General features: G+C 45.8%; 1 protein-coding gene across 1 annotated transcript; it reads right to left on the reverse strand.

The window, feature by feature from the left end:
- Window positions 1-43,607: 43,607 nt before the first annotated feature.
- BAZ1B (bromodomain adjacent to zinc finger domain 1B) lies at window positions 43,608-110,403 on the reverse strand. The gene is made up of 19 exons (XM_040423595.1): window positions 109,525-110,403; window positions 106,648-106,764; window positions 95,041-95,185; window positions 76,743-76,944; window positions 75,738-75,859; window positions 75,173-75,370; window positions 71,666-73,340; window positions 69,847-69,985; window positions 69,601-69,722; window positions 66,079-66,190; window positions 61,984-62,082; window positions 59,408-59,585; window positions 59,100-59,288; window positions 56,101-56,248; window positions 55,869-56,016; window positions 53,313-53,440; window positions 50,852-50,994; window positions 45,874-45,977; window positions 43,608-44,903 (listed from the first exon to the last, which is right to left on the reverse strand). Exons 1-19 carry the CDS (start codon window positions 109,641-109,643, stop codon window positions 44,573-44,575), a joined length of 4,419 nt encoding a protein of 1,472 aa, XP_040279529.1. The 5' UTR covers window positions 109,644-110,403; the 3' UTR covers window positions 43,608-44,572.
- Window positions 110,404-132,363: the final 21,960 nt, after the last annotated feature.

Consider the following 132,363-nt stretch of genomic DNA (forward strand, 5'->3'; position numbering starts at 1 on the left):
TAAACTCAACGCAGTAAGCCTCTGCAGTATGTTCACCTTGTAATAAATTACGCAATTTAGATTCCGCCATCGAGACCCGATCTGGATTATCATAAATTAATCCCAAGGCTTTAAAAAATTCTTCCACTGACCGGAGGGCCAGAGAACCAGACGGCAGAGAAAAGGCCCAGGATTGCGCATCCCCTTTAAGCAGGGAAATGATTATCCCTACCCTCTGACTCTCATCACCAGACGAAGATGGACGCAGCCGAAAATACAACTTGCATGACTCTTTAAAGCGGATAAAGTCATCCACACCCCCTGCAAATCTATCAGGGAGAGCGACTTTAGGCTCCCCATAAATCTGACTTCCTCCTATTGCACCTGATGCCAGAGCATTCTGACACCGTGTGACCGAATTACGCAGATCCGCAACCTCTAGGGATAATCCCTGCATGCTATCAACTAGCGCTTCAATTGACTCCATCTCAAAACAGCTGAGAAATGGCAGTCAAAGTATAGGCAGGTTATAATGTCACGGTGGACACGATACAAGATACACAGAATATCAACAAACAAGTGTCTAGGCAAGAAGCTGGGGATAAAGGTCACCTCCTGACAATCCCTACCAGCTCTCCCTAGACTTCTAAGCCCACGTTCAGACCCTGAAGGTGGGAATAAACGTGTCCCCGTGCCTAGGCTGAATATTCCCTAAAATCCCTAAAATGGTGAAAGGGGGAAAGAGGCAGCCTGCTCCCTCAGACCTGGAGGGGGCCGGCGTCTCTCAAACAGCCTAGACAGACAACCACAAGATAACAAAACCAACTTATCTTTTACTGAGCAGGAACAGCAAATATTTCCTTCCTCTGAGCCAGACAGAAGCTATAACCCGCACAGGACACTGGGAGTGGGCGTAATTTAAACTCAAACCAACGACCCCACCCAGTGCACCTGAAGGAAGGAGGATATAGCTCAACTCCAAAACAAAAACAAAAGGCTACACACGTGCTGCTAACCTGTCAGACCTCCGCACATAGCCTGAGCCGGGCACGACACTATGGAGATGAGCGCTTCCACAATGGAAGCGCTCATCTCCCTGTGCCCTGCACGGGTCTGAGAAAGGCTTGTACCCGGGCACAGGATTGCAAACCCAGACTGTCCGGGTCATTCCCGTACGGGTGGCAACCAGTGGCGTACTTACCATATAGGCAGACCACGCAGCTGCTATGGGGCCCATGAGGAAGGGGGGCCCGCAGTGAAGGAGAGTCCTAACTGTCTCCCGTCTGCTAGCCCCGCCTCCTAGCTCCACCTCCTGTCTGCTAGCTCCGCCTCCCGTCTGTTAGCTCCATCACTCCTGATTCCTCTGGATTGCCACAACCCCACCAGTAATGAAGTAAGTGACCACTTGTAGGTGAGGACAGTGCAGAGGTGTGTGTGTGGAGGGTCACTCAGCTTTCCCAGGCTATTCCTCTGCACATATGCCATTCAGAAAAGGAGGAAAGCTGGGTGCTATTATGTAATGTGACTCAGCTTTCCTGATGTCCTGCATGGCACAAGTGCAGAGGCATGAGAAGATATGAGGGTAGGTGGGAGTTGTGTTACTCAGCTTTCTCAGACTATTCTTATGTCTCTCCACATGTGCCATGCAGGACAGCAGAAAAGCTGGGTGCTATTACATCATGCAATGTCACTCAGATTTCCTGCTATCCTGCAAGGCATAAATGCAGATAATAAGAACATGGAAAGGCAGGGGGGGGGGGGTGTCACTCAGCTTTCCCAGAGACTCCTGTCTCTGCACATGTGTCATGCAGGATAGCGAGTAATGTCACTGTCTCCCGGCTGTCCTGCATGACACAAAGGATGGGGGAAGGGGGGCACTCACTTCTTCCAACTTTCCTAATGTCTTTTCGCATGTGCCATGCTGGACAGCAGGAAAGTTGGGTGATATTACATCATGAAATGCCCCAGATTCTTGTCAATATATGCTGAACACCGCCAGAACCTACCAGATCCCATTCACTATAATGGGTCTGTTGGGTTCCGGCATGAGTACTGCCATTTTGTAGAACAAAATACTGCTGCACGAGGTGGGGCAGGGGAGAAGTTAGGGAGGGTAGTGAGAGGAGCCAGGGGGCATAGTGGGAGGGACTAGGAACGGACATGGGGGCCCAATTAAAATTCTTGCTATGGGGCCCAATGATTTCTGTGTACGCCCCTGGTGGCAACCCTAATTGGCACTCCTTGTCATCCATTGTGTGTAGTAAATGCCATTTCCTGTCCAGTCAGAGCTCGCTAATGCTGTTTCAGTCACTGTAATAACACACATTCCTCTCACATGAGTTATTGAAGTGTATTTTCTGAACACATACAGAATATCCATTTAGCATGAGTGACTTCCCCTTAAAGAGGTCTACATGTATATAGGGTCACCAAACTGTGCACTGAACAGCTGCTGATTGTCTCATAAATCTAAATGTATGTTCAGGGATGACGCCTGGGTCACTCAGAACTGCTCCTGTCTCTGCCCAGGAGTTTATTCCTAAAGCTCTCCTGGCTGTGTGCCGAAACAAGCTCAAATGTGGGAGTGCTAACAAATGACTAAATATAAGAAAAGAAAAGATTGTCTTGAGGAATGCTCATGTCATCATCTGCTCATCTGGACATAAATATTAGTACTAGTACCGCTGGAGCTGGAACTGCTCGTTAATGATGTGTCCATGAAGAATCAGACCATGCCTTAATCTTTATGGAAGGCTTCTGGCTCTCACTATATGATGTGCTCATATTTGTGTTACTTTAAAGTCCCAGACACGTTCAGCTACAGCTTCAGACGAAATCATTAGTGTGACGGAACGTCCAGCCTGGTAGATAAGCACGTCTCAGACAGTTTATACAATGTATAGAATATTCCTTGTATTGACTCCTATTCTTGGAGATATGAAACAACTACTTAACAAATATACCAGTTGTTGCATCATTACAGCTCACATTCTCCATTTTCTGATCTCTATTACGAGGAATATCCATTTCCTACACCAACACTAAAATTAAGTCAATAACTTATGGTATATAGGTAAAGGCATTGTTTTGGTTATATTCCTTTTCGGCTTGGTCTATACACACAGATTTTCTTTTTCTCCAAATCAAGGTTTGAATACATCTAAAATGTTTTTCCAACAATGTTGCCTGAGGTCAGAGCTCCATTTTCCTGCTTGAACTGCTAACCAGAAGAAATCTGGTGGTTGAGCATGCCTATGTATTGCCATAGGGAGGTGGGAATAAGCAGTTGCCATAAAACACTGCCTGAGCTTATCTTCTGGTAGCATTATATCCAGGCATTTTTAAAAATTCACATGCCGAACCTTGTTTCCATCAACAGTTGACACTGTGGGTTACTGAGGTTGTCCCCATACACGGAGGCCTAGTTCACACTTCAGCGATTTTAGTCAGTGATCCTTATCAATTATCGTGAGCCAAAGCCATGTGTCAAAAACACTGAACTGTTGCAAAACTTTCTATTATACCTTAAATCTGTGTAGGCTCCAGGTCTGGTTTTGGCTCACAAATCACAATCACTGATGGAAAATCACTGACCAAATCACTGAAGTGTGAACTAGGCCTTAGGTTTTCACACAAACACTCAGTACCTCTGTTGGGGATTACTTCACTTTTGACAGTAGAATAGTTGAGCATGCAGCATTGTGTTTGACATAAACCTTGCTAGAACCCCAACTTAGCTCAGTATAGGTCAATGATATCCACTGTGCTCAATAACTGCATGAAAATAGGCTTGTTCCCTTCTGTGTTGAAGGCTCCATTTGGGGCCTCCATCACATATTTTGCCAAAACAGAGCAGACAAAAACGTCCTGCATGCAGGGCTTTTATTTTTCAGCTAAAAAAAGTTAACACCTGAGTGGAAAGCGAACAGATCCATTAAGGTCCATTCAGTTCAGTTATGTGCCGGATCTAGACACTTCCGCTGTTCTGCTCCACTAAAGGAGGAATGGAAAGAACTAGCACAGATGTGAGCGTAGCTGAGGAGAAAACAGACACAGCCCTTCATAAAGGTCAGTGAAAATAAAAGGTGTGGAGAAGAGAGTGTTCTCTCAATGGCTTTGTGTGGTGCTGCTCACCATGCTTTGTTGTGTAAGCCGTGTACCGGGGTGGGCTCCCCAGGATACAGCGAAGTCACAGACAAGAAAAGCGACACTGACACCAGCTTTATATGCAAGAACAGAAACTTTACTTTAACAATAGTGAAAACACAACAATATAAGTATACACCGACTAAGTTATACCCCAGGCCCACAGTCACCGTCCCTGTCCGAGGGACAGGCCTAGCCCGATGGCGCACACAGCAGAGCCTGCAAGTCGTGCTGTGCCGCTAAAGAGGACACACCTAGCCGGTGGCGGACGCAGCAGAGCCTGCAAGTCAAATAGTGCGCCGCAGTCCAGTACAGTAAGGCCTAGCAAAACATATAACCCTAACTATCTAACTACTATAAGGCCTAGGCTAGTCTCTGTTACTTCAGGCGCCACACAGTAGAATACAATCAGTAACCAGGTGTACTGACCTGTGTCCGTTCTGGGCCAGAGGATGCCGCTTACCCGGGATGGCCACCAACCTCTCAGCAACCGTGCGGCCTTGATAATAAAACTGCCCACACGCTGTACACTGTCTTCCTGGAACAATCTTTCTTTCGAAGAGCCAGATCCAGTAAGGGGACAACAGCTAATCTCCTTCCTCTGCGTGTCCATTCACTCTCGGACTTCCGCAAGCCAGGATGGAATCGGATTCAGTCTCTCAAAGAACAGTGCTTCCACCATGTCAGATCAGCACTTCCTGGTTTTTAGAAGCAGCAAGCATGGGTCATCATCTGCTTTACATATGCAGATCCCAGAGTGTGCTGCCTATGCTGCAAAACAGTGGCCTCTAGTGCCCGGAATGCCAAATGACAGCTCCAATACAAATTAAACATGAACATTATACAGGCAGAGTTTATCCACAATCTCACAGTTGCACTTATAGGACAACACTGTTGTTGGCTTAGCGAGTTGTATTTTGCTGCTGCCTGCTCTTGCCTTTCTGTAGTACTGTGTGGTATCAGAATAGTGTAGGTAAAGTGCATGGATTCTGAGGTGCTGCTGGAAACAGGTCCTTGAAAAGATGAGTAGATGCAGTAAAAATCAATGTGTTATGGCAGTGTTCCTCAACTCTAGTCCTCAGGACCCACCTACCGGTCATGATTTGAGAATATCCCACAGAATGAATACCTGTGGTAAGTCCTGATGCATTGACACTAATTAAGCCTCATGCAGACGTCCGTGGAACACCGTCCGTGAGATAGCCAATACATACATCGGAGCCAATACATTCTAATACTGTACTGAGCTCCTGCTCCGTACAGTATTAGAACAAAGTTTTATGCGAATCGACTTTGGATGTTTCATCCGAAGTCGATTTGCTCATCCCTAATTAGGACAAAAGACATTTTAAACACTCAGGTTTAATGCCAACAGAGGGGAGAGTGAGTGACAGATGACAGCTGTGGTGGGAGACAGGATAAAGAAACACTGAGTTGCAGGACATGTCAATACTGGACAAGTTTACCTATCCTGAGGTGAAAGTGTGTAGGTGAATATTAAACACATATTATAAATAATGATGGTCACAATTTTTGCTATGAATGACAACAGATTCTGCACAACATCATGGATTTAATTATAATTATATCCTACTACTGGAGAAGGAGTGCCCACCAAGTCTTTATCAGACCTGGCCATTCACATACAATGCAGAATTTATCAAGACCCCTGTGCCAAAAAGTTGCAAAGTTGTTAGAGAGGATCTGATGAAAATTTCCATCAATAGGATCCAACTGTGAAGATCATTAGTGATGGTTCTCGCAAGATGAAGGGCAGGGGCGTAGCTATAGGGGAAGCAGCTGCTTTGGGGCCCGAACTCAGAAGGGGCCCACCAAGGAGGAGGACTGAAAGATTTTATTGTCTGGGCCCCCTCAACAGTATTATACAATGACATTATATACGGTGACACTGTAGGAAACGGACAGAGCGGCTGATAGGCCTAGTCTTGGGAGTTGCAAAGAAGTTTCTATGGAGCCCCGTCATTTCCAGTTTCGCCGCTGACGAAGGGTATCGAAAATTGGAGACAAAATTGGTGGTACTTACAAAATTTGCATTCAAGGTAGAGTGCTGTCTATTATGATTCATGTACCCATAGAGAAACCACGGAGCTAAATGTAGAGGTCACTAGTAGCGATGAGCTAAATGAGCTTCAGATGTTACATCCAGTCACTTCGTTCATAACTTCGGATTAATACTGTACAGAGATCCGTCTCCGTACAGTATTAGAATATATGGGCTCCAAGGGCGGAGCCTGATCGCGCTGCTGGATGGCTGCATGTGTTTGAGCTCCCTACAAGAACTGGCCTTCTAACCTACTTAGCACTCCTTCTGATCTAAAATGGGGAAATACGATAGGGAGAAACTCAGAGATCCTGTGAAAACCACTCCTGCCCGGACAAGGCAGCCAGATATGGAGAAATTTCTTAAAAAGAAGCCTCCACCGTTGGCCACTGAGGCAGCCAAGATGGCGCTGGGTAGAGTGCACTACTCTGACATGGACGACCTTTCCGAAACGGGCAGCGTGTCAGATGCCTTTAGACAGGAGAACCTCCTGAATAGACCCACCGATCTCTAAATCAATACTCCAAGGCGTACTGGAGTCCACACTTTCACTTCTAAAGAGAGACTTATCAGACATTAAGGAAGACCTGCGCCTGCACAGAGTTGTGGCCCTAGAGAACACTCAAGAAGCTATTCTGTAATTTGGGGAAAAAACAAGAGATGCCCTTCAGGCGCATAAAGAGCTGCTGAATGATGTCTTCCTCCAGCTGGAGGATCGGGAAAATCGCAGCCGCAGATGGAACCTGAGAACCCCCTGCCTACCTGAATCGGTAGCACCAGAGGCGCTGCCTAAAGTTGCGAGGGAGATCTTTGACTCACTGCTGGGGACCGACAGAGCTGCCTCAATCGTTATAGAGAGGATCCACAGAGCACTGCGCCCAAAACCCAAACCGAATGAGCCACCACGAGATGTTATTTGTGGGCTTCTCAGCTGTGTGGACACCGCTGTCCTGCTACCCCGTTCCGCTGGTTGTAGCTGTTCGGTATGAAAAATGGGAAACAGATCACCATTAGATTCCCCCAAGACCTAAGAGCAGTCTGGGAGCCACTTGATATCACACCTATGGATATACCCCCATGGATGCCTGCAGATCAGAGACACCCGCTTCCATCTCCACCACACCCTAAAACATGGCACCTTGTCTCTCCAGGGAAAACAGAGAAAGCCAGACGTGGAAACCCCTCCAAATTCAAGACCTGAGTGAGTTTGTCACTTCCTTTGGTGTGCGCCGTGACACGGTTGTCGCGCATGATGTTGTTTTGTGGTTGCAGCATGTAGGTGCCTCTTCCTTTCTCCTGGGGCCTTCCCCGTCTTGTGCCAGAGGGGTTAATTATCTAGCTGGTGGGTATTTAATGATCTAGCTATTGGGGATTTAGGTGTGTCCTAGGTGTGGCCACTAGGTTTATATTGCCTGTGGCCTGTTCGCTGGGGTCAGTTTTCCTCCAGCCTTGCGGTGTGCTGGAGCTGTGCTCCTGCCCGGCCTCTACCATCTGCCCAGTGCTTGAGGGCCATCTTGTGGAACATTAAGGTCACCATGATGTCTCCCCTATGTTCCAGTTTTTCTGCTTCCCTTCACTTTCCTTGCATATGTTTGGTGTTGTTTATGTCAAGGTGGGGAGTACTCCCCACCGTACAATGGGAAGCAGATGGGATAGCAACTAGGCCAGCGACTGGGATAAGGGAGCAGGACACCTCCTAAAGCATCCCTAATCCTCGCCCTAACTCCTCACCGTATGAGCAGACCTGGATGGTAGGACGGCTCATACTCAGAAACCTAGAACCCTGAGTCACCCTGATAATCCCTCAAATAAAGGGCAGAGACTACCTGTTTATCCCAGACACGTATGAACAGAAGTCTCCACCGGCTTAGCTGCAAGGAAAAAGGGGAGACTGTATACAGTAACTGGATCGGCAGGTAAGCACACCATACAACACACTTACCTGCCGCAGCAACATCGACTGGAACCCGAGCATGAGTACTGGTGCCCACACACCATACAGGACACAGTACAAACAACCACACCAAGGTATCCAGCACACCAGTTACTACCTGGACCCCCATATAGCAGGATGCACGGCGGCCCCAGACAGTGCTGCATACAGTCTTGTGGTTCCCCCTCCGGGGAACCCTGAGACCCCCTTCCAGAGGCACACCATACAGAGAACATGTCAAGCAAACACGCTGGACTATAAACACCAACAGACCAGACATGTAACAACCACTAGACAAGACTACAACCACCCATACATAAACAACACAAAAAATATGGAAGGGAAGTGAAGAGAAGGAGAAAAACTGGAACATAGGGGAGACATCATGGTGACCTTGATGTTCCACAAGGTGGCCCTCAAGCACTGGGAAGATGGTAGAGGCCTGGCAGTAGAACAGCTCCAGCACACAGCAAGGCTGGAGGAAAACTGACCCCAGCCAACAGGCCACAGGCAATATAAACCTAGTGGCCACACCTAAATCCCCACCAGCAAGATAATTAACCCCTCCGACACCAGACAGGGAAGGCCCCAGGAGAAAGGAGGAGGCACCTACATGTTGCAACCACAACAGAGTTATGTTGAACTATGTTGACTTGCTTGTTACTGTTCTTTGTCTAAGCTTCTCAGGTGGTGACCCACCCGCTTATAGGCCCAGTACGTGGCAATGACAATCTCCATCCCTTTCTGTTTTCTTATTCTCTGTTTTACTTTTCCTCTAACCAGTCATTTTAGGGTGGAGACTGCACAGTGGCCCAGCCTTCCGTGGCCCTCAACATTAGCCCTTTTCCTATCAGAGCAGTTTTTTGACTGAGGAATGCTGCCCCATAAGCTGAAGCATGTACTTTCTTCACGCATGCACGCCACTGGGCCCAAATCAACCTGACAAGACATGGCGACCTAGGCTTGGACCCGAGCCACGGACATTGTACCCGCCTTGGAAAAGTTAGAGACTCAGGACCTACTGTTTTACACACTCTCTACATGAAAATGTCAGAAGGACTATTATATAGTGCCTTTTATGTTATTTTTTTTTTCTTGTTTTTAACCTGTTCGATGTGTTCATTTCAGACTCCAGACTTTAAAAGAAACGCTCTGCCGCGATCTATTCCCTATTGTCTGAAATCTGCAAGCTAGAAATTTCGCACAAAAAGACCATTGCTGAGGCCACAGCCCAAGAACTAACACACCTCCGCAAAAAAATACATGCTTAATGTCAACTCGGCAAGGATCCTACTTAGGGCTAAATTTAAAGCTTATGCTCATGGAGACAGAGGCAATAAACTTATGTCCGCTTATTGGCCCCAATTACTGAAACAGAACTTCGCCAGGTTCTCTCCTCTATCCCTTCGGGAAAGAGTCCTGAAAACAAACTACCAGCTCAGGCATTGGAAGCACATGTCACTGTTATCCATAAAGAGAAAAAAGACCCACTAGATTGCGGGAGCTACCGTCTGATATCGCTGCTCAACGCAGACGTCAAGTGGTGGGCAAAGATTTTGGCCCATCGACTCCAAAAGGTGTTACCCCACATTATTGGTCGTGAACAGGTTGGCTTTGACAGGGTTAGTTGGCATTACATGACCGCAGCCCTGTCAAGCTTCGGTATACCCTACCAATTTATCAATGCAACGCTCCATACAGTATTCAAACAAAGTTTGATGCGAATCGACTTTGGATGTTTCATCCGAAGTCGATTCGCTCATCCCTAATTGTGAACCAAAACCAGGAGTGAAGCCTACACAGATGTAAGGTATAATAGAAAGATCTGCACCTGCTGTGCGTTTTTGACCCGCAATTGGTTTTGGCTCACAATAAGTTACCAAAACACTAAAAGTGAGAACAAGGCCTTAGTACTATACCCATTAGGCCAGGATCCCCGTTTATTTTTCTGTTCTTCTGATTCATCAGAAGACCAGAAAAAAAAAAACAGTACACGGAAAAGCTGGAGAACATCCTCATAGCAACCAATCCAGTTTGGATAGTGGTTGGATCAGTGTGCTTGGTTCCTAGGGGTGACAAAGTTTTGATAAATCTCGACCAGTCTCTCTTGTGGCGTGGCGTGCCTCTTCATCTTTCCATGTGGAAACGGAAAAAAAAAAACTACCATTACCTCCTGCAAAATAAACCTATTTATTGGAAATGAAGAAAATGGACTGACCAGAGAAGTGTATCTGATCTGGACTTGTTTCCTATGTCTCATTCCCTACTTTGGTGAAGTATTGCATTTTCTCTGTTTGTGCAATCCACCATCAGCCATAGTAACGTTACCAGAAGTTGTGAGGCATAAAGCCTCTGGTAGATACATGCTGCTTTCTATCCTATTACTGGGAGATATGCTGGAAACAGGCAGCTATTGTTTTAGGCCCCCGATCAGTTTCAGACCAAACTGCTTTGTTTAGTGTGGGCAGACGAGGAACTCTTCTCACTGTAGCTGTGATTAGAAGTGGGTCTGCAGGAGGTTGTGTGAGCTTTGTGCCCCGGGGTTCTCCACTGGTATCAAATTAACACACAAAATGTAATCAGTCGAGCTGTCAGACTTGAAGGAGTCAGCACACGTGTCATACAGTAGACGTAACAGGGCTGGAGAAGGTTCAAAGGAAGGCAACTAAAGTAATAACTGGAATGTGGGGACGACAGTACCCCGAAAGATTATCAAAATTAGGGTTATTTAGTATAGAAAAAAGACGACTGAGGGGAGATCTAATAACTATGTATAAATATATCAGGGGTCAGTACAGAGATCTTTCCCATCATCTATTTATCCCCAGGACTGTGACTGTGATGAGGGGACATCCTCTGCATCTGGAGGACAGAAGGTTTGTACACAAACATAGAAGAGGATTCTTTACAGTAAGAGCAGTGAGACTATGGAACTCTCTGCCTGAGGAGGTGGTGATGGTGAGTACAATAAAGGAATTCAAGAGGGGCCTGGATGTATTTCTGCAGAGTAATAATATTACAGGTTATAGCTACTAGAGAGGGGTCGTTGATCCAGGGAATTATTCTGATTGCCTGATTGGAATAGGGAAGAAATTTTTTCCCCTAAAGTGGGGAAAACTGGCTTCTACCTCACAGTTTTTTTTTTTGCCTTCCTCTGGATCAACTTGCAGGATAACAGGCGGAACTGGATAGACGGATGTCTTCTTTCAGCCTTATAAACTATGTTACAGTATCTTCAGCGCTGGCCAAAGAGAGACAAGCGAATCGGAGAGGCTGTTTTCTCAGTGGTATATAAGGTATGGATACACTGTGCTGGTTCACTACTGTGATTTTCCCAGTTCACATCCATTCACGCATTACTGATAGGTTGCCAATAGCAAGCATATGGAATGATAGCAAAACAAGACGACTAATGGGGGAATTTATCAAAGACTGGCTTCCGGAGGATGTGTTACCCCTATTCATAAATTAGGTAAAAATATACATGAGCTCATAGCTAGTATAGATTTCCATCATCATAAATGAAAATAAACGTGTCTGGACCACCCCCTTTTTGGAAAGTGGCGGAGTAGAATTGTGCCTACATTAAGGGCTCTTTCAGACAAACGTGTCCTGTGCGGGAATCATGTTCCATGTCCGAGTGTGATTCTCCGTTATGGACACTGCTCTTTTCACAGGAGCGCACATCACTGATTTCTAATGCTGTGTGTCTCTGCATGACCTTACTTCTACAGAATCATACTGACAGTATTATTCCAGCAGAATTCTGTAGCAGTAAGGTCATGCAGTGACACACAGCATTATAAATCACTATTATGGGGAATCACGTTCACACACAGAGCATAACTCCCTGAAAAAGTCCTGGCGCTCAATGGTGTTTAAAAAGCTACAAAACTGGACTTTTGTGCCAGAAAACTGGGGTAGTGGGGATGATAAATCACCAAAAGCAACAGGTTCTTAAAGGGTCGCTGTCACAGCCTCTGTTGTGTGTGCGGTTGCCATGCATGATTGTTGCCAGTCGCAACATGTTGTTTTAGCATGTTTTGACACTTCCCCTTTAAGTTTTGTGTTCCTGCCCATCCTGGTGTGTTCGAGGTTAAGGTGTGTGCAAGGTGGAGCTGGGTGTGGCCTCATGGCTCTTCTTATACTAGTGTTGTGAACCTGACATCATTAGTATGTCTGCCTTTGAGAAGGAGCTTTGCTCCTCTCTGGATGTTTCACCTGTTCATGAAGGCCTCCTTGTGGAACATCAAGGTCTTTAGCGATGTCTCCCTATGTTCTCCTCCTTATCCTCTACCTTACCTGTTCTGTTTGGTGGTGGTGTATGTTCTGGGATTGTTGTACGTCTAGTTGTTGTTCCGTGTCTGGTGTTTTCTGTCCGGCATGGATGCTAGATGTTCCCCTGGTTGTCTGTTGCTCCACAAAAAGTGGTCTTAGGGGTTTCCCGGAGGGGGAACCTAAAGTCAGCAAGCAACATGTTGTTCCACCCAGTCGTTATGGCAGGTAACTGCTTTTGCTTCAGTGTGTGTTGTGGACGCTGGGGCTTATCTGCCAATCTGGGTTTTGCTCACTGGCTTTCCCTTCCCTTTGTTGCTAGGCCTGTGGAAGACTCCAGTTCATCCATGTCGTGGAGGAACCGGTTGTCTCTTATTCCTGTCTCCTATTTCAGGGATCATTAGGGTCAGAAGGGCCCAGGTTATGGAGTATGAGCCCCCCTACCATCCAGGCTGGATCATACAGTTAGGAAGTCAGGGATTGGATTAGTGTGGCATTAGGTGGTCTCCTGCTCCCTTATCCTGGCCTGGGCGCATTCCATTCTCCCCTGACATTGTACAGTGGGAGGTTTCCCCCACTCTCCACTGTGAAAGTCGCAGGGTCCAAAAAAACAAACAACACTCTAGTAATGTCATGGAGCGTTTTGATCTGGGGGGGGGGGGGGGGGGGGTGTAGTCTGAGTGCCGAGTCCCCGACCGATCCCTAGAACAAGGAGAGAGAGAAGTGCTCCTACGGTATATAGCACACTCAATAGACGTCTATGGTCAGTCTCGATTCAGTCTCCTGCACAGGAGTGTGCTAGGGAAGCGCTTCTCTATCATCGTTCTAGTGCTTGGAGGAGGTCTCCACACTCAGACCCCCTCCAATCAAAACTTTTAATATGTCTCCATACAGCATATGAAAAGTTCTTTGAAAATTCAGTGACACTTTAAGGCCATACACTTGAGATGGTTCGCTTGGGCCACAGCTATTTCTTCCAAATCCACCATAGACATGCATGTTATGTCAGTGGGGAGACGTCACTGCTGAGGCAACTTATTGGCTGCAGTGGCAAAGAGAACCCCAACCAGAGGTAAACAAGCCAGGACCAGAGGATCATCTAATGCAGCCAGAGCACTAAAGTGGCAGGGAGCAGACGAGTATGCTCTTTTATTCAGTATTCACACTATGGAGGCAACCTAAAAAGGGACCAAACCCTGGAAAACCTCTATAAGAGAATGTTGTCTGTTACTTTGTGGTACGGGTAACATGCTTGTTTATTCGCTCACTATTTTTTTTTCTGCTTGGTGGTTGTTCACAGATTTTTTTTGTCTGCTTGTTGATCATAAAAATGAAGCCCGATAGGTAAAAAGGGTTGTCCAAATTATTCAAAATGTGCCGAATGCCAGTAAATGCTGTAAATAAAAAAAAAACACATCCGATACTTATCTATATCCTCCTATGTTGCTTGTATACAAAGCCACGGCAGTGACTTAGATGGACGCAGCACGTGGCCTCAGCGGTCTTGTGCCATTTACTTCTACTGTACAGCACTGCTGCAGCCTTGTATACAAACACCAGGAGGACGTCCAGAGCCATTACAGGGGAAAGCATACAGGCGTACAGCATGACTATATTTTGTAACATTTACTGGCATGGACAACACCCTTTAAAGAAGTTGTCCCACAAAAAATATTCTACAGTTTTCAAACCAGCACCTGGATCTGAATACATTTGTAATTGCATGTAATTAAACATTTTGTATAGCCACTGAGTTTTTCAATAAAATGTATCTGTATAGTGCCACCAGCTGGTTGCTTTTCTTATTTCTGTGTCCTGCTCACTGAGATGGCCGCACGTGCTCAATTTCATCCTTCATCTGCATTCTGAGCTGTAATAGGGAGATTACACCCCAACTGGTTACCACCCCTCTGTACCCTTACTGCAGACTGCTAGAAATTCATTCATAACTTCTAGTAGAAATAATAAAGGAATGGCACAACATAGAGTCATAAGAATAGATTATTACATGGGGAATGCATGTAGCTATTAAAACAGGCATGTTAGGAGTGGTGAAAGGTCCTCTTTAATCATGGAGTAACCACATGAGCTACAAACAGCTTGACTGAAGCAAGGGCAACTCCTTCCAATATTAATGAGGCTTCAGCCATAAAGGTTAAGATACCAAACATGTAACATTACAGCCAGCTACAAGCAACACATCCACGGCAGTATACCAGGGAACCTTTCTATTATGACTTCCCCTGTAATTTTAATATACGGAATAACAGGCGGCTGAGAAATCCCAAGAAAAACTCACTAAAAGACCTGGCTCACACTTCTCGCCTTTGTGGTATTTTGCAGCTGCATTCCTTTACTCCAAAAAATGTCATAAGCTAAAATGTTACATACGTGGGAATGGGAATTAAAGAATCCACACACACACACAAGTATGTGTCCACAAGCTTTCCCTTTTTACCCTTTTAGAGCTGCTCAGGGGGTATTGGTTCTCAGTGGGTTTTTGGTAAATTATTTTCCAGCAATGCTCCATGGAAAAAAGTATGCAGATTAGCTAACATCAGCCAAACCAGAGATTCCTCCAAACACGTGAACCCTCTCTAGACAGTTCTTTCAGGGTTCTTACCCTTTTTCAGAAACGGCCGACTCCACACAGGTCAGTCTTCCTTTTGAAACATCTGGTTTGGTTGACCGGAGCCCATACAAATTATTATTTAAAAGGATAACGGTCATACTTTCACTCAAAATTCAATTTTCATATATGATGTTGCTGCTGTGGTGATAATCCATAACCACTAATTATTGTGTTCACATACCACTTGTTTAATAAGATTCCGTCCATAGCAACCGCTCCTCACAAGACTTCTTTCTGACTATCTTCTCAAGATGGCCACCGATGCCCTTACCCTGAGGCTAAGACCTCCCTCCCTAACTACCCAGAATTCATTTGGCTCATCTCGGGAACGCGCAGCCTCACCCCAACCAATCTGCTTTCTCCAGTCTTAAACACGCCCTCTTCCTCCTGAGTAGTTGATTTTTTCAATTTTGGCACCATCCCGGTCTGACAGGAGAGCGCACGCAGCGTTCGGGACTGCCCACTACTACATCCTCCGTTTTCTGTATATAGAAGATAGGAAACGGAGGACACCTAGCAACGCTGTTTTAGCCGCACCACTGAAATGCCTGGGGTAGGAAAGAACATACTGCAATTACTAGGTAATACAATACCTATACAAAAGTATTAACTAGGGAACTAAGGTAAACTTAGTCAGACCAATCCAATTAATTAAATAAATGATGAACAGTTACCCTTAAAGCTGCAAATTTCCTGTGTAGATACATTGGCTTCAGTCCCCACTAGATCTTGCTGCATTCTTATACTACATTATAGTCATTGAACACTATAATAATAGCATGCATTAAAGCTCCCTCTAGTGGTGGCTGCAGGCAGTAAAATTATATCAGTTACCCCATGGGGAAGACTTAGGGCTCATGCCCATGAACTTAAGGGCTCTGTGTGCATATAGCAGAACGCGGGTCTGCAATATATGGGCACTGGCCATGTGCCCTTCGTGCTGTGGATGCATTGACTTGAATGGGTCCATGATCCACAAGATACAGCTAAAGAGAGGACATGTCTTATCTTTTGCGGTGCGGAGGCTAAAAGCCCACTGAGGCGCTTCATAGTGTTCCATGGGCTTCAAATTTGTGCCTCCGCTCCGCAAAACATAGGACATATCCTATCTTTTGCAGTATCTTGCTGATCACAGACCCATTCAAGTCAACGGGTCCTTATCAACAGCATGGAGTGCACACGGCCACTGCCCGCGCATTGCAGACAGCTATTTGTGGTCCACAGTAAGGGTACGGAGCCCTTAAAAGGGATAGGCCACTATGTATTAGTACGTGCCCAAGTTCTGGGAACAGCACATATATGGGGCTAGAACTAAGCATTACTAATGCATTAATGCTGATGTTAACTTGCACGTCTGCACTCCCTAACTAGCCACAGAGTCATGTGACCAATCCTATCAATCAGCAGTCTCTATTCACTTGAGCTGTGGTGGACAGCCCATGCACTAGTTCCCCTGTCCAGCCCTCAGCTTAAAGAGGACCTTTCACCGATTATTACACTATGAACTAACTATACAGACATGGAGAGCGGCGCCCGGGGATCTCACTGCACTTACTATTATCCCTGGGCGCCGCTCCGTTCTCCCGCTATGCCCTCCGGTATCTCAGTTCACTAAGTTATGGTAGGCGGAGTCTGCCCTTGTTCTGCTGTAGCGCTGGCCAATCGCATTGCAGAGCTCACAGCCTGGGAGAAAATAACCTCCCAGGCTGTGAGCTCTGCGCTGCGATTGGCCAGCGCTAGAGCAGAACAAGGGCAGACTCCGCCTACCATAACTTAGTGACTGGAATCTCCGCCTACCATAACTTAGTGAGCGAAGATACCGGAGGGCATAGCAGGAGAACGGAGCGGCGCCCAGCAATAATAGTAAGTGCAGTGAGATCCCCGAGTGCCGCTCTACATGTCTGTATAGTTAGTTCATAGTGTAATAATCGGTGAAAGGTCCTCTTTAAGGGCTCATGCACACGACCATATGTATTTTGTGGTCCGCAAAAAATACGGATGACGTCCGTGTACATTCTGCATTTTGTGGAACGGAACATCTGGTCCCAAATAGAACAGTACTATCCTTGTCTGTAATGTAGACAATAATAGGACATGTTTTATTTTTTTGCGGAACGGACATATGGAAACGGAATGTAACTTCTGTGGGGGTTTTTTTGCGGACCCATTGAAATGAATGGTTACGCATACGGTCCGCAACAAAAACTGAACGGACACAGAAAGAAAATACGTTCGTGTGCATGACAAAGAGAATGGAAGTTTAGGCATATTAAACCATGAGACATAGGCGCTGGTGACTTAATGGCAAACTAGCTGCATGTATGTGTTGTTCCCAACACGTGCAGCTAGTAAGATAGTGGTTGACACCTTTAAATGGTCACTAGCATAAACCAGTAGTACAGGTGACCAATAAACTTTGGAATATGTCAGAAAAGATGGCTCTCCTTACTCCTAAAATAACAGTCATTGCTAAATCCATCTTAAGAGACGCACTCTAAGCTGACTAAAGGCAAGTCCATATGGGATGTAAAATGCAGCAGAAAATCTGCAACAAATCCACAGTACAAAGCGTGAATTACATGTGGATTTCACAATCTACACTGCGACAGGTGAAATTCATGATGGAAACTAACAGAAATTGACATTCGCAACGCAGGTCAATTTACTGGGCAGATTTTTTTATTTATTTTTTTAAGTGTGTGGCTGAGATAAAAAAATAAAATAAAAATCTGAACCTCTGTTGGTACTGTACAAATACACATCAGAAAACCTGCATGCAATTTTATCACTCCAGTTGTCAAAGGATAAAAGCATTACGATGATCTTAAAAAACACCACATTAGTGGTAAACACGACAAAAAAATAAAAAAATTATAATTTAATAGCTCCAAAGCCCAAACCGATCAAAACCCAAGCCTAAGGGCTCATCTGCATTTCTGTTTTTCACTGGTGTGCTGTCCACATTTTCCACGTACAGCACACACACCCATTGATTTATTTGTGTCTTTTCACATTTAAGTTTTTTTTTTACCGACTGTGGGTCAGTTAAAAAAAAAATAAATAAATTAGAGACAAAAATGCACTACTTTGGACCGTGATGTGGACCAAGCACGCCCATTGAAGTCTATTGGTCCATGAAAATCACAGACTGCATCCGTGGTGCATCAGTTATTCACGGAAGACAGATCGGAAATGCTCTTGAAAGTAGAAATTACTCTTACCGATAATAGTTTTTTCCAATAACCTCCACAACAGCACTGACAGGAGGATGTCCCCACCCCCAGGAAAGGAAACAACGCAGGAGCACATGATTTAAAAGGCCTCCTCCCCCTTACCTATCCAGTCAGTAAGAGTACTCGGAAGTGATGCAAAAAGATTTTTAAATATCAAATTACATCATTTGACAAAAGTATAACATAATATAAATCCACAAGGGAGGGAAAAGAATTCTGTGCCGTTGGAAGTTATTGGAAAAACCAATTACAGGTAAGAGTAATTTCTACTTTTCCCCGACACCTCCACAAGGGCACTGACAGGAGGATTAACAGAGTAATCCACTAGGGGGGGGGGGGGGGGGGGGAAGCAACAGCAGCAAGATTTCTACGACCAAAGGATAAGTCTTTTTTTTTGAACATCAAGTCTATAATGGTTGTAGAAGGTCATAGGGCTTGCCCACCTGGCCGCTTTGCAGATCTGATCTAAAGAGACCGAGGCCGACTCTGCCCAAGAGGATGACAGCCCTTGTAGAGTGAGCTCTTATTCCTGCAGGAGGAAGGAGATCCTTTTAGATATAAGCTGTTGCAATGACATCTCTAATCCATCTTGCTATACATGACTTGCTGGCCCTGTTTCCCTTGTTGGCACCTTGGTATTGAAGGAAAAGTTGATCTGAGAGTCGGAAGGACTCTGGCTTTTAGGTAAGCCAACACAGTCCTCCTAATATCCAGGTTGTGGAAGTTCTTCTCTCTTCTGGTAGTTGGGTGTGGACAAAATGAAGGCAACGAGACTTCCTGATCACAGTGAAATCTAGAGACCACTTTGGGAAGGAACGAAGGGCAATGCCTTAGGATTATACGGTCGTCCAGTATCGTTAGGTATAGTGGTCTACAGGAAAAGGCTTGTATTTCCCCAATTCTTCTCGCGGTGGTTATTGCCACTAAAAATAGTCTTTTGGTTAGTAGTTTTAAGGAAATTTTGTCCACTGGTTCGAACGGATGCTCCATCAATACTGAGAGGACCAAGTTTAGATCCCATGATGGGATTACAGAATGGACAGTTGGTAACTTTCTTGTGGCCCCTTTAATGAAGCGCTTAAGAAGGGGTGAGTCAGCTAATTTCTTATCTAAGAAGGCGCTGAGAGCAGATATTTGCACTTTTAAAAGGGGCGGGTCGAAGATTTTTATTCAAACCCGATTGTAAGAATTCAAGTATTTGAGGTATGTCGGGAAAAGGAGAATTTTTAGAGAAGGAAAGGTAGGCTTTTCAGGTTCTTAAATAAATTTTTGAGGTAATTGTTTTACGACTCAGCATAAGAGTGGAAATGACCTCATCTGACAATCCTTTCTTTTTTTTAAATGACCGTTCAACTTCCAGGCTGTCAGGTTGAGCTGTTTTAGTCCTGGATGATAAATCGGACCCTGATGGAGAAGGTCCGGGATCTGTGGCAAGGTCCAGAACACCTCCGCAGATAGTTTGAGGAGCAGGAGAAACCAGGTCTTCCTTGGCCAAAACGGTGTAATGAGGATCACCTGAGACTGTTCCTCCTGTATCTTCATAAGCGTCCTTGGTATTAGACTAAAAGGAGGGAATGCATACAGAAGAGTGTTTGGCCAAGGCTGGGATAGGGCATCTATCCAAAGTGGCTGATCTTGCCGGGAGAGGGAGCAAAATTTTTCGGTCTGGCTGTTGTCCCCTGTGGCGAACAGATCCAAGTCTGGATTTCCCCACTTTTCGCAGATCTTGCGGAACACCTGGGGATTTAAAGACCATTTCCCCTTCCTTCAAGGTTGTTCGACTGAGGAAATCGGCTACAAAATTTTGTTCTCCCTTGACATGGACTGCAGATAAGAATAGAAGATTTCACTCTGCCCAGAGAAATAGGTCGCGAGCTACGGCTGCTAGGGAGCAGCTTCTGGTTCCGCCCTGCCTGTTGAGGTAAGCGACCGCTGTAGTGTTGTCCGATAATACTTTTCCGTGTTTTGAGGATGAGGGCGTGTGTAGAGAGGTGATGACTCTGTAAATGGCCGTAAGCTCTTTTAGATTTGAAGAGGCTTTTAACATATCCAGGCCCCATCTGCCCTGTACTGTCTTCCCATTTGCATGGCCTCCCCATCCTGATCCGCTTGCATCTGTGGTGATTAACATTTGATCTTTTTGTCTCCAATAAACCCCTGTGTTTAGATTTTTTCCTACTTTCCACCACATGAGGGATTTTCTTACAGAATTTGGGATGTAAATCTTCTTTTCTAGGTCAGAGATTGTTCCGTCCCACGAGGAAAGAAGGAAGGACTGAAGCACTCGAGTATGGCTCTGAGCCCCTGACTGACGGGATTGTGGAAGTGAGAAGACCCAGAACTGTCAATGTTCCTTAGACTGCAGAAACGGGAGATCTCCATTAACAACTTGATCCTCTTTTCTGTGGGTAGAAAGGACATTAGAAGATGAGAGTCCAATAGAACCCCAAGGAAGATCTTTCTTCTGCCTGGGGACAGATCAGATTTTTTGAAGTTTATGATTCACCCTAGGGTGGTGAAACAGTCCTGAACCAGGAGGGAGATGCTATTAAGAAGTCGTCAAGATATGGTATTATAATTTTTTGGAGATGTAGGTGTTTTATGAGGTCAGACATGATTTTGGAAAACACTCTTGTGGCTGAAGAGACCCTGAACGGAAGGGCTCTGAATTGGAAGTGGCACAAATTTTCTCCCATGAAAACAGCGATTCGTAAATATTTTTGATGGGGTGGATATATTGGAACATGGTAGGAGGTGTCCTGTAAATCTATTGTTGCCATGAAACAATCTTGAGGGAGCGGATTTATGGTAGATTTTATGGTCTCCATCTTGAATTTTTTGTATATAATCAACCTGTTTAGGGATTTTAGATTTATTATCAACCGAAAGGACCCGTTTGGTTTTGGTATTAAGAAGACTGGAGAATAGAACCCGCTTCCGTATTGATCTTTTGGGACAGGAAGGAGTACCTTCTTTTTTTATTAAGGAGGAGATTTCTGACTCTAGACAAAGGTGTTTTTGTAGTGGAGACAGCTTTTTGTTTATTGTGAACTGATTCAACGGAGGGGATAAAAACTCCAGTTTTAACCCTTCCTTTAGAGTGTTTATTACCCACGGGGAGGCATGGATTTGTTCTCAAGCAGGAATGAAGCCCGTTTACCTGCCTCCTTCTGGCATCATTGGCTGGGGCGAGAAGAACTTTTGGGGTTAAGAACCCTCTACACCTGCCTTTGGAAGATCGCCACTTCCTGGAGCCCTCTTTCTTTTTGGGGTCCACTCTGACTTTTCTCTGATGAAAGTACCTATTTTCCAGGGGGAATCCTCACTTTTTATCAGACGCCTTTTCAAGGATGTCATCTAACCCAGAACCAAATAATCTGTCCCCCTCACAGGGGATGGAACACAGGCGACTTTTTGAGCCTGTGTCCCCTGACCAGGATCGAAGACAAATTGTTCTTCGGGCCGCGTTTGAAAGTGCAGCTGATCTAGCGGAAAGTTTGACTAAGTTGGCAGAGGCGTCCGCTAGAAAGTTTGAAGCTTTTTTTTATTTTTTATTTTTTATAATTCTTTATTTTCATATTTTATCAACGTACAATAAATCATCATAACAGACACATCACAGAGATATTGCATAGGTACATGGTGCCGGAAATTACAGGACAGTAATTGGAATAATACCTGAAAAAGAGGACATACTGGACATTATGTTTACAATAGCGTCAAGTCCATCCTACTGTGTCTCATGAGATGTGTCAACTCTACAGAACATTACGAGTGGACGGTTGCTACTATGCGCAACTATGACATCAAGTCGACAGTGGGGAGCAATCCGTTACCCGAACTTTAAAATAAATAATAATAAACAAGGGTTTTGGGTACCAGGGAGGAGAGAGGGGGAGGGGGGAATACCAGCTTCTTTGACCACATATTGCCTGTCCTTTATCTATTTATCATTTGTGCATCATTTCATTAATGCATCTTCCGTCTATGTATCATTGTTAAATGAAGCAAATAAAGCAAAGCAGCCACAGCAACATTTCTCAACTTTTTCTCAATGCAAAGGGTCCTTTTTGGGAAAGTCGTTAAGTCGCCGTGGTTATAAAAAGACACGTCCTATCTTAATGCTTGGAAGTCTCGCCATGGGTTCCAAATCTTAAGAAACTTGTCTCTAGTTCTATTGTTATAGCTAGAGATCTCCTCGAATTTGCAGATTTGATCAACTTTCTGGGTCCATTCATGATGAGTAGGTGGGTCCCTGCTAAGCCAATGGACTGGGACTAATGCCTTAGCTGCTGCAATTAAATGGGTGGCTAGGTTAAGTTTAGACGGTCTATATGAGGTTGATGCATTTGCTAACACTATGTGTTCTATCTTCAGTGTTAAAGGTGTCGTACTGACTTTGTTAATTGTTTGTTCTATTTGGGACCAGTAGGTGGCGATTGCCGGACACGTATACCAAATGTGAGAGAGCGAGCCTTCACCAGTTTCACATCTCCAACAAGCGTTAGTTTGGGAAAGATTATGTTTAAAAAGGAACTCCGGCGTCCTGTACCATCTGGTCAATATCTTGTAATGGTTTTCTTGCAACCTAACACATTGGGAGAAACCTTGTGATGTAGCTAGAATGGTTTTTGTTTCAGTGTCTGAAAGTGTAATATTTAATTCCTTTTCCCACTCAGATAGAAAAGCTGGCTTTATATCTGATTGCGGGGAGCTAATTTGAGCGTACAAGTTTCCCACTTTCCTCGATGAAGCTTGGTTTGCTTTCAGGAGAGTTTCAAATGAAGTGAGCTGCCTAATAATTGAAAAAGCAGCAAGGAATCTCTCTGTTACCTTGCGGAAATGCGCCAAGTGGAGGGCGTTTATATGTGAGGTGTTAAGCAACCTTAGTAGTTCTGCCTGTGACGGGGTTTTATTTAACGTGAAAAGATCAGCTAGAGAATGATCTTTTAGCTTGTCCCAGAGATCTAAGTATGGAGAGTCTATATTTGTGACAATATTTGGCACTAAGTTTGCGGGCATGAGAGGTGATGGAGTGGGTGCTAAAATCTGTCTCATCTTTGACCAGACTTTACATGTGCCTTTCAGTAATGGGTTATAATTCACATCTCGTAGGATTTTGTCAGTTGGCCACCAGAGGATTTTTGTTAGCGGTGTCGTTAATGAAGCTTGGACTAGAGGGATGATGTTGATTTGTTTGTTGGGCTTCACTAGTTCTAGCCAATTATTTATATGTATTGCCTTATAGTAAGCCATTATGTCTGGCATGCCTATACCCCCCGCTTCTTTCCTTCTGATCAGGAGCGAATAAGCTAAACGTGGCCTCCGTCCCTTCCATAGGTACTTCGAGAACCAAGATCTAAGGGATGCGAAGAACGACACTGGTAAGTCTATCGGGATCATCGAGAGTTTATATATTATTTTTGGCATTATATACGTTTTGAGGAGATTTTTTCGCCCTAACCAGGATATATACGGGAAATCATATTCTTGTAATAGTTTTTTAACCTCCTGTAAGAGAGGGATGTAGTTCAAAGCATATAATTCATTGAGTTTACCCGGAAGATGGATGCCCAGATACTTCAAGGAGGTAGAAGCTCCTGAGAACGATGATTGCCCTACTATTTCGCGAAATTTGTTCGGAGGGAAAGTAATGTTTAGTATTTCAGATTTTGAGACATTTACTTTAAAGGAGGAGATTGCGCCAAATTCTTCAAATAGTTTCATCAAGATTTGTAGGTCAGAGGTGGGGTCAGACATTAGAAACAAAAGATCGTCGGCAAAAGCAACACACTTAAGTCTAAACGTACCAAGTTGAAAGCCTATATATTTTGGGTTTTGCCTAATATTGTGTATTAGCGTCTCTAATACTAAAATGAAGAGAGATGGGGAAAGTGGACACCCCTGACGGGTACCATTCGTAATTTTGAATGAGGTCGACAGTGTGCCATTAACTTTTATACGGGCTGAAGGCTTATCATATAGCGTGAATATGGCAGATATTAGATTCTGCGGAAAGTTGAACTTACGTAGAGTGGCCTCCATGAACATCCAGTCCACCCTATCAAACGCTTTTTCAGCGTCTATCCCTAAAAGCGTTAATGGACATTTATGTTGGTGTGCCGCATGTATCGCATGCAGAAGTCTGCGTGAATTGTCACGCCCCTCTCTCCCCTTGACGAAGCCTGCTTGTTCTGTTCCTATAAGATGGGTGAGTAAAGGGCTAATACGTGTGGCTATTAATTTGGCCCAAATCTTCAGATCCAAATTTAGTAATGAGATGGGGCGATAATTTTCGCATGCCTGAGGGTCTTTTCCCTCTTTATGAATTAGCGTTATGTGTGCTTCTTGTGCTTGTGGGTATAAGGAACCCCCTGACATTAAGTTGTTACACAATGCCGTGAGACGGGGTATTAGAACATCGCTGAATTTTTTGTAATACAAGAGGGGGAGACCATCAGGTCCTGGGCTTTTTCCCGGGGGGAAGCTGAACATAATTTCGCGTATCTCTTCCGTAGTGACTGGGGTTAATAGTTTGGAAGCTTCTTCTGTTGATATTGTGGGTAGATTTAGGGCAGAAAGAAAACTTTGAATCCGTTCTGCTTGGAGTGTGTCATGGTTGGCTCTAAGGTTGTATAGGCCTGTGTAATATGCATGAAAAGCTTTCGCTATGTCAGGTGTTTGAGTATATATCGTTCCCTGCTTGGACTTGATTTTATGGATATATGCCTTGTCCCTTGATTTCTTTATAAGGGTTGACATGAGCTTCCCTCCTTTATCCCCATGTGCATACAGCTTATGTCTAAAATAAAGTTGTTGTTTTGCGAAACGCAAATCCAGTATGTGCTTCAGTTGTCTCCTTAGGTTTTTTAGTTCCTCTAGTTTATCAGGGGAACTACTAGCTTTCAGCTCTTTTTCAACTGTGTTTATGTTCGCTAGCAATGTGTCAATAGTTTTCTGTTTGTCCTTTTTATCTTTAGATCCTAATGCCACAAGAACACCTCTAATATAGGCCTTGTGAGATTCCCATAAAAGGGTCGGTTTGGTCTGTGGCGTGTCATTGTTTTCAAAAAATGAAAGAAGATGTTCTCTGATTCGAGTTTGATTTTCATTTGTATTCAGCAATGTTTCGTTCAGCTTCCATATCCATTCTCCACGGGGGAGTTGAGCGAGGTGGCATTGTACCGAACATGGAGCATGATCTGAAATTGTGATGTTTCCTATCTGTGCTGATGAGAATAAAGTTAGGGCTGAGGTAGACACTAGTATGTAATCGATTCTGTGAAAAGAGTTATGAGGAGCGGAGTGGAAAGTGTAGTCTCGCACTGAGGGGTTGTTTAATCTCCAAATATCAACTAACCTTAAGTCATGTAGTTTGTTTCGCAACTTCTCAGTTCCTTTCGCAGAAATTTTGGATACTCCTACTGACGAATCTTCTAGGGGGTAAAGTGTCATATTTAAATCAGTTCCTACAATTATTGTACCCTCAGCAAACAACTGCAGAGTGTCCATGGCTCTACACAACCACGCCACTTGACCTGTATTGGGGACGTACAAGTTCGCAAACGTGAATTTTTGTGTGCCAATTTCCCCTTTTAAGAATATTAGTCTACCGTCTACGTATGACTTAGCAAGCACGAAGGGTATTGAATGATGAATCGCTATTGATACTCCTCGTGATGCTGAGGAGGTACTAGGGCTATGGTACCATTGTGTAAATGGCGAGCGAGGCAATTTTGGGATGCGATTAGTTTTAAAATGCGTCTCCTGTAGGAATACTATATGTGCTTTAAGCTTCCTCATAAGAAGTAAGATATGGCTTCGCTTGTCGGGCGAATTAAGACCCTTTGCATTGAGTGTTGTAATATTGCAATCCATCTATGACCGCTGGTATGGATTGAAGCTTTTTTTTAACATGGGTAGGGATGCAAGGATTTCTTCCCTAGGGGTACCCGCAGCAATGTTCTTCTAGCTGATTAAGCCAGATCGATAGAGTTTTGGCCGTACAAGTAGAGGCAATGCTAGGGCATAGCATGGCCACGTTAGTTTCCCAAGCCTTTTTCAGTAGACACTCTAATTTTGTATCCATGGGATCCCGTAAAACGTCCATATCTTCAAACGGGAGAGAAGATATTTTGGAGAGGCGTGCAACCGATGCATCTACTTTAGGAGTTTTGTCCCATAAATTAGTTTCGAACTCTTCAAAGGGGTATTTCCTTTTAAGAGTTTGTGACTGTCGTTCTTTTTTCCCGAGTCTCTTCACTCCTTTGATATTACAGATTGTATGTCATTATGGATAGGGAATACCCTTCTACGCCTTTCTCCCAGACCCTAAAACATATGGTCTTGAATTGAATGTGATTAACATCTTCTGGATGGTTTTTAGGAGACAGTCCGTTTCTTCTGGGAGAAATAAGGGCCTGCCTTAGCCATCCTCAGAAGAGGCCGAATCGGATTCAGAAACCAATTCTCCCTCATCAAGATCAAAAGGCAATTCAGAGGTATGGGATCTCTGGGATGTGGATGGTCGTGGAGATTGAGACGCAATTTTTACGTCCACAGCCGTATTAACCTCCTCAATAATCGCTCTCAGGGACTCTAGGAGGGAGGGCGACTCCTCAGAAACAACCTTTTCTGTGCATTTCTGGTACAAGGGTTTTCTATTTTTTGAGGTAAAGGATTTCTTGCATATAGCGCATTTTTTCCGTCCTGCTTCCCCACTGGCTGGCTTGGGAGTCATGGTCTCAGTGCCCTAAAAGAGAAAAATAAAGGGCAGTAGGACGGTGGACCATGACCCGACACTTGTACTTAGGGCCATCACCTCACCAGAGTGAAATTTTTTCCCCCCTAACAATACTTCCCCAATAGAGATTTAAACAATAGGGTTAGAAAGTACAGTCGCAAAGAAGCATAATCATCCCCTAGGGGAGGAGGCTTACCGGGCTGAGGGCAGAGGCAGCGGGATCACCAGGCTTTCTAGCGGCGTCCTCTACTGAAGCGAGCATGGCAGCAAGCGGTGAGCGTGAGCTGGATGGCCTGCTTCATGGCAAGTGCCAGCATCTCAGCCCCGCTCTTATTCCCGGAAGTACGCTAGAATCTCGCCTGTGACGTCATAGATCCAGTGCGATTTCCCTCTTCTCATGGGGAAAAAAATTGCGAGCCCGTGGATGCCAGCAAGCAGGTCTTATTCCGAGGGACGGGAAAGGGAGGCACGCGCGTCCCCGGGAGACCTGTCCCCTGCACTAGCCCGGGGTACGAAAACAGGCTGAGCAAACTTGGAATTTTCCTGGCACTGCAGGAGCGGCTCCTACGTATCACGAGGACAGGAATCAACTACTGGATCGGTAAGGGGGAGGAGGCCTTTTAAATCCTGTGCTCCTGGGTGGTTTCCTGTCCTGGGGGCAGGGACATCCTCCTGTCAGTGCCGTTGTGGAGGTGCCGGGAAAAATTAAATTTTCAGCTGAGCAACGTCAGTGGATTATGGATGACACACGGAGGGTAAAAAAAAACGGATACACGGCCATCTTCACGGGTAATACACAGTTTTTTTTTTCCATTAACTGACACTGCAATGTGGACGAGGCCTAAAGGATCAGTTTACATGTTGTCCAGACAAGACTATGGAGAAGGGAAGGGGTGAGGAGGAGTGAGCAGCTAGTGGCAGAAAAGACAATGGACAGGGCCCAATAATGAAGACGTGTACAGCCCGCATCAAGTTCTAGTATGGGGGTCTGTTTCCCCGTTTGAATGGAGTGGCAGCGTGCGTGCATGTGCCTCCCACTCCATTAAACTTTATGGTGCTACTGGAAATACTAAGCGCTTGTACTCTGCTACTATATCTCCATCAGTCACACAGCTGAATGGAGCAGTGGACATGCATGAGTGTCTGTAGCACCATTCATACAGGTAATGAGAGCCCCCGTTCTTCTGGAAAGGGGATACGTTTCTGTAATGGGATAACCCAACTGAATTGACCCCATTTAGAAAGATTTTCCACATTTGAATGCATCATGCCACAGCTTGGGGCCAAATCAGCACCTGAATTTCACATTGACACAAGTTAAATAAGATGCCAAAACAGTGTCAAAATCTACTGGCATTTTGAAATGTCTGACCAAAACCAGCAAGGAAAATATGCTAGTTTTGGCAACTCCGGAAGCTACAGATTTTATTGCCTGTACTTAAATAATATGTGAACGTACCTTTGGCTATATCCTTCACATGCTGCAGATTTGTTAAAAAAAATTCTGCGACTAAATGCCTTTCAAACTCACATTCAGATGAAGGGACAGTTGTGAATACACCCAAACTAGAATTTCTGGTGCTGTACCTGTGAGCAGAAACGTGTGCTTGATTTCTGCCTCATCAGGCAGAAATTTGCACTGAAAATATAAAGTTCAGCCTTAGGTTATATTCACATTCGGCTGAATAGTTGCAGAAATTTCTGCGACAAAAAATCTATCCCTTACCTCTGAGTGGGGTTGGCTCCTGCATCTGCATAGATTTGTGTAATAACCAAACATGTAGAACAGTCACAGAAATTCTGCTGTGTATGAATACAACCTTACGGCTACACAGACTTTTGGCAAAACTACTGACTGATTCTCACCACCGAGTGGCAGCTGCAGGACACAAGAATGCATTAGGCTCCATTCACACGTCCGCAAAATGTGTCCGCATCCTTTCCGCAATTTTGCAGAAAGGGTGCGGACCCATTCATTCTCTATGGGGACGGAATGTGCTGTCCGCATCCACATTTGCGGATCCGCACTTCCGCATCCGTGCTTCCGTTTCCGTAAAAAAGTAGAACATGTCCTATTCTTGTCCGCAATTGCGGACAAGAACAGGCATATTCTATTATGTCGGCAATGTGCGGTCCGCAAAATGCGGAATGCACATTGCCGCTTTCCGTGTTTTGCGGATCCGTGTCTCCGTGTATCCACAAAACACATTGCGGACGTGTGAATGGAGCCTTCAACTCAATCTACTCCTTTGTTCTGCAGTTGATTAAATATCGGACAACCCCTAACTAAAGAAGGATTCCGGTTGTTTCAAGTTCTCCTATCCACAGGATAGGGGATAACTATCAGATCAGTGGGGGTCCCAACGGTAGAACCCCCACCTATCACAAAAACAGGAGCCCCGTACCCTCCCCCTGAAATGAACAGAGCAGCCGGTTGCACATGCGTACTTTCGCTCTATTAATTTCTATGGGAATTCTGGTCACTGCCGAGCACTGTGCCATCTCCAGAACTACCAAAGAAATTAGTAGAGCAGCCGAGTGTATCTGCAACCAGTTGCTCTGTTTCAGGGGGGCTGCAGGGGTACAGGGCCTCCGTTCTTATGATCAGTGGGGGTCCCAGCGGTCAGACCCCTACCAATCTAATTCATCCTCTATTATCCTGTGGATAAGGGATAACTTGAAACAACTCGAATACCTCTTTAACCTCTTACGGTCATAGGGCATACAGGTACGCCCTGATGTCCTGTACGCCCTGTGTATTCCCGATCACCGCCCCACGGTGGTCGGTGATTGGAACTGGGTGCCTGCTGAAATCAATCAGCAGGCACCCTGGGTCAATGCCGAGGGGGGGTCCTGTGACCCCCCCCCCCTCCCATATCGGCAATCGCTGCGGATTAACCCCTTCTATGCCGCAGTGTTTGAGGGAGCCCATCGAGTCCCCGCGCTGCTGTGGCAGGGACTGGATGTCTTAGAAGGCAGCCCGATGCCGTGCAGAGGCTGCCCAATGCCTTGCATGGCATCGGGAACTGCCTTCTACGGGAGCAGAGGAGATCCAGCCTCAGGCTGGGTCTCCTAGGCAACCTGTTTGTGTACTACTCACTGTAGTACACGAACAGGCAATGCATTACAATACAAAATGTATTGTATGCATTGCAGAGGGGATCAGACCCCCAAAAGTGATCAGAAATAAAAGTAAAGAAAAAAAGTAAAAAAAAAGTTTAAATAAAGTAATAAAATAAAGTATTTACTTATTTTATAATAAAAAACAGAAAACAGAAAACAAAAAACAAACCACGCATTAGGTATCGCCGCGTCCGTAATGACCGGCTCTATAAATATATAACATGATCCACCCTGTCCGATAAAAAAACTAAAAACTAAAAACGGTGTTAAAAAAAGCAATTTGTCACCTTAAATCACAAAAAGTGCAACACCAAGTGATCAAAAAGGCGTATGTCCCCCAAAATAGCACCAATCTGTCACCTCATCCCGCAAAAAATGAGCCCCTACCTAAGCCAATCGCCCAAAAAATAAACTATGGCTCAGAATATGGAGACACTAAAACATAATTTTTTTTGTTTAAAAAATGAAATCCTTGTGTAAAACTTACATAAATAAAAAAGGTAGACATATTAGGTATCGCCGTGTCCGTAATAACCTGCTCTATAAAAATATCACATGACCTAACCCCTCAGGTGAACACCGTAAAAAATAAAAAATTCCAAAAAGTGTAAGAAAGCACAAAAAGTGTAATAAAGTAATCAAACTGTCATCTCATCCCGATAAAAATGAGCCCCTACACAAGACAGTCGCCCAAAAAATAAATCAAACTATGGCTTTCAGAATGTGGAGACACTAAAGAAATCTTTTTTTTTTAAATGCTTTGTTATGTAAAACTGAAACAAACAAAAAAAAGTAGTCATATTTGGTATTGTCACGTCCGTGACAACCTGCTCTATAAAAATACCACATGATCTAACCTGTCAGATGAATGTTGTAAATAACAAAATAAAAACGGTGCCAAAACAGCTTTCTTGTTAGCTTGCCTCACAAAAAGTGTAATATAGAGCAACCAAAAATCATATGTACCCTAAAATAGTACCAACGAAACTGCCACCCTATCCCGTAGTTTCCAAAATGGGGTCAGTTTTTGGGAGTTTCTACTCTAGGGGTGCATCAGGGGGGCTTCAAATGGGACATTGTGTCAAAAAAAACAGTCCAGCAAAGTCTGCCTTCCAAAAACCGTATGGCATTCCTTTCCTTCAGCGCCCTGCCATGTGCCCGTACAGCAGTTTACGACCACATAAGGGGTATCTCTATTTTCCATTAATTCTTGTGGAACACCTAAAGGGTTAAAGTTTGTAAAATCAGTTATGAATACCTTGAGGGGTGTAGTTTGTAAAATGGGGTCATTTCTGGGTGGTTTCTATTATGTAAGCCTCACAAAGTGACTTCAGACCTGAACTGGTCCTGAAAAAGTGGGTTTTAGAAATCTTCTAAAAAATTTCAAGATTTGCTTCTAAACTTCTAAGCCTTGTAACGTCTCCCAAAAATAAAATGGCATTCCCAAAAGGATCCAAACATGAAGTAGACATATGGGAAATGTAAAATAATAACTATTTTTGGAGGTATTACTATCCATTATAAAAGTAGAGAAATTGAAATTTGGAAATTTGCTAATTTTTCCCAATTTGGTATTTTTTTTTTATAAATAAAGAATTTTTTTTTACTCCATTTTACCAGTGTCATGAAGTACAATATATGACGAAAAAAAACAATCTCAGAATGGCCTGGATAAGTAAAAGCGTTTTGAAGTTATTCACACAAAGTGACACTGGTCAGATTTGCAAAAAATGACCTGGTCCTTAAGGTGAAATATGGCCGTGTCCTTAAAGGGTTAAAGAAGTGCCTATAGCCACTATAGGTACTGTCACTATCATTCTTAGCAGTTTTTAATCACCATGAAATTCAGATGTTTTCATAAGATTTTTCTGAGTGTAATACTAATACCTCTTTTACGCGAACGATATGAAGTGTTCAGAGAAACTCGCACCGTTTCGCAAGTTCAGTCAGTTCTGTCTGCATTTGCGTTAGTGTTTGCTTTTTTCCCACACGGGTGCAGGTTTGATGCGTTTTTCACACGCGTGGAAAAATATTTTTTTTACAAACATCTCCTAGCAACCATTTTCACTGAAGCCCAATTCACTACTATGGGGCCAGGGCTGCGTGAAAAATAAGGGGGGGGGGGGGGGTTTGACTAAAAAACTTTTCAATTCTCACACGACGCAGAACTGATGTGTGAAAAAAACAAAAACACTCATGTGCATAGACCCATTGAAATGAAATTTTTATAACAGATAGGCGCGCGCCCCCCCCATTTCCAGCGCAGTCACCACAGTCCTTGGGCAACTTCCTTGAAGGGGTTGACAGTTATGGAAAAAAAAAAAAAAAATTATATATATATATATATATATCACTTTAAATCTGATGGTCAGCAATATATACCTAAGCTAAGCAAGTTTTTGGCAAAAAAATATTTCCTCATTTCCCTGGTTCTCTTCTGGCCCTTTGTTTACCTGCAACAACAACAATCTCTGCCCCTCCCCCTGCTCTGCAAAGGGAGTGATAACAAAAGCTGCCTTGAGTGAAATGTCTGCCTGCTGGGAGACTCAGCAGCATGTTGTATGTGTAGAACTACAAGTCCCAGCTGTATAAGGACACTGCTGATACACACAGGATCTTCCCCCTGTTCTTGTGCAATGCTCTGCAGAACTCCTGTCAGCTCCTGTGCCCAGCATTTGTCTCCTTACTGCCTGCAGCCAGTGGCGGATCCAGAGCCTGGTCTCGGGAGGGGCACTTCCAGATGTGACAGAAAAAATATGAGACTTCTACTGTTATAGCTGGCTAAGTGTACATCTATACACATGACAGCTGCCCTAACACACCCAGCACTGCTATATCTCTATATGACAGCTGCACCAGCACACTCAGCTCTACTATATCTCTATATATGATAGCTGCCCCAGCACACCCAGCTCTGCTACATCTATATATCTCTAAATATTGCTGTACATAGATAGATATATAGAGATATAGTAGAGCTGAGTGTGCTGGGGCAGCTGTCATGTGTATAGATGTAGCAGAGCTGGGTGTGTTTGGGCAGCTGTCATGTGTATAGATGTAGCAGAGCTGGGTGTGTTTGGGCAGCTGTCATGTGTATAGATGTAGCAGAGTTGGGTGTGTTTGGGCAGCTGTCATGTGTATAGATGTAGCAGAGTTGGGTGTGTTTGGGCAGCTGTCATGTGTATAGATGTAGCAGAGCTGGGTGTGTTTGGGCAGCTGTCATGTGTATAGATGTAGCAGAGCTGGGTGTGTTTGGGCAGCTGTCATGTGTATAGATGTAGCAGAGCTGGGTGTGTTTGGGCAGCTGTCATGTGTATAGATGTAGCAGAGCTGGGTGTGTTTGGGCAGCTGTCATATATAGAGATATAGCAGAGCTGAGTGTGCTGGGACAGCTGTCATATAGAGATATATAGTAGTGCTGGGTGTGTTAGGGCAGCTGTCATGTGTATAGATGTACACTTAGCCAGCTATAACAGTAGAAGTCCCATATTTTTTCTGTCAGTGGCAACGCAGCTCTTATGGCTGTGAGGGTAAGTGCTTTGCGTCTGATACAGAAGGTCGTGGGTTCGAATCCCAGCAGAAACAATTCTGAAATACAGGCTAAATTAGAATACACAAGCACTGACTCCATATATGGACATACAGGGCGGGACACAGGAAGAGGCTGCATCGCATCGCTGATATGGAGGCAAGTATAAGTATTTTTATTAATACCCGACTGTTACTGCAATGGGAGGAGCGGGAGGCACTTGATACTGGCACATGGGGAAAGGGGGATTGGCACCTGATACTGGTACGTGTGTGTGTGTGTGGGGGGGGGGGGGTTGGCACTATGATACTGGCACATGGGGAGGCATCTGATACTGGCACATATGGGGGGGTTGGCACTATGTTACTGGCACATGGTATGACCCCCTAGTAGCAGCACCAGCCTCTCCCTGCTCTGCTATTCCTTTGCCCCTTCCCCAAATCCTTTTTATGAAATCTTTCTCATTAGGATAAAACACAACATCAGCTCCGCCAAGCCCCCGGCCAAAGTGTTGAAGTGGTGTCCGAGATCCCCAAGGGCCAAGTCAAGTAATTGCAAGTTTTCATATGAAAAATGTTTATGTTATACACATATAGCATACACTGTACCCCACAATAAACAGTATACCGCTACACTGTGCCACACAATATACAGTATACCGCTACACTGTGGAGTCTGTTCTATAAGCACCATTGTTTTGTGGCGGCGGACAGAAAATAATCTGGAAGTGGCCCTCCCGAGACCAGGCTCTGACTGCTAGGGGGGTCTGCTGAGCTAACGGATGCCCCCTATGGCAGTAGCACCACCATAGCCCCCATATATGGCTAAAAAATTATTGCTTCGGGGGGGAAGGGGGTGACACCAGCCCTAGCATTGCCACTGGGCCGACTGATTCAAGCTGATAAAAGAGCAACGTTGACTGAAATAACCACTCGTTACAACCGAGGTATGCAGCAAAGCATTTGTGAAGCCACAACACGCACAACCTTGAGGCGGATGGGCTACAACAGCAGAAGACCCCACCGGGTACCACTCATCTCCACTACAAATAGGAAAAAGAGGCTACAATTTGCACAAGCTCACCAAAATTGGACTGTTGAAGACTGGAAAAATGTTGCCTGGTCTGATGAGTCTCGATTTCTGTTGAGACATTCAAATGGTAGAGTCCGAATTTGGCGTAAACAGAATGAGAACATGTATCCATCCTCTGATGGCTACTTCCAGCAGGATAATGCACCATGTCACAAAGCTCGAATCATTTCAAATTGGTTTCTTGAACATGACAATGAGTTGACTGTACTAAAATGGCCCCCACAGTCACCAGATCTCAACCCAATAGAGCATTTTTGGGATGTGGGGGAACGGGAGCTTCGTGCCCTGGATGTGCATCCCTCAAATCTCCATCAACTGCAAGATTAATTAAGGCAGTTCTGAAGGCAGGGGTCCAACTCCGTATTAGTATTATGGTGTTCCTAATAATTCTTTAGGTGAGTGTGTGTTATATATATATATATATATATATATTTTGAAGAAAATCCAGCAGGAGCACCAACCAGGAAACGGGTGCAATATCCACAAGGGCAACGGCAATGCCCCAATAATACAGCTTAAGGAAAATAGGACTGCACTCCAGATTAAAAGTGAAAAATAGTGAAGCTTTATTCACCCATAATATGGCAACTTTGCGACGTTTCGGCTCACAAGAGCCTTCTTCCAGCATAGAAACAGTGAAAATGGCAACATATAAAGGCATGTCTCAAGTGACTAGCCAATCATAATGTGATTACAATCATGAATAAAATAAATACATCTGATGCATATACAAAAAATAAACAAAGTGCATGTGCATAAAGTGACATGTGCTTAGGAGATCCGCATTACAAGAACAATGTCCCTGTTCATTGATCACATAGATATATAATATAAGTAATACATGTGTATAATATACTTAATAAAGTGAATAAGTGTATCAGATGGAGATCATAGAAATTGCACCTAGATGAAATGGAGCCCGCATACACCATGTTTCATTGAGCGTCTCCATTCATTCACTGCGCATGTCCAGATCCGCGTCATCCTGTCTGTCATAGCGCTTTCATGTGACGCATGCGCTTCATCATAGTCACACTGAAGGCGCCATTTTACTAAAGGGCAACATAGCCCTACAGTTTCATGAGTATAACTTGTAAATACCTTCAATGTGCAAGACGCTTTCCTATACAACGTATTGAGCCGCGGTAGGTGCATCCTACATAGTCCAGCATGTGAGGAAGGTTCCAGCTCTGCCGAGATGGATCCAACCCACTAGGTCGCATGTGTCAGAGGGGGACACGTCAATGTACCCAGCCGGCACCGCCAACCTCATTGCCGACAATAACGCAGCCATAAGGAGAATTCTCAAAGGAAAGCATAACACAATAATAAAATTTAATATCTGGAAAAACGCAGCGAGAAGACTTGGATGTTGCAGCTCAGCACCATCACCATCAAAGAGGGCCAGTTCAAGGATCTCCATCCAAACTTTTAAAATTCAAAATTGTTCTAAAAGGCAAAGAAAAAATTGACAAATTAATTACAGATTAATTAATCTATTTCATATGAGTTACAAATTTGTGTTATCACCGTTTCAAGGCACTTTTATACAAAACCAAGACAGAAGGATAAAAGTGCCTTGAAAAGGTGATAACACAAATTTGTAACTCATATGAAATAGATTAATTAATCTGTAATTAATTTGTCAATTTTTTCTTTGCCTTTTAGAACAATTTTGAATTTTAAAAGTTTGGATGGAGATCCTTGAACTGGCCCTCTTTGATGGTGATGGTGCTGAGCTGCAACATCCAAGTCTTCTCGCTGCGTATTTCCAGATAAGAAATTTTATTATTGTGTTATGCTTTCCTTGTAATGTTGCCCTTTAGTAAAATGGCGCCTTCAGTGTGACTATGATGAAGCGCATGCGTCACATGAAAGCGCTATGACAGACAGGATGACGCGGATCTGGACATGCGCAGTGAATGAATGGAGACGCTCAATGAAACATGATGGTGTATGCGGGCTCCATTTCATCTAGGTGCAATTTCTATGATCTCCATCTGATACACTTATTCACTTTATTAAGTATATTATACACATGTATTACTTATATTATATATGTGATCAATGAACAGGAACATTGTTCTTGTAATGCGGATCTCCTAAGCACATGTCACTTTATGCACATGCACTTATTTTTTGTATATGCATCAGATGTATTCAATTTATTCATGATTGTAATCACATTATGATTGGCTAGTCACTTGAGACATGCCTTTATATGTTGCCATTTTCACTGTTTCTATGCTGGAAGAAGGCTCTTGTGAGCCGAAACATCGCAAAGTTGCCATATTATGGGTGAATAAAGCTTCACTATTTTTCACTTTTAATCTGGAGTGCAGTCCTATTTTCCTTAAGATAGATAAATATATATATATATATATATATATATATATATATATATATATATATATATATATATATATATATATATATATATATATATATATACACACACACACACACACATACACCTACACCTCATACTTTCCTCCATGTCAGCGATGCAAGCCTCTTCTGGTCTGTGTCCCGCGCTCTACAGCTCAGGCGGCACGATGGAGTCATCGCGCCGGCCTCTGATAACCACTAGGCCGGCAGCCTATCAGAAGGGACACACCTCTCCCTCCCCTGCCCCACAGCACAGCAATCTATCGCTGTCCTGAGGACAACGATACAGATTACTACGGAGATAAGCGCTTCCACAATGGAACCGATCATCTCCCTGCGGCCCCCAACTTCTGAGCAGCTCCATTGTCTCTTCCCCCCCCCCGATCTGCCAGTGCCTGCAGCTACTCCGCAAAGCCTTCTGCCCTGAGTCTGTGCAACTAAAGGTAGGGCTGAAACGAGTACTCGATTGGATCGAGTAATTCGACAAACAAATCCTCAATGCAAGATTCGTTTGTGTCATGTGACCACGGATCGGGAGTGAAGCGCTTGCTATTACTTACCGCTCCGTGGTCACCTGCTGGCCCGCACCGCGCTGCACTTTCCTCCTGACACATCATCAGGTCATAGTGCACGTAAGCACGCACTATGACCCGACGCTGTGTGACGTCAGGACAACAGTGCAGTGCACAGAGAAGATGGCGGAGTGGCGCTTCTACAGGAAAGGTAAGTACTGTCGCGCTGGAGATGGTGACTAGAAGCAGTGAAGATACCAATAAATGGCATAGTAGTTCCAAAAATAAGAGGTAATGGCACTTTCAAGCGGGTCAGCGTGTTCTTCACAACACCCTGGGCCCCGGGAAAATGAAGTGGGGAACTCTCCTCCGCACACTTCAACAAACAGCTAGGTAGATTGGCTAGAAATGCCCATGTGAGTGGATTCACCAGAACTGGATGAGGAGCGCTCTTAATATGGGGCCATATTCAATGTCCCACCCCCGGAAGTCTGATCATTTACATTTTTGAGGAGGGCTAGTGGAGCCGATGGCACCGAGGGCTAGTGGAGCCGATGGCACCGAGGGCTAGTGGAGCCGATGGCACCGAGGGCTAGTGGAGCCGATGGCACCGAGGGCTAGTGGAGCCGATGGCACCGAGGGCTAGTGGAGCCGATGGCACCGAGGGCTAGTGGAGCCGATGGCACCGAGGGCTAGTGGAGCCGATGGCACCGAGCGTTGGGGACTGATGGTAGGGGGTCTGATGAGTTTTTATAAAGGAAAACTGTCTATTAATTCATTTTTTCTTATTAGATTACTTGATTAATCGTAACAAATCATCAAAAGAATACTTGATTTCTAAAATAATTGTTTACTGCAGCCCTAGCTGAAGGGGTTAAGAATCCAGGGAGAGAGCAGACAGCAGCAGAGGGCAGTGAAGGGGGGCATGACCAGCATAGTGACATCTGGTGTACAGACACATCTGCTCTCTCAGGCTTGTGCACAAAACATCAGAGCAGGGAGCGAAGCTGACATCACAGTTCATGTGACCCTCAGTGAAATCTGAGAAAAGGAGATTTTTTTGTGAAACTCACCTGTAAAATCTTTTTCTCATCTTTACCATTGGGGGACACAGACCATGGGTATAGCTTAGGCCATTACTAGGAGGAGACACTATGCAAATAATAAAAACAGCTCCTCCTCCACTGGCTATACTTCCATGCTCCAACAGGAGGACCTCAGAAACCAAATATTAACAAAGAAAAGCAGAACCAAGGAACACCGCCATCAGGCCGTTAACCATAAGGTCCCACTAGAATAGAACCAACCCCTCCTGCAACAGACAAGAATGGGTGGGAGCTGTGTCCCCCAATGGAAAAAGACAAGAAAAAGATTTCACAAAAAAAAAATCTGCTTTTCTCGCCCATTCCATTGGGGGACACAGACCATGGGACGTCCCAGAGCAGTCCATGGGGTGGGAAGACCAGCACCTCCAGAGGGAAAATGTCCAACGGTTAAACAGGAACCACAGCCTGCAATACCTTGCGCCCTAGGGCAGCATCAGCCGACACCAAATCGTGCAGCTGGTAGAACTTTGTAAAGGTATGCAAGGACGACCAGGTGGCCGCCTTACAAAGTTGTGATGTAGAGGCTCGATTGCGCCTAGCCCAGGAGGCCCCCGCTGGGGGAACCCTACCCCGGGACCGATAGGCCATGGCAATAGTCGACCGAATCCACCGAGCCACAGTGACCTTGGAGGCCGCCAGACCCTTACGAGGCCCCTCGGGAACCACAAAAAGGGAGTCCGAGCGGCGAAATGGGGCAGTAACCGACAGGTACACCCTAATAGCACGGACAACATCCAGACAATGGAGAGCGCTCTCCTTGGGGTTCGCCGGAGCGGGGCAAAAGGATGGCAGGACTATGTCCTCATTAAGGCGGAAACCACCTTTGACCAAAAGGAAGGGACAGGGTGCAGTACCACCTTGTCCTTGTGGAAGACCAAAAAGGCTCTTTAGAGGAAAGGGCGGCCAGCTCAGATACCCTCCTGATAGAGGTGATGGCCACCAAAAAGACCACCTTCCAGGTGAGAAAGCTCATGGAAATATTCCTCAGGGGCTCAAAAGGAGCCGCCTGGAGAGAAGACAGAACCAGGTTCAGATCCCAGGGGGGCAGAGGAGGGACCGAATGCGCCACCCCCTGCAGGAAGGTCCTCATCGGACCTAGCAGAGCCAGAGAGCGCTGAAAGAAAAAAATCGCCAGAGCGGAGAACTGACCCTTCAGAGAGCTCAGGGACATTCCCATCTCAAGACCCAACTGGAGAAAGGAGAGGACCACCGGAACGGAGAAATGAAGGGGAAAAACACCTATCTTCTCACAAAAGGCAAGAAAGGCCTTCCAGGTACGATAGTATATTCGGGAGGAAGCTGGTTTCCTGGCTTTGATCATGGTCTTCATGACAGAGTCTGAGAAGCCCCTCTTCAAGATGGTGATCTCAAAAGCCACTAACCAGGAGACCCGTTAAAAGGGGGGTCCAATGAGACAGAGGAAAATTGCTCTGAGCTCCAATGTTGATCGGAAGGCGGGCTTCCACTTCTGACCACACCCCCTGAACAGTCCGAGCCCAGAGAACGCCACCCCAACCCAGGAGACTGGTATCTGTGGTCACGACTGTCCAGGAGATTGGGAGGAAGGATTTCACCGAAGTCAGATTCTGAGGGGACAGCCACCACGGGAGGTTCATGCGAACCCGGGGAGGAATGCGGATCCAAGAGTCCAGACCCTTCGATGTCCTGTCCCAGAAAGACAGGATCGCCTGCTGCAGAGGCCGAGTGTGAAACTGGGCAAAGGGGACTGCCTCGAATGAGGCCACCCCAAGCCCCAGAACCTGCATGCACTCCCGAATGGAGAGACACGGGGAATGCAGAAGGCGAGACACCGACTCCCGTATCCGTGAGAACTTGCAATCCGGGAGGAATACCCGGGCTGCAGTAGTGTCCAAATCATCCCCAGGAAGGTTGGAGAGAGGACTTCGGGAAGTTGATCAGCCAGCCGAACTGTTGCAGAGTCTGAACAGTGATCCCGGAGCCTTTATCAGAATGTCATCCAGGAAGGGCAGCAGAGATATCCCCCTGGTACGGAGAAGCGCCATGATCAGCGCAAAGATCTTTGTGAATACCCGCGGGGCTGTCGCCAGCCCAAAGGGAAGGGTGACCAACTGATGATGACGGTCGCCAATGGCGAAGTGCAGGAACCTATAGTGAGATTCTGCGATAGGGACATGCAGATAGGTGTCCCAGATGTCCACCGACGCGAGGAACTCCCCTGGAAGAAGAGAAGCAATAACTGAGCAGAGGGATTCCACCTGGAACCTCCGCACCCGCAGGGACTTGTTTAACAGCTTCAGGTCCAGGACCGGACGCACTGATCCATCCTTCTTTGAGGAAAGAAACGTTCCGGAGGTCTGGAAACGAATTCTATCTTGTAACCAGGAGTTACAATTTCCAGGGCCCAGGCGTCAGGAAGGTTGAGGCTTAAAGGAACGCTTCTTGCGGGAGTCCTGAGAGCCGCCGGAAGAGGGGGCTGTCGCAGACCTGGAGGAGGAGGAGAAGCGCCGAAAGGACTGGTTTCTAGAGCCAGAGGGGCGAGCTCTGAAGGCGCGCTTGGATCTAGATTGGGGCAGGTGTGTACTCTTGCCCCCCGTAGCGTCAGAGATAATCTAATCCAGCTTAGCACGAAGAGCCGGAGCCCGCAAAGGGGAGGTTAGTGAGGGAGTGCTTGGAGGATGAGTCGGCATCCCAGACCTTCAACCAGACCTCCCTGCGCTGCGTGACAGAGGGCCGAAATCCGCGCAAAGAGAAAGCCAACGTCTAATGAGGCCTCACAGAGGAATGTTGTCGTCTGGGACATCTGGAGGATGAAGTTTAGGGTGTCTGCAGAGGCATCCTGCTCCACGAGGTCCTGATGATGGCGCTGCAACCACACCAAAAGCGCCCTGGCTGCCGAGGTGAACGCGGGCAGCAGACGTGTGCCCGCCAGAGAGAATCTGGCTTTGGAAAGAGTCCAAACGCCTGTCAACGGAGTCCTGTAGGGAGGACCCGTCCAGGACTGGTATTGCCGTATTCTTAGCCAGTCTGGCCACTGGCGGGAAGACCTTAGGAGAAGACCACTGCTGCACGGTATCTGCCAGGAAAGGATAAAGAGTATCCATACGCCTCGTAGCAGAAAAACTGTAATTAGGGCGTTCCCAAGCCTTAGAAAGTATCTTGGCGAACTCACCAAGAATGGGGAATGTGACTGCCTCCGGTTTTCTGGAATGGAAGAGAGGGAATTCCTGGCTACTAGAAGAAGAGGTTCCCCCTGGATGTCAAAGGTGTCACGTGCTGCCGTGACCAAGTCTGCCACCATGGTGGAGAGCTTAGGTGAGGGTTCCGGCTCCGTGTCCTCGTCCGAGCTGGACCTTTCCCCTTCAGACCTGTAATACCTGCGAGAGGGAGAGGCTGAACACGCCTCCAGACGAGGGGGGGGGAGCAGAGTCATCCGAGGAGGGATGCTGCTGCGTACGCTGCCTCTTAACGGTCGAGCGTCCTCTGTGGGGGGCACCGGGAGGTGGAGCGGTGCTAACCACAGGCGGTGGATCAGTGGCCGCTATGCGTTCCATAAAGGCCATGGCCGCGCACAAGATTTGTGCCAAGTCCGCGGCCGCCCTAGCTATGGCAGGGGCCCAGGTGGGCTCCGAAGGGGCGGAGGAGGGACTGGGCTGGTTTGGTGGAGGGGGAGGTGGATGATCCTGTCCGGAGGACAAGGCAAGAGTCACAAGAGCATGTAACAGATAGTGGCAAGCAGTAGACCTTACAGGATCCCAGTGGGACCTGAGGTGTCGCTTTAGATTTTTTGGGGGGCCCAGGTCTTGGCATGATGGCGGCAATCCCGGAGTTAGGGTCTCCTACAGCTTTGCGGAACACTATCTGTCCTACCATGACCTGTGAGGAGCTGAAGTAGCATTCAAGCATAGAGAGGCGCTGAGGCAAAGCGGAAGCGCCGGAGCTGACGCGATATGCTCCGCCAACAGTCACGTCACAGATCGCGCAAAAAAAAAAAAAAAAGTGAAAAAAATCACGCGCGGGAACTATGACAAAAGGCAGTCTCCGAAAATGGCACCCACCGCCAGAATGCAGGGAACAAGAAGGAACACCCTCCTCCCTCTCAACCAGCCGGCCCTCCCAGATCCACAGGTAAGCCCTAAAGAACCGTGTCACGGGGGGGGGGGGGGGGGGGAGCGAGCTTGCAGGAGAGCCAATGTACTTATCCGAGTCCTGCAGTCTTCACACTCTGTACCGGACCAGCAGGGGGGTCACCTCTTCAGTTATCTGGCACAAGGAGTGGCAGTGCACTGGATAGAGGGCAGGACTAGGTGACCCCGGATCTGGTAGGCCACCGTAGCTGCAGGTCGAGCCCGGTTCCAATTATCTTCTGGGGGTAAAGGGAGGTAGCCGGGGACAGCCATTCGACCCTGGCGCTCGCTACACTGAGAAACCAGGGATGCACCATGCGACCTCTGTTTAGAAAAAAACAAACAGGAGAAGAAAAAAAACTACAGGGACAACCCTGCAGGAGTGTCACCTCCTTATCTGACAATAAGCTAAAACTGAGGTCCTCCTGTTGGAGCATGGGGGTATAGCCAGTGGAGGAGGAGCTGTTTTTTATTATTTGCATAGTGTCTCCTCCTAGTAATGGCCTAAGATATACCCATGGTCTGTGTCCCCCAATGGAATGGGCGAGAAAGGAGCAACTACAGATGCAGTAAGTGCACGGTAAAGCTGTTACATTTGCCTACTTAGAAACTATAAACTCAGAAAAATAACTCAGACAACCCCTTTAAAAAAAACAAAAAGTATCTGAACCAATTCACTGAAATAAGCATGAAACTCAGAATGTGAACAAACCATAGATGAAAAATATGATCCAGACAGTCAAAGGGTACGTGGTTCCTTCTGTTTTAATATTAATAAAGGCAAACACTTGTTTTCATATAAACTGTACTGTACATGTGCCAAACCCAGACAAAGGCTCCCTTTATACAAGATCACAAGCAAACATTGAATATCTAGAAAAGGGAAAAGTCAGTACAAAAAAAAAAAAAAAAAAAATGAAATAATTCTGTTTGACGTTTGGATACCTGTGTTGGCAGAAAAGATAAAAAAAAAAAAAAGAAATTAAAAAATTTCTTCTGTGAGGGAGTGGAACATAAAATTATCTTCCGAACTATCAGTCCTTGCTGGTAGCATTTATATACAGGGAGGCAGGTAAAGTTTGGGGATGCTGGTGATTCTTTAAGGGTTTTATCCAGCTTCAGAGAACCTCCCTATGTCTATGTGGGGCACACTTACAAATAGTTGACATGTAATCTCTAAATACAATAGGTGTGTGGAGTGCAGACATCCTTACAGTTTAACACAATGAAGAGTCCCAGAGTTGACTGGAGGTTAGAAGCTCTGCCCATAATGCAGAAGAGGTCATGATTTGTAGAAGCCACAGCTCTGAACTTCAGTTCTGGAGTTGCTCTCTGGCTGGACACACCAGTAAGTGCCTTAGACAGAAGTGTGCACAGCTTCCACACCAACAAAACAGATGGAGTTGATGGTGGCTTAAGACTAGTGATTCAATCAGTAACAATTCCAAAAGATTTTCAAAGAGAGAAGCCGGCGAGTGTCTTCTTCAGTGTTACAGTGATTGAGTGTCAGTCACTGGGTGCAGCACACATCCAAGAGGGGAAAGGGGGATGACACCAAACACCCGAATCTTCACTGAACCTCCCATACATTATATAAGGACAAAACATGTTTGGTCTCTAATGGGGTAAACTTCCAGTTCTGTCTCAACATACACACTTCTACCCCTCTCTGAAATCCTTCTCTCACACTCCCTCTCCTTTATTGTCACCCTCTTATTTCTTCCGCTTGCGCTCCCTGCCATTACTGTCGGGCTCGGGCTCAGGCGCCTGATGCTTGCGATGCCTCCTTTGGTAAGGGTGTCCTGGAAGGTGTTTGCCAAGGAGGTCTTTTACACACTGCTCTGTTTTTTCTAGGCAGGATATTTGCTGGCTTCCCGGCTCGTAGTACATCTCAGCATTTCCAAATACTAGTTTCAGATCATTAAGGAACTCCTGCACGGTCTGATAGTTGCCACAGGAGCACTTGCTTTGCATGGTCTGGAAGTCCATAGGCGTCGTTACCACTTTCATGAAGCTCTTATCCTCATCTGCAGTCACTGGCTCCCTGAATGACACAATAAGAAGGGATAATCAAACACCGTCTTGTAAGTTAAACTATTGCAAGGTAAAAATTGCAGCAGTAGTTCCAGTTTATTGTCTGATAACAGACAAGCATTTGTTTTTCCAAAGTCCTTTGTAAAAGCACTTAAAAAAAGAAAAAATCTAGTTATTTATACAAAAAGCCCCAGCTGCCCACAGGATGAGTGTTGTATACTGCAACTCTGTTCCATTCACTTCAACTGAACCAAGTTGCAACAGACAACCCATTGATAAAAGTGGCAGTGTTTTTGGAAGAAAGCAGCAATGTTTTCCCAATCTTGGACAACCCCTTTCAGCAATAAAGAAATTAAGGCCAGAATCCAACGAGCGAGATCAATGCAAGAAACGCGCTGCGTACGATTCCCCGTTCGGACCACTGCTCCTCTGACCGGAGTGCATGGCATTAAAATGCCTTATAATGCAGTCTCCCAGACCAGTTTCTACTGAATTACACTGACAGCATTATGTCAGAACAATTCATTAGATATAGGCCTGGGAGGGGGACACAGCATTATAAATCATTATAGTGCAGTGTGATCCTGTCAAAGGAGCACAGGTCAGAACAGGAAATCATGCTTACACACGGAGTGTGTTTCTTGCATTCAACTCGCTTATCTGAAACTAGCCTAAAAAGTAGTAGGATCACTTATCACTTTTTCTATGTTCAGGTTCCACTGGTTTTGGATCAATACAGGTGCAAAATAGGAAACAAATCAGTAGAAGTGCAGAAGTGTGACATCCACCTCCCATAGTGTCTTATGTTTGCACATAAATTGTAGTACAACATTTGGAGGACACCTCATCATATAAGAGAGCATTCTAACCAGTCCCAGTGGAGGCCAAAAGGACACTATGGATACAATTTTGACCGCATTATTTCCTTTAATTCATCCTCTGCTAAATTAATAAATATTTTAAGTTTAAGATGCACTTACCTGAAAGGCCAACTGAACCGATACTTTATGAGCTTACACAAGATCTCCTCACACTTCTGAAACTCCTGATTCTGGCGCCGGGAGGTCGGCTTGCTCTGACGTATCTAGAAGAAAGAAGGACAGTATTGCACATGGAGAACAAGACTGCCATTACCACCAGATGATGGCCAGTACCTAGAACGCTAATTATTCAGACAAATCTGCCACATAGTCTACAAACCTTACAATTCATATGACCCATTCTACTAGTAATAAAGATCTGAATGCACAGGACTAGATTTGACACTTACTACACAAGGGTAAGAGAAGTTTATGAATACTCCTCAAATATTCTGTGACAGTCTCCAATGGTACAGACACGAGTCTGCTCTAGCACTGGTCTTTCCAAATGCCACATCTCTCAAGTGCCACTCTTAAGTGCACATACTGAATTATACCAGAATTGGACCAGAAGGGGGACCACAGGTAATTACAGACATAGTTAATGCAAACAATGTTTCAATTTTTCCTCTTACTCTTCCCACTTTTCCAACACCTCCTGAAATACCCCCACATCCATTCACCCAGCAAGGAACTATTCATCTCTTCCTACATTTTACCTTCTCATCTGATCGCTTGCACAAACCTGTTTGCCAACATAAAACACTTCCTTCCCAAACACACACACACTCCTCATGCCCTCTCTTATTCTCATCTATTAACACTTTCTCTGCTTCTCCTTACTGCTGGTGATATCTCTCCAAATCCAGGACCCCCTCAGCAAATCCCCACTATCACCTCCATGTCCCACTACAAATCTCCTTCTACAAATTTCTGCAACCCCTTAAACCTAATAACCATTCCTCTGACCCCTGCTCTTTTGGTTCCTCTTGCAGGAGCATTATGGAACGCGCGCTCTGTCTGTAACAAACTGTCGTACATTCACGAACTTTTCATCTCTCAAAACCTTTCCTTTCTGGGTCTCACTGAAACGTGGCTGACACCCTCAGACACCTCCTCCCCTGCTGCACTCTCTTATAGTGGATTTCAATTCACTTACACCCCCCGCCCCGGCTGCAAACATGGTGGAGGAGTTGGTCTCCTCCTATCAGACACCTGCTCCTACAGCCCAATTCCACTGCCACCCTCCATTACGCTCACCTCATTTGAAGTACACTCTGTTCGCATCTACTCTCCCTCCAACCTTCAAGTAGCCGTCATTTACCGCCCTCCAGGCCCAGCCACAATCTTTCTTGACCACTTTAACACCTGGCTACTACACTTTCTTTCTGCCGACATCCCCACTATCATGGGTGACTTCAACATCCCTATTGACACCTGCCACTCGGCCGCCTCTAAACTCCTGTCACTCTCTTCCTCCTTCGGCCTATCACAGTGGTCTTCAGTTCCCACCCACAGAGATGGTCACACTCTGGATCTGATCTTCACCCGCCTCTGCTCCCTATCTAACCTTTCTAATTCGCCTCTCCCCCTATCCGACCACAAGCTACTCACCTTCTCTTCACTGGTCTCTTCTGCAGCTCCCCCGGTCCACACACTAGCACACCCCCGCAGGAACCTCAAACATCTCGACTTTCACTTGCTTTCTGACTCTCTTCTCCCACTCTCTACCATCTGTTGCCTCCAAGACCCAGATGCTGCTACCACCCTATAACACCACAATAAAGTACAGCTCTCGACACTGTTGCCCCCCTCACACACAACAAAATTTGGAAAATCAACAGACAACCCTGGCACACCAACCTGACCAAAAAACTCAGACAAGCTTCCAGGGCTGCAGAGCGGCGATGGAAGAAATCCCAGTCTAAGGATCACTTCACCGCATACAAGCAATCCCTCCTCATATTCAAATCCTCACTCGCAAATGCAAAACAGGCCTACTTCTCATCTCTCATATTTTCCCTGTCACACAGCCCTAAACAACTTTTTAACACTTTTAACTACCTTCTCCATCCCCCAGCGCCCCCACCCTCTCCACTCTTCTCAGCTGAGGACTTTGCCAAATATTTCAAACAAAAGATAGTCCACATCAGAGAAAGCTTCACTACACAGTCCCCACAGACCCTCTACACAACTGCTCGGTCCTCTTCTCTCAAAACCCACTTCTCCACCATTACAGAAGAAAAACTCTCCACTCTACTCTCCAAATCTCATCTCACCACCTGTGCACTTGACCCAATCCCATCCCACCTCATCCCTAACCTCACCAGTGTTTATCCCAGCCCTAACTCATCTCTTCAACCTATCACTAAACTCTGGTATCTTCCCCTCTGCTTTTAAACATGCTACCATTACACCCATCCTCAAAAAGCCTTCACTTGACCCATCTTCCTTGTCCAGTTATCGCCCCATATCACTTCTTCCGTATGCCTCAAAGCTACTTGAACAACATGTCCATTCAGAACTGTCCTCCCACCTCTCCTCCTGCTCCCTCTTTGACCACCTACAATCTGGCTTCCGACCCCACCACTCGACCGAGACTGACCTTACCAAAGTCACCAATGACCTACTGACAGCCAAAACCAAGAAACAATACTCTGTCCTCCTTCTCCTTGACCTGTCCTCTGCCTTCGACACTGTCGACCACTCCCTTCTGTTACAAACTCTCTCATCTCTTGGCATCACTGACCTGGCCCTCTCCTGGATCACATCATACCTCACAGACCGGATGTTTAGAATCTCCCACTCCCGCACCACCTCGTCGTCTCATTCCCTCTCTGTTGGTGTCCCGCAAGGCTCTGTCCTAGGACCCCTGCTCTTCTCCATCTACACTTTTGGCCTGGGACAGCTCATAGAGTCCCATGGCTTTCAGTATCACTCCTACGCTGACGACACACAAATCTACCTCTCTGGTCCAGACATCACCACCTTACTATCAAGAATCCCACAATGTCTATCTTCTATATCATCCTTCTTTGCCTCTCGCTTTCTTAAACTTAACATGGATAAGACAGAATTCATAATCTTTCCCCCATCTTGTTCAACCCCCCCAACAGACCTATCATGATCAATGGCTGCACACTCTCCCTAGTCAACAAAGCCCGAATCCTTGGAATGACCTTGGATTCTCCCCTTTCCTTCCGACCGCACATCCAAGCCCTTTCTACCACCTGCCGCCTCCAACTCAAAAACATCTCCCGCATCCGTGCTTTCCTTAACTTTGAATCTGCAAAAATGCTTGTACATGCCCTCATTATCTCCCGCCTAGACTACTGCAACATTCTCCTCTGTGGCCTTCCATCTAGCACTCTCGCACCCCTCCAATCTATCCTCAACTCTGCTGCCCGACTAATCCACCTCTCACCCTATTACTCCTCTGCATCTCCCCTCTGCCAATCCCTTCACTGGCTCCCCATTGCCCAACGAATTCACTTCAAAGTACTAACAAATACATACAAGGCCGTCCATAACCTGTCCCCTCCCTACATCTCTGAGCTAATTTCCCGATACACCCCCACACGTACTCTCCGATCCTCACAAGACCTCCTTCTCTCCTCTCCTCTTATTGCCTCTTCCCACAATCGACTCCAAGATTTCTCCCGTGCATCCCCCATACTCTGGAACTTGCTACCCCAACATATCAGACTCACCTACAGTGGAATCCTTCAAAAGAAACCTGAAAACCCACCTCTTCAGACAAGCCTACAACCCGTGACCCTGCTGCCTCTATACCGCCATGACCAACTTAACCCGCACCTACTGTGTCCTTCTCCCATACCATGTAGATTGTAAGCCCTTACGGGCAGGGCCCTCTCTCCTTCTGTACCAGTCTAACTCGTCTTGTTCCTGCTTAGTGCACTTTTCTGTATTATGTATGTGCACCCCTTATCATATGTACAGCGCTATGGAATGAATGGCGCTTTAATAATAAATAATAATAATTTGACACTTACTACACAAGGGTAAGAGAAGTTTATGAATACTCCTCAAATATTCTGTGACAGTCTCCAATGGTACAGACACGAGTCTGCTCTAGCACGAGCTACTGTCATTGTCACAATATGGTCATCTTAAGCTGCCACAGGTCTTTACTCTGATATCAGGGTGGGGGAAACAATGCATGGAACTGGCAGAAAATGAAATGCTTGGCATAACTGTGCTGATAAGAACAAAGGGATGTAGAGCCTGGCAGGTCCACCCCTGCAACACTGACTGGCTTCTTAATCTATGCCAGTTAGAGAGAAAAAATTGCTTTGACAAGGTTACTCCACAAAGCAGCTGCTAAAGAAATGTACAGTTAAAGTTTTATATAGATGTAAAAGAAAGTTATTACTTTAGCCAGGAGTTATGCATTTACTCCACTGCCAGCAGTCAGTTTCTATGCCTACTGGAGTAAATCTATTACCTTTATTGGCTGGCACCTTACCAACCTCATTGTTTTAACTTAACGTAGTCTGTTGAGCAAAGACAATAGTGAGGTTACAGGGGTACTAAACTAACAGCACGCCAGTCTGCTTCCAGGGACAGCAGGCACTGTTGAACATTCTGCTCTTGTCCAACCTCGCATTCCTTTCAAACAATTATATGTGGTTAGAAAAGAATTGGAAATCTTTGATTAATGAGGAACGCTCAGCGGCATTCGCCTGAATGGCCTGTCGGGCCAGGCAGGGTGTGCGTGCCTGGATCAAGATCTGCCGTGGTCAATCGTTATCCTCACCATCTACATTCTGAACGAGTTGTTTCCGATGAGACAAGCCCTTGAAGTACTACATTCACACAGTGATGTTGGCCACTATGGCAACAGTCATTGGAATTGGCTTCTGGCAGCCAGGAGGGAGGTGAGCGTTGTGCATGCAGTGAACTATTACAGTAGAGTCAATGCAAGATTAATGTTACATAGGTCCCCCATAATTCTATACCACAATTCACTAAAGTAAACTACATCAGTTTTCTCAAAACGGAAACGATCGACTGCTAACAGAACTCTACAGGAAGGTGTAGCTGAAATTACTGGACATAGTAGATTCACTATACATACCACCTCATCAACATCTGCTCCATTCTCCTCTGCCGCAAGCTGCCGTGACGATCTGGTCGGTTGCCTATTTTTTGGTGGGCGTCCACGGCGTCTTGGCTGATCAAGTTTGGTTGTTTTTGCTTTAGTAGCTTTGCGAGATCTCACTAAAAAAAAAAAAGAATCATCACACTTAGGGTCCATTCACACGTCCGTAAGTGTTTTGCGGATCCGCAAAACACAGACACTAATAGAAAATGCCTTTTCTGGTCCGCAATTGCAGACAAAAATAGGACAGGTTTTATTTTTTTCAGGAACGGAATTGCGGATCCCGAAAATGCAGATTTGTTCTCGCCCCATTGAAAGTGAATGGGTCCGCAAATTGCGGAACGAATGCGGACCCAAATTGCGGACGTGTGAATGGACCCCTAGGAAGACTCAATATGGCTACTCAGTAAGTCAAAGTCTGACAATCCCCACTACCATTAAGAATCTGACAACTGTTCAAATAAGGCTGAAAATACAGAAGACAAGATCAATAAAGTAATTATGGAGTAAAAAGTGACTTTGTAAGAATACTACTAAATTCACAACAGTAAATGCAGAGCTGCTAAGTTTCCATAGAATTACAATTGATCCCTTTAGACAACTGGGAACTAGAGAAATAAAAAATAAAAAAAAACAACAAACATTTGTTCCCTATATCTACCCCCTCCTGAATTAATGGCTGTGACACAGCTGCTGTCGGTGAGAGATGAGTAGACTGCAAACCATAAAGGAGGGCCACACAGCAGGATCTCACATTTGCCAAGTTAATCATTGGAAACTTAACTGACACGGGGTAAGAGGCAAACACGTGTCGTGTTACCACCATGGGTCTAAACAGTGAACTTAAACTTCTTTTGCATCTCTGTAGCCACATTCTACCCAGAGGCGGCTGTCAAAAGAACAGAAATGCTGATCCTGTTCGATCCCTCAGCTTTCATCTCTATGTCCCACACTCGCATACAAACGTGGCTCTTGTAAATGAAATGACGTCTGACAGCATGCCATGCAGGCGTTCTGTGTGCACGCAGGCTAACAAATAGCCATTCTCCAAAATCCCACAGGATTCCAAAGCTTATTGCCTGGTTTAACTCCTTGCCATCAGAAAGAAATCACAAGGCCGCCGTTACATTCACTTCTATGGGAACTCCAGAGATAGCAGAGCACTGTACTGCAGAGCTCCCATAGAAATGAATGAAGCGGCGGCACGCTTTTCTGACCACCCAGACAACCTCTAAGTATCTACCAAAGTGCAAGTAAGATGGTCATAAACCAGTTAGTCTATGGCCATAGGAGGCTAGTTGTCAACTTGCATCATTCACTACATTTGACCGTTTAAACAGGCTAAACAGTTTCTGCAGTGCATAGATTAGCCCCATTCAGTTGGTTAACCCAGTGTGGCCATATGCCAAGCTTTGTGACCATGAGTAAAAAGGCTATGCCGAGGCCTAAACTATATTTTCTGCAGAGGGCTTTTGTTTGACAAAGTAAACGCCAGGTCCAGTCATGCAACTATTTTACTGCTCCACTGCATCTAGATTTGCAATTAATCTGATACAATCCAGTCATATCTGGCTACAGAGGGTTGATTTGCAGTCTATGGGGGTTATTTATCAAGGGACTTGGGACTATTTTAGTTGTAAAAATAGCCGAAGTCTCCTTTTTGACCAGCCGTGTGACATTAAAGGGAACCTGTCACCGGGATTTTGTGTATAGAGCTGAGGACATGGGTTGCTAGATGGCCGCTAGCACATCCGCAATACCCAGTCCCCATAGCTCTGTGTGCTTTTATTGTGTATAAAAACAGATTTGATACATATGCAAATTAACCTCAGATGAGTCCTGTACGTGAGATGAGTCAGGGACAGGACTCATCTCAGGTTAATTTGCATATGTATCAAATAGTTGTCGTTTTTTTACACAATAAAAGCACACAGAGCTATGGGGACTGGGTATTGCAGATGTGCTAGCGGCCATCTAGCAACCCATGTCCTCAGCTCTATACACAAAATCCCGGTGACAGGTTCCCTTTAAGTTGCACAGCCGATGCTGAAAAGTTTTCAGGAAGGGGGTAGAATAGGGCCCTGCTGGGATCCCAGCAAATTTAATAATACGTATGCCTGGAAACAGGCACCCATGTTGGTGAACGTCAGCCAGGGGCTGGTATAGTTTTTCCGCCAGGCGCATAGTTGCCTTAGATTAGCCTAATTAATGAGGTGAATGCCTGGACATAAATTAAGCCAATACTCTGACAGGAAAATACACTGATCTTTGTAAACTTGCCCCTATAACTATGGAGACAACAGGAGCACATGAAAAAGGATAGTTCAGACCAAAATGATTAGCACAGCTGCTCCTTTTTTAATTTCAGATAAATAATTTGTTGCAGAGGGGCACTTCGATTTTTAAACTAAAGTAATCCAGCTATATATTAACTTACAGCGGAGTCCAACTACATCTTGGTCATCATCACTCTCTGCCTCCTCATCATAGTCTTCCTCCTCGTCATCCTCTTCATCTTCATCTTCCTCCTCCTCTTCATCATTCGTGGATTCCTCTGCATAATTCCTTAAAATAAAAATGGGAATATATGGTTACATCACGGGAACTCCATAAAATTCCTTTGCCCTGCACGATTCAGCACAGGGCAAAGGAGAGCATCGGAGCATGAAATGTGCCGATGCTCATATCAGGGGAGCTGCCTGGGTAAAACTCTCGGTATGTCCAGGTTTAGCCCTGAACCCGGACAACCCCTTTAATGCAAAGACATTTACTATTTTATTACGATAGTCCATATTGCGTCCTTTGCTGGCTTGATTAATTTTTGCATCACATTATACACTGGGATTACAACCACTGCTTAAAGCGACAGATACAAGGTGGCTGGGACGGGAGCCGCTGCACATGCTTGCCTATGTGCCCTCGCAGTCCCCATCACCAGAAAGGCTGGTGCTTTTTCCTATGCTGTGCAAGCACGACCACTGCTGCTAGATTGCAGAGTGGTCGTAACCCCTGGATACAAGCAGTGTATAATGTAATGGAAAACTGAATCAAGTCAGCAAAAGGTGGCAATGTGGACAATCACAAACCGCGTTTGTACATGAGTAATAACTATCTGTCCACTACATAACATGCATCTGGCATTTATTAGCAGTTTTCCCCGTGCATGCTGAATGTCTAGTTTGCAGTTCTATATCTGGTGGGTGGAGACTAGCTGCAATATATTTCACACACAAAGTGGAAGAGAATCTACTTCTAATCTTCTTTAATTTACTCAAAGGCAGCCCCACGATCACAGAGGACATTAGAGAAGTGCTGACCTGTATGGTTGCGAATAAAGCACTTGGGCTGCAATACAGACTTTCTATTTAGCTGTGCAGTCTCTATGTCTATGGGTCTCATGCAGTCCCTGCTCACCTCTCCCCCATCCCCTGCACATAGACTTGTATTGACAAGATTAATATAAAACTTCCTGAGAAACTGATCTCGTCCTGGATAGCTTAAGTCATTAACCACCTCAGCCCCTATAGCTTAAACACCCTGAAAGACCAGGCCACTTTTTACACTTCTGACCTACACTACTTTCACCGTTTATTGCTCGGTCATGCAACTTACCACCCAAATGAATTTTACCTCCTTTACTTCTCACTAATAGAGCTTTCATTTGGTGGTATTTCATTGCTGCTGACATTTTTACTTTTTTTGTTATTAATCGAAATTTAACGATTTTTTTGCAAAAAAATGACATTTTTCACTTTCAGTTGTAAAATTTTGCAAAAAAAAAACGACAACCATATATAAATTTTGCTCTAAATTTATTGTTCTACATGTCTTTGATAAAAAAAAATGGTTTGGGTAAAAGTTATAGCGTTTACAAACTATGGTACAAAAATGTGAATTTCCGCTTTTTGAAGCAGCTCTGACTTTCTGAGCACCTGTCATGTTTCCTGAGGTTCTACAATGGCCAGACAGTACAAACACCCCACAAATGACCCCATTTCGGAAAGTACACACCCTAAGGTATTCGCTGATGGGCATAGTGAGTTCATAGAACTTTTTATTTTTTGTCACAAGTTAGCGGAAAATGATGATTTTTTTTTTTTCTTACAAAGTCTCATATTCCACTAACTTGTGACAAAAAATAAAAACTTCTATGAACTCACTATGCCCATCAGCGAATACCTTGGGGTGTCTTCTTTCCAAAATGGGGTCACTTGTGGGGAAGTTTTACTGCCCTGGCATTCTAGGGGCCCAAATGTGTGGTAAGGAGTTTGAAATCAAATTCTGTAAAAAATGGCCAGTGAAATCCGAAAGGTGCTCTTTGGAATATGGGCCCCTTTGCCCACCTAGGCTGCAAAAAAGTGCCACACATGTGGTATCGCGTACTCAGGAGAAGTTGGGGAATGTGTTTTGGGGTGTCATTTTACATATACCCATGCTGGGTGAGAGAAATATCTTGGCAAAAGACAACTTTGTATAAAAAAAAAAAATGGGAAAAGTTGTCTTTTGCCAAGATATTTCTCTCACCCAGGAGCGCGCGTTCATGTGCGCGCGTTCACAGGAAATCGCGCGTCTCGCGAGAGGACGCGCTGGTGCGTCCAGTCGGAATCAACCACCTCCAGGACGCGTCGCTGCGTACGGCGGTCCGGAGGTGGTTAATCAAAGAGTAAACAACTGATAACTAGACATTTCTCAATAAGACAAAGCTTGTACTATTGATTTATGCAAAGTTGTATGAAGAGTTAGTGGCCAAGCTCACACATTACTTATTGTTGCAAATACTCAATTCGGTACACATACTGATAGTCAGCAATTACAGAAAGCATGCTGAGGAATCAGGCCGCAAGTGCCACAATTTCTGAATCTTTTTAATGGATTTACTCCATTACAAAAAAGTATTTTTCAACTGTGTGAACATGGCCTACAGAAAAAAAAATGAAAGTTACCAAAGATGAGCAGACCCATCACACATAGTAGCAGCAATAACAGTCATTACCTGCCACGAGAGCTGCGCCTAAGTGTTGCTGGTTGACAAGCTGGACACAGCCATTCTCCATCAGGGATGTTTAACAGCACCGGCCGCAGACAGAAGAGATGGAATGCCTTATTACACTCATCACATAGTATAAGTTTGTCATCCTCACCTAGGCAGAGAAATGTAAAAATAAAATATAAAAAATAAAATAAAAAAATAAAAAGTTTAAAATTCACCTATTCTGTTACAATACCTTTCTTACGACAAACTTTACACCGGGCGTTTTCAGATGACATATCCCATTTGATGCACGCATCCAACATCCCTAGTAGCACATGCATGCGAGAGAATGTTTGGGCCTCCAGAATTGCAGCCTTCCATTTTTCCACAGCCGATGCCACCTGTGGAGCAGAGTACCAACGAAACAATATAAAATACATGACCAGGAAAAATGTCAACTATTCAATTTTCAATATGCACTGTGGCATAAGCATGTCAAGTCCTCTAAAGGTGGAATGGAGCACTTCAAAATAAAAAAAATAGGTCCCAATCCACTAGACCAGGGGTAGGCAACCTCCGGCACTCCAGCTGTTGTGAAACTATAACTCCCAGCATGCATACTTCCTCTGCTCTTCTCAGAAATCACAGAAATGAATGGGGCATGCTGGGATGTGTAGTTTCACAACAGATGGAGTGCAGAAGGTTGCTGATCCCTGCACTAGACAAACAAAAAAAAAAAAAATAATCCATACAGAATGGCTTTCAAGCCAAATATAAAGTGGAACCTTTTTCATACAAGCAGCCAAACATGCAATGAAAACTGGCAGTATACATAATATATGAGTGCAAGGGAGCAGAGCACTGAATGGTGGGGGAGTCAGGTCAGACTGCCACTGCATGGATATCACTGACCTATCCCAAGGTAAGGTAATCAATATCTATTGACCAGATTTCAATTAATATAGTCATTTGAGGGAACTCAGACATTTTCAGAAACAAATATTACAAAGTTATTTCAATATTCTCCATTCTGAGTGAGCTGCTACTGAGCAGTGAATTACTCTACAGGGTTAAGGTGAAAATGCACAGAGAAGATGGAGACTTATCTTGTCACTATCTGTCAAGTTCAGCCATGCAAGCAATGCACATGGACACTGCACTGAAATAACAGATCCCAAGAAAGAAAAATCTGTCAAACAGCTCCAATCTTTTCCTGTAAAGGATAGCTAGTTAATGCCACCACAAGTAAAAGCCTGTAATCAGCATAGTCCTCACGATGAATCAGTTCTGTAGAATACACAGATTCCCGTTTTACCCTTTGTATAGGAGGCTTTAATCTACACAGCTAAGATCTCGCCTGCTCCATCAGCGCACTGCCACCCTGTGGACATTCCAAATATGCAACGACCACGAGAAGCATTTAGAACTTCAAAGTCGGACTTTGACGGCCATAAAACATAAACAAATGTTATTTTCACCTTCACAAGGATACTGATGTTAGGACGGAAAAATGTTTGGAGCATAATCAAAGGGTTTGGGAAAGTGCTATACACACACACACACACACACACACACACACACACACACACACACACACAGGAGACTGAGCAGGCATGCCGACAAATACACAGGACCTGACAGCATCAGACAACATCCATACAGAGATATCTCTATCTAGCACAATGGACTCAGCTGACAGATATTAAATCAACCTCTTACAATCAAACTGTCCGACGTTAGCAGAAAATTCCTTTTGGATGTTAGTCGCTCTGAGTTTTGTAAACAATATCATTGTACTGGATGAAGCAATTGACAAAAACTCATGACATGTCATGGTTTATTTTTTATAACTCAAAATATTATCCGATTTAAAAAAATGAAAATTCCTTGACACCAAAATCATTTTAGAAAATGAGAAGGCTCCGGTCACAGAAGCTAGCAGGGGATCACAGGGAATACAGAATTTCTTTACGATCATGTGCATGAGGCTTTATAATTTCAGTCTGCATTTTCTTTTAGGGAACTGAAGCGGACCCCATCATTTCAATAGGGCTGAAAAAGATGCAGACAGCACAATGTGTACTGTCTGCATCCCTATGTCCGTTCTACAGCATTGCAAATAAACAGAATATGTCCTATTCTTGTCTGTGAAAGTGTGGGAAATGCACAAGGTTAAAATATGGGATGCACATGGCCTGTATCCATGTTTTGCAGATCCTTAAAAGGACTAAAACTAAATTAACAGCGAGAAAAGGAACATTTGATGTTAAGTGGGGTAGGGTGATAGTGACTGAAGGGTTGATGTATATGCATGTATACACAGCACGCTGTCAAATACAGAAGAATATAAAAAAATAAAAAAAAATAAAAAAAAACACGTCCACTGTATTGTCTTAATGCTGCTAGTAGCCAAACATCACATTTTGTGCTGCTTTATCTGGAGTACAGACCTGTATCTATAACATAGGGTAGCATACGTATTAGGCTACTGTCACACTAGCGTTCGGGGCTCCGCTTGTGAGCTCCGTTTGAAGGGTCTCACAAGCGGCCCAAACGCATCCGTACTGCCCCAATGCATTCTGAGTGGATGCGGATCCGCTCAGAATGCATCAGTCTGGCAGCGTTCAGCCGTCCGCCTGGCCGTACGGAGGCAAACTGATCCGTCCAGACTTACAATGTAAGTCAATGGGGACGGATCCGTTTGAAGTTGACACAAAATGGCTCAATTTTCAAACGGACAACTTTCACACTTAGAATTTTTTCTAAAATATAATGCAGACGGATCCGTTCAGAACAGATCCAAACGTCTGCATTATAGGAATGGATCCATCTGTGCAGACACCAGACGGATCCGCTCTGAACGCAAGTGTGAAAGTAGCCTTAAAAGGGTTGTGCAGTTGCATATAATACTGATGACCTATCAATATTTACCTACCCTAGGTCTGTGTACTTCTGTATCCAGACGGATTCACTCCAAGCGGAATGTAGTGGCTGTGCAGGGTAATTACAACTGCTCGGCCCATTCAAACAGATAAGCGGGGGTATCAGGCATTGCACCTTCCTCCCACAAATCTGATATTGATGACCTATTCAGGAGGACAGCTCATCAATGTAATGCCACGGCATAACCCCTTTAAAGCTAACCGACCAGATTCAAAAGAGGACAATACCCCTTTAAGGTTATATCAGCTGCAATTTCCGCATTTCTAGCATCTGAAGAGATTAATGTTATAACTGGGCAAAATAACCTACCTTTGCCTCCTCAGCCATTTTCTTTTCCTCATCCTGCTCCTCAGCTTTGGCCGCAGCTTCCTCTGATTGAGGTTTTCTCTTTTTCTTCTCTTTTGGAGCCATAAAACCCTGTAAAAACTTCTTGATGACAGCTGCTTGTAGAGAGATGAGACACTCTCCAAAGTCTTTGAGATTTTCCAATGTACGAATCTGTTTGTGTAAAGGAGAGAATTCATAGCATTTTGTACTGGGAACACTCAATTACTCCAAGTACTGTTACTGGCTGGTGTACAGGTACATATGGCAACAAAACCTTGCTCGGTCCTTACCTTTTCTTCAAGTTCTGTTGTATCATCCAGATAACCTAATCCTCCTTTCTGCAGTCTTGTTGCTACTTCTATTATATCACTTCGCAAAAAGTTTAGCAGCTCCTGGTGTCCATCACATGTCTTTAAACCCAAGTTTTGCTTACGAGCAAGGTGAATCGAATGCAAAATGTCCTGATACCTGAACATAAAGTAGATGAATGAATAACCGCAAACTGTACATCCATCAAAAACGAACAGCCATTCACACTGCATTACATGCTAATGTACAGCGCTGCATTCACCGTTCCCCTGTGGGAGCCTGGTGTAGAGAATGCCCATCACTAAAGCAAGTCACTGAACAAGCAGCAAGTACTGGGAGACCTTAACTCAGCGGTGGATGCACCTTTATGCCCACATTTATCTATGTATTTGCTTTATCTGTCAGGCAATATCAACTGCTTGCTGGCTGCAGAATTTAGAGTCATGAATGTCAATTTGTAAAAATGGAGTCAAAAGAAGGTGTGGATTACAAAGTAGTAGGTCATCATTATCACATCAGCAGGGGTGCGAGTCCGGGCACCTCCGCCGATCAGCTGTTTCAGGGAGTCTCCACAATCACTAGAGCTCTGGTGAGCGCAGCTGGCTCACAGTTTTCAAGGCACAGCACCGTACATTGTACAGCAGCTGTGTTTGGTATTGAAGCTAAGCCCCATCCAGGTCAATGGCGATGAGATGCAACAAGGCCGACGTATGGTGAAGTCACATGGCCTAGGAAGAGGCCTCAGCAGTTTGAGCGCTACTTCCGCTACAGAATTACCTGCTTGCAGATGTGGCACAGTGTAATTTCATCTGTTTGTCCCATTTAGGTGAATAGAAAGACCAGTTGTATATGCACTGTGCCGCCTCTGCAAGCGAGACTATGCGCAAGTAATTCTAAAGCAAAAGCAGCGCTTGCATGAGCACCGGTTAAGGCTAAGTTCACATCAGTGTTCAGCCTTTCCATTCTTCTGCTCCGTTAGGCTACTTTCACACTAGCGGCAGGACGGTTCCGACAGGCTGTTCACCCTGTCTGATCCGTCCTGCCGCTATTTCACCGTGCCGCCGCTCCGTCCCCATTGACTATAATGGGGACGGGGCGGAGCACCGGCGCAGAACAGCGAAAGGCCGCCGGACTAAAAGTACTGCATGTCCGACTTTTTAGTCTCTCACGGCGAACTGCGCCGGAGCTCCGCCCCCGTCCCCATTATAGTCAATGGAGAAGTAGCGGCGGTATGGCGAAATAGCGTCAGGACGGATCCGACAGGGGGAACAGCCTGTCAGATCAGTCCTGCCGCTAGTGTGAAAGTAGCCTTACAAAAAAAAAAAAAGAATGGAAAGGATGGATTCGGCACATAACTGAGCTATAGACTATAATGGGTCCATTAGGAAGATTTTTGAAGCAGAGACAAAAGTCTTGCATGCAGTAATGTGCTAAATCCGTCCTTTTGCTCCTATAAGGGAGCAGAACGGAAAGGCTGAACACAGATGTGAACTCAAAAAAAAAAATATATATGACCGGCGGAACACAGGGGAAAAGTATTTTTTTTCACTGATCCTTAAAGCGGTTCCTCAGGAATTAAGAAAACGAAAGTGCTTAAATATTACTTTATTATAAATATATTCCCAAATATATTTCATTAGTTGTAAGGAGCAATTAAGACAAATAAAATGGCCACTGCCCTATTAGTACATAAAAACCTGTCCTAACCACACAGCAGGACAAGTTACTTCAAAACACTGAGCCAAAGAGCTGCCTTATTCTGCTCTCTGCTAGTCAGGCATTACGATCCTTCGCAAAGCTGATAAGAACTTAGCTGAATCTCTGTAGGAATGGAGGTGATGAAAAGATGTGAAGCACAGAGGATGATGGGGATGTGGCTAACAAGCAGCAGCGCTTTTATGCAGCCACCATTAGCACAGTCTAATCCCTGTCCATCCTCTTTGTACTTCATGTCTCCTTGTGAACTCCATTACTACAGGGATTCAGCTGAAGTTCTTATCTGTATTCAGGATCATAATACTTGACAAGTAGAAGAGAAGAGTCTGACAAAAACATTGTCTAAGTATCAAACCCAGGGAAGATATCTATCGCCATCTACTTCCTGCAAGCAGAACTGCAACTACAATTTAGTTAAAGGGCTTGGCTCATCTCAGACATTGATGGCATATCGCTAGGTCATGCCATCAATGTCAGGAGTGGGTCCCAGATGTGGCGCCCATGCCCATCTCGAGAATATAGTCCACAAAGTGAAACACTGTGCATGCGCTCTCCTTTGCTATGGAAGTTCCGAAAATAGCCAAATGAGCTCCTTTAGAAGTCCCACAGCAGTGAAAGGAGAGCACAATGCAGTTGTGCAGCCACCTCTATTCACAGATATGGGATGGTCAGTGCTTGGCTTTTTTTGGAATGCAGGTGCGGTTGCTTTCCGTTCACTGCAGGGGCACCAATATGCCATCAATGTAGGAGATAAGCCAACCCATTTAAAAACACTGCCACAATTACTTAATGGTTGGAGCTGCCAGTTCAAGTGTGAAAATACAGTATTGTTATATATTACCTCTTCTGTAGTCGTTCCTTCAGCTGGTTCTCGCGAAAACCCTGAGGATGCAGGCAGTCTAGAAGTTCATCAAACTCCTTTTGAGAATCACACAGAAACCTAAGGGTAACGAGGACATGATTAGCTACTAGCAAAAAAGTTCATGCCAGTGAGACTGACGGCGAAAGTCTGGACTTAACACGTAGAGGACCAGCGCCATACATGTACGGTGAGCTGATCGGGTGGGAGCAGGAGTTACGCCCGTCCGATCAGCAGCAAGACCCGGCAGCCACTGACAGCCAGGCCCCAGCTGCATACGACGTATTAACACCTTGTATGCCACGGTCAAAGCTGACTGCTGCATGCAGAGGGTACGAGTTCCCTCCGCAGCTCCATTGTGCGGCAGTGACGGGGACCTGATGGCAGCCCGATGCCTTCCATAAGCATCGGGGGCTTGCTTTCTACAGAAGCCTGTGAGATACAGCGCCTTAGGGGATCAGACCCCAGAAGGTTTACTTTAAAAAAAAAAAATTGGCTCTCAGAATATGGAGACTATAAAACGTGATTTTTTTTTTGTTTCAAAAATGCTTTGTTAAAGATTACCTTTTATCCGTTTTGACATAGGAAAATTATGGTATTACCTTGTAGGGCTGCCCCCACTGATGCCATGGGTGTATTTTTTTTTTCATAAAAACAGTGCCGCGCGCACAGATCCCCTACGCATAACAGTGCCGCGCGCACAGATCCCCTACGCATAACAGTGCCGCGCGCACAGATCCCCTACGCATAACAGTGCCGCGCGCACAGATCCGCATAACAGTGCCGCGCGCACAGATCCCCATAACAGTGCCGCGCGCACAGATCCCCATAACAGTGCCGCGCGCACAGATCCCCATAACAGTGCCGCGCGCACAGATCCCCATAACAGTGCCGCGCGCACAGATCCCCATAACAGTGCCGCGCGCACAGATCCCCATAACAGTGCCGCGCGCACAGATCCCCATAACAGTGCCGCGCGCACAGATCCCCATAACAGTGCCGCGCGCACAGATCCCCATAACAGTGCCGCGCGCACAGATCCCCATAACAGTGCCGCGCGCACAGATCCCCATAACAGTGCCGCGCGCACAGATCCCCATAACAGTGCCGCGCGCACAGATCCCCATAACAGTGCCGCGCGCACAGATCCCCATAACAGTGCCGCGCGCACAGATCCCCATAACAGTGCCGCGCGCACAGATCCCCATAACAGTGCCGCGCGCACAGATCCCCATAACAGTGCCGCGCGCACAGATCCCCATAACAGTGCCGCGCGCACAGATCCCCATAACAGTGCCGCGCGCACAGATCCCCATAACAGTGCCGCGCGCACAGATCCCCATAACAGTGCCGCGCGCACAGATCCCCATAACAGTGCCGCGCGCACAGATCCCCATAACAGTGCCGCGCGCACAGATCCCCATAACAGTGCCGCGCGCACAGATCCCCATAACAGTGCCGCGCGCACAGATCCCCATAACAGTGCCGCGCGCACAGATCCCCATAACAGTGCCGCGCGCACAGATCCCCATAACAGTGCCGCGCGCACAGATCCCCATAACAGTGCCGCGCGCACAGATCCCCATAACAGTGCCGCGCGCACAGATCCCCATAACAGTGCCGCGCGCACAGATCCCCATAACAGTGCCGCGCGCACAGATCCCCATAACAGTGCCGCGCGCACAGATCCCCATAACAGTGCCGCGCGCACAGATCCCCATAACAGTGCCGCGCGCACAGATCCCCATAACAGTGCCGCGCGCACAGATCCCCATAACAGTGCCGCGCGCACAGATCCCCATAACAGTGCCGCGCGCACAGATCCCCATAACAGTGCCGCGCGCACAGATCCCCATAACAGTGCCGCGCGCACAGATCCCCATAACAGTGCCGCGCGCACAGATCCCCATAACAGTGCCGCGCGCACAGATCCCCATAACAGTGCCGCGCGCACAGATCCCCATAACAGTGCCGCGCGCACAGATCCCCATAACAGTGCCGCGCGCACAGATCCCCATAACAGTGCCGCGCGCACAGATCCCCATAACAGTGCCGCGCGCACAGATCCCCATAACAGTGCCGCGCGCACAGATCCCCATAACAGTGCCGCGCGCACAGATCCCCATAACAGTGCCGCGCGCACAGATCCCCATAACAGTGCCGCGCGCACAGATCCCCATAACAGTGCCGCGCGCACAGATCCCCATAACAGTGCCGCGCGCACAGATCCCCATAACAGTGCCGCGCGCACAGATCCCCATAACAGTGCCGCGCGCACAGATCCCCATAACAGTGCCGCGCGCACAGATCCCCATAACAGTGCCGCGCGCACAGATCCCCATAACAGTGCCGCGCGCACAGATCCCCATAACAGTGCCGCGCGCACAGATCCCCATAACAGTGCCGCGCGCACAGATCCCCATAACAGTGCCGCGCGCACAGATCCCCATAACAGTGCCGCGCGCACAGATCCCCATAACAGTGCCGCGCGCACAGATCCCCATAACAGTGCCGCGCGCACAGATCCCCATAACAGTGCCGCGCGCACAGATCCCCATAACAGTGCCGCGCGCACAGATCCCCATAACAGTGCCGCGCGCACAGATCCCCATAACAGTGCCGCGCGCACAGATCCCCATAACAGTGCCGCGCGCACAGATCCCCATAACAGTGCCGCGCGCACAGATCCCCATAACAGTGCCGCGCGCACAGATCCCCATAACAGTGCCGCGCGCACAGATCCCCATAACAGTGCCGCGCGCACAGATCCCCATAACAGTGCCGCGCGCACAGATCCCCATAACAGTGCCGCGCGCACAGATCCCCATAACAGTGCCGCGCGCACAGATCCCCATAACAGTGCCGCGCGCACAGATCCCCATAACAGTGCCGCGCGCACAGATCCCCATAACAGTGCCGCGCGCACAGATCCCCATAACAGTGCCGCGCGCACAGATCCCCATAACAGTGCCGCGCGCACAGATCCCCATAACAGTGCCGCGCGCACAGATCCCCATAACAGTGCCGCGCGCACAGATCCCCATAACAGTGCCGCGCGCACAGATCCCCATAACAGTGCCGCGCGCACAGATCCCCATAACAGTGCCGCGCGCACAGATCCCCATAACAGTGCCGCGCGCACAGATCCCCATAACAGTGCCGCGCGCACAGATCCCCATAACAGTGCCGCGCGCACAGATCCCCATAACAGTGCCGCGCGCACAGATCCCCATAACAGTGCCGCGCGCACAGATCCCCATAACAGTGCCGCGCGCACAGATCCCCATAACAGTGCCGCGCGCACAGATCCCCATAACAGTGCCGCGCGCACAGATCCCCATAACAGTGCCGCGCGCACAGATCCCCCATAACAGTGCCGCGCGCACAGATCCCCCATAACAGTGCCGCGCGCACAGATCCCCCATAACAGTGCCGCGCGCACAGATCCCCATAACAGTGCCGCGCGCACAGATCCCCCATAACAGTGCCGCGCGCACAGATCCCCCATAACAGTGCCGCGCGCACAGATCCCCCATAACAGTGCCGCGCGCACAGATCCCCCATAACAGTGCCATCCGCACAGATCCCCCATAACAGTGCCATCCGCAATTTGTTTTAATATGGCCTTTGAACATAATTTTTCAAGTAAAATCATATAAACCTCTTTGTTTTGTAATTTTGGTGTTTGTTCCAGATTAAATTATCGACAACTAATCGATTAGTCAAATAATTGCTAGCAGCAGCCCTACTCTAATAGCTTGCTTTCAGAGAAGGAGCGCATGATAACACTGCTCACACCCTACTACAGGGAAACCAGATGACATTGAGGATCTGCATCAAAAGATGGTGGGCAGTAGTGGCAATAAGGTGTAATAAGGAGTAAAATCTGAATGCTGAAGGCTAATTTTATGTGAGCATGTTTGGTCTGGGAAACATGCTCCTTGCGACAGACATTTCCTGGACCAAACACTGTTCCTCTAACCTGACCGCACCACATAGTGACAACTTACGATTCTGGGAGTTCCTACCTGACTGCAGGTTTACTGAACATGCTTGTGTGAAATTAATTTAACTCACCAAAGGTTCTGTCCCTGTTTAGGAACTGTGGTTTCAACTTGTTGATCTTCCTTTGTCATAGAATCCTCTGGGCCACCAACACTGCTGTCAGCATCTTCACTCTCCACGTTAACTGAAAGGATTGAGAGGTTTACTCCAACACTTAGCAACAAAGGCAACCTTTATCTTTCTTTACATTCACACTAATTTCTGTGAATTGTAATAAAGGTGTTTTCCAGCGCGCACTTATTGAAACATTATTCCTGCTAGGCGTTATGAATTACTAGCAGTCTGCAATAAAGGTTCAAATGGATGTTACCAGTTTGGGTGTGTCCGTGTACACAGTGACACTGGCAGCTCTGACTGGATAGCGATTGTACAGGGACAAACACCCCAACTGACCTTTACTGAAGACTGCTAGTAATAGAGAAATGACAACATGGTCATAAGAGATGCTTCAGAATTATTACAAGGGGAATGCAACAAGTTACTAACTAAGAAAGGTGACAGGTCCTCTAATATTGAGAGCTCAGAGTCATAGAAAAGAGGCATTAAATAAAAAAACATGACAAGTTATGAAAGGCTCCCCCATCCCCATTCACTTGGCTATATAAGGACTTATTTTATGAAAGAAAAAACTGCAATTTTGTCACCATAGGTTAGGCAAACAAAATGCAGTTTGGGGAAATACAAAACAAATGTTTTGGGGGGGGGGTTATTTACTCAGAATGTATATAAAACTGCAAAGCCTATGCAAAAGTAAACTTATTAAAATTAAAAAATGTTGTAAATGGTTCGACATTGATTTAGTTGTTTTACCAAGCAAATAGGCACCCAAAGTCAGTATTCATACACTGCTGCAAGAGTACACATCGCTGCTTCAGACTGTGCCCCTCAGCTTTGCTAAACCCTGGCATAGCACTAAAAAGATGGCCTATACCAGGATTTATCTGTGCCCGCTTGGCTCAGCTAAAAGCTCACAGAGAGCTTTTGGCTAAGTGGAGCGGCCACAGGCAGGAGCACATCTGTACAGGGCAGCTAGGTGCTAGGCCAGAATTTAGCCAAGCTGAGGGGGCACAGGTAGACTAGAGATGTGTTACTCCATCCTGTACAGCGTTTGCTGCAGCACCCATTGGTCCAGTACAGTGGAATCTGTACAAGTCAGTTCCTAGGACTTTGCTTAGTAAAGCAGTAAAAACATAATTAAATCAAATCTAAAAAAAAAAAAAAAAAAGGTATATTGAAAAAAGATTAAGGCCATATACAGCACTAATTTTTATTAAACTTTTCATATTAACAAACAAGACAAGGGGGACTAGCAGTTTGCCGCCCCAACAAAGTCTACATGACAAAATGACATGTCATTGGTCCGGATCTTTTTAAGATTGTAACGCACATGACAAAGGCAAGTAGTACCCCGTCCCACAGTTCATTATGACACAGTCCATCTTATGGTATGCGCAATGATCCCAGTGTTGCCTTAATGCCTGGTAATAGATACCAATTCGTATATCCGAATTATTATTTCCCCCCCTATTGTAAAACATCAAAATAAATTAAGTCACTTTTGAAAAAAGGCCACCATTCTGGAGTGTGTTGAATAGCATCCAATCGGCCCAAAGTTATGACTTTCATGAGCTGAACAATTACCTCCTCCCTAGAAGGAACCCTGGGATGTAGCCAATCTAGTAATGAGCATCATTTTACTGTCAAGAGGAACGTCATCACCATCACCCACAGGTGGAGTAGAGTAAAATAAAAAGACCTGAGCCTGCAAGAAAAGCGCAATAGCTCAAAACACAAAAAAAAAAAAAAAAAAAAAAAAACTCTACTTTAGGGCTTTGACATATGCAACGAAGGAGGTCCACTGCAGGGCAAGAGCATTTTGGGCATGCTACCAATCTGGCGCCGCCAGGTGTGGTAGGATATTAAAGACGTAAACTGCCCTATGTATAAACCGGATGCGAGTTTCTAACCATTGTTCATTGACCACTGCCCTTCTGACTCAAACCCTCAACCGCCTTCTTCGGCACATCTACATCATCTAGCAACAACCTCAACAATTTGAAGACTGTGTGGGAAGACAACTTCAGTATGCAAGACATCAGTCCCTTACCTAATGCCCCAGTTGCCCACATTTGATGTAGTCAAAGTGATTCATCACAAGGTCCTGGTGCTGATATCGTAATTTGTTCCAGCAAAAAGTTTTAATTTGTACATATGGTAAAAGACTACTCAGGGAGACCTGGAACATGTGATGAAGCTCTGTTAAAGACAACCAGCAATGGTCTTCTAAATTTCAAAGGTCCCTAGGAATCTTAATGTCTCCCTGCTTCTAGTTAGAGAACAGTTTATTCGATGTCCCTTGGGGGAAAGCAAGGATTATGTCACAGAGGCACATAGAGATCTGGAAAGAAAGACTCAAATACAACAGTTTAATAGAAGTTTAGTTGAATTAAAAATCTGATGTGAAATGAGATCTGCTGCCATCAAGTGGCAAAGCAGCAAATTGCACATCGCTAAATATTTAAAAAGAGGAAGACCAAATAAATGTATCTTTGTTACAAAAATCTATTCTAACAGAATAAAATGGTATCTGAACTTTCAGCACAACTTTGCATAAATCCACAACCCATAGTACAAGCCAATATAAAAGACTTTGCGACTTGTATTTGTTTAACCTTTTATTTATATGTACTGTAAATGAAAAATTACAATAAAAAGATTTTTAAAAAAAAGACTTTGTAATACATCTTACTAGAAAAAAAAATAACCTTTTCAACAGAAGTCTATGGAGAGGGGAAACTCCGCCCCCGCTCCCATTGTAGTCAATGGGGACGGAGAGGCAGTCCAGGGGGCACACGGTCACTAGAGGCAGGACGGATCCGGCAAGCTGTACACCCAACGGTACAGCCTGCTGGAGGTCCGTGCCGCTAGTGTGAAAGTAGCCTAACCTCCACCGACTATCGCAGGGAAAATTGAGACTTAAGGTGCAATTCCATGCAAAAAGTGAAAATCAGACATCATATAGTACATGACTATATCTCTAACAGAACTAGGACCAGCCTTCTGTCTAATGCAGATCCAGAAGTCTACTCATTCATTGCTTTGGTAATTATATAATAAGCTGGCAGCTCAAGGGGAGCGTCCATTTTGCTACAGCTCACGGGGCCTTTTCTTTCTGCTTTAGTTTTCCTTCTATCAAAACTCAAGAGTCTGTTGAAGGATTGGCGCAATACAGAATAAATGTAGGTATACTAACATTTTACAAAACTAATCAGATCAAGTTGCTGGATTGAAAACTGTAGAATATTTTTCATGAGAGAACCGTTTTAAGCTGGATTCACATGTCTGAGTAATACGTACATATAGTACATCCAGAACTTGGATGTGGCAATCTGGCCTCAGACATCGCACTTGTAGTAAGGACCACTGGTCAGAAATGCAGAATACAGATCATAATGGCCAGATGTATAGTATCAGTCCTCATGTACACACATACATACTAGAAACACTATGATAAGTTAAGAAACAATATGCTACCTTCTCCTACTTGCTCTTCTTCATCTTCTTCTTTAGGAAGACTGAAGTGGTAATTAATACTGTCATGCACCCAACCCTTCTCAATGAAAAGTCCAGGAGTGCCATCAGAGAACAACCAGTACCTGCAAATAATGAATGTGTCAAATGAACTGTGAAAAGTCACAGCTAAAGAGAAAAAAAATAAATAAAAAAATTGCTAAAAGCGTTCTGAAAGTCAGTGTATGCAAGCCATGTTCAGAACCACACCTGTTATGGTTGCGATCTGTGCCAAGTGGTGACCTTCTCAATACTTGCTTGGCTTTGGCAATGCCTTCATGAAATGCTTTCTCTGCAGTGGCTTTCTGCTTGCGCATTCTCTCTTCTTCTGCCTCCTTTTGATATCTTTCTGCAAGAGTTAAGAAGTAAAAAGTTGCCAACTAAACGTTTTAAGATTACAGTTTTTGCTTGCACCTTACTACAGTTCCATTCTCTGCAGTATTCCTGCTGCCCTTTTTTTTTTTCATATAGCAGCTGTGATGGGCCTAAATATGGCACTACTGCTGCAGCCCATCAGCATACCTGAGGTCTACAGCGGAGGACAGCGACTGCCTGCAGCAGTGAGCTGCAGAATCCAGGCAGATCACAGTAGTGTGCCTTGATTCGGCACATCAACGCAGCTGTTTAAAAAGAAAATAGCTGTGTAGGGAATGAGAACGTTAATATGCAGAATTGTTTTTTTCCTTCTGTGTCTGTCTCGTTTCCCATATAGTTCATTTAATGATATACAGAGAATGTAGTGACCAGGTCATATCCCAGATTTTCTTTTTCTCTTCCTTATAGGATTGTTCAAATTTTGAATACTTGCATATATGAACATCTTGTCGTGATTGTATTGCAAAGTCTAATAAAGAAAACCCATTTTAAAAAAAATATTTAAAAAAAAAAAAAAAAAAAAAAAGGTTGTGGGAGTACCAGAGGAGCATAGGAATAAAAGGGAGAGTATGGATATCATGGTTAACACACTGTAGGGGTTCTCAGATTTTTTTTAAAGGGTAACTTTTTTATATTTTTTTTATGTAATTGGTCTGACCGAGTTTACCGTAGTTCCCTAGTTAATACATTTGTAGATATTGAATTACCTAGTAATTGCAGCATGTTCTTTCCTCCCCCAGGCATTTCAGTGATGATGCTAAGGCTACTTTCACACTCGCGTTTGGTGCGGATACGTCATGGATCTGCAGAGACTCATCCGTTCAGATAATACAACCGTCTGCATCCGTTCAGAACATTCTGAGCGGATCCTTTTCCATTCAGAATGCATTAGGGCAAAACTGATCTGTTTTGGACTACTTGTCAGAGCCCTGAATGGATCTCAAACGGAAAACCAAAACACCAGTGTGAAAGTAGCCTAAAACAGCATTGCTAGGTGTATATACAGAAGACTGAGGACGTAGTAGTGGGCAGTCCCGAACGCTGCCTGCGTGCTCCCATCAGACCGGGATAGTGTCGATATTCGCAATAAAAATTTGCAATTAGAATATTCGTGATAAACTACTCAGGAGAAAGAGGGCGTGTTTAAGTCTGAAGAAAGCAGATTCGTTGGGGTGAGGCTGCACGTTCCTGAGATGAGCTGAATGAATTCTGGGTAGTTAGGGAGGTCTTGGCCTCAGGGTAAGGGCATCGGCGGCCATCTTAAGATAGAAAGTAGTCTTGTGAGGAGCGGTTGCCATGGACGGAATCTTAAACAAGTGGTATGTGAACACAATAATTAGTGGTTATGGATTATCACCACAGCAGCAACATATGAAAATTTAATTTTGAGTGAAAATATGACAGTTATCTGTTAATTATCTAAAGCAACCCCTTTAACCTACATCACACAACACGGGATCCTCCCATTCATTATACATAATGGTCACAGCTCCCTTCCAAGTATACCAGTTTCCGATGTCCAAGTGGCAACAACGCAAATCGAATGAAAAAATAATTACAAGATAATTTGCCGTTTAGGAGTATTGTAAACGGCTGAGTTCAAGACAAAGGAAACCGTATGAAAGGCAAGACTCCGGTACCGCAGTATGCTTACCTTTTGTAATCTTTGCATGTTCTTCCTTTTCTTTCTTGGCTTGAATTGCCTGTAGCCTCCTGCTCTTCACAGCGCTTATCATATCCTCTGGTTCGGGCTCGGGGTCGGGGTCGGGCTCTGCTGTTTGTTCCGTTTTATTCCCCTTTTCACTTTTTTTAGCTGACGGTTTGAATTGAGGGCCTTCTTCTTTACCCTTGACTCCCTGCTCTTTTCTCTTTTGTTTTTCTGCACGCTTCTTATCATTTTCCTCTTTCAGCATAGCCAACCGCTCCTTCCACAACTCTGCTGAATGCTGCTGCTGAGCTTCCACATGGTCCTGAACAGAGTAAGTCATAAGGATACGGTGACAGACAGCAGCCAGGATATGAAGTTTTTCTTCTGTTGTGAGTTCAAAAAATTCTGAATTTTCCAGTTTCTCCAAGAACTCATCTTCCACTTCATCATCCTGGAAGACCGCAGATCCTTCACTCTCCTCGTCTCCTTTATCGGTAGCTTCACTTTCTCCAGCTGGCAAATCAGACTTTCGGAGACAAAGACGAACAAGCTCAGAAGCAGAATGAAGGGTAAGTGGGATTTCGGATAACTTCATACCCAGCTCTGCATAGTCTTCCGCTATCTCATCTTGAAGGAGGGTCTGTAAAAGTACGAGAAGCGCTCTGTTCAGATACAGAAAGCCCCCTTTCTCTGCCGCAAGCGCCTCCATTAGGGAAACTGCAGTGACAGGATGCTGGCCATCTGGAAGCAGCAACTCAGAGTAACAGCTCAGAAATTCTACCACCATAGCTACATCCCCAAATAACGTATTTGGTAACCCTTCTGGGGTATCAACTAGCTTAAATGTTGGCAGGTTCTTTCCAGATAATTCCTTGTCCTCAAACCTTTTCCGTTTCTCTTGTCGCTCCTGCTTCTCTTTCTGTTTGCGCTCCCGAGCTTTTTCTTTGAGGCGTGCCTTCAATGCCTCCCTCTTCATACGCATCTGCTCCTCTCTTTCTGCCTCAGTCATTGAAGCCCAACGCTTACGCTCCTCAAGCAACTCATACCGTTTCTGCACTAATTCCTTAAGTTCATCAGGAAGTCTATTCCGGTCTTCATCAGAAAGAAGTCTGGCCACCTTAGAGATGAGCGCTGAAATAGCACTTTTTCTGTCTTCACGATTCTTGTTCTCCCGGTAGTAAGAAACCAGATGGAGACCAGCAGGGGGGAGACGTTTATGCAGCTTACTTGCTGACTTAGGAGTAAAGGAACCGGTTTTTGGTGTTCGTGCAGCTTTTGGGGTACTCTTTGCCATATCCAATAAAGTCATTTGCTTAAGTTTAGAATTTTTCTGGTTCTTTTTAGGGGAACGAACCTTACCAGACAGTTTCTGCCCATTGATCATATGGGCACTTTTCTTTTTCCCTGTAATAGTACCTTTCTTAAGGCTGGCATTCACTTGAGCAGGACTCATGATCTTCATTAATTTTTCAAGTTCCTCCGGTGAATATTTCCCTTTTAAAGGGGAGCCAGGGGCTAATTTCTTCAGATTTACTTGACACCATGTAGTTTGGCCGAGGGGGGATTTTTTGCCTTTTAAAGCATTTTTTCTGCCTTCAGTTTTTGTTTTTTTTGACGGTTTTTGGTCAGGAGACCCTAAGCTCTTCCTCTTGGTTGCTGGAGTGGGATTTGAAGTCATATACTAAAAAGCAAGTGAGAAAAGACAAAATAAATCTCACATCACACAAAGTGTGCAACAGTGCTGTATGAATATGGCCAACCAATTAATCTCAGGTAGAAAATAATAAATAAAAAATTCAAGGGTTTTTACAGAAAAGAGCGAGTTTATTACCAGCGCTCTAGGTGGTGAAAAAAAATATGGTAGAGGAAAATCCAAATGCTTGAGAAAATTTGTAGAAATTTATACTAACAGTCATTAGCCATACATATGAAGTTCCACATTTTGTTAAACTTTTAAATTGTACCTAAAACGTAAGTTTTTTTTTAAGGTCTACTGTATATGCACTAAAATTATTTTTCTAATATATTTTTTTAGACACTGCTCCAGGCAAGGCTTTGGCAGAGTGGAATGAGAGGATACAGGGCAGGAGCTCAGCATAGCAAATCACTCCTCTGCCCACCCATGACAGGCTTTAGGAGTACAGCACTGGTACAGACAGAAGCAGCGACGTGCTAAGGAGCTCCTGTCTGTACAGCACTCAGTGCGGGCGCACAGGAATCCACACTGAAGCGGCTTGAGGAAGGCTCTTGTGAGCCGAAACGTCGCAAGTTTGCCATATTATGGGTGAATAAAATCCTTCACTTCACCACTATTCCGGAGTGCAGTCCTACTTTTTTCGTCTTTATATTATCGGTATTGCCGTCACCCTACGTTGGACCTTGCACCCACATCCTGGCTGGTGCTCCCGCTGGACTTTTTCATCTATATCTATCTATCTATCTACACACACATACATGTATAGTACAGACAAAAAGTTTGGACACCTCATTCAAAGAGTTTTCTTTATTTTCATGACTATGAAGGCATCAAAACTATGAATTAACACATGTGGAATTATATACATAACAAACAAGTGTGAAACAACTGAAAATATGTCATATTCTAGGTTCTTCAAAGTAGCCACCTTTTGCTTTGATTACTGCTTTGCACACTCTTGGCATTCTCTTGATGAGCTTCAAGAGGTAGTCCCCTGAAATGGTCTTCCAACAGTCTTGAAGGAGTTCCCAGAGATGCTTAGCACTTGTTGGCCCTTTTGCCTTCACTCTGCGGTACAGCTCACCCCAAACCATCTCGATTGGGTTCAGGTCCGGTGACTGTGGAGGCCAGGTCATCTGGCGCAGCAACCAATCACTCTCCTTCATGGTCAAATAGCCCTTACTTTCAAAGTTTTCCCAATTTTTCGGCTGACTCACTGACCTTCATTTCTTAAAGTAATGATGGCCACTCGTTTTTCTTTACTTAGCTGCTTTTTTCTTGCCATAATACCAATTCTAACACACAGTCTATTTAGTAGGACTATCAGCTGTGTATCCACCTGACTTCTCCTTAACTGATGGTCCCAACCCCATTTATAAGGCAAGAAATCCCACTTATTAAACCTGACAGGGCACACCTGTGAAGTGAAAACCATTTCAGGGGACTACCTCTTGAAGCTCATCAAGAGAATGCCAAGAGTGTGCAAAGCAGTAATCAAAGCAAAAGGTGGCTACTTTGAAGAACCTAGAATATGACATATTTTCAGTTGTTTCACACTTGTTTGTTATGTATATAATTCCACATGTGTTAATTCATAGTTTTGATGGCTTCATAGTCATGAAAATAAAGAAAACTGTGTGTGTCCAAACTTTTGGTCTGTACTGAATGAAAATATATATATATATATATATAATAATTCAATGCATGCTACAAGCAGTTATTTTCTTGAGACTTAGCAGTATTTCATGTGACCGAAGGCAGGTCTCCAGGAAGAATGGCTTAGACACATTAAAAATTGTGGGCCTCTGTTTACTTACTTTATGAGGGTCCAGTAAAAAGTCACTAAACTTGCTGGGCAGAGAGTACTTTTTGACCAGCTCATCCTCAACAACCCAAGGAGCATTCTCTCCTGTGCCTAATCTCAGCGAGTAATGACGAATGAAGTAACGAAGTATCTCTTTATTTGGAGGTCGTTCAGAGCGGTATAGACTGTCCACAGGAACCATGCTGATTATCTGAACAGGAAGAAAATTACTTAACAGTGGATAGTGAGAAGGTTGTAATATACCATGTGCATGGCTGATCCCAATTATATTGTTTGCCACGTCTACATGACACTAACATCCTGCAACTCTGTACAGCGATGTCACCACTTACATCAGCCCTTGTCTACTATAAAGCAACTGCAACTCACTTGATACATAAGCTTTTTGTTCTTCCTAGGTGTCAAGTCACCTTGCAACCAAATCTCTCCCTAAAACAGTCAAGCAACTTCAATGAAAAAGTCAGACAGACTGCACAGTTTTTTGACACATGACCAATGCCGCCAGGTAGCCCTAACCCAATTGTTATGTAACAAACTATGTATGGGAGTACACCCACCTTATCTTCATTCAGCAATTTCACATCATATTTGTGTGGCAAAAATTTAGGTGGGGCCCATTTTTTCTCCTCTTTTTTCAAGGTGGCAGGGAGTTTACGAGGTGATCGTCTTGCTCTGTCACCTGAAACAAAAAATAAATAAATCACTTTAAATATACCCGTTATAAAGATCTCAAAACTACTGCTGAGGATTGAGCTGTTTAATCCAACGGCCCATAAAAACTACTACTACCCTCCTTAATTTTCCAAATTAAAATGTGTTTGAAATCATGGTTGTTGCAAAATCTACATGTCTTACACAACAGCTTTGGATGCGGATTTGCAAACTGAAATTAATCTCCGAAGGAGATAATTTTCAATGAACATAATTGGGCAACGTCCGTGTGGTGGCCTGGACAGATCGAGACCCATTCAACTTGAATGGCTCCGTGATCCATCCATAACACAAAAAATTAATAAAATAGGAACAAATTCTATTATTTTGCGGTGTGGAGGCACGGACAGAAACACGGAAGCACTCCGTAGTGCTTCCGTGGGGTTACGATCCGCTCTTCCGTTCCGCATCTCCGTGATTGCGGACCCGTTCAAGTGAATGGGTCTGCATCTGTGACACTGTGTGCACACAGGCCAGAACCCGTGTATTGTGGACACGCCGTATGCGGGCCGCAATACGGCCACACAACGTTCGTGTGCAGGAGACCTAAATTAGATACATCCCCTAGCAGTCTATGCACCAGAATGAAATCTACAACAGCCTGTATATTTGTCTTTATTTAGTCCAGAAAACTGGCGCAAAAGATGATAAATGCATCTGGCATACTGGCTCCACCACCTCCCTCACCCCATTTTTTGGTAAGTGGTGAGGGGATCATTAAAAAAAACGCTACTTGCAGCAAAATTTGTCACAAGTGAAGATTAAAAAGTTAGTGACTTTTTTTTATTTTTTTTAAACGCCAGAGTGGTGATATGTCAGATTATGGTAGCCACTTGTATCAGATAACTTACTTTCTCTTAGTGCACACAGACTGTCTCTCTGATTGTGCTCTTCTTTAAGCTGGTTTTCCTGTGCAACCTGACTGGAGTTCTCTTTGTCACTAGATGGAGAATCACACGCTCCCTCAGCCTTCTTCTCTGCACTTGACTGTTCATCTTTCTCCAGAGGATGAATCTTTACAATTTTGATCCTTATGTATTTTTCAGGAGCCGTCTGAGTAGAAAGAATTATATATATATATATATATATATATATATATATATATATATATATATATATATATATATATATATATACATATACACACATACATATATATATATATATATATATATATATATATATACACACACATACATACATATACATACATATACAAAAATAGAAAGTCCGATAAACAGCCTGAATGAAAACCACAATGCATATTTCTTTCAAAATTTACTCATTTGACTAACTCAATTGCACATGCAGCAGCTGCTTCACAGCCACTCCGCAGGAAAGCTGAAATGGTCTCTTGGTTGGATAATACAGCTATCAGTTAGACTAAGACTACGTTCACACGAACAATTTTGTGGAACGGGTATGGACCCATTAATTTCAATGGGGCCGCAAAAGATGCGGACAGCACACTCTGCCGTCTGCATTCATAGATCCGTTCCGCGGCACCGCAAAAGAGATAGAACATGTCCTTTTTTTGTCCATAATTGCAGACAAGAATAGGCATTTTCTATGGCAGCGGTGGCAATTTAAGGACTGCACATGGGCTGGTATCCATGAATGTAGCCTAAAGGTGAGAATCTGTGAAGCACTTCATAGTGAAGCACCACCTCCTGGGCACTTACAAGGAGCAACGCCTGGCAGAATAAAAACTTCAGTCACACTACCCTTCATGATAAAGACATGACAAACAGAATGCTTGCACTGCTCTCCCTGCCCCCAACTAGTCAGAAGTTTACCATGGTCAAAACTACTGACAGACTCCCTTCAGAGATATAAAAAAAGTCAGGATGTTACCGGCTCTTCTTATACAGGCTGATTCATTGTATATTTTTCTAATTCTTCAATGTTTGTCTCTGCTACACATTGTTATATCTTGAAAAGATCCTGGCCCTTAACCTCTTAAAGACCTCCACCGTACATGTACGGCTGAAGTCCAGTCTTTAAAACATTGCGTCCGCTCGCACGTGCAGAGGGCGCCATAGCCGCCGGGTTTCTGCCATTTTAAATTACAGAGACCCGCGGCACATGTATGCGATCAAATGTGACGAAGCAGTCCAGAAGCCGTGCGCTTCCGCTCCGGTAACAAAGTTCCCCGGCTGAGATCGGGGAACCTGTTATATTGCTGAAATAGCCCGAAGCCCCAAGCAGGCTTTGGAGTCTATTTCAGGAATATACCAATACAGGCCACTAGGTGGCAACATTGTATTGTTATATTGCAAATGAAGTGTTCAATGATGGCTATATAGCCATCAATGAGCACAATGGGCAATCTAATGATTGCCAGTTATTGTCACCCAAGGTGAAAGTTTACAAAAAGGTGTAAAAAAATACAAAAAAAACAAAACTATTTAAACGCAATAAAAATTATACAAGTGTGGTATCATTGAAACCATACTGATCTGGAAAAAGATAAGTAAATTTTACCGCAGTGTACTGTGTAAAAAAAAATTAAAAAAGTTATCATAATTGCGGTTTTTTTTCCCAATTCTACCCCATTTGGAATTTTTTTCCCGCTTCCCACTACATGGTATGCAACCGTAAATGGTGCCATTAGAAAGTACTTGTCCAGCAAAAGATAATCCCTCATAAAGCTATGTGAATGAAAAAATAAAGTTAGGACTATGGGAAGGCAGGGAGTAAAAAGCGAAAAAGCAAAAAAAAAAAAGATTTTTTGTGAAACTCACCTGTAAAATCTTTTTCTCGTCTTTTCCATTGGGGGACACAGACCATGGGTATAGCTTAGAGGTATTAGTAGGAGGGACACTATGCAAATACAAAAGAGCTCCTCCTCCTCGGGCTATACCCCCCCCGACTCCACCAGGAGGAACTCAGGCGTGCAAAAGCTGTAGGAGAAGGAGACAAGAAAAAATAATGGAAGCCATCGGACCAAGCCCATAAGGTCCAACCACAAACAAACTGAACTGAAAAACCCCTCCTGCAACAGGCAGAATGGGTGGGAGCTGTGTCCCCCAATGAAAAAGACGAGAAAAAGATTTTACAGGTGAGTTTCACAAAAAAAAATCTCCTTTTCTCGTACTTTTTTCCATTGGGGGACACAGACCATGGGACGTCCTAAAGCAGTCCATGGAGTGGGAAAAAATATCAGCACCGCCAGGAGGAAAGTCCAATGGTCAAACAGGAACCACAGCCTGCAAAACCCTGCGGCCAAAGATAGCATTAGCCGAAGCCAGGGAATTCAACTAAAAGAACTTCATAAGTATGTAAGGACGACCAGGTGGCCGCCTTACACAGCTGAGACGCAGAGGCACGATTGCGCCTTGCCCAGGAAGCCCCCACCGCCCAAGTGGAGAGAGCGGTAACCCTAGCCGGGGAAACCCCACCACGAGAGCGTTAAGCCGCGGAATAGTCGAGCGGATCATCGCGCCACCGAGGCCTTGGAGGACGCCAGACCCCTACGGGGTCCTTCGGAATCACAAAGAGGGAGTCTGAACGGCAGACGAAGACGGTTGCCGTCAGATACACCTTCAGGGCTCGGACGACATCCAGGGAATGAGAGAGCTTTCCTTGGGGTTCGCAGGAGAAGGACAAAATGAGGGCAGCACAAGATCCTCGTTAAGGTGGAAGGGAGAAAACACCCTGGTCAAAAAGGAGGGAAACGGACGGAGCACCACCTTATCCTGGAGAAAAAAAAACAGAAAAGGCTTCTGGCAGGAGAGTGACCGGGAGAAAAAGTCAGGGAGACCTCCCTTAGAGGCCCGAGGGGGCTGTCTGGAGGGCGCGAAGGACCAAATTGAGATCTCAAGGCGGCAAAGGGGGAACGTACAGAGGGACCGAATGCGCCACCCCCCTGAAGAAAAGTCCTCACAGGATCCAGGAGAGCAAGGGACTTCTGAAAAATGACAGCCATCTTGGGTTCGGACTGAAGAAACGAGAGCACCACAGAGATGGAAAAACGAATGGGAGGGAAACCCGAGTTCTCACAAAAGACAGGAAAGCCATCCAGGTACGATAGTAAAGCCGGCTTTCTCACTCTGATCATGGTCCTAACCAGTGATCCGAGAACCCTTTCTCCTTCAGGATGGAGGTTTCAACCGCCACGCCGTTAAAAACGAAGAGACTGTAAATTCCGGTGGAAGAGAGGACCCTGAGACAGTAGATCCTCTCTGAGCCACGTCTGAGAACCATGCACGGCGAGGCCAATCTGGGGCGATGAGAACGGTTGGAATCCCTTCCACCTCAATCTTGCGTAGACCCCTCGACAGCAGAGAAGTGGAAGGAAGAGATAGAGGAGGCTGAAGACTTGCCACGGAGACACCCGCACGTCCACCCCATACGCCTTCGGACCCCGGGCACGAGGCAGGAACCTGGGAGCTTGTTGTGGAACCAATGACGCCATCAGGTCCACATCCGGACGGCCCTGCCTGCCACGCACGTCTTCACAGACACCTGGAGGCAGAGACCCTCGCCTGGATCCTCCTTGTTTCGACTTAGAAAGTCTGCAGTCCAGATGCCCATTTCTGGAAGGAATTCCGCTGACAACACCGGAACATGTGACTCTGCCCACAGCAGAATATTCCTCACGTCCCGCATCACTGTCTGGCTGCGATCCCACTTCGATGGCTGAAGTAAGTCATTCTCAGCTCAAGGATGTTGATCGGGAGACGAGATTCCGTCGCCGACCAAACCCCCAGGACCGAGTGGGACCGGAGAACGCCGCCCCAGTCCGGAGGCTGGCATCAGTGGTCCAGGAAAATAACAGGAGTAACGATCTTCCCGCCGTCAGGTTCATAGGGAACAGCCGCAAAAAAAGAGCTTCCTGAACACGCAGAAAAAAAACAGAATGCGCCACCTGCAGATGTAAGCGTACAGACCAGGAGAGGCCTCGTCCCGAAGGAAAGATCTCCTGTCGTGGCGACTGTTAAAAAACTGGACATATGGTAAGGCGCCACCACAAGACCCGCAGGTACTCCCGAGAGAGACACCGTCAATTGGATCTAGAAGGCCTAGGAGTCTGAAAGAAACCTTCTCTCGATCGAGGCATCCAAAAACATCCCCAGAGGGAGAGCTTCAGGGACTGGAGGAGAAGGATCGCGGAAGTCGATCCACCATCCGAGCTGTTCCAGAGTTTTAACAGTGATCCGGACGCTGTTCCAGGTAAGGCCGCCAAGAAATGTCCTTGGTGCGAAGAGCCATGAAAGGCGCTAGGTCCCTGGGGGCAGTCGCTCAGCCGAAAGGGAGGGCGCCAAACAGATAGAGTCGGCCACCCATGGCAAGCGCAGGAATCGTTGTGAGATTCTGCAATCAGGCCATGTGGACAGGCGTCCTGGACGTCTACGGACGCGAGGAATCCCCTGAAGAAGAGAAACAATAACGGAGCGGAGGGATACCAATCGAAACCTCCGTATCCGCAGGAAAATGTTGAGCGGCTTTGGATCCAGGACCGGACGCACAGACGCCTCCTTCTGTGGAACAATGAACAGGTCTGAATAGAAACCTGTGCCCTGTTCCTCTGGAGTAACTAGGGTAATAACCCCCCTGATCCAGAAGGGAAGCGACTGCCATCCAAAGATCCGAGGCACGGACCGGATCCCCTGGAACGCTGGATGTAAACTATCTTGTAACCCGACGTTACAATTCTTAGAGCCCAGGCGTCCTGAACATGAGCCCTCCAAACCTGTTGATAGGAGAACAAACGGCCCCCCACCACGAGGGGTGTGGCGACCCATCCTGTGGAAGACTGCTTGGAAGTAGCAGGGAGGCCGACTGCATCCTTGGGCACCATGACGGCTGGGGCTTGAAGGGGGGTTCCTGCGGGAGTCCTGTAGCCCCCCAGCTGCGGGGCAGTGAAAGGACTGGTACTAGAAACCAGAAGACCTGGCCCGAAAGGGACGCTTGGACGTAGGTGTGGAATGTGAGAGTTCTTGCCCCCTGTAGCGGTAGAGAAGAACTCGTCCGGCTGAGCCCTAAATAAACCCTTAACCCTCAAAGGGGAGGTGAGTAAGGGGACACTTGGAGAAGCGTCGGCGTCCCACACTATCAACCAGACCTCTCTGTGCTGAATGACCGAGAGGGCTGCAATGCGGGCAAAGAGGGAACCAATATCCATGGAAGCCTCGCAAGGAATTTGGAAGACAGACACCTGGAGAACCAAATCCGGTGTGTCAGTAGACGCATCATGTTCTGCCAGGTTCAGATGGTGGAGGTGCAACCACTCTTGAGAGAACACTGGCCCAATGTGCCTGCCAGTGATAAAATGGCTCTGGAGAGATTATCTAGGCGCCTGTCCAGAACGTCCTGCAAAGAGGAGCCGTCAAGGACAGGAAAGACCATGATCCTGGATAGCCTGGACACTGGGGGATCCACCCTAGGGGAGAAGACCACCCCTCCACACCGTTCAGTCGTGAAAGTATGATCCTGTCCCAGGTTCTGGGTATGACCGCGGAAATTCCTCAAAGATAGGAAAACGCGGCAACCTACGGCTTCTTGGACGGAAAAAAGGGGGGAACTCCCGCCTAGAGGAGAATTCCCTTGCAGCTTACAGGTGTCACGGGCAGCCGCTACTAAGTCTGCCACACGTGGAGAGCTTAGGCAGAGGGACCCACTCCATGACCTAGTCCGAGCCGGACAATCCCCCTTCAGACCTGCGCTCCCTGGGGGGGGGGGGGGGGGGGGGGGGAACCACTGCGAGGAGACGGAGTGGTAGGGGCCACTGGATTGGCAACCGTCCAAAAAGGCCATGGCTGCCTTGTCGACTCAGGCCAATCAGCGGCCGCGCTGGACATGGCAGATGCCCAAGCGGGTACCGCAGGCTCCGCTGGGACAGAAATAAACATTTTTCTTTTTTTTAAAGGCTGAAAGTGGTTTGAACTCAAAGCCTGGACTGGGGCAACAGCATTATCACTGAGCTACCAGCTTGTCTTAGGAGCTGGATTGGGCAAGACGGAGATCCTGTCAGGGGCAGGGCAGGAGGCACAAACAAGTGGTTAAAAAGTTAGAAAAAACTCTCCATATAGGACCCCATTGGTGCCTGAAAAGGCGACTTGGCTTAGACATGATAACTATGCAAAGATCTACAGTTGTAATTAGAGAAAGAAAACCTTAAAAGTGTCTTCTGGGAATCGAACTGGCAATCGTTCACATCAGAAGCAAGGCATTTACCACACACACACACACACCTATGACAGCTGTTCAGAGTAGCAGGGGAGCAGTCAGGAAGCGTGGAAACCCTTTTTTGCAGGCAGAGGAAGATGCCGGAGCGAAACGCTAGGCTCCGCCCCCCGGCCGCATCATAGAAGCGCGAAAAAATTGCACGCTCCACTCCCTATGCTTACATGAAAAAATGTCCCCCTGTGCCGAACACAGCGTATCGGGGGTTAAAGAAGGTACTTTGCATGTAGTTGCAGCACAAGATCCTCGTTCTGTCTGAGGCCTCCAACGGAGCGAGCGGTCCCATCTGACCCGCCGCTGGTGGGTGCTGCTGCAGTTATAGAAGCCGCGTCATGCTGGCGCCGCCAGAGAAAAGTCATGCCGCATAAAAGCCCGAGGAGGAGGTGCTCTTTTGTATTTGCATAGTGTCCCTCCTACTAATACCTCTAAGCTATACCCATGGTCTGTGTCCACCAATGGAAAAAAAGTACGAGAAAAAAAAAAGGGCAATCAAAGGATAAGATATTGAGGAGTTAGCCGATTGGTGGCAGTGCTGGGTGTCAACAACCCACCAGAAAGTGATAAACCATTCTGAGGATATGTCATCAGTATCTTACTCCTGGAAAACCCATTTAAAGAAAAGTTCCTTTGCTCTTCCTGAGGCTTGCTGTACTAAGTGGGCTTCTGATTAAGGGTCCATTCACACATCCGTGCGTGTTTAGCGGATCCGTAAAACAGACAGCGGCAATGTGCGTTCCGACACTAATACACTGCTCAAAAAAATTAATGGAACACTTAAACACCACAATGTAACTCCAAGTCAATCACACTTCTGTGAAATCAAACTGTCCACTTAGGAAGCAACACTGAGTGACAATCAATTTCACATGCTGTTGTGCAAATGGAATAGACAACAGGTGGAAATTATAGGCAATTAGCAAGATACCCCCAATAAAGGAGTGGTTCTGCAGGTGGTGACTACAGAACACTTCTCAGTTCCTATGCTTCCTGGCTGATGTTTTGGTCACTTTTGAATGCTGGCGGTGCTTTCACTCTAGTGGTAGCATGAGGCGGAGTCTACAACCCACACAAGTGGCTCAGGTAGTGCAGCTTATCCAGGATGGCACATCAATGCGAGCTGTGGCAAGGTGGTTTGCCGTGTCTGTCAGCGTAGTGATCAGAGCATGGAGGCGCTACCAGGAGACAGGCCAGTACATCAGGAGACGTAGAGGAGGCCGTAGGAGGGCAACAACCCAACAGCAGGACCGCTACCTCCGCCTTTGTGCAAGGAGGAACAGGAGGAGCACTGCCAGAGCCCTGCAAAATGACCTCCAGCAGGCGACAAATGTGCATGTGTCTGCTCAAACGGTCAGGAACAGACTCCATGAGGGTGATATGAGGGCCCGACGTCCACAGGTGGGGGTTGTGCTTACAGCCCAAAACCGTGCAGGACGTTTGGCATTTGCCAGAGAACACCAAGATTGGCAAATTCGCCACTGGCGCCCTGTGCTCTTCACAGATGAAAGCAGGTTCACACTGAGCACATGTGACAGACGTGACAGAGTCTGGAGACGCCGTGGAGAACGTTCTGCTGCCTGCAACATCCTCCAGCATGACCGGTTTGGCATTGGGTCAGTAATGGTGTGGGGTGGCATTTCTTTGGAGGGCCGCACAGCCCTCCATATGCAGCCTGACTGCCATTAGGTACCGAGATGAGATCCTCAGACACCTTGTGAGACCATATGCTGGTGCGGTTGGCCCTGGGTTCCTCCTAATGCAAGACCATGCTAGACCTCATGTGGCTGGAGTGTCTCAGCAGTTCCTGCAAGACGAAGGCATTGATGCTATGGACTGGCCCGCCCGTTCCCCAGACCTGAATCCAATTGAGCACATCTGGGACATCATGTCTCGCTCTATCCACCAACGTCACGTTGCACCACAGACTGTCCAGGAGTTGGCAGATGCTTTAGTCCAGGTCTGGGAGGAGATTCCTCAGGAGATCGTCCGCCACCTCATAAGGAGCATGCACAGGCGTTGTAGGGAGGTCATATAGGCACGTGGAGGCCACACACTACTGAGCCTCATTTTGACTTGTTTTAAGGACATTACATCAAAGTTGGATCAGCCTGTAGTGTGTTTTTCCACTTTAATTTTGAGTGCGACTCCAAATCCAGACCTCCATGGGTTGAAAAATTTGATTTCCATTTTTTTATTTTTGTGTGATTTTGTTGTCAGCACATTCAACTATGTAAAGAACAAAAGTATTTCAGAAGAATATTTAATTAATTCAGATCTAGGATGTGTTATTTTTGTGTTCCCTTTATTTTTTTTGAGCTGTGTAGAATCTGCCTATTCTTGTCCGCAATTGCGGACAAGAATAGGACATGTTCTATTTTTTTCAGGAACAGCATTGCAGACCCGGAAGTGCGGGTCCGCAATCCCGTATCCGGGCAGCACATCGTGCTGCCCCACAGAAATGAATGGGTCCGCAATTCCGTTCCGCAAAATGCAGAAAGAAATTGTGGACGTGTGAATGGGGCCTAAGTGGAGTTAAAGAAAATGACTTCTGGTGCTGAGAGTGATAGCAGGTGGCAGAGATCCTTGAAATTACAATTTTGCATTTTAGTACTGCCATTCAAAGGGAACCTGTCAACAGGATTTTGTGTAGAAAGCTGAGGACATGGGTTGCTAGATGGCCGCTAGCACATCCGCAATACCCAGTCCCCATAGCTCTGTGTGCTTTTATTGTGTAATAAAAATGATTTGATACATATGCAAATTAACCTGAGATGAGTCCTGTCCCTGACTCATCTCAGGTTAATTTGCATATGTATCAAATCGTTTTTATTACACAATAAAAGCACACAGAGCTATGGGGACTGGGTATTGCGGATGTGCTAGCGGCCATCTAGCAACCCATGTCCTCAGCTCTATACACAAAATCCCGGTGACAGGTTCCCTTTAAACTTTTTTTTTTTCTCTGCTGTGCATTGCCATTAAACCTTTTTTTTCATTTCTCTGCTTGATTAAGCAACCAGGTGCTATACATTGAACCACTGAACTCTCCCAGAGCTTGCTCTTCCTGACTGAGGCGTGCTCTACTAAGTGGGATTCTGATTAAGTGGAGTTAAAGAAAAGGAGCAGGAAAGTAAGGTTGGATAGAATTTCCTTGTGTGTTGGTGGCTTGATTCTAGCTAGTCCTTCAACCACAGCAGACAGGGTCTAATTCTAACTCATATTTACGGTTTTACTTTTTTACTGTTCATCCCCATTAAACATGTGCTCCATGGACAATGCCACTAAGTGTGTGTCCTGTGCAATGTATGCATGCCTTGAAGAGCCATTCGAGGGTGAATACATTTGCACTAGATGCAATCATGTTGCATATTTAGAAGCCCAGATCTTGGATCTAAATAATGAGATTTTAGTAAAACTTACCTGTAAAATCTCTTGCTCACTCTTCATTGGGGGACACAGAGACCGTGGGTATAGCCATGTCCTCTAGGAGGCGTTGACCCTAGTAAAAGCCGTTAGCTCCTCCCCTGGCAGCTATACCCCCTCCAGCCTGCAGAGAGAGCTTCAGTTTGTGAGAAGCAAGTAAACCAACGGGAAAAGAAAAACGTGGATCAGCAACAATGCCAAGAACCGAACCAGGTTCTAACCAGCAATAGCCACAACTGTGGCCGAACAACAATACTGGGTGGGTGCTGTGTCCCCCAATGAAGAGCGAGAAAGATTTTACAGGCAAGTTTTACAAAAATCTCGTTTTCTCGCCAATATTCATTAGGGGACACAGACCGTGGGACGTCCTAGAGCAGTCCACAGGAAGGGAAAACCACAGATCCATGGAGCAAGCGCCCTTGTAGGTAACTAAGAACTGCCACCTGCAAGACCAAGTGGTCCAAGGGCGGTGCCCGCCGAAGCATAAGCATGCATCTGGCAAACTTTTGTAAATGTGCGGAAGGACAGTAGCCGCCCTGCACAACTTCACAGCGGGACTTTGAATCCTTCGAGCCCAAGAGCGCCCACCGCCCTGGTCGAGTGAGCCGTGACGCCGAAGGGCGGGACTCCGCCCCGGGTGCAGTACGCTTAAGTAAATGCAGACGTGGAATTGCCAGCCTGGAGGCCGCCAATGCCTTGCGAGGACCCTCCGGGGTGACAAAAAAGTTGAGTCCGTACACTGGAAGGAACTGGAGGCTAGCAATAAATCGCCAGAGCCCCGACAAGGTCCAAATGACCCAACTCCCTTTCCCTAGGGGGTGAAGGGGAGGGACACAGTGATGGAAGGACAGTTTCTTCATTGAAATGGAAATCAGAGACCACGTCAGAGAAAAGGAATGAACGGGCCGGGAAACCGCTTATCCCTGTTAGAACCGGGAGGCTCTCTGCAAGAGAGCGCCCCAACCCGGACACCCATCTGATGGATGTGATAGCCACCAGAAAAGACCATCTCCCGCAAGGTTCAGGGGGAGAATTCCGGAGTGCTGAAAAAACACCAAGTTCAGATCCGAAGGCGGTAAAGGAGGACGGTATGGAGGAACCGTATGTGCCATTCCCTGAAGGAAGGTATTATGGGCCCCGGGTGAGTCAGAGGATGCTGGCAAAAATGCCACAGTGCCGAAACTGCCCCAGCAAGGAACTAATGGCCAACCGAAACCCCAGGATCAACCCCTGCTAAAGGGAAGCGCTCCACGGAAACGGTAAGTGGTCCACCAATGTCCCTCGAGCCAAAGAGGCTTGTGGAGAGAATGGGAAGCTGGCTGATAAACTACCGAGAAAGGAATGCCTGAATGAGGCATGTCCAACTGCAAGCCAAGGAATCAACACATTGGATAGGTAAAAGTAGAGGCGATATGAGAATCATCGGCGGTAGAGTTCCATCAGCGACTGTGTATGAACGGTGTAGCAACACTGCTAGAAGGAAAATTACAACCAGACCAAGATGAGAGAAAAAGACTCCTGCCTCAAGAAGGAAGAATAGAAAGGGGGTGTTCCGTTCCAGGAACGAAACTCCATGAACAGTCGTAACATCACCCCCACTCAGCCTAGCGTGGTGAGTCTCGTAGACTAGCCACGGAATGTGCAGTGAAAAGGCATGACTACATCGGACTGACATGGCAGTCACTAGTCAAGTCTTGAGAGAGGTAGTTGTAGATATGGGTAGTACACCCAGGACCGGGAAAAACGTCAAGGCCCAACAGTCGGTCCGGAACAAGACTGGAAGGAAAAAAAAAAAACAGAACCAATACCCTGCATCAACATAGATGAGGGGAAGTAATAAGGTTAGGAGCTACCCAGGTTTGCAGAGTGGCCGGGAACCCCGAGAAGGAAAAAGACGGAAGGAAAGAGTGGTAGGGCGAAGTCCATTCCCCATCTGAGACTGGCACTCACAGAAGTGGCCACCACTCCGCCTAAGGAGGAGGCCATGCAGCGAATGCCACCGAACTTGGCGTTAAAGGAATCAGTCACCTGGCGAAGGAGCCGTGCAGGGGGAGCCAGAGTATGTAACAGCTACTCCAGGACCCGCAGCGTGCCCGCCAGCACAAACTGAGGGGCAGACTAGAGGTATCCGGTAGAGGCCATGGTACCATACTGCCCCAGGGAAGAAGAGCTAACCTTAAACACTCCACCTGGGAATGGCGTTGAACAGGAACAACCACCAAGCCAGCGTCAGGGTAGAACCCCTACCTGAGGGAACGCCCCACTGCAGCGACTGCAAACACTAGTACCAGCGTAAAATCCGCACCAGCGGAAGAGAACACGCTGCAAAGCTAAACCAGAGTGCCAGCACAACCACTTCCCACATCAGGAATGGTGGATAGAAATATAGAGTTAGTGTAACACTCGACTTGCAGGAATGTAATCCCAATATTACGTGCCATGATATTGTTGAAGACACATATTGGAACAGTGGAGGACCATGAGGAGAGGGGACGCTAGGACACATTAGTGACGCCGAGCAACCCCGAGAGAGGAGAGGTTGTTATATTCATGCCCCAAACCGGCACGAAGGAAAAATACACAACGTGGAAACAGCCACAGTATCCACTGGCGGCACCGAAATATCATTAGAAGAAGAAGAGTACAGGGCGCCAGCGTGAAACGATACTCGCTACGCTCCACATGTAGAAGAATCTAAGGCACCTATAGCCGTGGCATAGTTGAAGTGCAACATCCAAGATGTGTACTCACTCCCCACGGTAGTTCTAGCAGGAACTGAATCCAAGTAGAGAGGGAGTACGCCTCTTACGGAAAGGGCAAGGCATATGGAAAGTCCGTATCAATACCCACCTACGTAAGGGGGTAAGACATACAGTAAACCCTAAACCAGGGATAATGCCATAGCGCCAGTATGGAAGAGGCTAATGCATACAGTAAGTACTGACCCCAGTGGGAATGCAGATCCGCCACCTACTAAAAGGGGGAACGCCTACTGCCGGTACTTAAACAGTTCCAGTGCGGTTAGACCCCAATGGAGAGAGGTAATATCCAAGGGAGTACTGCATCCAGTAGTAGTGCAATACTCCGCCTAAGGAAGGGGGTAATGCATACGACAAGTACTGCTTTCTGCCTCGGACGCCATCTTGGAAAACCGCGACGGAATCACGGCAGCGACCGAACCACTGATCTTCTCTACACCCAACCAAAGTGGGGCGCACTGTCGCCCGCTGTGATTTAAGGTCATTAACCCCCTATGTGCCCGTGTACATGCCCACTGGTAATTGCGACAGCACAGAGGGGGAGGAAAGACTGTGGAGCTAGGCCAGTGAGAAAAAAAAACAAAAAAAAAAAACCTGTCTGGCCAAGGAGGAAGTCTATTCCGTAGAACCCTTCAAATAGGAAAGGAGGGAGAGGGTTAACATACTTACCTAGTCCCGTACTCACCTATCTCCCTCCTCTTCACTTCAACCTCCCTAAGTGGGCTCATAATGGTACCTTCTCCAGCAGGGTCACCTCCTCAGCAGCTGGCACCGGAGTGGCAGGAGTCTGGTATGGCGGGAGGATCTTCTCTTTGGCAGACCTAGGTGACCCCTTGGCTGGCGGGATGCAGGGGAGCGAAGCTGCCCTGGTCCACCTTTTCTGTGGGGGACGCAGCAGTGCGGATGACCGGCACTGGCGCAACTCGACCCCGGGAGAACAGGGAGGCGAGGCGACCACTGTTGTCCCATCTGAAAAAGAATGAAGAAAAAATAAACTAAAATAAAAAAAAAAATCTTCAGGAGATCCCTGCAGAGCAGGGAGGTCTTGCCTCCTATTGACACTAGAAAAAACTGAAGCTCTCTCTCCAGGCTGGAGGGGGTATAGCTGCCAGGGGAGGAGCTAACAGCTTTTACTAGTGTCAAGGCTTCCTAGAGGACATAGCTATACCCACGGTCTGTGTCCCCAAATGAATATGGGCGAGAAAAGCAGTTTTAAATACTTAGGCGCATTGCAAAACTGGAGAGAGGCTTAGACCTTACTGTGCAGGCACTGGCTGGGGTCAGTGAAATGGAGGTGGAAGGAGGAGGGCAAGATCAGGACTATCAGATCAGCAGTTGGGTTAATGTAGAAAGAAGGGGGTAGAGGTAAAAGTGCCAGGGAGGCTAGTCCTGAGCTGGCACGCCCTAGTAAATATGCCGGTTTGGCTGATATTAGGAATGAAAGCCCAGGGCCAGCAACACTGCAGCAGGTAGTTTCTCCTAGCAACCAGGAGGATAACCGCTGCAGGAAGGATGGGAAAAGGAGTGCAGCAAAGGTCAGACAGATGCTGGTGGTAGGGGACTCTTATTAGGCGGACAGACAGGGTCATCTGTCGCCGAGACCGTGAATGCCGAACAATGTGCTTGCTGTCTGCCGGGTGCTTGGGTTCAGCATATTGCAGATCGGATTGACAGATTGCTGGGTGGGGCTGCGGAAGACCGGCAGTCATGGTACACAATGGCACCAATGACAAGTCAGTGGGAGATGGAAGGTCCTTAAAAATTATTTTAGGGAGCTAGGTGAGAAGCTCAAGTCCAGGACCTCCAAGTAGTGTTTTCAGAAATACTACCAGTGCCATGAGTGTCACTAGAGAGAAAACGGGAGCTTAGGGAGTTAAAATAAGTGGCTCAGAAGCTTGTGCAGGAAGGGAGTGTTTGGGTTCATGGAGAACTGGGCCGACTTCGCGGACGGTTACAGGCTCTACAGTAGGGACAGGCTGCACCCTAATGGGGAGGGTGCAACTGCCCTGGGGGGAAAAAAAATGGTTAGATGTCTGGAGGAGCTTTTAAACTAGGATCGGGGGGGGGGGGGGGGGGGGGGGTCCTACTAATTAGGGGGTAGATAGTGTAGATAGAGAGTGGGTTATAGAAGGGGACAGTGGGGATTCAGGGGGGGCTGGGGTTAGCAAGGAAAGTAGGGAGAAGACTGGGCATAACTATACATTTATAAAAAAATAGAACTGCTGGTAACACGAACCTGTTACATACAAAAATTAACCAAGGTAACCAAAAAATCCTGGATAAATCACTTTACAGGTAATAGTAATTTAAAATGTATTTTCACAAATGCCAGAAGTCTGGGTAGAAAAATGGGGGAGCTGGAGGCTATGGTACTAGAAGAACACATAGATGTAGTTGGTGAGGCTGAGACATGGTTGGACTCTTCGCATTACTGGGCTGTTAATATTGAGGGTTTTACACTATTTAGGAAAGATAGGGTCAATAGAAAAGGTGGCGGCGTGTGCCTGTATGTGAGGAGTGATCTGAAGACAAGTGTGAAAGAGGCAAGTGTGGGTGAGGATGTGGAAACCTTATGGGTGGAATTTCAAAGGGTTATAAAAACACTGAAAATAATAATACTTGGTGTAAACTATAGACCCCCCTAATATCACAGAAGAGATAGAAACGCAACTGTATAACCAAATAGAGCGGGCGACACAGGCTGGTACAGAAGTCATAATGGGAGATTTTAACTTCCCAGACATTGACTGGGGACATGATTCTGTCTCAACTGCAAAGGGGAGAAGATTCCTCACCTTGCTGCAGGACCACTTTATGGGCCAGTTTGTAGAAGCTCCCACTAGGGGCAAAGCTTTGTTGGATCTGGTAATTTCTAATGATGCAGAGCTTGTTGGTAATGTTACTGTTCGAGAAACACTAGGTAATAGTGACCACAAGATAAGTATATTCCCCCTAAACTATAAGAAGCAAACTGTCAGGAAAGAGCAGAGATACTGAATTTCAAAAAGCCTAATTTCCCTGGGTTGAAGGCAGAATTTCAGGGCATAGACTGGGTGCAGCTACTGTCACATAATACAGAGGATAAATGGGAGAGCTTCAAATCCACATTGAGTAATTGCACACAAAAAAAATTATCCCTTTAGGTAAACAAGTATAAACGGCTAAAATTAAACCCCCCCACAGCTTACAACTACTGTAAAAAGAGCAATAAAAGACAAAAAGAGGGCATTTAAAAATACAAATCTGAGGGGTCAGCTGGAGCGTTTGAAGATTACAAAGGACTTAATAAAATCTGCAAAAAGTAGATAAAATTAGCAAAGATACAAAACGAACAGCAGGTAGCAAAAGACAGCAAAACAAATCTCAAAAGTTTTTAAATATAGAATGCTAAAAAAAAAAACCTAGGTCTGAGCAGGTCGGTCCCCTAAATAATTGTAAAGGGGGGGTGGGGGTAGTCACTGAAGATAAGGAAAAGGCAGAGTTCCTAAATAGTTTTTTTTTAGCTCTGTATATACAAAAGAAGAGAAAGGAGCTGATATCTGTGGCGCCGGGGTTGTGGCCAATTTAGTATATCACTGGATGTACTAACTGTAGATATGGTTCAAGAGAAGTTATATAAGGTAAATGTGAACAAAACTCCGGGTCCAGATGGATTACACCCAAGAGTGCTTAAAGAGCTCTCTGTTCAGTCATTGCTGTGCCCCTGTTTATAATTTTTAAGGATTCTCTAGGGACTGGTACAGTGCCAAGTGATTGGAGCAAGGCAAACATGGTGCCCATATTCAAAAAAGGTCCTTCATAGGTAATTATAGACCAGTTAGTTTAACTTCTGTTGTGGGAAAAATGTTTGAAGGAATCTTAAGGGACTATATACAGGAGTATGTGACTATTAATAATATTATAAGTGATAACCAACATGGGTTTACCAAGGACAGAAGTTGTCAGACTAACCTGATTTGTTTTTATGAGGATGTGTAGTAGTAGCCTGGACAGAGGGGCGGCTGTGGATTTAGTGTTTCTGGATTTTGCAAAGGCTTTTGATACTGTCCCTCAGACGTTTAATAGGTAAAGTAAGGTCTATAGGCTTAGAAAGTATAGTTTGTAATTGGATAAAAAAAAAAAATAACTGAAGGACCGTGTCCAAAGAGTTGTGGTCAATGATTCCTATTCAGGATGGTCCCAAGTTTTAAGTGTGTACCCCAAGGTTCAGTGCTGGGTCCTCTAATTTATTTATGATATTGAGGACGGGATTAATAGCACTATATCTATTTTGCAGGTGACACCAAAAATGTGTAGAACTGTAGGGTCTATGGAAGATGTCCACAAACTGCAAGCAGACTTGAACACTCAGTGATTGGGCATCAACTTGGCAAATGAGGTTCAATGTTGACAAATGTAAAATTATGCATCTTGGTGGTAATAATCTCTGTTTCATATGTCCTAGGTGATGTAGCACTGGGAAAGTCACTTAGAGAAGAATTTGGGTGTCATTGAGGATGGTAGATTAAATTATAGTATACAATGTCAATCAGCTGCTTCTAAGGGCCACCAGGATATTGTCATGCATTAAAAGGAGGCATGGACTCGCGGGGCAGGGATGTAATATTCGCACTTTACAAAGTGCTGGTGCGGCCTCATCTGGAATATGCAGTTCAGTTCTGGCACCAGTCCATAGAAAGGATGCTCTGCAGCTGGAAAAAGTACAGAGGAGAGCGACTAAAATTATAAGGGGCATGGAGGGTCTTAGTTATGAAGAAAGATCAAAAGAATTGAATTTATTTAGTCTTGAGAAGAGACGTCTAAGGGGGGACATGATTAACCTGTACAAGTATATAAATGGGCCATACAAAGAATACGGCGAAAAGCTGTTCCATGTAAAATGTGCTCAAAAGACAAGGGGGCGCTGCCTCCGACTGAAGAAGAAAACGTTCCAGTCTCCAGAAGCGTCAAAGCTTCTTTACTGTGAGAACTGTGAAATAGACTTCCTCAGGACGTGGTCACAGCAGGAACAGTGCACAGTTTCAAAAAGGGTTTAGACGAATTCTTAAAAGTTAAACATAAATGCTTATGAAAACATGTAGAAATCCGAGTCTCACTTCCATCTGGGATTCGCGTCCCCACCTATCCCTTGGTTGAACTTGGTGGACATTTGTCTTTTTTTAACCGCATTAACTATGCAACTATCATTTGTTAAAGGAGCACTGTCTTTTTTTATTTATTTGCTAGTTTATTAGAGCTAGGCATGTATACCTGAGTCTGTCAATGATTGCTAAAAGATCTGTAATTACCTTATAATAACAGCTTTGATTAATGTCCTGTCCCTTTCCACTGCTCCCTTAAAAGACCGTTGCTAGGGCTCACCTGTCTCCGGCTAGGAAGACAGAGGGGCAGTCCTTCACACTGCATGCCTGCATTAGGCTTCAGAGTGAGGAGGCGTGTCTCAGTAATCCAATTTGATTGGCTGGCAGGGAGATGCTCCAATCTGATTGGCTGGCAAGTTTGTATGTGACCTGAGGGAATGCAGTTTTGGCCTCAGAGAAGCGGCAGAGGAGCCCATCTTGAGAAGATCCTCATAATGTAGGATTCAAACCAGCCGTAACTAAGGGGAAAACTCAAGGAAAACAGTGGTATGTGAAGAAACTAAAGATTGCTTTATGCATAATGCTGCTGCAGCAGTAACATGCTAAAATTATCATTTAACAGTTTACCATCTATCCATATAAACATACATCACTGTTAGTCCTTTATAGAGAAATAATAGGTGGAGTCAAATTGCAGATACCTCAAAGTCACACTCTTCATCAATGGCATACTTTGTCATTATATCCATCCACGCTTGGTCCACTAACTTGTCTAAGGAGATTGTGTTATGGTGCACTATCTCCAGCACCTGCTTCTCATACCAGACGGGAAACTCTTCTTTTAGTCTGTAATAAGCACAGCATTGTGAAAATCAAATACAAAGCAGACTTTATCCTACGTAATCATATGGAGGAAGCAGGAGATAGGCCATTTTCAACCGACTCTGTTCACACCTGCAGTGTAGTTTCCATTTATAATAGAAATGTTTAATGCCAGATATTACCAGAGACCTTAGTCCTTTGTTTTGTCTGAAAGAATTGCGCAGTATGTGTTGCTATTCTTACAGTCAAATCTGCCAGAATATGTGACTCAGTAATGTACAATGCAATAAGGAGGACCTGTCACCACCCCTGACATGTCCTTTCTCCCAATTGTATTTTCCATGCAACAACAATTCTGGAGCATTTATTCTTATGATACTGTTGTTCTGTTCTTCAGTTATTGCTGCTAGATTATCTTTTTTTCTTAAAACAAGTACAACTGGGGGTTACCAGATGGGTGGGTGCCCCTGCACAGTCTGACATTGCAGGATCTGTCCCCACCCCACTGGTAACACCCAGTTGCAGATTCAGACTTGTGGAGCATCCATATGTATTTTTCGTCCAATTGCATTTTTTGCAGATTGCACATGTACCCATTCATTTCTGCAGGGCCGCAAAAACCGGGGACAAAACATGGATGTCATCCGAGCAGTGAAGCCACAAATTATAGAACATGTCCTATTCTTGTCCATCTTGCAGACAATAGGCATTGTTTTTCAATGAGGCACGCGACTGACTGGATCCAAGATTTGCGTACTGCAAAATGGATACAGTTGTATGAATGCACCCTTATATTAAAAAGATTTCCCAGAATTGTTATTACATGAGGGACTGCATGTACTTGCATACAAGGTGTGGAGGCACAGGCTAGAAAACAATGAAAGCACCAGTCTGAAAAAGTAGATTGAGTATGCCTTTAGCCTTCTCTTATGATAAAAGACCTGAATGTCTAAATTAGTGATACTAAGGGCCACAGAAGATTACAAGGCATCCGTCAGCAGATCTGTACCTATGAAACTAGCTGACCTGTTACATGTGCACTTGTCACAATACACGGCCACAGTTCCGTGTGCATTCCCATTCACTTCAAAGGGTCCGCAAATCCGGATTTGCGAACGGGACCCCTCGGAAGCACTACGGAGTGTGAACGTGGGGTTTTGTCCCGTACTTCCGTTCCGCAAAAAGATAGAACAAGTCTATCTTTTTACAGAACGGGCGGATCGCGGACTCATTAAAGTGAATGGGCCCGCGATCCGATGCGGCTGACCCACAGCCGGCGATCATGCATTGCGGCCCGCAGCACGGGCCACACACGTTCATGTGAACTCGGCCTTAGCATTACCGGTAATTCCGTTTCCTTGAATCCACCATGATGGTTTACACATGAGATTGACCCCTTGACCTCTGTAGGGGCAGGAACACACAGGAGATAGTTTAAAAAGCCACCACCCACTCTCTCCCTTCAGTGTTTACCAATTACCTAAGTGGGTGCTTTCAATTTTTAACCCTATAACAAAGGTAAATATTTTATTTTTCATTTATTTTTTCGTATTACTTCATACTTATTATCGGTATGGTTAAGGGAGGGAATATACAAGCAGTCACGGTGGATTCAAAGAAACAGAATTACCGGTAAGTCCAATTATGATTTTCCATTTCATCCACCATGACGGCTTACACATGAGAACTAACAGATTATACAGTAGGGGGGCTACTGCTTGCAGAATTTTCTGGCTTAAGGTGACATCAGTAGAAGCAAAGATTTGATAACGTTTAATGACATTTATACTAGACCATGTAGGTGCCCTTCATATTTTATCAAGAGATACACCAGCCTTTTCCGCTCAAGAAGAAGCCATCGCTCTGGTGGAATGGAATGAAAGACCCATTAGAGCGTAGCAGCAGGATATAGTAGTTTTAATCCAGCAACCAATGGATGCTTTGGAACGCTTCTTCCCTTTATTGTGACCTGTGAACTTAATCAACAGATTATCTTCTTTCCTTAAGATCTTAGTGGCTTCCAGGTACTGGATGATAGTTTCCCTTACGTCTAAGAGGTGGAATGTCCTTCTGTAGGGTTTTGTGGGTCACTATAAAATGACTAAGAATTTCTTGGTCCCAATAGAAGTCAGAGACTAAGGGCTCTTTCACACTTGCGTTCTTGTCTTCCGGCATAGAGTTCCGTCGTCGGGGCTCTATGCCGGAAGAATCCTGATCAGGATTATCCTAATGCATTCTGAATGGAGAGAAATCCGTTCAGGATGCATCAGGATGTCTTCAGTTCCGGAACGGAACGTTTTTTGGCCGGAGAAAATACCGCAGCATGCTGCGCTTTTTGCTCCGGCCAAAATCCGGAACACTTGCCGCAAGGCCCGGATCCGGAATTAATGCCCATTGAAAGGCATTGATCCGGATCCGGCCTTAAGCTAAACGTCGTTTCGGCGCATTGCCGGAGCCGACATTTTGCTTTTTCAGAGTGGTTACCATGGCTGCCAAGACGCTAAAGTCCTGGCAGCCATGGTAAAGTGTAGCAGGGAGCGGGGGAGCAGCATACTTACCGTCCGTGCGGCTCCCCGGGCGCTCCAGAGTGACGTCAGGGCGCCCCAAGCGCATGGATCATGTGATCACATGGATCACGTCATCCATGCGCATGGGGCGCTCTGACGTCATTCTGGAGCGCCCCGGGAGCCGCACAGACTGTAAGTATACTGCTCCCCCGCTCCCCGCTCCTACTATGGCAACCAGGACTTTAATAGCGTCCTGGGTGCCATAGTAACACTGAACGCATTTGGAAGACGGTTCCGTCTTCAATGCTTTCAGTACACTTGCGTTTTTCCGGATCCGGCGTGTAATTCCGGCAAGTGGAGTACACGCCGGATCCGGACAACGCAAGTGTGAAAGAGGCCTTACCTTTGGAAGGAACCCCGGATCTAATCTTAGCACTATCCTGTCAGGAAATATTGAAAGATAAGGTTCTCTGCATGAGAGGGCCTGCATTTCCCCCAGACGTCTAGCCGATGTTATGGCTATTAAGAAGGACGTTTTAAACCCTTAGGCTGGGTTCACACCTGAGCGTATTCGATAAGCGCTGTTTACAGGCATTTTAAGGCGTATTTTGGGGCGGTTTTGTATTTTGGAAACGCGCGTTCTTGCCATTGACCACAGAGGCGTACAATAAAAAACGCGTGACAATACGCCCCAAAGACGCTCCTGTACTTCTTAGGGCGTAGTACGTACGCGCTGTAAACGCTCAGGTGAGAACCATGCCCATAGGGAAACATTGGTTTTTGCCTGTTAAGCGTTTTACATCGCGTTGGAACGCTCAGGTGTGAACCCTAGCCTTAAGGACTCTGGGGATTTTCCATTTTTGAATTTTCATTTTTCACTCCCCACAGTCCTAACTTTTTTATTTTTCCATTCACGTAGCCTTATGAGGGCTGTTTTTTTTGCAGGACAAGTTGTACCTTCTAATGGCACCATTTACGGTTGCATATCATGTAGTAGGGAGGGGGGAATTTTTTTTTTTCCAAATGGGGTAGAATTAGGGGAAAAAAAACGCAATTCTGCTAAAGGTTTTTTTTTTTTTTTTTTACACTGTACACTATGCAGTAAAATTGACCTGTTATCTTCATTGTCCAGGTCTGTACGGTTCCAATGATACCACATTTGTATAATTTTTCTTGCGTTTTAATACTGAAGAAAATTTCAATAAAATGAAACCTTTAAGGAAATTATATATATTTCTTTCCATAACAATATTCTGACCCCTATAACTTTTTTGTAGCCATGTCTACGGGGCTGTGTGAAGGCTCATTTTTTGCGTGACGATCTGTTCTTTTCAGTGCTAACAATTTTAAGTGTGTGCGACTTTTTGATCACTTATTAAAAAATAATTGGGAAGTTAAAGTGACAAAAATAGCAAAATTGGCTGTCTATTTTTAACCGCTACGCCATTTGCCATTAATATTCTTATATTTTAAAAGTATGGGCATTTTCGCACGCGGCGATGCCCATGATTATTTTTTAATTGGTTAAATATTTTTTATTTTAAGGAAAGGTGGGTGATATGAACTTTTTTTTTATATATTTGTAAAAACTTTTTTTTACTTTAAGTCACCTTGGGTGGACAACTGGCAATCATTCGATTGCCCATAGTATTCAGTGATGGGTAAATAGCCATCATTGAAGACTTCATTTGCACTATATCAATAAAAGGCTGCCAACCTAGTGGCCTGTATTGATATACACATCTAATTGACTGAAGCCTGCTTGAGGCTTCGGTCAATTAGCTCAAGGTAACAGATTTCCCCGATCTCAGCTGGGAAAGGACCACGGCCATCTGAAAGGTAAGATGTATGTGATCAGCCATAAGCCATGGGTCTCTGCTATTTAAAATAGCAGAGGGCCCGCTGCACGTGTGAGTGGGCGCCATGTTTAGGGATCGGACCCATGACGTACAGCCAAGTCATGGGTCCTTAAGGGTTAAAGGAGAGATGTTTAATGGAAATGTCCAGTCTAGGAGTCAAAGGTGATCTTGTCAACCCCTTTAGGACTAAATTTAAATCCCCCTGAGGAACTTTAGGAGTAGGCCCCCTTTCACACGGGCGAGTATTCCGCGCGGATGCGATGCGTGAGTTGAACGCATTGCACCCGCACTTAATCATGACCCATTCATTTCTATGGGGCTGTGCACACGAGCGGTGATTTTCACGCATCAATTGTGCGTTGCGTGAAAATTGCAGAATGCTCCTCTGAGTTTTTCACGCAACGCAAGCTCCATAGAAATGAATGGGGTTGTGGGAAAATCGCAAGCATCCGCAAGCAAGTGCGGATGCGGTGCGATTTTCGCGCACGGTTGCTAGGTGACTATCGAGACCTGATCATTATTATTTTCCCTTATAACATGGTTATAAGGGAAAATAATAGCAATCTGAATACATAGTACAATAGCGCTGGAGGGGTTAAAAAAATTAAAAATAATTTAACTCACCTTAATCCACTTGTTCGCGCAGCCGGCATCTCTTCTGTCTTCATCTGTGCTGTGAGCAATAGGACCTTTGATGACGACAGAAGAGATGTCGGCTGCGCGAACAAGTGGATTAAGGCGAGTTTCAATATAATTTTTTTTAACCCCTCCAGCGCTATTTTACTATGCATTCCTGTATTCAGAATGCTATTATTTTCCCTTATAACCATGTTATAAGGGAAAATAATACAATCTACAGAACACCGATCCCAAGCCCGAACTTCTGTGAAGAAGTTCGGGTACCAAATCATGCGATTTTTCTAACGCGAGTGCAAAACGCATTACAATGTTTTGCACTCGCGCGGAAAAATCGCGCATGTTTCCGCAACGCACCTTTCCCGCAACGCCAGTGTGAAAGAGGCCTTAATGATGGCCTAAGGCCTCTTTCACACGACAGTTTGGCTTTTTCAGTGTTTTGCTGTCCTTTTTTCACGGATCCGTCGTTTAATTTTTTTTTGTTTCCGTTCCTGTTCTGTTTTTTTCGTATGGCATATACAGTAATTATAAAAAAAAAATTGGGCTGGGCATAAAATTTTCAATAGATGGTTCTGCAAAAACGGAACGGATACAGAAGACATACGGATGCATTTCCGTATGTGTTCCTTTTTTTGCAGACCCATTGAAATGAATGGTTCCGTATACGGAACGCAAAAAACTGCCTGTAAACGGGGGAAAAAAAAAACGGTTGTGTGAATGAAGCATGTCTGGATGCTGCTCTCAAAAAAATTAAAATAAAATTTCGCCCATCTATGATCTGCTAGGTTAGTATCATAGAATGCCCCAGGGTCTAGTCCTTTCTGAAGAAAAGCCCAAATTTTCTGAATACATGGGGAGGACATAATTGGAGAATCATCTCCCAACCATCTACAGTACCGCTTCAAGATTTTTAGGTAATTAGCAGAGGTAACCATTTTCCTGCAGTTTTTTTTTTTTTTTTTATAAACAGCGTGCCCAAGGCTCTTCTTGGTACGGTTCCACCCTCTCGGTCACTCAGGCCCTGGTGTCCAGGCGCTGATCGCAGCTTCCATTCATAGAGGCTGGGCGCCGGCTATGTGATTCTGCACCAGCCTCCTGTATTTGTATTAAATGCTAACTTTCATTGGTGGCGCAGTGCGCCCGCCCCTCCTCTGCCCCTCTCTCTCCTCATTGGTGGCAGCGGCACAAGGGGGAGGGAGAGAGTGACTCCTTCTCCCATGTGCTGTTGAGGGAACATGCGCGCGCTGATGTTGTGATACTAGACAGCGCAGTAGCGCATCTTGGTATCGAAAAATGTCAAATCCTGGTATCGAGGTCGATACCAGACAAAAGTATCAAATGGGTACTGAATCGATATCCGAAACAACTCTAGTCAGAGCCATTTGCTTCTTTTCGGCCAGTAGAGGGGGTTATCACTATCACTGTTACTGGGTCTGTTAGAATTTCCTGTAGGACTCGGGGAATTAAGAGTCCATAGAGGACAAGCATATGCTAGATCCCATGTCCATTTTATTGAAAAAATGCGTGTAGTGCCCAAGGCCTCTCTGGGATCTAAGGAACAAAAGCATTTGACTTTTGCATTTTTCTTTGAGGCGAACAGGTCTATTTGCGGTCTGCCCCATTTTTTGGAAATTTTCCCAAAGATTTCATGATTTAAAAGACCATTCGACCCAGGTCTAGGGTTTTTCTGCTCAGAAAATCCACCTCTAGATTTTCTGATCCCCTCAGATGAACTACTGTAATGGGTAGAACTCTTATTCTTTCCGGGATAGTCTTTATTTTTTTCCTGTGGGAGAGATGAAGTTTGGGACATTGAATCTAATGTTACTCCTAGAAACTTCCTGTTGGATAACGGGATCTAGAAGGGCTTTTTCATGTTTACCAACCAACCCAGGTCTGCAATTTTTTGCAAAAAATAGTTTGACTGATTGCTTCTAATTCTGAGTTTCCTATTATAAGAAATCATCCAAGTATGGGATAATTAGCAGTCCTTGTCTTAGAGGAGATATCTACAACCAGCTTTGTGAAGATCCTTGGTGCTGAGGAAGGAAGGGCAGCAAATTAGAAATGATGCATTGAGCCGTCGTCTCTTCTAAGTTGAGATAGATAGGAACGTGATAGTAAGTCTTTTAGATCGACGGATGTGCCTTCTTTGACTAGGGGGATGATAGACTAAAACGATTCCATTTTGAACTTTCTGTAAGTTATCGCTCTGTTTAGATCTTTTAAATTTATGATGGTACGGGAAGATCCGTCTGGTTTTTGTACTAAGAATAACCTTGAATAGAAGCCCTTCCCCTCTCTAATTCAGGTACATTTTTTACTACCCCTGATTATTTTTTAAGTCTAAACACCTTGCATATTTTTGATAAAACGGTGGGGCTGTGGGAAGTGGACTTAAATCTTCATGGAGGAGTTGAGGAAAATTCTATTTTTCAACCATTCACGATGTCTAAAGCCCAGGGGATTTGATGTTATAGATTTCCACTGGGTCAGAGAATTCCTCAACCTCCCTCCTACTCTGGTGTCATTACTTTTCGTTTTGCTTATTTGGGGAATTGAGGGAAACCCCTACCTTCGCCCCCTTTTTGATAACTCCAGCGCCCTGTTTTCCCCTATAGGGTCTGGACATGCGAACAGAAGAGACGAAAAGGTTTCCTTTTAATCTCTTCCGAAAAACCATTTTAATCGGCCACTTTTCCTAAAATTTTATCTAGCACGGGTCTGAAGACATTCTCCCCTGAAAAGGTGATGGAGCACAATTTTGCCTTGGAGGTCCTATCACCCCCTAAGGAATTTTATCTAGAGCGCTACGTCTGGCTGAGTTTGTGAAAGAGCTGCGTCTTTAGCCGTCAATCTGATTGTGAAGAAGAGTCAGCCAGAAAAGCAGTGACGGACCTAAGAAGTGGAGGAGGGTAAAATTTCTTCCCTATGAGCTTTATTCTTTATGCCATTTTCTAACTCAGTGAGCCAGAAATACATGGCCCTAGCCACAGAAAGTTGCTACTATGTTTGTCTTTATCCCAAACATGGAGGCTTTCCAGCATTTCCTCAAAAGGGCATCTGCCTTTCGTTCCATGGGATCTCGTAATTGTGACGAATCCTCAAATGACAGGGAAGTTCTCTTAACAACTTTTGCCACTTGTATATACATTTTTGGGGTCTCATAAAGATCTTAGTTTCGGACAGATCAAAGAGTAGTCCATTTCTGAACTCTTTGGATAATATCCATGGCAACCTTACTGTCCTTAGTAATTCCCCCATTTCCTCTGAGGGATATATATAGTATTTTCACCCTCTGACAATTGATCATCAATATCATGTCTGGAGGTGGACACATCATCCATGACCTCTGCATGCATCATGCAGGATGGAACTGATAAACTTGATTTTTTTTGTAGGAGGAACCGGAGCAAGGGAGGCCAGGAATGATTTAAAGCGAACCTTTCACCAGGATTTCACCTAATAAACTATTACCAGTACCTTATAGATTATGCTCATTCTGCTTAAATGCATTCTTGTCCCGCTTTCCTGGGATGTATATTGATGAAAAAAACGACTTATAAAGTCCTTGTCCTCCAGCTCCTGCAGTCACAGTGGAAGTCAAGGGGGTAGCCCTTCCCTCACTTTGGGCTGTACCTCCCCCTGCCCTAACCCCTCCTCTAACTAGTGTAACTGACACCCGGCTCAGTCGCCGGGACCGCGCTGGTACTGGCGGTGCATGCGCCGTTTGTCTCAGTAGCAGCGTGATCCCGTCTATCGCGCGGACTGAAGCGCGATCCTGTAAGTGAATTGCGCATGCGCCGTCCGTCCCCGATGCCTCCCTGTCTTCTGTTCTTCAGGCGCATGCGCCGCCAGTACAAGCGCGGTCCCGGCGACTGAGCCGGCTGTCAGTTACACTAGTTAGAGGAGGGGTTAGGGCAGGGGAGGTACAGCCCGGAGTGAGGGAAGGGCTACCCCCTTGACTTCCACCGTGACTGCAGGAGCTGGAGACAAGGACTTTATAAGTCGTTTTTTTCATCAATATACATCCCAGGAAGCGGGACAAGAATGCATTTAAACAGAATGAGCATAATCTATAAAGGTACTGGTAATAGTTTATTAGGTGAAATCCTGGTGAAAGGTTCGCTTTAAGTTTTTTTTTTTGTTTGGCACAATTAATATATTTTGTTTGATTGTAGTTTCTTTTTACTCCCTACTAAAGAACAACCAGGTATCAGAAAGCAACATTCAAAAGAAAACATTAGTGACATTTGCAGAATTTCCCCACAGGAGAACTCTCAGAAGGAGCCGCCAAAGGTGGGTCTGCGTTGTCCATGCGGTTTCCAGGGGCCTCTGAGCAGACATGCTGTTGGAGTCAGTGGAGACTGTCAGAATCGCCTGCTTGTTTTCACATGGAGCGGCGGTGGACATAAGCCTGCATCCCAGGCGCGATGACACTTCCTCACACGTGACCTGAAGCTCAGCCCCCTTCGGACTCACCGGGCCATGCGGCGTTCTGCTTTCCCAGGTCTGCTTCCTCACCAGAGGGAAGGGAGACCATGCAGCAAGGGGTGAGAGCAGGCCTCTGCTTCAGGGACGAGAATCACCCTAACCCTAAGAGAGTAAGTGGATTTTGCGCGCAGGCGCAATGGGCCGTTAGGTCTAAATGATAAGATTGATATGGGGATCTTTTTGTGAGTGCCCGTGCTCAGTATGTATCATTTTGTATTGTTTAATATGATGACTCTGTTCTTTTTTAATGTATCTTTCACAGTGACGCGATTCTCTACGTTCACGCAAGTTTAGTGCGGCGCAGAGAGAACCGCGTCACAGCTTGGGTCTTTTAAAAAGCAGGTGAATTCTCTCATCTGATTATGGGCCAGACGAAGCACTGAGGTGCGAAACGGCCGTCGCCTAACTTAGATGATGCACACATGTATGTAGTCTGTTCCCTACCGTACCTTGAAAAGGAATAAAGGACTTACTTCTACAAGTACCGGTGAGTGCCGCCCTTTGTCTCTTTCATGCATAAGTAGTAAAAGTAAACTCTTCACCTCTCTGTGCGACACCCCCATAGGGACAGGAAACACTGAAGGGTGAGTGTGGGTGGTGGCTTAAACTATGTGTGTTCCAGCCCCAACAGAGGTCAAGGGTTCAATCTCATGTGTAAGCCGTCATCGTGGATGAAATGGAAAAAAATCTAATATATACAAAGGAGCCTCTAGGAGCAATGGGGTGGTGTTACACCTAGAGGCTCTGCTCTCTGCAACTGCCACGCCGTCTGCTCTTTGACAGGGCCAGGCGTGACGACATTTTCATTACCTGGTCCTGTCAAAGTGCAGAGGGCACGACAGTTCCAGAGAGCAGAGCCGCTAGGGGTTCATTCACACAACTGTATGGCTGTGCGGTCCACAATACATGGGCACCGACCGTGTGAACTCTGTGCTCCATACTCAACTGGAATGGGTCTGCAATCCGCAAAATACAGGACAAGTCCTATCTTGTGGAGCGGAAGGCACAGATCAGAAGCCCACAGAAACACTCGGAAGTGCTTCTGTTGGCTGTCGGGTCCCTGCTTCTGCACCGCAAAAGATAGGACATGTCTTATGTTTTGCAGATCGCAGACCCATTAAAGTCTATGGATCCACACGGCTGGTACCCATGCATTGCAGAACACTATTTGCAGTCTGGAACATGGTCACGGTGGCCATATGGTCATGTGAATGAGCCAACAACTCCTCTCTGCTCCTAGAGGCTCATTTGCCTATATTAAAACAATCCTTTTTCTCACCAATATGGGCACATATGAACATGGACCAACACAGATGCCTTCAGCTGACTTCGACCTCTGATATATTATAAGCGAACGTGGCCGGGGGATACTGTCTCCGGTATTGTGATACCATACCTGTTTGACAGTCCCCCAGTGAAGTGAGTAAGAATTTATTTTACATTACATGTCCATTCAAGATCTGGCGTGATTTCTTTAAGTGACCTTGGCCGGGGTGTACTGTCTCAGGCAAATGCATGCCGGTTTGACAGCCCCTCCCCTATTGTGGTTGTTTGTACTCTCCTCCTTTTTTCTTCCCAATAATTGAGCAATAGTCCCATCACCGTTGGCGCCTTGTGAGTGGGATACCTTTTGTTCAAAAGATTTCTTTGTCCAAAGGTTCTCAAATCTCCTTTTTATTTTTTTTCTTCTTTTGTCTATTCACATAAGGGGCACCTTTAATAATAGTGGCAGACAGAGATTTTAAAGTTCTGGTCGGTCACGCAGCCAGAAGAGTGAGTGGTCCTGGTTGCTCTCCTGGCTGGCTTTCCCAGCATAACTTTTAAACAATTGTTGAGAAATTTGGCCAGAATCATCATTGGAGGTGTCCTTTAATTCTTCTGGGGCTGATAAAAATCAAGGAAGGAGGACGCCAAGAAGAGACACACAGATGTATCAGTTTCACACACAAGGTGGAAATCCATTAGTAAAATATCAGCAATGGCTACTCACAACTCTGCCACTTCCTGCTCTTCATCCCAGGCCTCGCTGTGAGTCAGCTGACTGCTACCTGTGCTCTTACACGTCCAGACCCGCTCTGCGTAGTGCTGCAGCCGGGCATCATACTCTCTAGAAGTACATGGTTAAGGAAAACAGAAACCCATACTGCAATTCATAACTTTACTAATGTGTTTTTACTGTATAGTCAGGGGCGAGAAAATGTTTTTTTCAGGAATGTCTGCAGCAGTTGGTTAAAATGAACACGAGATTAAAAGCTGAAACTAAAAGCATAGCAGCGCCTGCCGCAATCAGTTATCCAGAACAGCACCACACCTGTCCATGTCTTGTGGTATTACTGCTCGCTCCACTGAAGTCAACGGGGCTGAGCTGCAATAACACACACAACCTGTAGGCGGTGCAGTACTGTTTTTAGACGAAAGCAGGAGTTTTTCTGGACAACCCCTTTACTGTAGCTACCTGCATACAGCATCATCTGCCTCATCAGCCTGGTGACATCACAAACCAGGAAGTAGAGTGAGAAACAGCAGCATCAGGAATAAAATTCCAACAAGCAGCTTATATAGTCCACAATGTCCAATCATAAAACCAACTGGACACTATTTAGGAAAATGGTAGTGAAGACTAAGACAGATACAAATCTGGTTAAAGCGGAGTAAATATGTAGGCGCTGTCACCAGGAAGGAGGATCTGATGGAAGAAGGGGCTGTCACATTTTTTGCCCCAAGTTTAACATATACATTAGGAAAACAAAGGTATAGTACAATACACTGTACCATCCTGCAGAATCCAGCAAAAAGGTCTGTTAAAAAGGGGTTGTCCAGGTTCAGAGCCCGGACAAACCCCCATTTTCACCCCTCTGATATTAGCATCAGAGATTTCATGCTCTGACCTGCGCAATACAGCTTTGTTGTTTATATATTTTACACTGCTAGGCGGAGGCTTTAGTGACATCCACTGGCACTAATGGTTGGTCTATAGCGCTGCCCAAGCTGATTTACAGGCTAGATCAGCGCTAATGCCCGCCCATTAGTGCCGGTGACATTACCGGCAACCATGCTGGGTGAAAGCTTCCACCTAGCTTACCCATGGAGAGCGGCGGAGCATGAAATTCTCCAATGCTCAGATCAGGGGGGGGCCATCTGGGTGAAAATGGGGATATGTCCGGGTTCAGCTCTGAACCAGAAAACCTCTCTTCATGGATACTTTTTAATGGAACCCTGTGGTGAAAGATACCACCGTACGGAATCCAATTAGCAACATTAAACGTGGAACAAAAACATGATTGAACAGGGCCTTACCAAGTATGTTTACTAAAAGGGGTTATCCAGGAATTTGATATTGATGCCCAATGCACGTGCAGTACTAAAGAGGCCCACAAGAGAGCGCAGTGGCCTCTTCAAACAGCTGATCGCTAGGGGGGCTGGGAGCTGGACCTCTGCTGATCAGAGGCCACTGCACTCCCTGGAGCCCTAGTGTCGGGGTCTCTTCACAAAGCCGTGCAGTGGATAGAGGCTGTGCTGGGTACTTGAATGGTACAGAGCTGCACATGACTGATGTATGGTGACATCACTGGCCTAGGAAGAGGCCTAAGCACTTAAAGCGCTGCGGTCCCTTGGAACCACTGATCGGCAGGGTCCCAGTAGTCGGACCCCCGCTGATATATTAATGACCTATCCTGAGGAGAAGTCATCAGTATCAAAATTTCCTGATAACAGTTTTACAAAACCTGTAATAAACGACATTTTATGCCTGGACCTGATAAGCACAAAAAAAAAATATATATAAATATTAAATAAATAACATTTCAGTAGAAAGTAGTAGTGAGCAGTTCTCTAGGTTCACCGACTACCCAGGAACTAGGCATCAACCACAGACCTGTCCCGAGCCCCCATAAAAGTGCGGACATTTGTTTCATCGGGCTTGTAAATGCTAAAACCCCAACATGCCCTAATCCCTAGGTCTGGCATTCTTGCTAAAAATCTGCGAGCTCAACATCTCTCGAATATGGGCCGAAAGAGCCCGTCACCGGCTGACGGAGACTAACGTGCCACGCGTGGCCTCATCGTATAGAAATCCTATCGAAAAGGCACTTTATAGCAGAGACACGACTAATACAACATTGTTTCATCAATGTCTACTTCCGTGCCACAATAATCCAAAATGCGACAGAAAACACCACGACATGTCCTACAAGCTGCGACCATCCAGAGGTTATAAAACAAGTCCCAGTTAGGACTTTACAAGTACAGGCTCTCAGGGGGATGCTGGGCGTTGTAGTTTCACACCCTTAGAGAGTCACATCTTGTAGATCCGGGAGTGACCTGGTAAGATGCTGACAGACTGATCTACAAGTTGGCAGGAAGCCCATCATGATCTGCTCACTATGGCAGTGTACAGATCAGGGCACGGCATCTGTCAATAACACCACAGCCATAGACTGACCAATAAGTCAAAGGACAAAACCTCTGACAGCCGCAGGACGTCCAGTGTGAACTAACACTAATGCAACTTTCTCATATGTAACGTTAGTCAGGATCTCTGCTTGCTGTCAGCGAATGGAAAGATCTGATGTAATGACACCCACGGAGACCTAGCCCAGGCTTCCAGCACATCGGCCCCTAATCACATGCATAAAACCTATGATCTGCGTTATCGGTGCGGTTCTCCATCCATGGCGGCGGTCCCCCCGGAGCACAACATCCTCCAGAGCCCGCCACATGAGGACAATGGGGCTGGCTCTGCCGGCCACGGCCGCTCCACTAAGCATCCAGCGTGTGAGCCGAGAGAAGCGGGGACCGCTACACGAGCAGCGCGGAGTGATGCAGCAGGCCACAGGGACAGACACAACCGCGCGGCAATAAAGGATACTCCCGGCTCTTGAACGCTTCCTTGGTGTGCTCCACAACGAACACTTCCTCTCCCTCGCCGGGCGCCTCACTAAGCGGCTTCACCAACGGAAACGGTTTGCGGCCCAGCAACGGCGCCATCCTTAGAGCAGGCTGAGGTAAAAGTGCGTGGCTGCGGAGTTAACGGACGGCTTAATCCGAGTCTGCTGAAGGTACAGCTGCCGGACTCGACCAGCCCCCACCGGTTTCCCGCCTTGAACCCTCACACACAGAAGAAAAGCAGGGATTGAAAAATGGCGGGAGAATCCCTTCCGCCGCCGGCTCCCTCCACCTCCTCATAGAAGCGCATACAACCCTGAAGCCGCTTCACATCAATCCCCGCCTACCGCTGCCCCAACTAGAGATTCTATTGGCCTTTACCGAAGCCCGGTGTTCTGTGTTCGCGCTTTCTATTGGCCTATCTAGCCCGCTTAGTCACGCACCTTGCCTTGTTACCTTTCTTTAGCAAGGTTGGTTGCAGTGTGAGCAACGGGGTCGCAGATGTCATTAATATTGATTTTTTTTTTAATACGAGGAACTTTATTGCTATGAACAAATCTGCAAACAACAACATCCGGGGATTTCGGCGCATTGTCTTTTTATTCGTTTTTTCTTTCTGGCCGGTTTCATTGACGAGCTGCTGATGTTGCCGCCCCTTTTCCCACACAAGGGCTACTACAGGCTGGTCGTGGGCCTGCTGCCCAGCTGTCAGGGACAATGACAGGCCGCCCGGACTGGCTGCCCCAATGTCACACAAATATTTACAATAGATGGCTACATTGTTTCCTGCCATACCTCATATTATTACCCTGTAATGATCGGCTGGGGTCCATGTTTAGCAGCCATAACCTTTGTTTTTCTTATTGACAGAGATGTATAAGGCCTAGTTTTATGAGGGCAAAATCGCATTTTTTTATGGTGGTTGAGAGTTGCAAGAAATAATGTCATAAATTAAATAATAAACTACGCGTTTTTTTTTACACTTTATTGTTTTAACTGTACATATTTCACACTGAATAACCCAAATGATTTATTTTTTTTTTTCCCGGTAGTGAGAGTACCTAATAAGTGTAGTAGGGCTGCACTGCAGCTATCGATTATTTTAGTAATCAAGTATTCTATCAATTAATTCAACGATTAATCGAGTACTCTAAGGGTACTTTCACACTTGCGTTAGGGCTCGTTCACACGAACGTGTGAAGCCCCTGCACATGCTGTGGACCACAAATTGCGGTCCGCAATGCACGGGCACCGTCCGTGGGGCAGGCGCATGGGGATCGCAGGTCCATTCACTTGAATGGGTCCGCGATCCTTCCGTTCCGCAAAAAGATAGAGCAAGTTCTATCTTTTTGCGGTGCGGAAGCACAGAACGGAACCCAAGAAAGCAATCCATAGTGCTTCCATAGTGTTCTGTTCTTCCGTTCCGCATCTCCGGACTTGCGGACCCATTGAAATGAATGGGTCCGCATCCGTGATGCGGAATTGCCACAGAACGGTACCCGTGTATTGCGGATCCGCAAATGCGGTCCACAATACGGCAACGAACATCACATGTTCGTGTGAACGAGCCCTTAAACTTTTCCGGTATTGAGTTCCGTCCTAGGGGCTCAATACCGGAAAAGAACTGATCAGTTTTATCCTAATGCATTCTGAATGGAGAGCAATCCGTTCAGGATGCATCAGGATGTCTTCAGTTCAGTCACTGTACGGTTTTTGGACGGAGAAAATACCGCAGCATGCTGTGGTATTTTCTCTGTCCGGAATACCGGATCCGGCTTTATTTTACATTGAAATGCATTAATGCCAGATCCGGCCCCAAGTGTTCTGGCAAAACGGATCCGGTTTTGCGGTCTGCGAATGTGCAGACCTTTAAAAATGCGAAAAAGATAAATACCTGATCCGTTTTTCCGGATGACAACCGGAGAGACGGATCCGGTATTGCAATGCATTTGTGAGACAGATCCGAATCCGTCTACATTTGCATACAGATTGCTGGATCCGGCAGGCAGTTCGGGCGAAGGAACTGCCTGCCGGAATCCAGCAACCCAAGTGTGTAAGTACCCTAATAAGAAAAAACTAGTTAAAAAAACATTTTTCTTTATAAAAACTCTTCAGCACCCCCCCAATACCATCATCAGACCCCCCCCCCCTGCCATCAGCTCCCCCCCCAGTGCCATCTGGTTGCCCTCCCCTTCCCAGTGCCATCAGGCTGCCCCCCCAGTGCCATCAGCTCACCCTCCCATTGCTGCACTGGACCTGACATCACACAGCATCGGGTCATTGTGCACACTTACGTGCCCTATTTCCTGACTCCTGACGAGGTGTCAGGATCCAGTGCAGCACAGTGCGGGCCGGCGGGGGACCACAGAGGGTGAGTAATAGCAAGCGCTTCACTCACGCTCCGTGGTCACATGACATAAATCCTCAATGCAAAAAAATTTGCATCAAGGATTTTTTTTGTGTCGAGTTACTGAATTTAATAGAGTAATCGTTTCAGCCCTAAAGTGTAGTTTAAAATAAAAAATGAATGCATTTTTTTTTCAAGCTTTTTTATTTACATTTTTTTAATGAGTTTTAAAAAATGTCATTATAGAATTACTGTCTTAGGGTACTTTCACACTTGCGGCAGGACGGATCCGACATGCTGTTCACCATGTCGGATCCGTCCTGCGGCTGTTTCGCCGTGCCCCCCGGGCCGCCGCTCCGTCCCCATTGACTATAATGGGGACGGGGGCGGAGCTCCGGCGCAGCACGGCGGTGCACGGAGAAAGCCGCCGGACTAAAAAACCTGACATGCAGTAATTTTAGTCCGGCGGCCTTAAGCCGTGCACAGCCGTGCAGCGCCGGAGCTCCGCCCCACGTCCCCATTATAGTCAATGGGGACGGAGCGGCGGCCCGGCGAAACAGCCGCAGGACGGATCCGACATGGTGAACAGCATGTCGGATCCGTCCTGCCGCAAGTGTGAAACTAGCCTTACAAAATTATTTTATATTTATACAGTATTAACATACTCCTATACACTAATACATTATGCTCAACGTCTCTATGGCACAGGCTGCTGTTAGGGAAACACTGAAGTCACAGGGCTCATTCAGACGGTCGTAAATCTTGTTCTGCACCCGTTCCGCATTTTTCAATGCAAAAAATATAGAGCATGTCCTATTCTTGTCTGCAATTGCGGACAAGAATACAAAAAAGAAACCACATAACATCACAAGACTATATCTCAATATATATCGATTCCTGCAAAATCACAACTGAATCACAGAGAGCAGGAATTTAAAACTTAACCTTTAATACTACCTTTATGGATAAAAGAAACACTTCCAGGTCCTATAAAGCAAATAATAAATACGAAACCTTATACTAATCTGTCAATCTAAATGATACAATTCCAAAGGGGGGGAGAGAGAGCCAGGGATGCGCATGGGAAAAATTGTCCCTGTACAGACCCTAACTAATGCCTCAACCCACAGGAACACCCTGATGGTGGGTGGCCTGTGGTCCCGTGCCTATCCTCACTCACCCTTTCTTTACCCTAGACATTCCCAGTGCGTTTCCCCAAATCTCGGTCAGGGCCGGTTCTAGGTGAAATGGGCCCTGGGGCGAAAAACAATAACACTTGCTGACTTTAACGTCCCGTATTGACTCTGGAGATTTAATTTGTGGACGTTCATACAGAAGAAACTGTATATTGTGTGGCACAGTGTATGCTATAGGTATATAACAAACATATTTCACATGAAAACTTACAATTACTTGGCTTGGCCCTTGGGGATCTCGGACACCACTTCAACACTTTGGCAGGGGGCTCGGCGGAGCTGATGTGTTTTATCCTATTGAGAAAAATTTCATAATAAGGATTTGGAGAAGGGCAGAGGGAGAGCAGAGCAGGGAGAGGCTGGTGCTGCTACTAGGGGGTCATACCATGGAGGAGTAATAAAGCCCACCATAATGCAAACCCAGTAGAAATAATTCTCCTTATAATGTGACAGTGCAAAAAATACCCCCTTGTAATGCCCCCAGTTGAGCTAATGTTCCAAATAGTGCCCCCATAATGTGCCAGTATAAAATACCCCTATATAGTGCCCCCAGTAAATGCCCCCCATAGTGCTCCTCTCCCCCCTCCCTCCTAGTGCCCCCCATAATGTACCAGTATAAAATGCCCCATATATAGTGCCCCAGTAGATGCCCTCAGTGTCCCCCATAATTTGCAAGTATAAAATACCCCTTCTTAGTGCCCCCGTAGATGACCCCATAGTACACCTCTCCCCCCCTTCCCCATAGTACCCACCATAATGTGTCACAGTATAAAATGCTACTGTACAGAGCCTCCCATATAAAATACCCCTTCTTTGTGGCCTCAGTAGATGCCCCGATAGTGCCCACCAATAATGTGCCAGTAAGAAGTGCCCCCATAGATGCCCCCCAATCATGTGCCAGTAATAAGAGCCCCCCCATCATCTTGTGCCAGTAACAAGAGCCCCCCCCCATATCATGTGCCAGTAGCCAGACCCCCCCATCATGTGCCAGTAGCCATAGGCCCCCCTTCATGTGCCAGTAGCCATAGGCCCCCCCATCATGTGCCAGTAGACATAGGCCCCCCCTATCATGTGCCAGTAGCCAGAGACCCCCCCCTATAACGTACCAGTAGCCAAAGCCCCCCCTATCATGTGCCAGTAGCCAGAGGCCCCCCATAATGTGCCAGTAGCCAGAACCTCCCATCATGTGCCAGTAGCCAGAGCCCCCCTATCATGTGCCAGTAGCCAGAGCCTCCCCATCATGTGCCAGTAGCCATAGATCCCCCCCATCATGTGCCAATAGCCATAGGCCCCCCCTATCATGTGCCAGTAGCCAAAGCCCCCCCCCCTCTAATGTGCCAGTAGCCAGAGCCCCCCCCCTATAATGTGCCAGTAGCCAGAGCTCCCCCTATCATGTGCCAGTAGCCAGAGCCCCCCTATCATGTGCCAGTAGCCATAGGCCCCCCTATCATATGCCAGTAGCCAGAGACCCTCCTATAATGTGCCAGTAGCCAGAGTCCCCCCTATAATGTGCCAGTAGCCAGAGCCCCCTCTATAATGTGCTAGTAGCCAGAGCCTCCCCCCCATCATGTGACAGTAGCCAGAGCCCCCCCCATCATGTGACAGTAGCCAGAGCCCCCCCCCCCCTCCTCATATCAGTAGCCGCCAGTATTGTACACAAAAAAACACAAAAAAAACCCACTTATACTTACTTCCATGTCAGCGATGCGATGCAGGCCTCTTCCGGCCTGTGTCCCACGCTGTACGGCTCAGGCGGCCTTTAAGAGGAACAGGGGAGGGACACACCTCTCCCTCCCCTGCCGCCCAGCCATCTGTATCGCTGTCCTGAGTACGGCGATACAGATGACTATGGAGATGAGCGCTTTCACAATGGAAGCGCTCATCTCCCTGTGACCTGCCGCCGCCGCCCCAACTTGCCGCCACGAGGCCCACAAAAATATATTTAGTTGCGGTCCGGCGGGAGCCCCTAGGACTTGGGGGCCCGGGGGCAATTGCCCCCCTTGCCTTAATGGAAGCGCCGGCCCTGATCTCGGTTCATCAGGGGAATAAATACAGGGTAAAAATAAAGTTAGAACATTAAAGTAGAATGTAAAATCTGAGACATATGATATATCAATCAGAAACAGTTATAATTCGGCATGATTATTGATGCACCAATCAGTTAAGGCTACTTTCACACTTGCGGCAGAGTGATCCGGCAGGCAGTTCCGTCACCGGATCCAGCAAAACGGATCCAGCATATATTTTTTTCACCTTTTTTTTCGGTCTGCGCATGTACAGACCGGAAGGACGGATCCGGCACTAATACATTCCTATGGAAAAAAATGCATTCAGGCAAAGTATGTGAACCCTTTGGAATTATATGGATTTCTGCACAAATTGGTCATAAAATGTGATCTGATCTTCATCTAAGTCACAACAATAGACAATCACAGTCTGTTTAAACTAATAACACTCACAGAATTAAATGTTACCATGTTTTTATTGAACACACCATATAAACATTCACAGTGCAGGTGGAAAAAGTATGTGAACCCCTAGACTAATGACATTTCCAAGAGCTAATTGGAGTGAGGTTTCAGCCAACTGGAGTCCAATCAATGATATGAGATTAGATGTGTTGGTTACAGCTGCCCTGCCCTATAAATAACACACACCAGTTCTGGGTTTGCTTTTCACAAAAAGCATTGCCTGATGTGAATGATGCCTCGCACAAATGAGCTCTCAGAAGACCTACGATTAAGAATTGTTGACTTGCATAAAGCTGGAAAGGGTTATAAAAGTATCTCCAAAAGCCTTGCTGTTCATCAATCCACGGTAAGACATATTGTCTATAAATGTAGAAAGTTCATTCAGCACTGCTGCTACTCTCCCTAGGAGTGGGCATCCTGTAAAGATGACTGCAAGAGCACAGTGCAGACTGCTCAATGAGGTGAAGAAGAATCCTAGAGTGTCAGCTAAAGACTTACAAAAGTCTCTGGCATATGCTAACATCCCTGTTAGCGAATCTACGATACGTAAAACACTAAACAAGAATGGATTTCATGGGAGGATACCACAGAGGAAGCCACTGCTGTCCCAAAAAAACATTGCTGCACGTTTACAGTTTGTACAAGAGCACCTGGATGTTCCACAGCAGTACTGGCAAAATATTCTGTGGATAGATGAAACCAAAGTTGAGTTGTTTGGAAGAAACACACGACACTATGTGTGGAGAAAAAGAGATATAGCACACCAACATCAAAACCTCATCCCAACTGTGAAGTATGGTTGTGGGGGCATCATGGTTTGGGGCTGCTTTGCTGCATCAGGGCCTGGACGGATTTCTATCATTGAAGGAAAAATGAATTCCCAGGTTTATCAAGACATTTGGCAGGAAAACTTAAGGCCATCTGTCCACCAGCTGAAGCTCAACAGAAGATGGGTGTTGCAACAGGACAACGACCCAAAGCATAGAAGTAAATCAACAACAGAATGGCTTAAACAGAAGAAAATACGCCTTTTGGAGTGGCCCAGTCAGAGTCCTGACCTCAACCCGATTGAGATGCTGTGGCATGACCTCAAGAAAGCGATTCACACCAGACATCCCAAGAATATTGCTGAACTGAAACAGTTCTGTAAAGAGGAATGGTCAAGAATTACCCCTGACCCGTTGTGCACATCTGATCTGCAACTACAGGAAACGTTTGGTTGAAGTTATTGCTGTCAAAGGAGGTTCAACCAGTTATTAAATCCAAAGGTTCACATACTTTTTCCACCTGCACTGTGAATTTTTACATGGTGTGTTCAATAAAAACATGGTAACATTTAAAGGGAGTCTGTCATCAGCATTTCACGTTTGTAACCCTTCCCATAGCTTTCAAGCATGCTTACAGTTAATAAAAACGTTACCTTTAGCATCATTCCTGGACTTATAAAACCGTCAAAAAACATCTTTGTAGCATATGCAAATGAGGGCTCGCAAGTGCCCAGGGGCAGCGTTACGCTCGTAGGTGCCCTGCTAGCTCAGCCTTTTTTTCGCTTCCCCCCGCCCCTTCCTTCACTCCCCCCGCCCATCCTTTCCCTCTGACCGCCTATCTACTAACTTGTTGTTTCGCCGAGATCCCACGCCTGCCCAGCCAGTCCGTTGGCCGGCGCATGCGCACTGCGATGCCCATTCCTTGTACAGCATCACAGTAACTATTGCTCATGCGCCGGCTAACGCATGCGCATTAATTACGGTGATGCCGTACAAGGAATGGTCATCGCAGTGCGCATGCGCCAGCCGACGGACTGACTGCGCAGGCGCGGGATCTCGGCGAAACAACAAGTTAGTTGTCCCAAGGAGAGCGCATATGCTCATGTAGTTATGCAAAAGGACAACATGCAAGGACGTAGAATTATCACGCCAAACCAAAGTTTATAGCCGTAGAGGTCACATTTGAAAAAGGTGATTAGACACAATCCAAATTTATATATAAATGATCCTGTTGAGGGTGGGCCAAATCTACATAAAGGACCAAATAGAGGACTAGTTTGTATATATATGATCCTATTTAGAGTGCAACAATAATCAAGTACAATAATAAATGAACCAGAAGTTAATACTCTAAATGAGAGGAGGCCCCTAGTTGTTCTGGGCAACAACATGTACCATCATATAGGATATCATTTTTAATGACACTTCACGTGTCAATACATAGGGCTAGTCTTATCACCTACGTAGTATGTAATGAAATTATCTGAAATAGGAGGGGAAGAACATTTCTGTTCATTCCCACATACACCAGAGACACCAGGGATAAACTATCTACAAAAAACATGAGAAGGTCAATCTCTCATTGAGTCCAAGAGGGGACTGGGATCGAAATCAATAAATCCATTCAAATTATTTTTGGAGAATGCTCCAATCCCAGTCCCCTCTTCTCTGGGACTCATGCACCACCTCCAATGCCGAGAACCTAACGGCGTCTGGATTTACACCATGGGCCTCTACTATATGATTTACCACCAGGGTGTCCTTCTTTTTTATAATGTCATTAATATGTTAACATATCCGGCGTCGTAATTCTTCATATGTTTTCCAGATGTAATCCCCCAAGTCTATTGACACAAATCTCTACAATTTCTACAATTGATAAAGTCCCTAATAATACATTTCCGGCCGATGGCCAAGCAAGTGTTGGTCTTTGTATTGGTAATAAATCTACAGGCTTTACATCTGCCACATTTAAAGATTCCCAAAAGTTTGCAATTGAGCCATGTGCCTTCTCAATTAGGGCTAATGTAATGGCTATGTACAAGGCGGTCACGTAAGCTCCTCCCCTTACGGAGGGTGATGCTTGGGCAGGGAGGGACCACATCAGAGAGATCAGGGTCCATTCTAAGAATCTTTCAGGATATTTCTAACCTCTTATTAGCTGTATAATGTGTAGAAATAATATGAATAGTATTTTCTTGATCTTTAATTCTACTTTTAGTATTTAGGAACTCATTTGTATCCTGGTCCCTGGCATACTTAAAGGGAACCTGTCACCAGGATTTTGTGTATAGAGCTGAGGACATGGGTTGCTAGATGGCCGCTAGCACATCCGCAATACCCAGTCCCCATAGCTCTGTGTGCTTTTATTGTGTAAAAAAAACTATTTGATACATATGCAAATTAACCTGAGATGAGTCCTGTCCCTGAGATGAGTCAGAGCTATGGGGACTGGGTATTGCGGATGTGCTAGCGGCCATCTAGCAACCCATGTCCTCAGCTGTATACACAAAATCCCGATGACAGGTTCCCTTTAAATGCCTCTCTCAGCACTGGATCCGGATATCCTCTTTCTCTGAACCTCTCACGGAGTCTAGATGACTCTCGATAATATCCCTTCATGTCAGAACAGTTCCTTCTTACTCTTAGAAATTGACCCTTAGGTATCCCTTTTATAAGGGCATACGGATGATAGCTAGACCAATGCAGTAGACTGTTAGTGGCCGTAGGTTTCCTATACACATTAGTGGTCAGTTTATCCATTAGTCTAGTTACTTCAACATCTAAGAAGGTGATTTTATCGTAACTATACTCATAGGTAAAGGAGATGCCGATGTTATTATTCAGATTATCGATGAATTGTTTCAGTTCATTAAGACTCCCTTTCCATACCAAAAATACATCATCGATGTATCGAGTCCAAAACACAATTTTTTTCCGTCCACCATGTTGGAATGTTCGGAAATACAAAAACATCCTTCCACCAGCCCAGGAGGAGATTAGCATATGAGGGTGCACAGGGGCTCCCCATAGCAGTCCCCCTGAGCTGATGGTAAAGGTGGCCATCAAAGAGAAAATAATTATGCGTTAGCACGTATTCCAATAATTCCACCACCTCGGTTGTGGCTGTGGAAATGCGTACCCCGGGTTTTGAGGAAATAGGAGGAAGCCCCTAGGCCCTTGGCATGAGGAATCGAGCTGTATAGGGATTCAACATCTATACTTGCTAAGATACATTCTGAATCAAAGTTGAGAGTCTCCACTTTTCTAAAGAAATCCATGGTGTCTCTGGTGTACGATGGCAGTGATATTACAAACTGACTTAGGATATTATCAATATAAATTCCACAATTACGTATTAACGAATCCACCCCGGACACTATGGGACTCCCCTTTAGGGTGGCAGTCCCCTTGTGGATTTTTTGGTAACCCGTAAAACGTGGCAATATTCGGTTTCATTGGAAGCATAAATTGATGTTCAGCTTCCCCTATTACTTTAGATTGCAATGCATGGTCAAGGATAGCCTTTAGGTTTGTAAGAAATGGATCCGTGGGATCGGATGTCAGATTCCTATAACATTCATTGTCAGATAATAAGGTAAGGCACATCTGGCGATATTGTTCCGAGACCATTACTACCAAATTATCCCCTTTATCTGCCGATTTTATTGTGATGGTGTCCATTTTTTCTAGCCTAATCAGAGCTTCCATCTCTACCCTGGATGTATTATGATACTGTATAATAATCTGATATTTTCTCAAGTTAAGTAATCACTATCTCAAGAAATATATCGACATGATCTGACTTCATCGGGGGTGGTAATCTTTTACTTTTAGCTCTAAGTTCGGTGAAAGAACCCTGCCCTGGTAATCTTGAGCCTTCTTCCCAAAGGTCAGCTAGAATATGAATATCAGGTAAGTCACTTTGATGGACACCCAACTGATCACATAACTGTCTATATGAATTTGTCATAAATTTGTGCCATCTCAATTTCCTGGCAAATAGGTGTAAATCCTTGACCCATGTAAATGCATTGAATCTATTTGTCGGGACAAGAATAGGCATTTTCTATAAGAGTGACTGCCATGTGCGGTCCGCAAATTGCAGCAGTCAACCTTACTGCATTATATAAGTCGGGTGGTGATGTTCTGAGTGAATTTTGACTCCTCCAGCATAATTACGATCTGTGACCTGCATCCTATATTTACATCCCAGCACAAGACTAAGGTCTCTTTCACACGGGCATCACTGATTTTGTCCGGATGCGTTGCAGGTGCATTGCGGCAAACCCACACGAGTAGGCACACAATTTCAGTTAGTTTTGTCTATGATTGCGTTCTGTTATTCAGTTTTTTCAGCGCAAGTGCAATGCGGTACCCAGACTTCTTCACTGAAGTTCGGGTTTAATTGTTCTGTTGATTTTATTATTTTCCCTTCTGACATGGTTATAAGGGAAAATAATAGCATTCTTAATACAGAATGCACAGTACAATAGGGCTGGAGGGGTTAAAAAAAATAAAAAATAAACTCACCTCATCCACTTCTTTCTTCTTCCTTCAGGACCTGCAAAAGGACCTTCGATGACGTCATCGCGCTCACCACGTGGTGAGCACGGTGACGTCGGCGCAGGTCCTGCTGAATGAAGATAGAAGGAAGTCAGCACAGGTCGATCAGGAAGAATAAAGAAGACGATACCGGCTGCGCGATCAAGTGGATGAGGTGAGTTCATTTTTTTTATTTTTTAACCCCTCCAGCCCTATTGTACTATGCAAAATGGACATTTTAGTTAGCATTCTGTATTAAGAATGCTATTATTTTCCCTTATAACCATGTTAGAAGGGAAAATATTACAGTGAATTTACTTTAATGGGGTCCGGTGTTGCTCATCCCTATTTACTAACATCATCTCCTAGCAACCATGCGTGAAAATCGCACCGCATCCGCACTTGCTTTCACGCAGCCTCATTTATTTCTATGGGGCCTGCGTTGCATGAAAAACGCAGAATATAGAACCTGCTGCGATTTTCACGCAACGCACAAGTGCTGCGTGAAAAACAATGCTCATGTACACAGCCCCATTGAAATGAATGGGTCAGGATTATGGGTCAGGATTTAGTGTGGGTTCAATGTGTTCACGTCACGCATTGCACCCGCACGGAATACTCGCCCATGTGAAAGGGGCCTAAGGCATCTTGCACACAAACGTATTTTCATTCCGTTTCCGTTCTTTTTGTGGATCGTATACGGAACCATTCATTTCAATGGGTCCTCAAAAAAAACGGAAGCTACTCAGTGTGCATTCCGTTTCCCGCAAAAAAATAAATAAAACATGATCTATTATTGTCCGCATTATGGACAAGGATAGTAGTGTTCTATTAGGGGCCAGCTGTTCCAATACGGAATGCACACGGATGTCATCTGTATTTTTTTGCGGACCGCAAAATACACACGGTCGTGTGCAAGAGGCCTAATGGGGAGCATCAGGTCTCTGCCTCTCATTCCCCTCCCAGCTGGAACATCATAAATCCAACCAGGGTAGGCAGCATCATTAATGTTCACTTTAATGCAGTGAATACTAAAGAAGCTGTGTTGGGTATGGTTGGGGGAGAGGCCCTCTTCAAGCAGATAGGGGCACATTTACTAAGACCGACTTTCTATGCCGATCTTAGTTTTCCCCTCTGTGTCTAATTTATGGTGAGGCGTGCATCTGTGGCAGTCCATGCGCCTAGACAAAAAACTACACCAGCCCCTTGCTGGCGTATTTTTTAGCTAACACTTGCACCTATTTCCAGGGGCAATTTGCCAATGCCCCACCCCTATCACGCCCAACTGGTGTACACAGCGGAAAATCGGCTGTGCGACACAATATTGTCACACAGTTTGACAGAAAAGGGGACTTGTGACACTTATGTCTAAAAGTATCGCAAATTCCTTATTAAATGTGCCCCATAAACTTTTACTAAGGACATTATTTAACAGGTCTTCATAAGGATTTGAAATCAAGATGTTCTGAATGGCAGGCAGAAGAGTTTCCATTACACTACAGACCTGCTCTGTTGCGAGGACTGATTTTTTCCCCCTTAAAATGCTATTTTCTTCACAGACATAACACTGAATAAATAGTACATTACTGAAATGAATGAAAAAAATGGTGCCATTTACCAATCGCCACAAATAATATGTTCACTATATTGTATAACTTACTATGATTACAAGGACACTAAATACTGTTTTGTGATATTTCATACTAAGGATATTGCAAAAAATATAATGATTTTTTATTTATTTTTAGTAACAATAAATTTGCAGAAAATTGCAACTTTTACTATAAAAGAAAAGAAGCTGGAAAGTAAAAACTCAATTTTTCTGCCATACTATTTACTATAAAGATTATTTCACAGATTTCAGTACGATTTGAACCCCTGACTACCTGTACAGTGAACAGCCGCCTTAACCACTCCTCTATAGAAAACCTCGCTGTCAAGATGGGATTTTTTAATACCTTAGAGTTAACGTTTTTTTTAAATTAAGTATCACAAAACAGCATTTGATATATCTGTAAGCATAACCTGTACAATATAGTGAACATATAATTTATGATTGGTAAACAGTGTGAAATCTTTTTGATGACAACCTAGAATCTTGAAGCCCTGCTAAAAAAAAAAAACGCACCGTAAGACACAACATTATTGCTGACATTATATCTACAGGGCAGGGTCCGGGAGAATGAGCAGAACACCGCCCTCAGAGGCAAGGTCATTGATGATGTGTGGACAGGGCAGAGCCTTACAAGCCTTGTCATGCCTCAGATGTAGACGTGATGTCATCAGGATAGGGAACTGAAACAACTGAAAATGTCATGTTTTTTTCTGTCAATGCTGAAAATTGCAAAACCAGGGAAACCCCTTAAAGGGGTTGTCTCAACTCATCAAGTTATATTTATTATGTGCATGACATTGATATAAGTAACTTACTAATGTAGATGAATTAGCAGAAATGGCTCTGGTCCCCACTATCTTACTTCTTCGTCCTCTTTTATACACTGCTTGTCTCCAGGGGTTACGGCCACCACTGCAGTGCAGCAGCGGTGGCCGCGATTGCGCACAGCTAGAAAAAAGGCCAGCCTTTCTGGTGGCCGGGAATTGATGGAGTGAGGGTGCACGGGGCTGCGCGCATGCGCAGCAGCTCCTGTTCCCGTCCACCTCTCTGTCATTCTCTCCTGTAAGATACAAATCGCTGCAACCACTTACCATAGGTTGTCACGATCTGTACAGGGTCTGCTCCGCTGAGACTGCTAGTGTTTCAGATAGTCTAGCTGCCTCACGAGCGTGCACGTGTAGTCAAGGGGCGGGATTAGATTATCCCAGCGCCTCATGCCTGCTCCATCAATCACAGCAGAGGTACCGCCCCCCACTACAGCTCAGGAAGTGCCCCAGGAGCCGTGCACTGAGGACTGAAATAAGGAGGTGAGACAACCCCTTTAACAGGGTTGGAACCACCTCCAATCCTGGCTGTAAAGCAAAGAGCTGCTATAAGAACCACAGCTGTTAGTTACAGTTGATTGGCAGAGCAGGAGCACTCCCTCTAAAACAAAAGACAGTTGGCGGTCATTGATAAAGATAATGCAAGTTATATGGTATTTTCTGACCACTAATAAAAGGCCCGCACCTTCTCCATGTTACGAAAAATAGCAAACTGTAGTGCGCCTACCATTAAAAAGGTATTCCTCTCATGACATGTTATCCCCCATCCAGAGGATAATGGATAACTATTAGTTCGTTGGGGGTCCTACCACTGGGACTTACCGATCATAAGAATAGAGACCCCATACTATGCAGGGCCCCCCAAATTAACAGAGCAGCAAGTTTATCATGTGTACTGCTGCTCCATTCATCTCTGGGAATGGGGGGGGGGGGGGGGGGGGGGGGGAGTCAGGAAATAGCCAAGCGCTGTACCCTGGAACTCCCACAGACAAGAATGGAGCAGCACATGTTCCACCCCACCGAACTAATTGGAATCCCCTATTCTGTGGATAGGGGATACCTTGTCACAATTGTAATACCCCTTTAAGGCTAAGACTACATGCCAACTTTTGGCCGCACTGAGGTTGGGCACCCATGCAGCGGCCTGGTGTGCCAGCTGAGCGGTGGCGCTATGCTGCTTCTGTAACTCCCATAAAAGTGAATAAGAGCTACGAAAACAGCGTAACACCAGTGTAAACAGAGACCAGACATTGGCAACAGGGGATTTGTGGAGAATCTGTAAGCTTTTTGCACTTTAACCCCTTATGATGTAGTTGCAGGTCATATGCGTAAAGCGATTGTTTGGAGCGGCTGCTCCATACATAGTACTGGCTGTAGAACATAGCAGACACCCGTCAGCAGTGACCTGGATCACCAATGACTCCGATCCCAGTCATTTAACCCCTCACAGATGCCACTGTCAATAGTGGCATCTGTGGGGTTAGACAGAGGGCGGGGGCTCCCTTTGCCCTCCGATCAGAGCCCCCACAATGAAATTGCAGGGCTCCAATCAGTTGCTATGGCAGCCTTGTTAACTCTCCCAGGCCTGTCACAGAGTGCTGCCTGCAAAGCCAGGCACGGCCTGACAGGCATCCTGTATAAATCCTATAGACTACAATAGTATTATATTGCATTCTATGGGGCAAGCAATCAGAAGATCGCATGTTCAATAAAAAAATAATAATAATAATGTTATTAAAAATATAAAAAAGCAAAAATATAAAAAATTGAAATCACCCCCACTTTCCCAATTTTACACATAAAAATAAATAAGCAATATAAAAAAAGAAATAGCATTGGTATCAACACATCTGAAAATCCCTGAACTATTAAAATATAAAAAACTAGATTTTTGTACTTACCGTAAAATCTGTTTCTCTTCTGTTCATTGGGGGACACAGGCTTGACCATGGGTATAGCTTTTGCCACTAGGAGGCAGACACTAAGCACAAAAGTGTGAGCTCCTCCCTTCAGCTATACCCTTCCTACAGGGACTAAGCTAAATCAGTTAGTGCAAAAGCAGTAGGAGAAGCAAGAAAAAAAAACAGGAAAACCAAACTATGTACAAACCCAGAACCACGCAGGCCAGAGGAGGCCCATAAAAGAGAAAACGGGTGTGAGCTGTGTCCCCCAATGAAAGGAAGAGAAACAGATTTTAGGGTAAGTACAAAAATCTAGTTTTCTCATCCGTATCATTGGGGGACACAGGCTTGATCATGGGACGTTACAGAGCAGTCCCAAGGGTGGGCATAAACAAGAACCCTCCGGCCAATCAGATAACAGCCGTCTGCAAAACTCTACGCCCCAGACAGGCATCAGAAGATGCAAAGATGTGTACTCTAGAATTTGGAAAAGGTGTGCAAAGATGACCAGGTAGCCGCCTTGCATACCTTAAGGGCAGAAGCTCCATGATGCACTGCCCAAGAGGCCCCAACTGCCCGAGCAGAATGAGCAGTAACCCAGAAGGGTGGTACGCTTCCACAATGGCAAAACGAATCCATCGGGAAATAGAAGTTTTAGACGCAGCCAACCCTCGTCTTGGCCCCTCTGGAATGACGAACAGGGAATCAGTCAGTCGGAAAGATGACGTCTGGGACAGATAGATGCGAACGGCTCGTACCAAATCCAGAGTGTGGAGCAAATGCTCACGAGGATGAGACGGGGAAGGACAAAAGGAAGGTAGAATGATCTCTTCATTGAGATTGAATGCCGACACAACCTTCGGAAGGAAGCACTGAACAGGGCGAAGGACTACTTTGTCCTGATGGAGGATCAGGAAGGGCGACCGACAGTTAAGAGCCGCAAGTTCAGACACCCTATGGATGGAAGTGATTTCCACCAAAAAGGCCACCTTGTAAGACAGGATGCGAAGTGACACCTGCTGCAAAGGCTCAAACGGTGCCCCAAGTCCATGCCCGACTGCAGGAAGACAAGAGTCGCAGCAACGATAAACGAATGGAAGACAGCTGGTGACGCTCGCACCAACTAAAGTAGGACTTCCAGGTCTGGTGGTAGATTCGGGAAGATGACAGCTTTCTGGCACGAATCATGGTCTGGACAACAGCATCGAGAAACCCCGAGCCCTTAGTATGGTGGCTTCAACAGCCATGACGTTAAATGTAGAGACCCTAAATTTAAGTGGAAGATCTGTCCCTGCGACAAGAGATCCTCCCGAAGGGGAAGATGCCAGGGTTCGTCGGTGAGGAGGGCGACTAGAGATGCGTGCCACACTCGGCGTGGCCAATCGGGGGCCAACGAGAATGACGGGCAGACCTTCGGACCTGATTTTCCGGAGGAGACGCAGAAGGAGGGGAAGAGAAGGGAACATGTAAGGAAACGTGAACTGACTCCACGGAATCACTAGGGCGTCGTACGCCAGGGCCATGGGATCCTTGGACCGCGCAATGAAGTTCTTGACCTTGCGGTTGAAGCGGGAGGCCATGAGATCCACGTCCGGCTGACCCCATCGCTCGCAGATGGCTAGAAAAACTTGCGGGTGAAGAGCCCATTAGCTGGGATAGAGACGCTCCCGGCTGAGGAAGTCGGCAATCCAGTTGTCGACGCCGGGGATGTGAACTGAGAATCAGAGCTGTTTCCGCCATGGCTGCCGGGCTCCGGGTGCCGCCCTGGTGATTGAGGTACGCCACAGCCGTGGAGTTGTCGGACTGAACTCGAACTGGACGTCCCCAGAGATGGTCGGTCCAACGAAGCAGAGAGAGACAAATCGCTCTCAATTCCAGAATGTTGATTGGGAGGGAGCACTCCTCGCGTGACCACACACCTTGAATGGATAGATTTTCCAACACTCCCCCCAACCCCAGAGGGTTGCGTCCACTGTCAGAGCTGTCCAACGGAGAGGAAGGAAAGAGCGGCCCGACGTCAGCATCAGGCCCGGCGGGTCGGGGCAGGGAGACGTTTGAGCCGATCCAGGAAGGTTGGAAACGGTCCCAATTGGTTAGAATGGTATGGAACTGAGCATAGGGAACTGCTTCGAAGGCAGAGACCGCGTGACCCAGAGCCCGCATGCAGTGACGAATGGGAAGAGGACGGGGCAGCAACAATGGTAGAATCTGAAGACGGAGAGTAGAAAGCTTCTCCGGGGGCAAGATTACCTTGGCCTGAAAGGTGTAGAGCAGGGATCAGCAACCTTCGGCACTCCAGCTGCTGTGAAACTACAACTCCCAGCATGCAAATATGCTCAGCTATTCTCAAAACTCCCATAGAAGTGAATGGAGCATTCTGGGAGTTGTAGTTTCAGAACATCTGGAGTGCCGGAGGTTGCTGATCCCTGGTGTAGAGTAACATGCCCAGAAAGGTTAGCCACTGAGATGGATAAAGACATGACTTTTGCCGGTTCAGGATCCATCCGAAGCGTTCCAGAGTGTCCAGGACTATGCGCAGGCTGTCCACCGATGCCCGGAAAGATGGACCCTTTATCAGGATTTCGTCCAAGTACGGAATCACCACTATACCTCTGGCATGGAGCAGGGTCATGACCGCCGCCAGAACCTTCATAAAGACTCTGGGAGCTTTGGCCAGGCTGAACGGGAGGGCCACAAACTGGTAGTGAAATGGACTCACTGCGAACCGGAGAAACTTTTGATGACTGACTCAGATGGGAACATAAAGATAAGCGTCCTTGATGTCTATCGAGGACAGGTACTCCCTCGGTTCCATGGACGCAATGACCGATCTCAGGGACTCCATCCAGAAGCGGCGGATCCAAAGGAAGCGGTTTGAGTGCCTTGAGGTCTAGAACGGGACGGACCGTTTCTTCCTTTTTGGGGATCACAAAGAGATTGGAGTAAAACCCGTGAAAACTGTCTTGCGAACCGGGACAATCACTCTCTGCCGCAGAAGTGTGTGAATAGCCTAAAAAAATGAATTTGCGGCAGAGGGAGAGGTCGGAGGAGATGACTGAAAAAAAAACGGGACGGGGCGAGGACCTGAATTCCAGCTTGTAGCCCTCTGCGATGACCTCTCTCAACCAAGCATCCGAGACGTGAGCCAGCTACACATTCCGAAACAGATGAAGCCGGCCGCCCACCCGATCGGAGGGCGCCGGAAGCTGCACGTCATGCAGAGGAGGTCTTAGGGTTATAGGACTTGGAGCCCTGTTGATGGGAACGCCAGGCAGGGCAAGGTTTGAAGGAAGGCTTGCGCTTCTAATCCGAGGCAGACTTGTCGGCTGGCCGCTTGGGGCTGGAAAAAGGTTTACGCTTTTTTGACTTGTTGAAACAAACCCTGTTCTGTGGTAAATGAGTGCTCTTACCACCTGTAGAGTCCTAATTGATGTCATTCAGGTGGTGATTGGGGAAACATTTGGGCGAGCGACAACCTCCTGAAGGAAAAGCTCGAGCCGGCCGGTGAGGGTGCGGGGTCCTCAACATGTAAGGTCTCTATAACCGCTGTAATGAGATTGTCCACCATGGAGGACAGTTTTGAAGACTGACTCTCAGGAGAGACAAAATTCGCATAGGAAAACCTCTTCTCAGAACATGCCTCTTCCAAGGAGGACACGACGGAGTGAGACTCTCTGGGAGGTGACACAGACACCTTTCTGGGGAGGGTGGTCTGGCCCATTTAGCGGGACAGCCGCAATGGAAATAAGCCCCAGGATCCCCACAGTCGGACTGGTCAGAGGACGGCCCTTGCGGACAAACACCCCAGTATTTCCACAATTGCTTTGTTGGTATGGGAGACGTCCTGTACCATCCTTGACAGGGAGCGCGCCCACTCTGGCTCTACCATAGGCTGGGCAGTAGGGGCGACTGGGTCAGGGTCAGAGCCACTTGGCGGTGGAGCAGAGGACGAAGAGCAGAGAGGATCTAACTGACCGGATGGAAATTTTGAGCGACAAGCACAAGCAAAATGGCGCACAGAAGTGACCACCTGCTTTGGGGCCTGGGCTCGGACATAATGAGTACCCTGTAGTGACAGGTAGGAGGATGAGGAGGGTAGGTTAAACCCTGTAGAAAGGGGAGACAGAGCTTACCCGGCCTGTGTCCCTCAATGCAGCTTGTCCGGAGGTGACTTGAGCCGAAGTCCCGCAGACGTCCTCTAGAAACAGGAGGTGGGCGGAGGCAGAAAAGGCGCCAAGATTCGCGCCAGGTTACAGATGAAGGAGGGGGAGAACATCTTGCCCCACCCCCAAAATGGAGTCGGTCCGTGAGGAAGCGCAGGCCGATCCTTCTGTCCCTGGTAAAGAGAACTCCGGCTATGGCTATGTGAACTGAAAAGTTATGGCTCTTGGAAGTGAAAATGCCTCCACACATAGCGATGCCCCTTTAGGTGGCCCCCCAAACACAGTGATGCCCCCCTCAAAAATATGACCACTTAGATGGCCCCCAAAGTTATGCCCCATCACAGTTATGTACCTTAGATGTCCCCCCAGTTAAGTGCCCCCCCCACCAAGTTATGTCCTCTTTAGTAGCCCCCTCACAGTTTTGCCACGCCCCCCCACACACACAGGCGTGCCTAAGTTGTTTGGCACCCGGGGCAGGTCCTTTCTCTGGCAACCCCCCCCCCCCCCAAATACTTTAAAAAAATCATACCCCCTCACAGTAGTATTGCCCTCATTGGACAACCTTCACAGCAGTTTTGTACAGATGTGTGCCCCCTAACAGTAGTTATGCCTACATTGTGCCCCCTTAAAGTACTTATCCCTTCATTGTGCCCCCCTCACAGTAGTTATGCCCCCTCTGTGCCCTTTTCACAGTAGTAATACCCTATCTGTGCCCCATTCACAGTTGTAATGCCCTCTGTGTGCCCCCTTCACAGTAATAATCCCCATTGTGCCCCCTTCATAGTAATAATCCCCATTGTGCTGCCTTCACAGTAATAATCTCCATTGTGCTGCCTTCACAGTAATAATGCCCCTTCACAGTAGTAATGCCCATTGTGCCCCCTTCACAGTAATAATGCCCTCTGTGCCCCCTTCATAGTAGAAATCTCCTTTGTGCCTCCTTAATAGTAGTAATGTCCTCTGTGCTAGTAATGCTCATTGTGCCCCCTTCACAGTAATAATGCCCTGTGCCTCCTCCATAGCAGAAATGCCCATTGTGCCCCTTTCACATTAGCAATGCCCTCTGTGCCCCCTCTAGAGTAGAAATGCCCATTGTGCCCCCTTCACATTTGCAATGCCCATTGTGCCCCCTCCAAAGTAGAAATGCCCATTGTACCCCTTTCACATTAGTATTGATGGAAGTGCTCATTGCTCCTGGACTCTGGCACCCCCTGAGAGCCAGCACCAGGAAAGGACTGCCCCCCACGCCTTAGCATGCTATTGCATGCAGGGGTCCGGACAGCTGGCAACCACGGTCCGGATTCGGACCGCGGTCCGCCAGTTGAGTACCCCTGCGTTAGATGGTCTGCATGTTAATGACTGCGCAACCGCATCAGAACTTTGCCATATGGTCGTACCAGTACACTTATGGATGTGTGAGATACATCAGTATCAATGAAAATTGTCAGAGAATGTGTTTGTGAAGTAACCTTTACATGACTAAATGCCATCTTGATCATTAGCTGGGCTTTCAAATGAACAGGTTTTTGCAATCACTTGTGGTGTGAAGAACATCATCCATCATTGCAGGAAGCTCGGTTTTCCTGGAAAAAAACATATTATACAATTGGATTCACACTTCTGTACTGCAAATTGTCAATGTCTGTTCAAAAAGAATTTCCTGAGGATCACTGGCCTGAATATTCAGAAGAAGACAGATAGAAGATATTCAGCTATGTTCATTTTAGAATAGTCATTCTAACTTGATCGATTACATTGGAAGCAGCTATAGTCATATTGTATTTTTTTACACAATTTTCATGGAATTGATGCAGAATGTGGTTTTGGGGTAAATCACTACAAAAACAGAAAATTAAAAAAAAGTTATGGCTATTGGAATGTGGGGAGGAAAAAATGAAAATGCAAAACAAAAAATGGGCCCGATACTTAAGGGTTAAAGGGCATCTGTCAGCAGATTTGTACCTATGAAACTGGCTAACCTGTTACATGTGCACTTGGCAGCTGAAGGCATCTGTGTTGGTCCCATGTTTATATGTACCTGCATTGCTGAAAAAATAATGTTTGAATATAAGAAACCTCTAGGAGCAACGGGGGTGTTACCATTACACTTAGAGACTCAAGTCTCTGAAACTGGTGCATCCTCTCCACTTTGATTGACAGGACCAAGCGATGTAAACGTAATCACGCCTGGCCCCGACTCCTCCTAAAGTCTTGATCTGCGCCGTGCGTTTCAGTATCCGGCTCAGGCGCAGCACAGGAAAGAGGCTCGTAGTACAAAGGAGAACTGCCGGCTAGTCTTTTTCAGCCATATCTCAAGGGAATGAGTCTTGCAATATAACTGAGTCCTTCATTGCCTATTTTCAGTTACGTATACTGAATACAAGAGGCAAATGAAAGATAAACTGAGATACGTTTTTAATTTAGGCATGAGGCTTCACCACTTGTAAGGTCCAGGTATCATTATGTTCTGGGTGGTGAGACCTGAGTAGAAAAAATATTTACTGTATTTTTTGCCCCCCAAAGTGGAGGACCAGAAAGCGGTGAAGGCTCTGTACTCACCGCTTTCTGGTCTTCGGCTGTCGGCTGTGCTGTGTCTGCGCACAGCGTGAGGGCACTCTGTGACCTGACGCTGTGCGCGCCGGTTCACAGCACAGTTGACGGAGGTGAAGGAAGAAGATAGCGGGCGGTGAGGAGCGGCGGCGTCCGAAGCAGGAGAGGTAAGTGATTTTTTTAGGATCAGGTACTGATGACCTATTCTAAGGATAGATCATCAGTATTAAACACTCAGACAACTCCTTTAAGTTAGATTTTCTGGTTGTGTTGCTTTCAAATGCACATATACTACTGAAATGACCAAATATAAAATGTTTTTTAATAAATATAAAATACACGCGATAATAACAACCCATACACAGAGAAATGAGAATTTAACAGCTTTTTTTGTTCTCTTAAAGGGGTCATCCTCCTGAGTTAGAATAGATGTGAGTTTTAGT

This window comes from Bufo bufo, chromosome 3 (genome assembly GCF_905171765.1).
Source record: "Bufo bufo chromosome 3, aBufBuf1.1, whole genome shotgun sequence".
Classification (NCBI taxonomy): domain Eukaryota; kingdom Metazoa; phylum Chordata; class Amphibia; order Anura; family Bufonidae; genus Bufo; species Bufo bufo.

Bases quoted from the DNA above. Each gene is read 5' to 3' on its own strand.
- BAZ1B (XM_040423595.1), bottom strand. From the start codon at position 109,643: ATGGCGCCGTTGCTGGGCCGCAAACCGTTTCCGTTGGTGAAGCCGCTT. The intron at 62,083-66,078 runs GTGAGTTAAATT...CGTTACCCTTAG, and splicing joins AAACAGGGACAGAACCTTTG to GTTTCTGTGTGATTCTCAAA. The intron at 56,249-59,099 runs GTAGGTTATTTT...TCTGCTCCACAG, and splicing joins AAATGGCTGAGGAGGCAAAG to GTGGCATCGGCTGTGGAAAA.